This window comes from Eumetopias jubatus, unplaced genomic scaffold (assembly GCF_037043125.1).
Source record: "Eumetopias jubatus isolate StellerSeaLion01/CBP00866 unplaced genomic scaffold, mEumJub1_p1.0 scaffold_5, whole genome shotgun sequence".
Taxonomy (NCBI): Eukaryota; Metazoa; Chordata; class Mammalia; order Carnivora; family Otariidae; genus Eumetopias; species Eumetopias jubatus.
The window spans coordinates 89,642,400-89,780,893 of NW_028274811.1; the positions used below are offsets into that span (position 1 = coordinate 89,642,400).

The 138,494-nt window shown below is 53.3% G+C and overlaps 7 protein-coding genes and 1 pseudogene across 16 annotated transcripts; 4 read left to right on the forward strand and 4 right to left on the reverse strand.

The window, feature by feature from the left end:
- Positions 1-23,358: 23,358 nt before the first annotated feature.
- On the reverse strand, positions 23,359-32,340 carry TSPAN17 (tetraspanin 17). Of its 3 annotated transcripts, XM_028102753.2 has the most exons (9): positions 32,111-32,340; positions 28,712-28,762; positions 28,476-28,622; positions 27,531-27,701; positions 25,653-25,778; positions 24,972-25,019; positions 24,244-24,360; positions 24,100-24,161; positions 23,359-23,575 (listed from the first exon to the last, which is right to left on the reverse strand). In XM_028102753.2, the coding sequence occupies exons 1-9, from the start codon at positions 32,195-32,197 to the stop codon at positions 23,539-23,541; spliced, it is 846 nt and encodes a 281-aa protein (XP_027958554.1). In that variant the 5' UTR covers positions 32,198-32,340; the 3' UTR covers positions 23,359-23,538. The 3 variants fall into 3 exon arrangements, 2 of the variants coding, with proteins under 2 accessions (XP_027958554.1, XP_027958555.1); XM_028102754.2 differs by lacking the exon at positions 24,244-24,360; XR_003609103.2 differs by lacking the exon at positions 23,359-23,575 and having other exon boundaries at positions 24,244-24,382.
- Positions 32,341-33,967: 1,627 nt separating this feature from the next.
- Positions 33,968-37,181, reverse strand: EIF4E1B (eukaryotic translation initiation factor 4E family member 1B). The gene is made up of 7 exons (XM_088023669.1): positions 37,164-37,181; positions 36,857-37,053; positions 36,438-36,533; positions 35,630-35,693; positions 34,709-34,822; positions 34,428-34,567; positions 33,968-34,082 (listed from the first exon to the last, which is right to left on the reverse strand). The coding sequence occupies exons 1-7, from the start codon at positions 37,179-37,181 to the stop codon at positions 33,968-33,970; spliced, it is 744 nt and encodes a 247-aa protein (XP_087879795.1).
- A 9,997-nt stretch (positions 37,182-47,178) lies between these two features.
- Positions 47,179-56,286, forward strand: SNCB (synuclein beta). The gene is made up of 6 exons (XM_028102752.1): positions 47,179-47,423; positions 48,069-48,198; positions 51,025-51,066; positions 51,293-51,411; positions 55,175-55,264; positions 55,636-56,286. The coding sequence occupies exons 2-6, from the start codon at positions 48,078-48,080 to the stop codon at positions 55,666-55,668; spliced, it is 405 nt and encodes a 134-aa protein (XP_027958553.1). The 5' UTR covers positions 47,179-47,423; positions 48,069-48,077; the 3' UTR covers positions 55,669-56,286.
- Positions 56,287-62,565: 6,279 nt separating this feature from the next.
- Positions 62,566-63,147, forward strand: LOC114208688 (ubiquitin-conjugating enzyme E2 variant 1-like). Its single transcript, XM_028102768.2, has 2 exons — positions 62,566-62,749; positions 62,987-63,147. The coding sequence occupies exons 1-2, from the start codon at positions 62,566-62,568 to the stop codon at positions 63,133-63,135; spliced, it is 333 nt and encodes a 110-aa protein (XP_027958569.1). The 3' UTR covers positions 63,136-63,147.
- Positions 63,148-73,712: 10,565 nt separating this feature from the next.
- On the forward strand, positions 73,713-76,740 carry GPRIN1 (G protein regulated inducer of neurite outgrowth 1). The gene has a single exon (XM_028102664.2). It carries the CDS (start codon positions 73,849-73,851, stop codon positions 76,738-76,740), a length of 2,892 nt encoding a protein of 963 aa, XP_027958465.2. The 5' UTR covers positions 73,713-73,848.
- A 1,160-nt stretch (positions 76,741-77,900) lies between these two features.
- On the reverse strand, positions 77,901-102,705 carry CDHR2 (cadherin related family member 2). 2 transcript variants are annotated; one of them, XM_088023671.1, is made up of 31 exons: positions 102,651-102,705; positions 102,307-102,378; positions 98,927-99,066; positions 98,757-98,810; positions 97,441-97,530; positions 95,571-95,660; positions 94,831-94,956; positions 94,613-94,759; positions 94,450-94,525; positions 94,246-94,361; positions 93,893-94,126; positions 92,719-92,874; positions 92,475-92,636; positions 92,135-92,196; positions 91,644-91,887; positions 89,186-89,425; positions 86,739-86,808; positions 85,986-86,591; positions 85,142-85,213; positions 84,673-84,722; positions 83,233-83,384; positions 82,977-83,085; positions 82,802-82,890; positions 82,247-82,315; positions 82,062-82,139; positions 81,907-81,967; positions 81,703-81,827; positions 81,067-81,180; positions 80,905-80,985; positions 80,297-80,374; positions 77,901-78,018 (listed from the first exon to the last, which is right to left on the reverse strand). In XM_088023671.1, the coding sequence occupies exons 1-31, from the start codon at positions 102,703-102,705 to the stop codon at positions 77,901-77,903; spliced, it is 3,936 nt and encodes a 1,311-aa protein (XP_087879797.1). The 2 variants fall into 2 exon arrangements, with proteins under 2 accessions (XP_087879797.1, XP_087879796.1); XM_088023670.1 differs by having other exon boundaries at positions 77,901-78,035; positions 80,317-80,374; positions 102,651-102,702.
- Positions 102,706-118,927: 16,222 nt separating this feature from the next.
- Positions 118,928-134,754, forward strand: RNF44 (ring finger protein 44). Of its 7 annotated transcripts, XM_088023466.1 has the most exons (12): positions 125,602-126,105; position 126,584; positions 129,658-129,809; positions 130,017-130,206; positions 130,621-130,788; positions 131,210-131,383; positions 131,482-131,643; positions 131,727-131,851; positions 132,172-132,259; positions 132,348-132,469; positions 132,612-132,711; positions 132,909-134,754. In XM_088023466.1, exons 1-12 carry the CDS (start codon positions 125,888-125,890, stop codon positions 132,969-132,971), a joined length of 1,563 nt encoding a protein of 520 aa, XP_087879592.1. In that variant the 5' UTR covers positions 125,602-125,887; the 3' UTR covers positions 132,972-134,754. The 7 variants fall into 7 exon arrangements, with proteins under 7 accessions (XP_087879591.1, XP_027958429.1, XP_027958428.1 ...); XM_028102628.2 differs by lacking the exons at positions 125,602-126,105; position 126,584 and adding an exon at positions 118,983-119,050; XM_028102627.2 differs by lacking the exons at positions 125,602-126,105; position 126,584 and adding an exon at positions 123,122-124,808.
- Positions 134,755-136,319: 1,565 nt separating this feature from the next.
- Positions 136,320-138,494, reverse strand: part of LOC148164383 (mitochondrial import receptor subunit TOM7 homolog pseudogene) — a 2,558-nt pseudogene continuing 383 nt past the window's right edge.

The window sequence follows — 138,494 nt, forward strand, 5'->3', positions numbered from 1 at the left end:
AACTACTCTTGATGTTATTATTACCACTTATTTTGTTGCAGGCAGAGTCCTGGGGTTACAAGCTGCAGAGAGGGACTCTGTCTATGTTATGCAGAAAGGGAAGGTATATTTGGAGCTCCCAGAGTCCAGGAGCTGAGGGATCAGGTCTAGGAACACCAGGGATTGCAGGCTGGGTTGAGCTTCACAATTGAGTTTGCTCCCAGCACCACAGCATAAGACAAGCTGCCCTCGGGGCTCCCACTGTGGGAGGCGGGTGTCATCACTGCCCTCTCATGAAGACCACACCCATGGGGAACTTTCCACAAGGAAATGGGGACTAATAAGCAAGCTGGATATGGATTCTGGGAAACCCTCCCCTTCAAAAAATCTCCTTTCCTCTTGCTAGTTAAAAGACCACCGGCAATTAACCTAACCTCTCTGCACCTCGATTTTCTCACCTGTGAAATAAAGTTCATAATCCCATGAACTGAAGATTTCACCCAATAATGTCAAAAAAAGACTATAACTCAGGATCAGACACTGAGCCAGTGCCCAATTCTAAGTTTTATTATTATTATTACATGTGGCTGCCCATTCAATCCTCACAACAACCTCTGGGTGTTACTGACCTCGCTTTCCCAGTGGAGAAACTCACAGGGGTGCTGTGATTTGGCCAAGAGCACTGACTTTAAAGCTGCTTTTTTCTTTTCTTTCTCTTCTTTTTTTTTTAAGTAGGCTCCATGCCCAGTGTGGAGCCCAACGTGGGGCTTGAACTTACAACCCTGAGATCAAGACCTGAGCTGAGATCAAGAGTCGGACGCTTAACCAACTGAGCCACCCAGGTGCCCCAAAGCTGCTTTGATTCCCAACAAACATTACCTGCCCCCAAGGTGGGGGTAGTCAAAGTGCCACCAGCTGTGGAGCGTCCCCGTGCGTGCAGCTGATGGTAACCACAATAGGGGCAGCATTCAGGGAAGGGGGTCTTGTAACAAACGGGGTTGTAGGAACTCCCTCCATCTGGGGTCCTGCATGTGTTGGAAGCAAAGTGCTACCTACAAGATGAGCTCACCTGTGTGTACAAAGTGTGTCTACCCTCAGTGCCCCCGTGTTTTGCTCCGTGCTTTTCTCATGAAAGACATCAGTTATTTGGATAAAGCTGTCAGGATGAGAAATTGTGGGCGAGGAGAGAGGACAGTGTCCCCACTGGGTCGTGGGTCACAGGGTTTGGCAGGAGAAGCCCTGAGCTGACTGGGCACAGGCTGTGGTGGGGCTGAGGCCAGGGCTGGACCGCCAACAGGACAGGAAGGCTGGAGCAGGGGAAGCAGAGAGACCTCACGGGATCCATCACGGGGTGGGCCGTGACAGTGCTACAGACGGCACCTGATTTTCCTTACATTTTTTCCCTTTATTTCCCCTCCACTTAAGAAAAAGCTGTAACGAGACAGCCTATGGAACGACAAGATTGATTGTGTCGTTCTGGCCTTTGAGGGAAGAAGGGGGAAAAAATCAAATTATCGGACAGGGTCCTTTTAAGGAACTGCTGCTTTAATTTATTTTCTTATATTTTGTCAATAGCTGTTGTTTTTTTCTTAAACAAGTGCTGTGCTTTATAAATGGGTTTTGCTTGGGCAAAACAAACACAGTCATTTCATACTTTTCCTTCCTTCTAAAACTTAAAATGTGGTGAGTGGCTAAGATTTACACACAGGGTCTGACCATCACTCAGGAGGGGAACAGGTGGCCCTTGAGAAAGCAGCCAGGCTCAGGTGGAGAGGGGACAGGCAGTGGCGGACACGGCCACAGATCACCTCCCAGCCACGCAGTCAGGGGCCCCAGGCCTGTTGAGGCTCCATGTCCCCCACCTGAGGAGACATTTTAAGAAAACAGATCGCGCCGGGGCACCTGGGTGGCTCCGTCTGCCTTCGGCTCAGGTCATGATCCCGGTGTCCTGGGATCGAGCCCCGCATCGGGCTCCCTGCTCTGAGGGAAGCCTGCTTCTCCCTCTCCCACTCCCCCTGCATGTGTTCCCTCTCCCACTGTCTCTCTCGGTCAAATAAATAAATAAATAAATCTTAAAAAAGAAAATAGATCGCCCCACCCACTCTTGAAGAGTCTGACTCCGTGAGTGCGGAGCAAATCCCCAGACTCTGTGGGATTTTTTAATCTCAGGTGATTGGATAAAAAATCCAATCTGGGTGAGATCCCTGCCTCACCCCCATCTCACCCCAAGTGCCCTGGACTCCTCTGGTGCCCGCAGCCTCTGTACCTCCGCTTCTTTGGCCTGCAAGTCAGACTCACCTTTTCAAATGGCAAAATCCTGTTCAGCCTCATAACCCTGGGCAGGTGCCACCATTTACTCATTCAGTTATGCAGCTGCTCATTGAAAATTTATTTATTCAGCACCTTTATATGCCAGGCACTGGACTTGGCATTACAATGAGTAATATACAAAGATACAGATAGAGGAAGAGAGAGAATCCTTGCCCTCTGGGAACCCATGGAACAGCCAAGGGGGAAGGAGGGAGCTCTTTCTGGCCCCTGCTGTGCCACACTCGGAGCAGGGGTCTCGAATCCAGACCTCCCTGGGGGTCCAGCAGGCCCCTATGTGAGTGAAGAAGCAGGCTGGGCCTGGCTGATGCTGGGGACAGATCCAAGTGTGCCTTATGGAAGGGAGCTTAATGTGGACAACTGGTTTTTCAGGAGAAGCTAGAAATCCAGGTATTTATATGAAATCTCCTGGTTTTTTCTTTAGATCCACCCTCCCTGGGAACCTGGCAAAACTGCCTGTCCACCTGCCTGCCTGGCACTGGGGCTCTCTGGGGCTGGGTGTCAAACCTTCCAGAGCCTATCTCTTGCAGGGGGAAGGGAGGGGCAGTGTCTGGCTGGGTGATGCCTGACCAGAGAGCCTGAGCTGCAACCAGGCTCAGACACCTCCCTGGGGTACTGCCACCTGGGTTCCCAGGTCCTGGAGCCAGCCCCCTCCACCGCCCCGGAGGCGTCGCCAAGCCAAGCGGTCCCCTTTCTCTGCCTCAGCATCCTCCAGGAAGGCAGCTTCAGCCCGGTCGCTCTGCGGACTTAAATAATAAATTGCAGCAGAGAGAGGGAAATTAAACAATGCAGGGTGGGGAGGTGGGGGCTGGGGGCTGGAGGCTGCAATGGAAATCTGATGAGGAGTCAGCGAAGTGAAAAGGAGCAGGCAGGCAGGCAGGCTGCAGGGGCGGCGAGGGGCGGGTCTCTCCTCCACCCCAACCCTGAGCTTAGGCCTGGAGCTGAGCTGTACTGCAGCCTCCATCTGTCGACACCAGAAATCTAGCTTGGTCCTGCCATTGCTTAAAGCAAGATGAAGCCCCCTGTCAGGCCCTCACCTCCTCAGCACACCCCTTCAGGACAAGCCTCACTCACATGCACTTGGCACCCAGGACCCCTCAGCTTTGTCCCCATCCTGATCCATCCTGATGAGTGGGAGCGGAGCTCGGCAGCTTTCTTCCTTGCACCTTTTGCTCTCGCTTCCTCCCTGTATCCCTCCTACACTGAGGACCCCAGGGTGCCCCGTGTCTAAGGCTAACATGGCACAAGCAACAGGTCAGAACGTTCTGGTCAACCACACTAGAAGAAGCCTCCCAGGCTGGGAGAGCCCTGGAGTGAGGGGATGGGGAGGGTTCTCTGTCACTCCTGGCTAGGAGGGGTGAGGAAGAGCTAGCCTGGCCCCGTGTGCCTCACTTTTTTTTTTTTTGACAGAGAGAGAGAGAGAGAGAGAGAGCGCACAAGCAGGGGGGAGGGGCAGGCAGAGGGAGAGGGAGAAGCAGGCTCCCTGCTCAGCGGGGAGCCTGACAGGAGGCTCAATCCCAGATAGGGTCCTGGAATCATGACCTGAGCCGAAGGCAGACACTTGATCGACTGAGCCACCCAGGCGCCCCTGTGTGCCTCACTTTTGAGTCAAGTCCTGGGGAACAGCAAGCCCCCCCCAACCTGGCCCCCAGCCAGCAAGACAGAAGAAATTCCTTTAGGAGGGATCAGGACAGACAGGTTTGGGTAGCTCAGAAGGTCCCTGTGTGTCCCAGGGAGGCAGAAATTTGGTCTCTGAGTGAGATGGTCACCAGAGTGGCCCTGGAACATGACTGGGATCTTGGCCCCCATTCAAGGCCTTGACCTTCGTGGGCCCCTCCCCTACCTTAGTGAGAAGGTGGGGACTTGAAACTGACAAAGGAGACCCAGGATTAACCAAGAACACCCGAACTGACTATATTTATACTGAGTTGACCAAAATGGGGGCTAAAATAGAAATTAAGTTCAGTATTACACCATTTTTGCCCACCTGAGTTTATAACCCTGGAGACTTTGCCCATGCTTGGCACGGAGTTCTCAAGAGGCTTTTGGCGTGCAGGCAGGGACCATCCTGAGTGTCTTTTCTGCTCCAGGCTCTGTCCTGGGACCAGGGATGCAGCTGAGGTCCCAACCCTGCACACTGATACTGGAGGTGGAGGAGACTGTCAGTATGAAAGTGAGAGTAACTGCAGGAACTTATGTCAGATGGAGGGAACTGTGGTCTTGTACCATCAGCATAGGATCCCGTGATCAGGACTGCCCTGGAGGGGACCCAGGAGGACCTCTCTGAGGAGGAGACACTCAGCTGAGTCTCCAATGAGGAGAAGAAGCTAAAGGGGAAGGTCAGAGGAGAAGGCATTTCAGGCAGACAGGATGGCAGGTGCACCAGGCCAGAGATGGGCCTAGGCTTGCAGAATAGTGAAATGGGGCCCAGTGGACTGCAGCACAGTGTGAGCAGGGGCAGTGAACCCCTCAAGGCACAGGGGGGTCTGCCCTTCATTCTGTGTGACGGAAAGTCAGGAGCAGGAGCAGGTGAAGCAAGGAAGACTGGTTTGATTTACTTCTTCTAAAGAATAGATCTTGATGACAGGGGACAATCTGCAGTGAAGCACAGGGTCCCCAGCCCCCTTGGATGGTGCCGGATGCAGTGTCTGCAGCAGGCTCGTGGCCTCACTGGTCCAGCCTGCAGCCCCTAGCCCACTCCATGGCCCTTACCTCCACCCAGATGCTATTCCTCCACACCACACAGCAAGTGGTACAGGAGCTTAATTAGCTGAGAACCAAATTTTTCCAATAAGTCCTGGCTTCTTTTCTCTCTTCTCACTCTCCCTCCAAATAACCCGCCTGTGTCCCTTTAACATTTCTGTGTCCTGCTTTCCCTCCCTGATTTGCCTTTCCTTGTCTCCTCCCCATTTCCTCTTGGTTCCCACTCCTCACATTAAACATTTCTGCTTTCAGGGGGCCTGGCTCACTTAGTCAGTAGGGCATGCAACTCTTGATCTCAGGGTTGTGAGTTCAAGCCCCACATTGGGTGGAGAGATTATTTAAAAGAAATAATACAGGGGCACCTGGGTGGCTCAGTCAGTTAAGCGTCTGCCTTCAGTTCAGGTCATAGTCCCAGGGTCCTGGGATCCAGTCCCACATCGGGCTCCTTACTCAGCCGGGAGCCTGCTTCTCCCTCTGCCTGCCACTCTCCCTGCTTGTGTGCACACATTCTCTCTCTCTGTGTGCCAAATAAAATCTTTAAAAATAATAATATAAATAAATAATTTGTGCTTTCTCTCCAGGGACCGAATGAACACTTTTTTCGCATAGGCTGTGTGCTAAGCACATGCTTGTGTAACATCTATGACATTTATCACAGGGCTCTTGTTTGCAAGTTGCAGAAGCCCAAACCACATGGGCCTGCAATGGAATGGTTTACAAAACTAGAAAGTCCATGGGTAGCGCTTGCTTCAAGCATAGCTGGACCCAGGGGAACAAACCATGTTCCTAAGGCTCTGTTATGGACCGAATGTGTGTGTCCCTGCCATAAGTTCACATATTGAAGCCCCAACCTCCAATGTGACTCTATTTGAAAACAGGGACTTTGTGGTTGTAATCAAGGTTAAATGAGGTCATAAAGATAGGTCCTGATCCCAGAGGATTGCCATCCTTTATGAGACACAGAGTGCTGGCACTTGTGCGCTCTCTCTCTTTCTCTCTCCCTGCCCTGGAAAACTACACTGAGAAGGTGGTCATCTATAAGCCAAGAAGAGAGGCCTCAGAATGAAACCCACCTTGACCGTGGACTTCCCAGCCTCCAGAACCATGAGATCTAGATGTCAGCGGTGTTTTGCTGTGGCGGCCTGAGCCAGCTGGGACAGACTCCGTTCCTCTTGTCTCTCCGCTCTGCTTCCCTCTGAGCAGGAGTCATTCTCAGACAAACCCACCTCTTCATGGAGGGACCCCCCCACCCCCGGCAGCTCCAAGCAACATACTCACGGCTCTCCGCTATGGGGAGAGCCAGCTTCTCCTTGTCAGTAGTTTCCACAATAAATAGAACATAGTGTTGGCGGTCAGTGATCCTCCTGGATCACATCCCCACACCTGAAGCCAGAGAGAGGGTCGGCCCTGCCTGAACTACGGGGAAATGAAAGATTTTTCCAGATGAGGGCTGCACAGCTGGCAAGAGGAGCCTCAGGCCAGAACAGCAGAGCCCACCTTGTTTTGGGGGAGGACTTGAAGGCTCAGAGAACTTAGGGTCTTGCCTGGGATCCCCAGAGCTCATTCTTGCCCCAAGTCTGCTGATTCTTCACCCACATAAGGACGTGTCCCTCTGTCCCACAGCCTCCTCCAAGCTTCTCCTAGGACCAGCAGGTCACCCAACTTTCATGCCTTCCTCCTTCCTTCCTCCTCATTGCTGGCTCCTCTTAGTGTCATTTACCACAAAGGGACTCACTCAACCCCCTTTATTCCCCCAGAATCTGTGTGCAGCCAGATGGATGGGTCCCAAAGAGGGAGAGTGGGGAGGACACATCTAGATGCATGCCAGCATCCATCTGCATGGCCCAGGGAGAGGGGAGGAGCCTCGCCATGCCGTCTCCATGACCCACTTTGGGACACCCCAGTCACTGTCCCCAGTTAAGCTGTGGTTTGTATGACTATTCAGGCCACTAACCCAAGTGTGCCAAAACCACAATATGTTCCTACTATCTGTATTTTTTTTTTTAGGATTTTATTTATTTATTTGACAGAGAGAGATAGCAAGAGAGAGAGCATAAGCTGGGTAGAGGGGTACAGGGAGAGGGAGAATCAGGGAGCAGGGAGCCCGATGCGGGGCTCGATCCCAGGATGCTGGGACCATGACCTGAGCCAAAGGCAGACGCTGAACGACTGAGCCACCCAGGTGCCCCCCCTACTATCTATCTATATTCTTTATTTCAAATGCCATTTTCTGCCCAGTCGCAGAATGTAAGACTTGGTCAGCTCAGTGATTAGGGTTTAAATTCTGTTGATTCAGGGTTTCCCTCCCCCATCTCCTTGTTCCTGGATTTCAGCAAATGTGGGTGCTGTCACAACAGGGGGGTGGGGGTTGGCAGATGGGTCATAGGTCAATGTCTTCCCTGCTGGCACCCACCCAAGATATGTCTTGGCTGTCATCTCCCTTGAGCATTGGCAGCAATGAGGTGTCTGTGTCCCCATCTGGTCCCTGCTTATAAGTCTGGGGGGTGGTCTGCCTTTATCACAACTGGGAGGCCGAGTTGCTCCCCTAGTGCTCTGGGGCTGGGAAGCTTCCTGAGCTGTCTCGCTGCAAGCCACCTTTCACTTCCTGTCTATTGTCACCACACCCCGTCAGGACATAGGGTACCAGAGGACCTCACCCAACCAGGAAACAAAGTTCAGGTGCTCCCTGTGGCCAGACCCTCAGCTGCCCTGGGGGCTACTCCTCCCCAGCCCTGCCAATGATGGGATAAAGAGGGCATTGCAGACATCACCAGCCCACACTGGGGAAGACCTCACCCCAGGCTGGGTGAGCTGAAGCCACAACTCTAGGGGAGAGGAGGCCATCTCTGGTGACACCTTGTGCTGAGAGCTACACATGGAGGTGGGGGCTGGCTGCAGGGGCTGAGGGGCCCTCCCTTGGTGGCAGGTCCATCAAGGCAGTGAGATGCCCAGTAAGGACCCCTCCATGTTGGTGCTGTCCATCCCCTACTCTGTGTTGATACCATCCACAGACTCAGACTTTGCCTTAGACCCCCCCTCCTTGGCCCTGCCAGCCAGTCACACGGTACCATCTGATTCTTGCCCTTACCCACCTTCCAGCCCTTGCCTGTGGCCCCATCAACCTGTCCAGCATCGTGCCTATTAGCCCTTTGCCTCCCTCACCTTGTGGAAGAGGAGCCACCGACCCTGGAGCCCAGACCCTGGAGCTCTGGGGTCAGTTCTCCTCCCTTCCACTCTGATGCCCTGTCCATCCAGGTCTTTGCTGCTCCCTTCTCTGCCATCCATTTCCTGCCCAAGACATGGGCAGGAACCGGAGCATGGAGCTCTGTGTGCTTTCACTCACATTCCCTGGGGAAGCGACTGCCACAGTGGGACTGCTGGGGACAGGTGGCTGGAGCCCCACCGCATAGCAGAGACACTTTGGGCAGCATCCCCTCTACCTGTAAATGCACGCCCCTTCCCTGCCAGGGAGTCCAGTGCTCACCTGCCTTCCAGAAATTGGCCCAGCTGCCTGGGAAGGAGACAGGGATCCTTGCAGCATGGTTTGTAACTGTGAAAAGCTGGAAGCCACCTACATATTCATCAAGGGGGCACTGGGTGGCTAAGCCACGGGCTAGTCGTGGAAGGGAAAACCACATGCAGGTCCAGGAAGGATCGAGAGCCACACAGATCTATGCACACAGAGCTGAAAACATATTGAGTGCAAAAAACAAAAAGCTGATGATACAGTATGATACCGTTTTAAAAAGGGGGGAAAAATCCACAAAAGAGTACTACCTCTTTTAAGGTACCTTTATGTATTTGTAAAATCAAGAGGGAAAAAAAAGTCATAGTCATTCCCTCTGGGGAAGGGGGAGAAGGGGTGGGGTTGGTGCTGGTGGTCACAGGAGGCTTTATCTGGAATGTTCTAATTTTTCCAAAGGAGAACGGATCCTTGTATGACATGTGTAATTTATCATAACTGAAGAAGGACAAAGAATTCCAACAGCTGGGCCACATGCCCCTTGTGCCAGCCCTGCTCCTGGCTCCCCGCCCGCCCCCTCCCCCACTCTCCCCATCTTGTCCCCCCACCCCTTGGGCCTTCCTGCAGTCCCACCCCTCTCTCTGGACCCAGAGCTGGAGGCTGTTAGATCTTCCATTTAAAACTCCTCACCCGCGCCTGCACTGGGGAGTTTCTTATTCCCTTTCAGATGTAACTGTCTGTCACCAATAATAGTCTTTTTCGATTTCATTTCCTTCAGCTCCTGCCAGCCACTCTGAGAGCCTCCCTCCCATCCCTGCTGCCCCCCCAGCCCCAAGTCAGGGGGAAAAAATACATTTTTGCCTTTACTATGATGTATGCGATCCCATAAAATAGTGAAACAGATATGAAAGGTTGAGAGAAGGTAGATAAATGGCTCCTATTATTCTACCAATCAAATGAAATACCTCTCCACGTCCTCATTTGAATGATAATAAAACTCAGAGAGGCTGCTGGTTCGCTGTTGTCATTGCTGGCAGCCGCTGGAGCCCAGGAGCCACAGGCCAAGGTAAACTTGGGGTGTCCTCTGCAGCCTGCTGGGGCCTGCAGCCCCGTCTCCTCACCTCTCCCCCAGCCCAGGGCTCTCCCTACTCCCACCCACATCCTCCTTTTCCTGCCCCACCGCCAGCTCACCCACCGGACAGCTATGCACCTGTCTGCCCAGCCCCCAGCTCTCTCTGAGCTCCACAGGGCAGAGCCAAGGCCCCCAGAATAAGAAACCAGGGTACCCCAGGAATGCTCGCCCTCTCAACCTTCTCAGTCCAGACCTCCCCTGAAAGCCCCTGACCACCTGTCTAGGCTGACCACCCATCCCAGGCATTCCCAAGGCACTAGCCACACGCCTCAGTGATGGCGGGGCTCTCACCTGTGTCTTGTTCTGTCTCTAGTCCAGGGCATGTCTGTCTCCACTGCTTGGCTCTGAATTCCAGAAGGCAGGGACCGCATGGGATTGGCTTGGCAGTGGCCTCACAGCCTAAGCATGTGTGCGGAGTATTCATTCACTCCGCTGGCATTTACCAAACGTGCCTGGAGACCCTCCTTGGTTCAGATGCTTCACCAGCAAAGAAACTGATGAGAAGCCCTTCCTGAGGGAGCCCACTCCATACGTGTGGGGCGCAGATCAGGCCACCTTCCCTTTTGAGCCCTGCAGTCCCAAAGCCTGTAAGTGCCCACAGTTCCGTTTCCAGGGTATTTACACGGCCTCCCACGAGTCCTGGCCTGACAACCAGAACACCTGTGGCTTTTGCCTTCCCTGCATTTCCCCCACTTTGCCGAGAGCAGCATCTGAGGACTTCCCACTTCCCCACCAGAAGCAGTCCTGTCCAGCTGTCCATCATGAGACCTCGTACCCTGGTGTGTGCTAACATGGGCAGGCGAGGCCAGGCAGACCCCTCTCTGTGAATGGGACTCTTCGGCAGAATTTAACATCCTGACGGCCACACCCTGAAGAGATTTTAAATTCTCACCACTTAGATTCCTAGCAGGGCCCTGATTTTGGCTCTCTCCTTCAAATAAATTCCCTTGCTTAAGGTAGCCAGGTCAGTCACTGGCCCCAGGACTGCCAAGGTCGGACAATGCCCCGAACTGGCCTGCAGGGCATCAGGACTTGCCCTGTCATCTCACTCAACTGCGACATCTCGCTGTCTGCTCCCGACCCCATTAGAGCAGAGGCCCGGCTCTGGAGTCTCCTCCTTCCTTCTCGCCAGCACCAGGGACAGTGCCTGCCCATAGGAAGCATTGATGATAATGATTGAAACAGCGGGTACCCATTTTAAGAGATGAGGAAGAGGAGCCCTAGAGGGCCAGAGACAAGTCAGGACCCAAATCCAAGCCTTCTCTCCCCTTGCCTGGGACACCTCCCTCTGTACCAGTTGCTCCCATATACCAGACTCTCCCTCTTCCTGAAGCCAAGGAACATCCTGAGGAAGAGCCTCCCAAGAGATAAGCCAGAGCTGAGGCCTCAGGTCCATGAAGGGGGTGGGGAGGACTAGCAAGTACGGTATGTGGGGTTAACTCACTGTAAGCAACAGGTAGTTCCCGGAATGCACTGGAAGTTTGTCTAGCAGTTCACTGAATTAACAGCAGGCAGAACATGGAGGGGAAGGGCCTCCAGCAAGGGCTGCTCAGAGCCTGCTCCAGCTCCTTCTCAATCCTTGTATCAGGCCTCAAAACCCTAGGACAGAGATAGGCATGTGATCCTCCTCTGGTTGGCTGCACTGATAGGGAGTCTACAGACAGAAGTCAGTACCATCACCTCCAGCAAGAGGAGTGGACTTAGAGCAGCTGAAGCCCCAAGAGCTGACAAGTGAGGCCAACCAGACTGTCACTCCTGGTTCCAGCCTGCTTCAGCCTCCCACCCTGGTTCAGCAGGGTTAAGAGCAACGGTTCAAGGAAGCCAAGGACTCCTTGGAGGGAACTGAAATTGAACATTTTGCAGCTGGGGAACTGAAGGCTGAGAAAAGACAGGGACAGAGCCAAAGTCCTTCCCATTGCAACATGGGGCTGACGAGAGACCCTCAGGCCTCCACCAGGGAAGACGCAGTGTGGCTGAGGCAGGAGCTATGAGCCATGTGACCCCCAGCAGGCCACTGCGACTCTGAGCCCCCACCTCCTCATGTATAAGATGAGGCTGCTCCTCGGGACTATTGTAAGGATTAAACAAACACGAAATTGATTTACTTACATGAAAATACTTGGAATGGAAATGAAAACATATATCCACGGAAGGACTTGTACATGAAAGTTCGTAGCAGCCTTATTCACAATTGCTAGATACTGGACACCATCCAAACGTTCCATCAATGGCGAATGAATAAAGAAACTAGTGTGTCCACATGATGAAATACTACTCAGCACTCAAAGAAACAAAATGTTTCTTTGATACACCCAAAAATGTGGATGGATCTCAAAAACATAATGCCAAGTGGCAGAGTCAAGCTCAAAAGGCTGCATCTGTAGGATTCCATACATAGCTGATTCTCATTATTCGTGGTCGTTATGTTCTGTAAAGTGGCTGCAGACGCTGGATTTGTGAATACAGAACCACTGCTCCTAGGGGCATTCAGGGTTAGGTTCCTGCAAGCTTCTGTCAGCCAATCAATACATAACTGTGTTGTTTGTGTGTTTCTGTATACAGCAACTTCATTTAATATATATTATTAATTCATCAATTTTGAACTCACAGCCAACAGCACTAAAACTCAGGTATGAATGAAGCTGATCTAACACACGTAGTTTCTCCACAAGGCACATCACAGCCTTCGAGGCACCTCAGAACGTTAGGCAGCACTATAGCACTACACTTGGGGGCACCAACAAACAGCAAAAAAATGCGAAAACCATGGTACTAAATAAACGTCACATAGGCCACTTGTTTACGGTATGAGAGCTGAAAGAAGAAAACGGAGTGTCATCTTCTTTAACTTCAGCAGAGAACATGTGCATCAAGTGAATTAAATTTTTTTAACTTATTTATTTGTCAGAGAGAGAAAGAGAGAGGGGGAACACAAGCAGGGGGAGGGGCAGAGGCAGAGGGAAAAGCAGACTCCCCGCTGAGCAAGGAGCCCGATGTGGGGCCCGATCCCAGGACCCCAGGATCATGACTGAGCCGAAGGCAGAGGTTTAACCGACTGAGCCACCCAGGCGTCCCTCAAATTAAATTTTTCACCACTCTGCACATGTCCATGAATCACCATGAAAGCACCATGAGTCTTGATTTAGGGGTTACGAATAAATTTTAGTGAGTAAACGAGTTCACAAATATGGAATCTGTGAATACTGAAGATTGACTGTATATAAAACTCTAAAGAAAAAAATCTAACCCACAGTGACAGAAAGCAAATCAGTGGTTGCCTGGTGCAGGGAGGGGCAGAGACTGACAAGGAAGGACCACAAGGCACCTTCTGGGTGATGGAAATATTCTCTATCTTGATTGTGGTGGGAGTTACACAGGGGAATAAATCTGTAAAACTCACTGAAATATACACTTAAAATGGGTACATTTTATTGTTTGTAAATTATACCTCAATAAGTTGACTTTACAAAAACAACAGCATGATGTCTGATCATTCTGCCATTCGTTTTGGGATCTCAGGGCCAGCCTCCTTGGAGGGGTCAGCACAGGATGAAGGGAGAGGCAGAGAGTGCCAACTTGGGCTCCATTTGGAAGCTGTTTGTGTCTTCCCCTCTCCATGAGATGGCTTGTACGACCCAAACCCTTGGCTTCTCCCACCCAGACTTTCTCATTCCCACGGTGTCAATCAGAACTCTTTTGATTGCACATGTCAGAAACCCAATTCAAACCAGTTTAGATGAAAAAGTGGGGAGAGGGTGTCTTTTGCTCCTGTCTTGAAAAGAAAGCTCTGTGTCAGACATGGCTAGATCCAAGGCTTAAGTGTGGTCACTGGGCCAAGGTTGGTCACCCTCTTCTGAGTCTGTTTCTCTGTGTGAATTTCACTCTGGGACCATGGGCAGGAAGGTGGTCCCTAGTGGCTCCAGAACTCCAAGGAGAGGGAGCTTCTCTGTCTCAGCAAAGACTGGGGAGCAGGCATCCTTTGCCCACTTCACTGCTGAGGGGATGGAGCATGCTGACTGGTCAGGCCTGGGTCCTGTTCTCACTTCCCATGAAGAATATGGACCGAGGGTGTGGGAGGATTCTTCCCAGAAGAAAACCCAGAATATGGGAGAAGAGATGGGGACCAGGCAGAAACAGGAGATGCCTAACAACCAGTTTGCTTTGAGCCAGAGCTCCTTTTCCAGGGCTGATGTCATAGATAGTTCAAGAACTTGGACCTGGCAGGGAATGGATGGGAAGTCAGAATTAAACTCAATATTCTAGAACCTCATGGAAAAAAGGCAGGATATTTTTATCTTAATTGTCCCAGGAGAAAGAGCAGAAAGTTTTCCTGGGTTCCACACCTCTTACCTCTGCAGCTCTCACTAACTAGAAGTAGTTGCCTGGCTCTGCTGCCCCAGCTCCCCACTCCTGATGCAGAATCCAGGTACCATCTACTTCTCTTGCCACAGATATTCCAGTGACCTAAACATCTTGTCCCTATTTCGAGACCAACACCAATTTTTTTGAAAACTAAGTCCTTTCCTGGCATGCCAAGAGCTCTGTCATTCAGTTAGGGCCTTAGGGAAATACTGTGCTTCTATCTTTTTAGCAGGACATGATCATGGAACGTCCTGAGCATCAGTGAATTTTCTTAGACTCTTGCTAATGGAGGATCAGCTCTGTCCCTGACTTTTTCAAGAAGTTTCTTTGAGAATACACTGAATTTTTCTTCAATTTAAAAAACACTTATTAAGTAGCCACTTAATTGGAAACAAGATGAAGGAGATGGTCCCTGCCCTTGTCTCTTCCTTTCTAATCTTTATACTTATTTATTTTCTTGTGTTAGTGCATTGGTTAGAATTCCACTATAATGCTGAATGGCAGTACTAACAACATCTTTGCCCTATTCCTGCTACTAATTTTCAACATTAAGTATGAAGTTTGCTCTATATGTCTGATAGATGCCCTTTATTGGGATAAAGAATTTTTTTAAATTTCTAGTTGCTAAGAAGTTGTGATATTTAAATTAAATTTAATTTTTTTTTAAGTAGGCTCTGTGCCCAGCCTGGAGCCCAGTTGTGGGGCTTGAACTTAGGGCCCTGAGATCAAAACCTGAGCTGAAATCAAGAGTTGGACACTTAACCAACTGAGCCACCCAGGCACCCCGAAATGATCTTTTTAAATCATAAATTGATGTTGAGGTTTATCAAATACTTTTTCTAGATCACATTTTACCGGGATGTGTAATCCAAAAGTTTTACTATACTGAGCTCAGTATAGTAGACAGTAGACAGGAACCTACAAGAGGGAGTGAGGAGGACCAGGGACAGCCAGGGAAACAAAGGAAAATTTGAGTAGGTCCTTCAAGGTTATGAAGAAACTGACCAGCATCAATGTAGGGAAGGGCACTGTGAGTTGAGGGGGACAATCTAAGCAAAAATATGGTGTGTGAACATGCCTTCAGAGAATGGGGACTACTCTGGAGTGGTCCTTTCATGTGAGATACCTCTGCTAGTTGGCAAATGCCAGCCCACTGTGGGTCCAGGACACACCTTAGCCCTGCAGGAACGGCTTCTTGGGCACTTGACAGTGAAGTGAGCACAGACGGCAAAAATCAAGAGAACAATCAAGATCACCCTTGGAAATTGCTTAAATTGTCCATAAAACACATACATGGGTTTTATATCTAAAACCCTGTAAGAATTCTAGAGTGCTCCTGCTTACCTGCCAGGCTAACTCCAACTTGCTTCTGTGTTAAGCTTTATTCTGTAATGTTAATGCTCATTAGTAGATTTGTTCAGTCCCGGGAGGACTAGAGTATCATCTCAAGTTAGCCAGAAGTTAGACGATCCAGGATGCCACTGTGATATGCAGGTAGCAGGCACTGGATACCTTCTCCCGAATGGCCAGTCTCTGTGTCTCCTCTAAATCAGGCTGCGTTTGGCCCAGACACCCCTGGGGGTCCCTCTTATCCCCCTAAAGTCTGCAGGCACAGTGACCAGGGAGTGGCAAAGGTCTTCCCAAGCCTGGCTTCCCCAAGGCCCTCCAGCCCAGCTGACCCAGGCAGGACTGGCGTATGGCCAACACCACCTCAGGAACGGGGTCCCATCCACCGTGACGCCACACACCTGGCGATGGGGCTTCTGGCTTTGACCATGACCCTTCTTGCTTTATTGCCACCAATTTCTCAGCTCATCTCTTCATGGGCCACACTCCAGCACACTGGCCTCTTCTTCTTCCCCTTGTTGTTGTTGGTGGTGGTGGTGGTGGTGTTGCTGTTGTTCTTCTTCTTCAGATTTTATTTTTAAAAATTTTTTATGTAATCTCTACTCCCAACGTGGGGCTCAAACTCGTGACCCCAAGATCAAGAGTTGCATGCTCTTCTGACTGAGCCAGCCAAGCACCACACTGGCCCCTTCTTATTCCTCCAAACACCCCAAGTTCATTTCCACCTTAGGACCTTTGCACTGCCTGCTCCCTTTGCCTGGACTGCTTTTCCTTCTCATTGTTCAGGTCTCAGCTCACATGTTGCCTCCTCAGAGAGGCCTCCCCATGTTCCTTCCTAAAGTGCCACCTCCATTCCGTCACCCTAACACATAACCCTGTTTATTGCCTTCTGAGCACTTACCATTTATTACCATCTTCAGTGTTTATTTTCCTAGTTACTCTCTATCACCCTACACCCATGAAGAAGGTCTTGATTGTTTTGGTCACCTTGCAGCTACCCGGTGCCTGGCACACGTAAGCACTTAATAAATATTTGTCAATTGATTATGCAATGGAATCCTTGTTTGCAATGGAATCCATGACTACCTGCTCCAGTTTTGGAATGTCTCTCCCCCCCCCCCATACATGACTAATTGAGGACATTGCCTACCCTACCTTAGGGCCCCAATGCCTTCCTGGGATGCCATCCCAAAACTCCAGTCCTGCCTCCTAGACTGGCCCCTGCCCTTACCCCAGCAGGCAGCTGAATTCCAGAGCTCTTCTGCCCACCCATGTGCTCATCTTGCCCCAAGACCTGGGTTGAGGGCCAGGTGGCAGCCTTGGTGGGTGGGCAGAGGCAACTGCAGGCTCCCCATCCAAGTCACGGGCCTGCTCAATGCATCTCCATCTCCTCCCCTCCTCTCCACCCCTGTGTGGGCCTCTGGGTGAACGTCCCTTGGCGGCACCTCCTGCCCCATTCATCCCCATTAGCCGCTGTCCACACTGGGCCGGAGGGAGATCAATTACCAGTGCTGGCCACTGAACCGTGCTAATGAGGATGTACGCTCGCCCAGCTGGAGGCAGGGATGGGTGGGAGGGATAGGGGAAGCAGCCCATGTGAGCTACCTCACTAAAGGCATCAGGGGGGAAGGCTCCCTCTGGGGACCCTGGAAGGAGCCCCCGGGGGGGCAGAGACCCCAGGAACCAAGGTTTAGCTCAAGCTGTGTGAGGGAGAAGAGGAAACAGCCTGGCTGGGGGGTAGGGACTCAGGGAGCAGGGGTGACACTGCGGACAAGAGGGCCATCCTCGGGCCTGGACTGACCAGGCGTCCCCTGAGCCTTCGCTCAGGCCCTTCCCTCTGCCGAAGGTGCCCTTCCTGTGTGCCCCATGCCCCAAGGGCCAGCTCAGAGATGTCCACCTGCACCCTCACCCTCAACGGCCTCTTGGCTCCCAGGCCTCCTTGGACCCGCCCTGCTGGATTCTGACTGTACCAGATGGTGCTGTTCTGTATGAAAAGACGCTTGACCTCTCTCGTAAGAGCCATGCAAAGGAAAACCTCAAGGAGAGACCATTTCCTTCTATCAGACTGGCAAAGATAGACAAAGCGGATAAAGGCAGTCCTGGCCCTGCTGCTGGGAGCAGGAGGGGCAGGTGCAGCTCTGTGTACATGGGTGTGATCACTTCAGAGGGCAATTTGGCAGTAGCTATTTAAATTAAAAATGCCCTTTAACCCAGCCATTCGCTTCCGTGCACTTATCCTCTGAGATACAAGTGCCCGGAGATAAAAGTACAAGAGTGCTCACCGCCCGGAAACATCCCACATGTCCATCAGGAGTGGCCGTGGAAGTCCATGAGGCCTCATCACACAATGGGGCATTCCCCCGGCCTCCTTGCCTGTGGAGTGAGATTAGCAGGGTGCCCATCTCCAAGCTGTTTGGGGAAGTAGATCAGTTAATATAAATAAAGTGCTTAGAGGAGCATCCAACACATAGTTGAGTACAAGTTCCTGCTATTATTATCAGTTTGCTATTGTTGAAAAGAATGGGGTGGATCTATACATACTGATATGTAATTATCTCCCAGAAATGCTGGTCAGTGAAAAATGCAGACAGAAGATTCTGTTGGAGGCGCCAGTGGTGCGGTATGTGGATTGGGTTCTGGCTTCTTTGTTTCTTGAGGAATTCTGCTTTTGAATGCACAGACCATCTGCAGGAGGACAAGGCCAGGACTAACAATAGTGGCTGCCTCTGGGGAGGAGGTGACCAGGAGACAGGGCAAGAAGGGATTTGCACGTATCCTTCCATGCAGTTTGTGGTTTTTAACCACAAGCCTGTACCACCTATTCAAACAAATAAATCACTTGTCAAGACTGGTGACTCACCTGCCTGAAACTCCCACCAGCCCCCGAGCCCCCTGAGGACAGAAACAGTGTCAGAGCTGCTGCCAAGTTCTGGGCACCCAGCATGGCCTGGCACACACAGATACTTGGCAAATGTTGGCTGGCAGGCAAGCCACCTGGAATTCCACGTGGCGCCTCTGCCCGGAACCCCCTCTCCCCAGGCATGATTCCCAGGAGACTCCCACAGATGGGGGCAGGTGCGTGCTAGAGCAGCCTGGGGACGGTCTGGCCTGAACAGGAGGCAGGCTTGAGAGCTAATTTCCAGAGGATCATTCCTGGAAGCAGGACTCAGGTGACCAGGTGTGTCCGGGCCTCCAGGGGTCTAAGCCTCTGCCAAGGACTAGACCTTCGGGCCACAGCAGAGGCCTCTCTGTGTACAGGTTACCGATGTCCCCATCTGACTGCATAACCCCTTCTTACCAGGAGGCAGTAAGGCTTCCTATCAGGCCAATGCTCGGGCTGAGGAGCAGAAATGAGGCCCCAGGCCCAGGAAGGGACCTGCCGGGACCAATTCTGCCATCAGCCCCGACTTGGGGCCACCCTTCTCTGTAGCACTCACCCTCTTGTCCAATGAAGCCGGGGCTGCTTCAATCTGAACCCCAGGAAAGAGGGCTTGGCTGTGCCTCTTTCCAGAGCCTTGGAGTGGAGCCCAAGTGGGAACAGCTCGACTCTCCACCATCCATCAAGCAAGGGACAGAGAGGCGAAACATGGCTTGTCCCTGCAGGGAAACACCCCAGCAGTCGCTCGGGGAAACACCCCGACAGTCACGCGAAACAAAGCAGCTCTACACGCACAGACATGACTAGGTCTTCAAAACACATTGTGGCGTCTGGGAAAGCAAGCTACAGCAAGACGGGGCCAGTATCCTGCCACTTCGAACACACACACAATGATACCCAACATCTTCTGTGTGTACGCAAATAAGTGCAAAATTTTTAAAAATATAAAATGTCTGGAAGGATCTACGGCTCACAACCGTGATGACACGGGAGGAAGGCAGGAGAGGGGAGCAGAACGGGACAGTTAGGGGACTTTAGTTTCATCCATTTTTTAAGGAGATTGGGTTCCTATTTTACCTGTACTACCAAAATAATTTAAAATTAAAATGAGGGGCACCTGGCTAGTTCAGTCGGTTGAGCATCGGCTCAGGTCATGATCTCAGGGTCGTGGTATCAAGCCCTGCATCGGGCTCTGGGCTCAGCAGGAGTTTCTCTCTCCCCCTCTCCCTCTGCCCCCCTCACTCTCTTCTCTCTCTCTAAAATAAATAAATCTTTAAAAAAATAAAATAAAATAATTAAAATTAAAGACTTTGTTCCATGTCGCTTTTTCATAGAAAGCAAGACCACTCACTGACCACCCCATTCAATACGCAGGGCGGCTCCCACCCCCCACACCCCCAAGCCCCCCTGCTCTCGCTAACATTCCCATAGCACTCACCCTTCCCCAGCTGAGTGACTCATTATGATGCTCACTGGGTGGCATTTTCTTCCTTCCTTGGCTGGTCAGCAGCTCCAGCCCAGGAGGAGAGTCCTGCCCACTGCCTGTTTCCATGTAGCTCCAGAGCTAAGAATGGTTTCATGTTTTTTAATGGTTGATCATCAAAAGAGGGATATTTTGTGACACATGGGAATTATATGAAATTCAAATTTCAGCATCCAGGAAATTTTATTAGAACACTGCCATGCCCATTTGTTTGTCTTGTCAAGAGTTCCTTTCTGCCATAAAGCAGAGTTCAGTGGTTGTATGGCCTGAAAGCCTAAAATATTTACTATTTGGCCCTTTGCAGACAAACACCGCTGACCCCTGGTCTGGTCTGTGAGCACCACAGGGGTGGGGGATTTCTTTTTGTTCCTTATGTATCCTTATACTACGGTGTCTGACACATAATAGGTGTTCAGTGAATCTGGTTGAATGAGTGAAGTGTATGTGTTGGAGCCTATCGCCTGGACCTCCTAGAGAAAGTGACCCCCATTCCCACCATCTGCGGGGGCTTGAAGGTGGGTTCAGGCAGTGTTGTTGGCTCTGAGTCTTTGCAGAAGAGAGGCCATGGGGTGGAAAGGCCTGGATTTGGCACCAACAGGGTGGACCCCCAGGTCTGTGGAACTGTGGCTATGGCCTTGCTCAGCCCCAGGGGCTTCCCCCCAACCCACCCACCCAAAGTTGGCCACACCCGCAGCCTCTCCCTGTTCGCAGCTGAGTCGGCTACGCTTCATGAGCTGTGCTTTGGTGCCCTCTGGTGATCACTGGGAGCGGCTCCCTCCAAGGCCTGCACCACCTTAACCTCACTGGCCATCCCCTGAGGGAAATCCTACCCCAGCCTCCTGAACCCGTCCGACCTCCTCACCCAGAGATCCAAGGGCTCACCAGACCAGGATCTCTCTTTCCTCTCCAGCTCCCCATCTGGAGTAGCCTGACGTCACACGGACGCCCTCCCTCCAAGCTGATGCCAGCCTCTCTCCTCTGGTTAGACTATGCAGGCCCAGGGCTATGGGAGGCTCCCAGGCTGCCAGACAACGGCCACCTCTGTCATCACTCATGTGCGCTCCTCCCTGACAGAGGGTGGGAGGATGGCCTCTGTCCCCATGGCCTAGGGACCCACCTAGAGGGATGGGTACAGGGTGGCCTTACAAGCTTCCTTGTATTTTCTACACATCTGGAGAGATCCCCTTCTGGGTAAGGACTCCTCAGCACAAGGGAAAGAACTGCTCTGGGTTCCACTCTGGGGACAGGAAATGTCTCTAACCAGCATGAAATGCCACCTAGCAGTGATCATCATGTGCTTGTCATGATATACACATTACACCACTAGCAACTGTTCCAACTGCCTCTGCCAAGAGACTGTGGGCCCCAGGACGAGGGCAAGTCTGAGCTGCCTCAGTAACCCCAGCATCCAGCCAGGGCCCACCTGAGTGGTTGATGGTGGATGGGGAGGAGTGGATGGATGGATGCGTAGATGGGTGGGTGGACGGATGGACAGGTGGATGGATGAGTGGGTGGATGGATGGCTGAGTGAATGGAAGATGGACAGATGGATATCCCACAGCACAACTGAGCTTTGGAGAATCCTGGGTCCCTAGCCGGGGTCACCACCACTCCCACCAATCATACCTACCCCATCTCCAAACGTATTCCGGTTCTCTCACCGCCCTCTGCCTCCCTCTCACCCACTCCCACCTCTTCAGCATCCCAAGTTCCTTCATGACAAATCCATGCCAGTGGCAGGGCCTCCAGGGCAACTGGGACCCAAACCTAGAGAACACTGTTCCCCTGGAGCTTCCCAGAGATGGCAGCCCCTCCTAACACCCCACCAAGGGGTCCCTTCTCCCAGGCACCCCAACTGTCACGGTCTAGCCATCCCTCTTTCTTCACAGCATATATTACTAACACAAATGCTTCCGTGCCTGCCTACTTTTGCATCTTCTGCACAGGAATGCAGCACAAGGGCCAGGAACGTGAACTTTCCTCTACTCCCGCACACCTAAGCAGGTTTTCAGACACCTGGGCTGGGACAGGTTCCTGCCCCTCATGAGCTGGCACTTCAAGTGTGCAGGTTCCACCTTGATGCCGCAGAAGGGCAGGATTGGTGCAAGACAGCAAGAGGGGTCAGATCGGGGGGCCCCCTCCCAACTGTGCACTCTGGGCAACTCCTTCCCCTGAGCCGGTTTCCTCATCGGGAAGACTCTCCACTTCACAAGGTTGTGAGGTTTGAGGGAAAATGAAAGGTGAAAGCATTTACAGTCAGAAACCACAAGACACGTACGTGCACAATATTGTGAGCCGCATTTATTGTAGCATGTAGACACCACCCCCAGCCTGTGTCTTTCAGAGACCCGAGGACACCGCCCAGGCTGCACCCGGGAGCCATGACGCTGGGCGCATGCCCCACACCCTGCCTACCTGCAGCAGCTCCCAGCATTCCTGAACGGTGGAGTCCCCAGGGCCCCCATGGGGGGACTGTTCCAGAGGGATCTACGGCGGCAGAGGGGCCACAACTGGCCCCCACACCTTTTGTTCGATTAGCAGGGTTTAAGATGTTTTTTCATTAGTTGCCAACAGCTAAAAAATCGGAATATTTCACATAAAAATCTAGCTTTTTGGCTCCTCCAGATTTCTCACATTAGACCTACATTCCTGCTCTACGGCAATTAGCTACAACTGAAGGACAGCCACCAATTTCAGGTGGGAATCTGTGCTTTGCCACAGTCCCCACCACATCTTATTGTCACTCAAGGCCAGTTGCCATCAGACTCAATCATGCAAAATATCACAAAGCAATGTCTCTTCATATCCCATCTCCAGGAATAGTGGGAAAAATTAGAGTCGTACTGCAAAGGCCTCACACCTCAAAGGCCTACTTTATTTTTATAACCCACCTGGCCCTGAGGGCATCTAAGTTGGCGATCTGTGCACTAGCCCAAACCTCTCCTTTCATCCACAAATGCTCACTCCACACATACCCCTTTGTGCAGATCTGAGAACAGTAGCCAGACTTCCCAAATCTGAGCCAGTTTGCTCCTTTAGAAGTCTGTAAACTCCCTGAAACCCAAAGAACTAGTAAGCAGGGTGGACACACCAGGCACAGGGCTGTACCTGGGTGGGGTTGCCCTAGGAAAGCCAGATCCAGGTAAAGCTGTGCTGGCGCGCCCTCTAGTGGCCAGGAGGCAACTCTCCAGGCCACCGGGAAGACTGAACCAGATTCCAAGTGAGCCTAGGAGTCAACTATCAATGGCCCCCAAACCTGGTTCCCCCACGGGTGCGAAGCTCAGGCTTTCAGCTTCCTCTTGCCCAAAACCTTCCTGATCTCCATCCCAACCATCAGCCACTTTCCTGGGCACGCTGGCACCCATCTTAGCCCCCAGGAGGACCAGACCCTTCCAGGCTGTGGCCTCTTCTGGGCAGGCTCCAGCCTCCCCATTCTTCACTCTCCCAGGCTTCAATCCAGGTTTGGCCCACAGCAGCCTGGCAGCACTTGCAGGGGAAAACTTTGCAGAGGTGGAGGAGGCCAATTCCCAGCCTACAGGGTCAGGCAGGCAGGGCACTTATGTGAGCAGAACAGGCCAGGTGGGTCCCTCAGAGAACCGGAATCACACGTCCCAGGAGCCGATGCCACCAAAGAGCCGCTGTGGCCAGATGGCCATTCTTCACAAGATGCTGGGGGTCTGGACTTTTACGTGAAATATACCAAGTTTTAAAGGTTGGCTCAATGTATACACTATCCAGGCCAAGAAAACACGTTGGCAGGGTGGGTCCAGGCCAGGGCCCCAGGCAGACGGCACTGCTGAGGCCCTGCAGCTGACAGAACCTCTGAGATGGTGGGCGTAAGCCAGTAGTTTTCAAGGTTTTGTTTATCTGAGTAGTTTGTAGCCATCATCATGTTTGATCCTGAGAGGCAAGCGAGGGAGAGAAAATTCTTGGACCCATTTTAAACTCCAAGACATTAAGGCCAAAGGGGGCTTCTGGCAGGGTCAAGGTCCCAGCTAGTTGCGAAGACAGCTCTAAAGCTGTGTGAGGCTGTGTCCCAGGCAACAGCAGGCCCCAAGCCTGCCCTAATAGCCATGCACAGAGAAGTGTGTCCCAGCCTGGGCAGGGACATGGCAGACCCCTCCCACCCCACCTGGCCAGCACCCTCTTAGAAGTGCCATTCCTAGGCCCCTGGAGAGCCCACCACCCGACAGCAGCCAAGATGGTGGCCCCCTGTGCACACTCACAGAGACACACCCACCCTCCATGCACACGGCTCCAGGATAGGCAGCCCAGGCAGAGGCACACCCACACTCAAGCCCCTTATGGAACTCAGGTCCAAGCAGAAACACCCGCAGCCTTGCCCATCACGGGTACAGTGGCCAGGGAAGGGGGGGGTCCCTGGGTAGGCCAGGCAGGTGGCTTGGCCAGTGTGGCAGACTCACCAGTTGGCCTTCACTGCCTTGATGTCACTCACAAGGTTCTGGGCCAGGCAGATACCAAAGATCTGCAAGACAAAGCGCGCAAAGTGAGGGAAGGTCTGCTGGAAGGGAGGGGCTGTGGGGGGGCATGCTGTGCTGAGGCAGTACCTGGAGGAGAGCGATGCCCACAAAGACCCCAGCCACAACGATCAGGTTGTCCTGCAGCCACTTCTCAAACTGGCCCACACAGCCTTTGGTGTGGATGGAGCCCTGCTGCTCCAGCTCCTGGGGACACACAGGCAAGGGGCTTGGCCCACCCACCCCCACGGGCCTCCTCTTAGTCCAGCTTGCTAAGCTCAGCCCCGCCCCAGGGCCTGACATCTTAGCACCTGCTGCCTGGATGGAGCTCTGCCATGGGGCCTTTGCATGACAGGCTCCTTCGAGTCATCAGGGTCTCAGAACAGATGCCTCCTCCTCCAAAAGGCCTTCCCTGACCACCCAGCCCCAATCCCATCAGCTCCCTTACTTTATTTTCTCCCAAGCTCCTGGTTGAAATTGTCACATTACTGTTCATATGTGGTTATCTGTGAGCTTACTGTCTTTGTCCCCTCTACTGGAGTGCCTATCTCCTGAGCATGAGTCCCCAGCATCTAGGGCACTGCCAGGTGTGAGCACCAGTGGGTGAATGACAAAGAACTGAAACGAGCAAACACACACGTGTCTGTGCCCATGGGTCCACTGCCCCCATGATCAGCAGTACCAAGGCCCAGGTGCCTGGATGGCTCCTAGGACTCAGCACCCCCTCCCCCACAGAATCCCTGAGGCCTTTCAGAGGAGCTTATGAGAGGCTGCCCTTCCCTTCCCAGTGCCCCCAACTCTGTCCCCACCCCTCTCACCAGTTTGAGCCGGACATCATAGCCACACTGGGTGTTGAGGACATCTTCCTGAGAAAAAAACAGGCCAATGAGTGACTTGGTGAAGGGGCCCAAGGCGCCCAGCGCTGCAAAGGTTCCGGCTTCTCAGGGGAAGCAGATGGAACCATGGACTCTGCCACGCCCACCACTCCTACGTGAGGCTCACTGAGGCCCACGCACCTCCTTCCCTGGCGCCGGGACACACAGCCACAAACGCCAGCCTGAGCTGCCTCCTGCTTAGGAATCCTGCCTGCCCGTGTATTATAAGAATGGGAAGAGTGGTGGCCCTCAGTGTCCCAGGTGAACTGTGATGGAAGAGATGTCCCTGGGAGAAGTTTCTGCTCTAAAGAAAGCCATAAAAGGGTGAGAACCCCCATGCCCTGTCACTCCAGAATGGTGGCCCAGGGGTGTGGCAGCTGGCTCACTACAATCAAAGAGACAGGTTTTGCTGGAGGGGTGCAGCCCCTACACTGGCAGGCCCCACTGTTGCCCACGGACACAAAGTCCTCAGCCTAGTAGGAGGACTCCCACATAAAATGACCTCCCCTCAGCATCCAAGGCCCCCAGAGCAGGGCCGAGCCCAGGAAGCCCTCTGCTGGATTCTCCCCACACTTGGCCTGTGCACTGCGATGCCCCTGCCCCTCCTCACTGGGCCCCACTCACCGCAGGGTCCCTGACGCAGCAGGAGAAGGGCACCCCGCAGCGCTCCCGGCTCGGGTTCAAGTCAGTGCAGTTGAAATAGATATTGAGGTTCCAGTCATTAGGCCCTCGGGCTCCGCAGCAAGACCACTAAGGGGCGAAAGGAGAGCCCAGATGAGCCAGGCCCGCCCCAGGAGCCCCATCCAGTTTCGAGACAGGCCCATGCTGCAGAAGACAGGGTAGGGTAGGGCTGGGCTGGGAGGGGGTCTGGAGGTAGCTAGGCAGGTGGGCACCTCCTCACCGCCCCCCAGCAGAAAGGCTGGACCTCAGCCCAGAGCTGTCAGAGCAGCACTATGCTCCTGCCCAGGTTGGTGGAATCAGGGGGAACCTAGGAGGGGGTGCCCTCAGAAGTGGGTGTCAGGCCAAGCCCTGTGGGGAGAGGCACCACTGAAGCCCATGTCTGTGCCAGGTCTCCCCACACTTGCCCCAGAGATTATATGAAGACCTTCTCTCGTCCTCTCTGCAGGGACGGGAGGGCAACCCTGCCACCCTCACAGCAATCACATCACACTTCTTCGATGCTGCTGGCAGCACCCATATCCCCATCACCCCACCCAGCACATCCGGCGCCGCCTCCCTAGGCACGGGAATAGCAAGCGTGACGCTGCCCTGAAGCAAGCTCATGAACTGCGGCACGCGGGAACACAGGTCTTAACCCATGTGACACGGAAAGCCGGCCCTCAAGGGACCTGCTGAGCGCAGACACAGGGCCCCGCCGTGGGCCGAGGGGGCAGGGCACGGCCATGTGGCTCTGTGTGCACGGGTCCCAGCAAACAGCCTGGCCTCTGCCGTCCTCCTCTAGCTCTGCTCAGCACCTGCTGCGCCTGCCGGGAAACATCTGCCCCTCTTTCCACAGCCCCGCTCCTTCTCCAAGGCCTTCCTCTTCTCCACCGTTCCCCATTTCAGCTCGTAGCACGATTTATTATTTTTTATATACACACACGCACATACAGTTGTCCATTTTCCATATCATCTATCTCTGCCCCCAGACTGCCATTCCCCAAAGGACAGGTCCCAGCTTTTGTCACCACCGAACGAACTCCCAGGAACTGGCCCAGGGCCTGGCACACAATAAGTCTGCACCAACCTGTTTCGAATGAACAAATCAATCACATCCTAACTGCCTGGTTATATGTCCACTTCTGCCCTGAGTCGAGACCTCCTCAAAGCAGGTACCAGCTCTGGTTCATCTCTGGATCCCAGAACAGACTCGGGGTGGGTGGCGCTGAAGGTGTGGGACTGTGGAGGTGGGTGTGAGCGGAGAAGGTGAGGCGGGAGGTGTCTGGGAAGCTCGTGAACTGTTCACTGACTGCTTCTTCGCATGGGTTAGGTAGAGGAGGATTTAAGAGCTTCTGTGGAGGGGGAGGTCTCAAACTCAAATATGTTCAGAGGCCAGACAGTATAAATGAGAGAAGAAGGCCGACAAGTATAATAAAATACAGAGTGGCATAGATGATGGCAAACAGAGAGAACTCCTATACCAGCAAAGGGGACAGCGGCAATGTAACCCCAGCTAATACTATGGGTCCAGAGTTTCTTAGAAGGGGAAATCTGTATTTTTATATCAAATGTTCTCTTTTAAGTGTTGTAAACCCTGGCCTAGGAGCTGCCAGGTTGGAGCCTCTGGGCTCTGTTCCCCAACACTGTGTCCCTGCAGAACCAGGCACAGTGGGGACCTACAGGGATCATAGAAGCTGGCTTCGCCTCAGACGGGGGGCCTTCTGGCTCTTCTCCCTGGGGCATGGGCAGGGGAACGGTCCCAGAACACACGGAACTTGCTCTCTCACACATCTGCCCAGCAGCCGCCTCATGCAGGTGGCCCGGGCCGGCACTGGGACTCACATATTCCTGAGCAAAGTCAATGAGGTTCTGGAGGTCAATGTCGTCCCGATAGGCCTTGACGTTGTTATTGATGAAGAAATTGAGCTGGTCTCGAATCCAGTCCTTGAATACGAAGGCCAGGATCCCTGTTGCTAGCTCCAGGAAGAAGATGAGGCCGAGGAACACTGAGAACTGGGGTGGGGGCACACAGACAGTGGGCGTCAGAGATGCAGGGCCTGCGGAGGCCACGGGGCAGCGCTCCCCCCCCCACCCCAAGAGAGCCAAGAGTCCCCACCTTCTCTATTAGTATTGTTTGATGACGGTGAAGGACAGCGCGGTTCTTACCCACCCATCCGTTCCGCTTCCCCTGGTAACCACCCCCCACATACATGTGCAGCTCCTGTGGCTCAGGCAGAACCATCTCCACCTCCTTTCCCGTTCCCGATAGAAGACTGGGCCTGCGCCCGGGAGCCCACCAATCGGAGCGCTACCTCTCCCGGGGCCACAGGGATTGGTCCAGAGACAGCCAATCTGAACCAAGGAGATGCAATTAAAGGAGAGGGCCTTACCCTCCTAAGAGTTCCCGGAGGGGCAGTGTGAAGCTAGCCCCCACCCGTTCGTGGGCATCCTTCCACCCCATGGGGAATGGAGCCAACTGGAAGGACAGACTAGAGAAACAGAGTGACCAGGCCAAGTGACACTGTGGTGGCCCCTAGATCCAAATGTGCCGGCACCCAGCATACCCCTGGGCTTTCCTTAGTGAGCCCATAAATACCCTTTTATGCTTGGGCCACTGGGTTTCAGTCACAACAGAAAGCATCCTATAAATATAGATAATACAATTCTGATGACTACTGTTACAATAACACGATAATAAAACCACCCATTATTAAGTACCGACTATATGCAAGAAGTCAGTGGGAGGAGGTAGGGGTCCCCAGTGGATCTAGGTGGGGGTACACTCACAAACTTGAGCAGGAAGGTGTTCTCCCGGAGGGCCCCGATGCAGCCGGCAAAGCCCAGCACCGACATGATGCCTCCAACCACTACAAACAGCCACACGGGGTCGAGGCCTCCCAGATCTGTGAGCGCCGAGATATTGGAGAGAACGCCCTGTGCCAGGGGAGCAGAGGCAAGTGGTCGGGCTGATCCTCCCACCACCTCAACCTACGGCAGCCCCACACCAGACTCCACCACCTTACCTTCTCACCCCAGGCCCAGAGGCCAATGGCCAGGAACAGGGCTCCCAGCACCTGCAGAAGCAGCAGCAAAGAGCTAAGGGTTGGAGTGTCAGCATCCTTCCCCACCCCCAGGAGAGCCCCTCCCCCTCTAGCAGTCAGGGTCTCTGGAAAGTGGGGGTGGGGGGGAATGGACTATAAATGGGGTCCAGGGTCCTTTCTACCTCCCCCAGAACACATTTCAGTTCTTCTCCCCCACAAAACACAGCCTGGAGGATTGAACCCACCCTAGCCCTTCCCAGGACTCAGTACTGCAGCAGAGGGTGGCTGGGACACCCCTGCCAAGCAGAACCAACAGCACTGTCCTGAGCCTCTCCTCCCACCAAGCCTATTCTCGGTTCCGGGATCCTAGCCTCCCTTCTGCCTCCTCCCAATCTGGCCATCCTGGTGCCCTGCAACTCTGTGACGGCCGCCCCACTCTGTTCTGTTTTCAAAGCTCACAAGCAAAGACCCCTGAATGACAAGGAATCCTGATGTAAGCAGGATCCAGTTGAGGGACCCCTGTCTGGGCCTGTAGCTCTGCCCTTGAAAACATCTGGCCACAGTTCTGCCTGGACCTTCTTTTTTTTTTTTTTCTCCTGCCTGGACCTTCTAAGCACCACCCACCTGTCCTGCCTCAATTCCTTACTGGGAAGAGTCCTGGATGTCCAGGCCATATGCCTGAGCCTGGGCGGGTCTCTGGATATCCAGTCTCACAGAGAGAGTGCCACTCATGCCCCAGCACAAGGCCATGACCCCACCTCTTCACACCTTCCCCACCCACCTGCTTTCACAGGCTCCTTCCCTTCCCCCCACCAATTCCAGTCCATTCCACAAGACCACCCACTTTTAACGCCTTCCTCTCTCTGACCCCAGGCTCCTCCCACTGCAGTAGTCCTCTCTAAAACTCTCTTTCCCTCCCTCCCCCAACACTAGATCTGGGATGTGAAAGCAAACATCACTTCTCCTGCCCCATCCCACTTGACCCACCCATGGCCTTTGGATAGGCAACTGACCACTACTTTCTCCTTTCTGAACCCCTCCGTGGTCAACTCAACACCATTCCTCCCTCCACCCCTTCTCAGCCTCCCTCCCAGGATGCACTGCTTCACCTCCCTATGCACATGGCCACCAACCCCACCACGTGTCACCCGCAGCCTTCTGCCCTTCTTCCTCCTCCATACTTATTTCCACACCATCGGACACTGGCAACTCCCAGACCTCCACCCCGACCTCTCCCTGGCTCCAAGTGGCTAGGTCCACTTGCCTGCTGCAAAAACCTCCATGTCCCAGGCTCAGTTCCATGCACTGGGAATACATCAGCAAATAGGACAAATGAGCTCTCTGCCATCAAGGAGTTTACACTCCAGTGGGGGAAATCCATAGTGAGCAAATAAAGGAACTTCAGATACCAACAGATCCTTTAAAGAAAAGCAAACAGACTGATGCGGTGGGGAGTGATTGGGGTCGGTGTAGGCATGCTTTTGTTAGGGAAAATAGGGACATTTTAGCTGAGCTCTGAATGATGAAAAAGTGTATCGAGGAGAAGAAAATTTCAGGTGGAGGGACTGGCAGAAGCCCAGAGGTAAGATCCAGTATGGTGGTGCAAGGGACAGACTGAAGGGCAGAAGGGCCAGACTCCAGAGGGCACTGGAGACCACTGGTGGAGTCTGGACTGTATTAATCGCTGGAAGGTTCTCAGCAGGGTAACACCAGGGTCCACTTTCCATTAAAACAAACAAAAATCTCTGGGCCTGTTTGATAGGCACCTCCCTCTGGCCACCTGGACCCAAACCTGAAAGCTCGTGCCCCCCCCTAAGTGGTGGGGTCCTGTCAATTCAGCCTCATAACTTCCCCTGGAGCCTTCCTCACTTCCCACTCCGCACCCCCCATTTTTGCCCCAGCCCTCCTCCCTGGTCTCCCAACTTCCAAGCCCTCTGCCCCTCACCCACCCTCCCCGCAAAGGCAGACAGATCTGCCTCCAATACAAAAGCCAAAACAGACCCACCACCCAGCACTGAAGCCCTCACTGCTTCACAGGGCTCTCAACATAAAACTCCCGACACTGTCCCACCCCTGGAGCCTTTCCTGCTCTGGCTCCCCACCCCCACTCCCATGCCAAAGTGGGCATGCCTGGAACAATCCTGAGTTTCTCTTGCCTGTCCCCCTTGGCATCCGGCGATTCACTCTGCTCAATGCTCTGCTTCACCCCCAACCACTGCCCACTGGTATGTACCTTGGCTTTGCACTTACTGGCCTTGTGACTCTAGGTTAAATGACTTGACCTCTCTGTGTCTATTCCCTCATCCATAAAATGTAGATAATAAATAACAAAGTAGCTGTGCAAATACAAGTTAGAATTCATTTAATCTGCCTAACAACCCTGAGAGGTGGGCTTTATCATCACCCCTCCCAGGAAAGGAGGCCAAGGCCCAGAGAGAAGTCTCAAAGCTAGGCTTGCTACACCCAGGCCTCCAGACATCCCCACTAGTACTCTCTGCACATTGCCCACACCCTTGAGAGCTGCGCGTTGCTGGAGCCAAAAGGCCCACCACACACAGGTGACTTCATGGTTAGCACATGGGTAGAGGGCAGTGCCAGAGTCTTGAACAAACTGAATGGGCCTGGTATTTTGACTGAAGGCAGCAGGAACAGAGACTGCAGAGGCAGCAAGCAACCTTAGAGAGATGGGACGGGGGAGGGAGAAGGGAAAGATGACTTGGCAGGGCCCAGGGGCACATGCCACCCTGGGAGGGGCACTAGCAGCTCCCTTCTCCGGCAGGGGCAGCACCGCCCTGAAGCCTCGGTTTTGTCAGCTGCGGAATGTCGAATTCTGTTCCCCCAGGGCCAGCTCACAACGTCTCAAGAGAACCAGAGCTATTGACCCTCCCAGCCCGCAAGCTCTCAGTATGGACCAGGTTGACCTACTCTCCTTGCAGGAGCTTAAGGCTAGGCAAGGGGTTCCGGCCCTTCCCTTCACGGACACACTCCTCCCTGTGGACTAAACCAGGGGCGGAGCTCAGCGCACACCCCACACCCCACACTCCAGGGTAGCAAAGGAGCTGGACGGGAGACAGGTTCCTGGGACCTTCAGGGAAACACCTCCCCTTTCTCCACCCGGGCTTGGAAAGATACAGGGAGACTCCACCTCCATAACCTATCCCCGCGGCGCCTGGGGCCCGCCTCCAGCAATCCGGGCCTCCCCGTAGTTCCCAGGAGTGGGTCCTAGGAGTGTATAATGGAGGTGAGAGTGGGAAGGGAGAGGGAGGTGACGGTCCCAAGCCCTTAAGGCAGGGAGTGGTTCCCCCACCCACCCAGCAAGTAGGGGACTGACCCTCCTCCCGCCACCCCCAGCTCGGGGCCCGGAACCCACCCCGCTCTCACCCAGAAGACAATGTTGAAGCCAAACAGGAAGTATTTCCCGCAGCAGCCGACTTCGGGTTCCTGGAAGTGCTGGTGCTTGCCCGGCATGGTGAGCAGCCGCACGCCGGCCAGGGAACCGGAGCCGGGGTCGGGCTCGGCCCTCCACGGGCCGCCCTGGGCTTAGAGCCGCCCGGGGCCTAGCCCGGCGGCTGCGGCTTCATGGCCGCGGCCACACAGAGCGCCGGTCGGGCCCCGCCCGCCCCCCAGGGACCGCCCCCGGCGACCCGACAGCCCAGCTCCCCGCCCGCGCAGTCGGGTCGGAGCCCCGCCGCCTCTAGGCCTGACTCCGCCCCTGCCCTACTGCCTTCCCTCGGAGCCCCGCCTCTAGGCCTGAGTCTAGGTCCTCCGGGCCCGGCTTCCAGGCAGGCCCCGCCCCCGACCCGGAGCCCCGCCTCTAGGTCTGACTCCGCCCCGAGCGCCTGCAGCCATTTACATCTTCCCACTGTCTTGCGGACCTGCCTGAGAAGCCTGATGATAGCACCGCAAGTCGCGGCCACGAAGCACCCCCAGTTACTCCTACCCTACAAGGCTCGGTAACCAGCGCCGCCCCAGGCCCCAGCCTTGCTGTCGGTGCCCAGTCCTGGAGAGGAGTAACTGCTGATCTGATGAGCAGATGGGGACGGCGATAGGGATGGTGTTTTTAACAAGCGCAGGCGAATCACATGCGCTTTTCACTCAACGGAAATTCATCTCTACCTAGACTGGCTCAGACTCAGGCCAGATGACAGCTGGGTCTCGTGAGGGACGCGCCTGCTCCTCCCTGACACTGCGGCGTTGCCAGGGGCATATACCCGACCCCCTGGCTCTAACCCCTCTGACGTGGAAACCTGTCCCCTTCCGTATTACCCCCTCACTGTACTAGCTTGGGCCTGATTGGGCATGAGCCCCCTCAAGGCCGGATCGGAGTGTAAGATTTGGGGGGGGGGGAGGGCTCAAATCTTACTCAATTTTAGAACTCTCAAAAATAATTCTAATTTTGTTCAAAAGTGTTTATTTAGAACAGGAACAGAAAAAGGCTTAAACTTCATACCTTTCAGCTAATCCACCTCAAGCAGAACCATGAGGAGACCTAACGGCTGCTGTCCTCCACTCCTGGGCCAGGACCTCAACTATCTACCCACCTCCACTGCAGCCTGACCTGAGGCAAGTCCCACACACCCCTGGCCACAGCTGAGGAAAGGGCAAGAGGACACACTTGCCTCTCTGTGAGATAATAGGGTTCTGCCCCTAAGCCTCCAGCCCCTGTGATGTACAGCCCCGCTCCAGGGACCCACCCACATCTGGTTGAGGGAAGGTACAAGATACAGGGTAGGCACCAAGTAGAGTGATCACAAAGAGGAGAGCCCATCCCCTACCCCCTGTCCTTGAGCCCCAGCTCTTCTGTCAAGGCCACTGACACTAAGAGTCACCCTCAGGCCACCCAGGCCCTGTCCCAGGGGTGCACAGAGTAAGTGCTGGACTGTAGGATTCTCTTGTCATTTCCAACTTCAGTTGAGCTCTGCTTCCCCCCTTCCCCCGTGACTCACCCTAACCCATCCTCAGATAAAACAAAGACACTCAGGGCTTTCCTCCACCTTTCCTGGGTCCTCAGGCTGGCTTCCCTGACCACAGAGCGGTCCTGAGCCCCAACTCAGGCCTAGGGACATGTTCATATTCACTCCAGGACATGGGAGAACACCATTCTCTACCCCCCAGTTCTGCCCAGCATCAGCACTGTAGCCCAGCACCCCCTTACCCACCACACCACACCACACCACACACACACAGCAGGGAGAAAGGCTCAGGGGCAGTTGAATGGAGAGTGGTGCCAAGGTCTCATCAGACCACAAACTTATTCTTGGCTAGGGAGTTGCTCTTGGTGGCCGTGTCTGCGTGGGCCTGGTACCCAATGACGACCTTCGTGGAGAGGCCCAGGCGCTCTTTGTAGACCTGCCTGGAGGATGAATAGGAGAGGAAAGGAGATAATCACCTGCAGGTACTGGAGATAACCTGGGACCCTGGGTCCTTTGCCCAGAGCTCCTACCCTGGTTCCAGCCACCATGACTCTTTGTGGGTCTTACCTATGTGGAAACCCAAAACAGGACTCTTTAATGCAAAAGAAGAGACCTGCTAGAAATAGCTTGAAATCTGGATTCCAAACCCTCATACAGGTGGGTAAGGAAGAAGGGGGAGATGACACGGAAAGTTTCAGACGCCTCCCTCACAGGCCAAGCCACCACCTGGCACATCTACTCACCTTTTCCCCTGGAACAAACCCTGTGCCAGAGCTACGCCTCACCCGATGTGCAGCACGCCCGCCTGGTTCTCTGCCTCCCTCGTCCACACGGCGATCTTGTCCCCCTTGGTGCGGATGTTGATGACAGCCCCACACACCTCCCTGCTGTGCTCCTCAAAGCTCTCCCCGATCAGACACAGCAGCTGGGGCCAGAAAGGGAGGATGGTGAGACCTCTACCTGAGTCACAGGGAGTGCTCCCACTATCCTGGAGACCACTAACACCACACCAGCCCAGCCTCTTCGAGTGGGGGACCGTCCCCTCCCCCCTCCCCTCCCCACTCACGGTCTCCAGCCACAGGCGGTCCAGCTCACTGTGGCGCTGCTGCTTGGCGAGACTGACCAGCCAGCGGCCACCCCTCTTATTCCTGCTATCTTCCCACATGGGCTCAATGCCATCCTAAGAGGTGGAATGACAAATCAACTGCCTCCCTTTGTTCAAAGGGAAGTGGGTGCCCAGCCACCTTCCCAGGCCCTGCTCTGGCCCCGAACTAAGCCTCCAGAGGCCAGGGTCCCCCTTGCCTCCATCCCCTCTGAACAAGCAAGTTCCACCACCAGCCACTCAGCCCCCCAGACCCTCCCACGAGCTCCCCCAAACCTCTGATCCTCAACATTTGTCACCTTTTATAGCCTTGTAGATGTACGGTTATGTTTGTCTCCTTTACTGAATTGAGTTCCTTGAGGCAAGAGTTCAAGCCAGGGGCAGGGGGGTAATTATTAAGGAAGCCTCTGGGGCAACCATAGTGTGTACATCCCAGGCTGGGCATAAATCACCTTTAAACACGGATGGTAGGGCCCCACTGCACACACCTGCTGGGTCAGTACCTCCAGAGATGAACAGTGATGAAGGCCTGGACATTGATGTGGAATGTTCCCGGGGAATTCTGACACACGTCCCTAGTTAAGGAGCCAGGCCAGGAACCTGGGCTCCTTCCGAGTTCCCCCTTTTCCCCCCTCCCCTTCCAGACTCTTAAAGGTCCTACGAGGTAGTACAGCTCCAGTCTGACACTGTCCACGCTTCTGTGTAGCATTTCCTCAGGATGGAAGTCACATCTCGGCTCTGAGGAAGGCTGTCTGTGACAAACCCCCCCTCAACCCCCCTCCCCCAGCAAGCTCTCCATGAGGGAGGAACGCAGAAGCTGAGGAGGCTCAGCCCTCTTGTGGTCTGAGTTGGGGTGGGGGTGGGGGCTGGGGAGGCAGAGCTTACCTTGAAGAGGGCGTAGTCACAGCCGGAAGAGAGCTTACTGGCCAGTTGGATGTGACTGTACATCCTGGAGAGAGCCCCCCCGCCCCCAACCCAGGCTGTTAAGTCCAGACTTTTTACAGCCTGGTTCCAACTTGCCTCATTCCCCCAACTTCTTACCAGACTCTAGTGTTTTCCACCTACCCTTCAGGCCTCCAAAACATTGTTCACACTCACCCTCTCAGCCCCTGCCTGGAATTCCATCCCTACTTACCCAAAACCTCAAATCCCACCTTCTCCCTGGAGCCTTCCCTGACCATCCAAACCCCCTGGGGAGGCTTTTAGAGTCCCAGTGCTGGGGGTGGGTGGGGAGGGGGGGTCCAAGCGCCCCTCCAGCTGAGCCCCAGACTCTCAACCACCACTAGGGTTTGTGGTGCACCTTTCAGAACCCTTCCCTTGATTACCCATGGACACAATCAGGCAGCCTAATCCTCCTTTTATGGCAGAGACAAGCTCAGAGAGGGAAAAGAACCTGCCCAGGACCACAAAGCCTTGGAGCAGCAGAGTCAGGGACAACTCCTGGTTTCTCCCACCTCCCAGGCGCTTTCCCAAAGCCTCAGGAAAGTTTCAGGGGGGCCCATATACCAGCCCCAAGGATCCCCACCCCCAAGCAGAACCCACCAAGCCCCAGCCCTCAGCAAACGCTGAGAGGTCCCAGGGAGAGCGGGGAGAGCTAGGTAGGAAACAACTCCTTGGAGGGGTGGGGCCTGGGAAGGATCCCCAGCTCAGAACTCCCTGGCTCTGGCCTTGTCTGCGAGGAGCAGACACTTACGCCCAGAAGTCCTCCACAGTGTCAAACTTGGTGACGAGATGCAGGTTATCCTGCCAGGCGCGGCTGCGGTCATTCTTGAAAAACCACAGAGCCCACCTGGGGGGAGGGGAGGCCAGGAGGAAGCAGAGAGCCCTCCCAGGCCCAACACCAGCAGCACCTGTGCTGGCGGGGAAGTCATGCCCCTTCAGGGACAAATGAGGAGATAGGATTTGGGCACAGCACCCCCACCCCCACCGTGACTGGAGTCAGTTATCCTGAAAGGCTGGGGCAGGATGGGGGAATCTAACCCAGAATCTCAGTTGGGTTAAGGCCAGAAGGGCCAACAGGGCCCAAGTCTTATGCCAGTTCTGACCTTTCTTGGATGAGGAACTGGGGCCAACAGAGGAAGGTCTAATGCAAGGCCACAAAACCTGCCTTACCTGTTCAGCAGTGGGTGTAACTCCAACTTGACCCCCTGGGGGCCCCCCCCCTGGGCCTTCCTCCTCTGGGACAGCAGGGCCCCAGGGGGATTCAGAGCCCCTTCTGCCATCAAGACCGGCCCTGCTGCCCCCTCTTTCTCTTCCTTTTTCTCTTCCTTCTCCCCCAGCTTTCGGATTCCACCCTCGGCGTCTCTGGCCTAACCAAAGAAGGGAATCGGGGTGAGCAGCAAGCTCCAGCCCAGCCACCCCATCCCCCATCCCACCAGCCCCATCCCTTGCTGAATGAGGAACAGGGAGATGGACTTACAGGACTGGCAGTAGCCATGCAACAGCTTGGTCTTCATCCCAGTTGGCCCCCAGCTGCCGGCTTTTAACCCACCAGCGCTACCCCACCCCCACCCCCACCCCCAGAGCACGGGATAGGGAGGAGCCGGCGTGGTGTGGTGGGAGCTCAGAGGGGAAAGGGCTTGTGCTATGCAGTCCATCAGCAAGCATTTAGTGAGCATCTTCTGCATGCAGGCAGGTGGGAGGGGGACAGGTGTGACCAGACAAACCCAGCCACCACCCATACGGTGCTGGCCATGTGCCGGCTGGGTCACACGAAGGTAAGGGTCAATATTGGGGATGTGCCCTTAGTGCAATCACATCCCATGGAGGATGGGCCTAGAATTTAAAGCGGGACCATCCCAGAGAGGGCAGAAGCAGCAACTCTGACATGGCCAGTGTCCATGGCCAGGTCAGAGACCTTAGTTGTGCATTGGAGTGTCTCTGTGTTTGCCTCTGCTGCCATTCACCACCCCCATTTGGCTACCAATGTCATCTGACACCAGCATCTGGAAGCTTCTGAATTTTTTAAAGTACATAATCATTTAGAAACAGGGAGATTATGCATTAAAAATCTACATTTTTGGTTACTCTTGAAAATTTGGAAAGGTCTCACAACACCGGGACCTCCACCTCACTGTGGCTGAGGCCGCCCTTTGGAAGGGCAAATGCGGTGCCATAGGGCCCCGCTGGTCCACTGCACTACTGCTTCCTGCTGCCCGGCTCATCTGAGTGTTCTCCACCCAGCAGTGATGGGGGTGCGCTGGGGGAAGACAGTGCAACAGTCTTATAGCCTGGCTTCAAAGCCTCCCTGCCCAGACCTCAGCCAAGTCCTGAACCTCCGAGTCTCCATTTCCTTATCTGTAAAATGGTAATGTTAATGATATACAACTCAGAAGCTTATTGTACTAAATATAAAATACATAAGCCCATAAAACAGGGCCTGGTGCAGTGGTCAATACAAATCAGCTGAGGGCTACCCCAGGGTGCTGGAGGGAGGGAGAGCGGAGGGATGGGGAAAGGGAGGAGGAGGGAAAAGCCCTGGTTCTGGCTACCCTTCCCCTGCCTTCTCAACAGCACCCTTATCTGCAGGGGCTGAGGCCTCCCCAAATTTCTCATCCTCCTCTTGGCCACTTCTAGGGTCTGAGATCTATAAAGGGACTAGTCTCCTCCCCCCACACCCAGGGAAGCCCTTGACTACATGGAGGCTGACAGTCAATATCTGTCCAACCCACATACCCTAAGCTTCAGGTACATGCCCGGCATGGGGCTAGGTGCTGGGAGGCAGGGAGGGGCCAAAACTGAGCGGCCTCTGTGCTCTGCTCTCTCGGGGAGCCAAACAGTAGGTACTCTTACAAACACCTGGGTAGTCACAAATTCAGACCTCTGAAGGAAAGGAGTTCGCAGATGGGAAAAGATAAAGTCCATTACCTGAACTGGAGGCTTTAGAGTGGCAGTTCTCAAACGCATGGATCAGACTCACCTGCACTCACCTTGTTAAACAGGCTGCTGGGCCCTGCCCCCAGAATCTGATTCCTTAGCCCTGGGCTTGGGCCTGAAAATTGGCATTTCTAACAAGCTCCCTGAGGATGCTGGTCAAGAACCCCATTTCGAGAACCACTAACTTAGAAGCAGTTCACGGATGAGGTGATGTTTGAGCTGATACCTAAAGCATGAACAAGAGTTAACTAGGTGGGTGGAGAAGGGCATCTCAGGGACTGGGAGCAGCATGTGCAAAGGCCCAGGGGCAAAGGGAACATGGGACACTGGAGGAAAAAAAGAAAGACCAGTGTGGCTCATGCTCAAAGGAGGAAAGGATAGTAGGTCTTGATCTTAGGAAAATGGAGAAACACTGAGTGCTTCAAGTGGATACATATGGGCTGGGGAGGTAATCAGAGGTGCTTTCCAGCAGGTTCTTTGGGCTGCTGTGTAGCAAACAGACTCTGTGGTAGCAAGAGTGCATGGGAGGAGATCTATTAAGTTGCTAATGTAGTTGTCCAGGTGACAGATCCCCTGACAGGGAAGATGGAGAGAACATGATGGATTTCATGTGTTTAGAAGGAAGACTCCCTGGCATTTGGTGATGGCTAGGCTCTGGAGAGGTGGGGCACAATGTCCCAACTACCTGTTGCTACATAACAAACCACCCCAAACTTAGTGGCTTAAAACAGCAACAATCCTCTATTTTGCTCACAGATGTACAATTCAGGTTGTGCTCAGCAGGGACAGCTCGCCTCTGCTCCAAAGTGCTGTCAGCTGGAGTGGCTTACAGGCTGGGGCTAGAGTCATCTGCTCACTCCGGGGGGCAGTTGATGCCGGCTGTTGGCTGGAACCTCAGCTGGGAGTGTTGGCTGGGACCGCTCTGTGTACCTCTCCATGTGGCCTCTTGGCTTCCTCACAGCATGGTGGCTAGGTTCCCAGAAGCAGCATCCCAAGAGACGGGAAGCAGAAGCTGCCAGTTTCTTAAGGCCTGGGCCCAAAACCTGGCACAGCATCGTGTCCACTGTATTCTATTAGTGTCCCAGGGCCCACATTCAAAGACAGGGACATAATCCTACCTCCTGATTGGAAGAGTGTCAAAGAATTTTGGACAGAGGAAGCCCTGGAGGAGGGCCAGGCTTGGGGAGAGATCTTGAATCTATATTTGATGGAAAGAAAGGGAGAAAGGACCCTCCCCAAGTGCCAGGCATGGTCTTAGCTGCCTTAGAGTCCTGGCCCAGAGCCTGGCATGGAATGCCCCTGCTAGCCACAGTACCCCTTTCCACCTTCTTCCACATCTTCCAGCATGGGACAGCCTGTGGACTCTGGAGTTAGGTCACTAAGGAAAGCCCTGAAGAGCAAACCCCCGGCCCTATGGGGTCCTGGTCCCTACTCAAAGCCCTCCCCAGTCTATGTGTGGAGAACTTCTGCACAGTGGGCTCCTGTACCCCAATCCTACCATACTGTTCCTAAAATATCTTGAATCTGCCCATTCCTTTGACTCCCCACTGCCCCCACTCAAGGAAAGCCCTGCCATCTCTGGCCTGGGCCACTGCCCAAGTCTCTCCTAACATTCTCCTTGCTTCTACTTCTGCCTCCTTACAGAACATTCTCCTCTTGCCTCAGAGGGCTCATTTTAAAATATTAATCTGATCACTTAAGTCCTCTGTTTAAAACCCTCCAGGACACCGAGGATGTGACCCAAAGGCCAGGTTCTGGGCCTGCAGGTTTCTGCATGATCCAGCCTCAAAGTGCCCCAAGCACACTGATCCTCCAACAAGCCAGATTGGCTCCTGCCTCAGGACCTTTGCACTTGCCATTTCCTCTCCAACTCTTTGCGTGACTGACTTCTTATCCTTCAGGGCTGGGCTCAAATGTTGTCTTCTCAAAGAGGGCCTCCCTGACCATCTTATCTAAAGCTGACCACTCTCCATAGCATAACTTACAGAGTTGTCAAATCACTATCTTGTATGTCTGAAATGAATGAACATTTTTTGTCAACTATATTTCAATAAAAAATAGACCACACGCTCCAGCCTCAAGACCTTACACGGGTTCTCCCCTCAATTCCTAACTCAAGTGAGTCCTTCCCTGCCCACTGTATGTAACTGTTCAAGCCCTCACCTCCACTCCAACACTTTCCATGCCCTTTCTCCTCTTGGCTTACCCTCCCAGCATAGCACCTCCTGACACCTGACACATATATTCTACTTATTCATTTTACTCATCTGCCTTCCTCTACTAGAACAGAAGAACCAAAGACTCTCTCAGTCACAGCTGGGTTCTCTAGTCTCTAAGGCAGGGCCTGGCTCTTAGCAAGGCCTCAGAGGGCAGGGTGAGGAGGGAGAGTTGACCTTTAGATTGAGCAAGGTGGACAGCACTGATTTGGACACGAGCAACACCATCTAAAACATTTTATTTGGTCACTAGTTCATTGGCTGTCTGTCGCTTCCTACCAGAATTTAAGTTTTAGAAGAGCAAGGACTTCATGGTCTTGTTTTCTGCTGAATCTCTGGTACTAGAACCGTGCCTGGCATGCGCTAGGCATCCTGGAGAAACTGAGAATAGATGCCGATGGCCGGTTATATGATTTCCTCTCTTTGGGTGTTGCCTCCCTCATCTGTAAAGGGGGGGGGATTGAAAATGCCTGTTTTACAGGATTGATTTTAGGAATTAATGATATAATGGATGCCATGCCAGGGACGTGATAGGCTTGCGATAAATACCATTCACTCCTCTCTCTGTTTTCAGCTCCCACTCTGCCTGCCTGTCTTCCTCCCCACCCTGAGTCCTCTGGACAGCAGGAATGTTGATAAATATTTAATCACACTGTCAGGCACCCCACACAGAGTTACAAAGACCCATCTGGATTTTCAAAAACCCAGGCAGGCCTGGGTTCACCAGGATCCACATGATCCTCTTAAGAGAATGCCTTCTGCTCCAGCTGCACCGGGCGGGGATTTTCTCCCAACCCTTCCCCACATTCTCCCACCCTTCCCTCCCCCAAGCTTCAACAACCATTCTCCTTAGTACATTCTTAGGAAGAGAAAAGGGATGAGAGGAAGGGAGAGGCCCATTTTCCTGGAGGAGAAAAAACAGAAAGGTGGAGAGGTCCTGGAGAACTCACAGGATTAGGGCCTGACCAGAGAGAGGCCCAGGGGCCTGGGCTCTGCCATCCTGTGCCCTAAAGGGGAGAGGGGGAGAAGGTGGGCAGCAGTGTGACACAGGGTAAAGAATCCATTGTGCTGGAAGGTGGCAGCCCAGTAACCATGCTGCCTTCTTCTGGAGACAGTACATAGAGAGACAAAGAAAGATGTAGCACACGTTAACACCTGGTGAGTCTAGGTGAAGAATATTCGGGTATTCATTATATTAATATTGCAACTTTTCTGAAGATTTTATTCAATGTAGTATGCTTACAACTTTTCTCTAGGTTTGAAGTTAAAAAAGTTGGATGCAAAAAGAAATAGCGACAGAGAAGCTAGTGGCCCACTCAGTAACCACTCTCCCCTTCTCATACTTTGATTCCGGGAAGTCATATGCCCAGCTAGATGACCACACTTTTCCAGCCTCCCTACAGCGAGGCCTAGCTGTAGTTGTTAGCTTCTGAAAACTCCATGTGAGAGACAGACAACTGGCAGGTGCTCTTTTACCCTCCTTCCTCTCCTCCTGCTTTCTGCATAGATATGATGGCTGGAGCTCTGGCAGCCATCTTGGACCATGAGATGACCTTGAAGGTAGAATTCATGTACTAAAAATGGTGGAGCAGGAAGGTAGGAATCTAGGTTCCTGATGAATGTGAAGTTATCAAACCAACTGTGGCCTGCCTACCACTGGACTTCTTTAAGTGAAAGAATAAAATCCTCCTTTGCCTAAGCTTCTGTATTAGCAGCCAAACGAACTTCCTGCCTGATTCAGAATGGAACCTGTCTTCTGCTCCCTTCACACTCTGGACTTTTCCACCTGCCGAATCTTCTGCCGAGAATGCTCACCATTGCTTGTAAGGTCCTTCTCATCTTTCAAAACCCAGCCTGAATGTCACTTTCTCCTAGAGGCTTTCTGGAGGTGCCCCTTCCCTCCTGGGTTCCCATAGTCCCTGCGCTCCTGTTAATGTCCCTGACGGCCCACTTGCTGTGAATCCGAGGACTCCTCGCTCCTCATCGCCTTGGCCGCTCTGTAGCATTTAACCAGCTATTCTCTAATCCCTTTGGTTTCCCTGCTACCACTCTCGCCAGTTTCTCCTCTTCCCCGTGCTGCTCCTTCTCAGTCTTTTAGCCAAGTCCTCTGCCCCTGGCCACACATGAAGTTTGCAGTGCCTCAGGATTCTGTTCTGGACCCTCTCCTTGTCACTCTCCACGTTCTCCTGGTCAATTGCATCCTCCCCATGGCTCTAGCCACCACCTCCATGCTAATGACTCCAAATCCAGTGGGGTACTGGGCTGCCTTAGACCAGCTCATGAGAGCAATTATTACAGTTTCAGGAGTTTGTGAGCCAGGTCTTGAAGTCATTATTAAAAATTAAATTATATAGTTTTTTTTAACCTTCAAGAGGAAGACAGACACTTGGGAGTACGATTCAGGAAACTTTCTTCCCAAAGGTTCTGGACCTACCTCAATAGCTTTTGCTGCTTATTCTTTTGTTTCAAATTCCACAAAGGCAAATCCCTTTGGATCTCCAGTAGATTTATAATGTGGTATGCTTATATAAACAACGTTGCCACATTTCTCAAATACTCTTTTAATCCAGCTGTGATTAACATTTTTGGGAAGTAATTCCTACAATAAATTAGAAGCAATATTAAATATAAGTACTTTCCCAAGGTCAATAAATTTTTACTTGTAATATAAAAAAATTAAATTATATAAACTTATGGTTATATAAATTATGTTTAAAACAGATAATAAATACTCAAAACATAGCTTCCTAATTATTTTACTATTATCCATGCTCTTAAGATTGTTCTTACCTATTTTATCTGTATGGTGAAAATACTGTAAGAGGCCATACTATGGCTCATCTCTTCCCAGTTCTCTGCTCTGTGACATCACATTGACAGTGAAATCAATCACAGAGAGAGAATTTACACCACAGATGTGGGCAAACTCTACAAATCAAGGTATATCCCTGCTTTAGAAAGCCACGTGTTAAAGATTTCCAAGTACACCATGGCCCAAACCTACACCTGAAGCCAGCCCTGAGGGACCCCCTGAGCTCCAGGCTCAGATATCCTATCTGCTGGACACCTCCTCCGGTTTGTCCAACAGGCACCACACAATCGGCCCCAGTTAGGCCTCAAACAAGCTCTCCATCAACCCCCCCATCTCAGAAGCTGCCCCATCTCCTCAATGTCTATTTCTTTTTTTTTTTTTTTGAGATTTTATTTATTTATTTGACAGCGAGAGAGAGTGAGCACAAGCAGGGGGAACAGCAGGCAGAGGGAGAGGGAGAAGCAGGCTCCCCGCTGAGCAGGGAGCCCCATGCGGGTCTTGATCCCAGGACCCTGGGATCATGACCTGAGCCAAAGGAAGACGCTTAACCGACTGAGCCACCCAGGCGCCCCCACAATGTCTGTTTCATTTTGCAACAGCATCTCTCACCTGCTGTCCGAGCCAGAAACCTGGGACTCTTCCCCCAACTCATCCCTCTGTCTCTTCCCCAACACCTAATAAGTTACCTCCTAAACAACACCCAACTGTCCCTCCAGTCCTGTTCCAGCCTCACTGCAGCTTCCCTAGTTCGGGCTCCATCATCCCTCCACTGGATTCTGCCCCAGCTTTCTCGTGATCTTGCTGTGTCCCACATCCTCCCACTGTTCACCTCCATGTGGCCCCACAAAATGCAGATCTCATTTCGGTCTCCCTGGTGCTAAAAACCCTTCAGTGGTTTCCCAGTTCCTACGGTAGAAATACAGACACCCTTCGTGTGGTCTTTCTTCCTCCTCTCCCTCCTGCTTGCTTCTTCATCATCTATTTTGACATTCTGGGGTTTTTTTTGTTTTTTGGGGGTTTTCAAAAAGATTTTTGTTTATTTGACAGAGAGAGTGAGAGAGCACAAGCAGGGGGAACAGTAGAGGGAGAGGGAGAGGGAGAAGCAGGCTTCCCGCTGAGCAGGGAGCCCGATGCGGGGCTCAATCCCTGGACCCTGGGATCATGACCTGAGCTGAAGGCAGACCCTTAACCATCTGAGCCACCCAGGTGCCCCCGACATTCTGGGGTTCTTAGTCAAGAGTCACAAAAATCGCTTCTGGCTAATTTAAGCAGATAAGGATTTTATTTTCCAATACTGGGCAGCTCAGAAACTCTCCAGGAAGGCCAGAGAGTCCCCCTTGAAGACAACGCATCCTGGATTAATGCTCCAAATCACACTGCCAACAGGCCCTAGAAGACTTCCTGATGCTACAGCTGGGCATGGACAATGCGGCTTGCCCTGTTGGTGCTGGATGCTCCTAGAAGCAGTGTCACTGCCGCTTGTGGTCCCTGGTAGGAGCTGCTACCACCAACACCACCTGTCCTCACCAGAGCCGACTGCCCTCCTTCCCTGCTTCTTCAGGTTCCAAGTCTGGGGCTGGGGTGTCTGGGGCTGAAGTCACATGTCTGGGCTTCAGGGAAGGCTAGGAAAGCACTGTCAGCTCCTAGAGGGGGAGGTGGGCCCTGCCTCAGAAGGTGGGAGATCCCCCGAACATAAGAAGGGGACAGTTCCAATGCCAAGAGGCCAAAAATAATGACAGACGTCCCCCGTGCTACTTTTTAAATTATACAAGTAAAATACTATTCAAAGTAAAACAACCAAATGGCCTAAGCAGGAAGGTGATAAAATATAAAAACTTCTCTCCCTGAGTGCTCTCAGCCCCATTTGCCAGGGGCAACTACTGTGAACAGTCTTTTGGAAATCCTTGCTGGTGTGATCTTTGTATATCTAGATGTAAGTATGTATATATTCGTGTATAAGGGGTCTTATGTAACTATGTGTGTCTATGTATCAAAACTGACTAGTTCCCCACATTATAGTTTAGCACCTCTCTCTCTCACTTCACACCATTTCTTGATACACTCCCATGTCAGTGGACATGGGTCCTGCTCATCCTTTCACTGGATGGATGCCCCACGATTAACTAGCTAGCCCCTTACAGATGGACATTTGCATTATTTTCAGTGCTGCACAAATGGTTTTGTGCCCTTGTGTGAGTAGATCCAAGGAATGAATTCCTGAAAGGGCAGCTGTCGGCTCAAAAGGAGCATGCATTTATGTTTTAGGTAAACATTGGCAGACTGCCTTCCAAAAAGCATGCACCAATTTGCAACTCTACCAATGGCCTATGAACACTTTTTCCCCAGCCCCTTGCACAGTCTGGCTACCTCCTCACCGCATCACCTGTCATTTACACACCCTGCATTTCCAGCCACAGTGCCTTTGCCCCTGCTATACCCATAGCTTAAAATACCGTTCCAGCCTGTCTTCCAGGTAAAAGCTTACCTCTTCCATGAGACCTAGCACAGATGTCACCTCCCGTGTAGGCTTCCCTGATTCCCCTAAGCTGCCAAAGTCCCCTTCCTCTGGGACCCCATAATTTCTTGGGCATAATTCTGTCATAGCTCCAATTGAGGGCCTATGCGTGCCTGGCATTCTATGGCCACTTGACAACCCCCACCATAACCACACACAGAAAAAGTGGTCTTGTCTACATCCTCATCCACTCCTGGCTCTCCAGCTGCACTTCCTTTTACTTGTTCCTAAGCACAGTCCTGTCTCAGGGCCTTTGCACTTGCAGTTCCCTCTCTATAGATCTTGCCCATATTGGCCTGGGTGCCTCTCTGGGGTCTCTGCTTCCACCGGCCTCCTCACACAGGCCTTCCCTGGGCACTCTGTCTCAAGCACCTTCCTCTAGTCATTCTGTTACATCACCATGCCATTATCTTCATAACACTCGTCACAAGCTGAAACAACCTTGTTAGGTTTAAGTGTTGACACGTTTGTTTTCTGTCCTGTGTCCCATTTCTGCACACACACAAACACATCATTGTAAACTCCCCAAGGGCAGGGGCCTTGGTTTCCTTTTCCACTGTCTCCAGCCTCAAACCTGCCTGGCACCTGTCCGAACGCTCTCAATCAACATCTGTTGAGCGAATCATCCGTTATTTTACAGAAAAAGAAACTGGCATTCAGAAAGGAAGGCTGAGTAGCCCAAGGTCCCACAGTTAATAAAAAACACAGCTGAGATTCGAACCCATTTGAACCCCAAAGCCAACTGCAGGTAGTATTTCTTCCCTACTCTTGCCGCTCCTGCATTGTCTCCCCCACCCGATTAGGCTCTTGGGGCTGGACGCGAGTCTGACGCCCAGGGGTCCCCAGCGGCGCGTCGGGGGCCAGCCCCGGGAGGCTAGTGGGCTCCACGGAGATGTCACCCTCCCCGCCCCCTGTCAGTCAGGCTGAGGGGGCGGTGCGGCAGCCAGAGGGGGCGCTGAGCTCAGAGCTGCCGCAGCGCCCGAGCGGAAGCCGGAGCCCGAGCCGGAGCGTGCGAGCGAGAGAGCTAGCGAGCCCGGCGCAAGGCGCGATCCGTGGCTGGCGACGCACCGAAGGCCCGGGCACCGCTGCGCCCCGGCTCAGGGCCCGTGCCCCGCCTGCTGTCAACCGACCTGGGCGCCTGGCGAGGTCCCGATTCCCCATTCGCCCCGAGCCCACCCCAGCCCGGCCTAGCCGAGCACCTGCGTCCGCCCGCCGCAGCCGCAGCCGCTGCTCCATCCCCAGCCCGGGCCCAGCTTCCAGGTGAGGCGGCCGCGCTCCTGACGCCGGGGTCGGAGAAGGGGCTGGGGAGGGAGAGGGGACTGGGCGGGATGGGGAAGCGACTGGGAGCCGAGAAGGGGACCCCGCTGGAGAACGGAGAGGGGGCTCCGGTAGGTGCGTGCCAGTGTGCATCCTGGGGTGTTTGTGTGACCGCTGCTCTGTGTGTGCAGCCGGCTGGGGGGCCGTGCGGACGTGCGCCCGCGTCCGTGTGTTCGTGTGTGTCAGGGTGTCCGTGCGCGTTTGAACGTCTGCGTGTCCTGCATGTGCACGTGAGCGTATCGGCGGAGAATGTTTGTGTGTATGGTCGTGTGACTCTGTCGTGTGTACAGGCAGGCCCCAGGGCTGAGCGCCGAGCCCAGCACCCCGGTTCCAAGGGGCTGCAGGTTGCAGGGCCCCGGATAACCGAGGCAGTGGCTCCTCCCGCGTCCCCGGGTTTCAAGGACGCCGGGACTCGTAGCGGCCCTGTGGCCTCACGCTGGGGAGGGGGTAAGACGGGAGGGGGCTCCCGGCCCGGAACGGCGCCGGGGTCTCAGGAAGGAGAGGAGGGGGTAACCCGCGTCCCAGGGGAAGGGCTGGGGTGAGGGTGCGGGGCAAGCGCACCCGTGCCCGTGTGTTCGCCCTCCCCAGGCCGCCAGGATGGACGTGTTCATGAAGGGCCTGTCCATGGCCAAGGAGGGCGTCGTGGCCGCCGCGGAGAAAACCAAGCAGGGGGTCACCGAGGCCGCGGAGAAGACCAAGGAGGGCGTCCTCTACGTCGGTGGGCAAGGGGCAAGGCTTCCGGGGCTATGCAGGGTTCAGGTGTCCGTCGAGGGAGTGGGGCCAGGGTCCTTGCCGGGAGGGAGTTGTCAGCGGAGGGGTCTGAGCGGGAGAATATGAGTCAGCAGATGGGGCGGGGTCAGCAGGGGTCACTGGGGACACAGCCAGCTGAAGGAAGCCTGGGTCAGTGATGAGACCCTGGGGAGGGGAGAATGGGGGGAAGAGTTGGTGAGAGGGTGTACAGCTGAAAGGCCAGGGACCAATGCATGGGTCAAAGCAGATAGGCTTTTTCTTATTCTTCACATGATTACTACTTACCTGGTGTTGAGCCCTTACTCGCTGCCAGGTACCAATGCCCTAACATCCATTACTTCACTTCGTGCCCCTCGCCCATTCCACAGACCAAGAAAAGTGGGGTTCCCAGAGGTTTAACTACCGCGCTCAAGGTCACACAGCTGCTGAGACCTGAAGCTGGAGTTGGAGCCAAGCTTTATGGGCTCCCGAGCCCCTGTCCTGGCGGGTGCTGCCTCCTGTGTTATTGGGGCTGCCCCTTAGCCCTCCCCTCCTGCTGCGTCCACCTCAGGGCTACTCTCAGGGTCTTCCTGCCTCCCAATGCCTGTGGCTCCATCATTGCCTCTGGGTCCCTCCTCCTTGCGGCTTCCCGCTGTGTGAGGAGCAAGGCCGAGTGATTGAAATCTCTCACCCTAAGTGTGAGAGGAGAGGGAGCCCGCTGGGTCATTTGCATAAGGGGATGCAAGGCCCCAAACTGAGAGTTACTGAATTTCTGTGGTGATTCTGGGCTCACTGGTGTGTAGTAGGCGGAATTATCATTTGTGTGGGTGGAAGAGGGCTGGTTAATTTGCCTGGGGTTGTGGCAGATTAGGGATTGTGGCAATTTGAAAAATATGTATTGACTTCTTACTACGTGCTAGTAGGTGCCGACTCTCCTGATAGGGATGCAGAGCATTCCAATAGTGGAATTTGACATCAAGTGGCTGGGATGGGGACCATTGCCGTAAGGTAATCAAAGAGGATAGCATTTGAGCTGAACCCCAAAGCATAAGGAGCTGGGTGGAGGAGAGGAGTTGGAGGAAGCAGAAATGACTGAAGGAGACAGGGCTGGAGAGCAGAGGGCAGGAAGCTGTGGTGGGGGATGAGATCAGAAAAATGGGCAAGAGGCAGCTCATGAGGGGGCCCTTGCTGGCCAGGGCAAAGGATCATTACAACCTGCCATGAACGATTGTAAGCTAGGGACTGACATGATCTGACTTCAGTACAGAAAGGTTCCTCGGGTCTCTGGGGAGAGACCAAATGCAGGGAGGCCTGCTGGGAGGTAGTATAGGCAGCCGACGAGGGTGGCTGGAACTAGTTCACAGGTGATGGACATAAGGTGGAGGCTTGAACCCACACCTGCCAGGCCCCAGCTCTGGCCTCCCTCCTCCCTCCCCTGACCCAGCCCTTTCGCCCCTATGTATCCCTGGCACCTGCCACAGTCTCCCTGCCAACAGACTTGAAGCACCCCCTTACCCTTAGTTTGGCACCTCCTGTTCCTCCCCCTGCCCTGGAACCCCCAGTGGCCCCCGGTTCCTACACATTAAAGTCTCAGCTTCCTGTAGCCTGTAACTCAACGCCGTTCACGGTCCTGCCTCAGTCCGTGTTTCCATCTCTCCAGGTGCACAGACAGCGTTGCTGTGTGCTGTGCAGGCCCAGAAAGAACACCTCTCTGTGCCCTGTCTGCGTGGTTTCCTGTGCCTGAGATACCCTCCCCAGTCTCCTCTCTGCATATCCACCTGCTCCCCCATTGTCAAGGCCCAGGCAGTGCCCCTCCCCTACCATGTACCCCTTGGAGGCTGGAAGTCCTCTCCCCACTATTTGAGGTCCAGGGTGCCAAATCTGCTCTTCTCTTACCCCCATCTGATGGTGAGCCATTGGCCCAGGACCTGGCACAGAGCAGGTGCCAACAAATGTCTGTAGGAGGAATGACGGGGTGCCATGCAGCGCACACACACACCCCTCCCCCCAGCTGTCTCCGTCTGGCTGACCATAGCCGGGAGATTCCTGCCTTCCCATGCTGTCCTCTCCTACCACCAGCCTCAGCCCACCCAGACACCCATTTACCAATTTCGGGGTCTATCAGCTGTTGTCTGCATTGCCACATCCTCAGAATAGGAGACTCCCCACTTCCCTGAAGGCTCCTGCCCCCCACCTCTGATCAGGCCATTTTGCCTTTCCCAGCAGCTAGGAGAAGACCCAGCCAGTCCCATGGGTGTCAGGCACCCTCAGACCCATCATATACCTGAGACACTCCTCACTTTGACTGGAAAGAGGAACTCACATCCCAGTTAGGAGAGTCTTTAGAAGAAATGGAGTGGGGGTTGGCAGGTGTGAGTGCCCATAGGTGGGATGTGGGCAGTCAGGAATCAAGGGCTCCAGAGGAACTTTTCTAAATACATACCACACCCCTCACCCCCTGCTCCACCCCCACTCCACCCTCACCTGCTTACCCTGGGCTGAGAGGTAAAGGAAATGTGCTTTGCACAGTGCTGGCTCCCAGGCAGCATCCCCCAGAGGGTGCAGGTATCATTTCAGGTGGAGGAGGGGCAGACAGTGGGGGAGAACTCAAAGTCCTCCGGAAGTAGGTGTGGAGGGCTCAGTGCAGTGATGAGGAGGGGCACCCATGGGATTTGGGGGCCCAAGGAGGCAGTGATGGGACCACGATGCCCACTGCCGACTGGGTCCCTCTGCCCACTCCATAACCACCATGCTCACCAGAGGCTCTGTTCCCTCAGCTCAGAATCCTGATGTGTGCTCCTTTTTGTCCCTGCAGGAAGCAAGACTCGAGAAGGGGTGGTACAAGGAGTGGCCTCAGGTAACAGCCCAGCCCCGGCCCAGCCCCCTTCCCTCACCTTAGGCCTGGGATCCGGCCGGGGTCTGGAGGGTGGGGGATGGCGGTGGAAGAGGGCACCCCCAGGGATTCCTGAGAGTATGCTCTGTGAGGGGAGGCCAGCTGGGACACTGTGTGAGGGGGAAAGATGAATCTCTGTCCGCTTCACCTTGGCCCCCAACCCCCTTCCCCAATCCTCTGCCTGCTCCAGTGGCTGAAAAAACCAAGGAGCAGGCGTCCCATCTGGGAGGAGCCGTGTTCTCCGGGGCTGGGAACATTGCAGCAGCCACGGGCCTGGTGAAGAAGGAGGAATTCCCCACTGATCTGAAGGTGAGCTATCCTCTCACCACGCACACACATGCGCGTACACACACACACACACACACACACACACACACGGGCACGGGCACGGGCCAGGGACGCCCATACACGTGCCACCAGGCTTCTCCTCCCCTAGCCAGCCTGAGGCATGCTTGCCTCACTTTCTGCAGGGCTCTGTTAGACTCAGCTCAAAATGAGTTCAGGGGGTGTGTAGGGGTGTGGTGCTCCCTGTGACAGTGACCCAGGTCTGGCCGTATGCATGTATCCTGCTTGTGAGCGTGACCTGGGCCACTATGGGCCACATCCGCGTGTCACGGATTGTTGGTTCTTTCTTGTCGTTCAACAAGTATCCGTGCCAGAGAGGAATTATTCTAAGAGTTGCCGTGGTGAATAAGTTCCTATGTTCATGGAGCTGATGCTAGAAGATAGACAACCAATGAATAAGATGGTTTCAGACAGGGATAAGTGCTATGAAGAAAAGACAAAGGTGATATGATAGACAGTCAAGGGGTAAGGGGACTACTTTAGTTGGGAGGGCTTCTCTGATGAGGTAACATTTGAGCTGACACCCAAGGGATGAGGCAAGCCTTGTGAGCATTGTATTTCAGGCAGTAGGAACAGCATGGACAAAGGCCCTGAGGTGGGCATGAGCGAGTGTGGGCCACGGGGGAGGGCTGAGTTGTGCATCGCATATTTGTGCAGCCGTGTTCCCCCAGGGGAGCAGTGGTGGCTACCCCCAGGTTCATGAAGGCAGATACCTTCATTAGGACACACTACAGCATAAGAGCTGTGAACTCTGAAAGGCCACAGAGTTGGACTTGAGTCCCACCTCCATTACGCCCTGACTCCGTGACCCTGGGCAGAGTCCATCACATCTCTGAGCCTGCTTCTTTGCCTGTAAGACAGAAGATGAACACAAGAGAGCTCTTACACAGATTAGATATATATATATCAGAGGTTCTCAAAACTTACGTGTGTGTCAGAATCATCAGGAGGCCAGGTTAAACTATAGACTGTCAGCGCCCTCCCTAGAATTTCTGATTCAGTAGGTCTGAGGTGGGACCGGAGAGTTTGCATTTCCAAACAGGTACCTGGGTGGTGCTGATGCTGCGGGCCCAGGGACCACCCTTCACGGCCGGCCTTTACACAATTGATCCTTTCCCCTTTTGCAAGTCTGGGACTGAACTCGGAAGTTCTGGCTCAAGTTCTACGTATGCATTTTACCAGCTGTGTGACTTCCCGTTTATTATCGTTGTTCCGGGGATCCCTCCCGTTCACTGATCTCTTGTATGGGGAGGCAGTGCTCTAGACTCTCAGTACATGGAGTACCTCACTGAATCCTTACACTCTCTGGGAAGAAGGTGCTACAACTTGCTCAGAGAGGTGAAGTGACTTGCCTGCCTCTCTAAGAAGGTGCTTGGGAGGATAAGCTCAGGTTCATGTCAGTGGAGTTGCTGGGAGCCAACACAGGGCCAGGCCCCGTGCTGGGAGCTGGGGTGCAGAGAAAGCCAGATCTGAGCCTGAGCTGTCAGCCTCAAGGGACCTTTGCACAGAACCATTCCTCTCAGGCCTCCTCCCTCCTACCACCACTTCTGACACCCCAAGCCTCGTCTCTCAAGGGAGCTCAGGATCACGGACTTATTATTTAAACAGCAGCCCTTTGGGGCTACCAGGCCTGGGGAACCCGTGCAAGCCCAGGGTGCACATTTCTAAGTGTCCCTACCTCCCAGCCTGCTCCCGTGCATTATCATGGGACCCTCCCTGTCCTCCTACAGAGCAGACAGCACCATGGCATTTCCCATCTGAGGCAGCTGAGTTCAGAGGTGAAGTGACTGACCTGAGCTAGTGAGTGGCCAGGCTGAAGTGTTTTTTAAGTCAACTTTTTATTGAAGTGCAATATACATACAGAAAGCACAGAGCCCCATGACATTTTCACAGAGCGAACCCCCCATGTAACCAGCACCCTCTTCAAGACACAGAACATCAGCCCCTCAGAAGCTTGCCTTAGACCTCCTCCCAGGCCCTAAACCCCAGCTAAGATGAGGGTAAGGTGAGGGAGGGGTCTGGGACACAAAATTTGAGGGGAACACTCACTCCAGGGTCTCATTTGCATGGCCCTGAGAGTGGGGGGCCTTCCTAACATTTGCACCCTGAGTGCCTTATTCACGTCACCGTGGTCCTGGCCCTGCCAGGGTCATGGCTTCTTGACTTCTCTCACCACAGAGAAGTTGGATATTTTTTTTTAAAGATTTTATTTATTTATTTGAGAGAGAGAGATCAAGAGAGCACAAGCAGGGGGAGGGGCAGAGTGAGAAGGAGAAGCAGGGCTCCCGGCTGAGCAGGGAGCCTGATGCGGGACTCGATCCCAGGACTCTGGGATCATGACCTGAGCTGAAGGGAGACGCTTAACCGCCTGAGCCACCCAGGGGCCCCGAGTTGGGTATTTTTAACTCCATACACATGTTATCACAAAGTGCATGCTCTTCTGCACCTGGCTGCTTGCACTCAACAGTGCAGTATTCAACCATGCGTGGTATTCAACCATGCCATTCTCCTCTTGCTGTGCGCCATCCATCCCGTGAGGAGCCATACTGCACACCTCTGTTCCGCTGCTGCTAGACATGTGGGTTGCTGCCAAACAATGTGCTCAGGCTGGAATTTTTAATACTGGGTGACTTGGGGCAAACATTTCCCCACCTCCTAGGCCTTGGTGTACCCATCTGTACACTGGGGGAAATGAGCCAGGTCAGGAGCTGTAAACTCACGTGCCCACAGGGCCCACCTGTGCTAGTAATGTGAAGGAACTGAGGCTGCCTGGAGGGGGTAAGGCAACTAGATGGCAGAGGTGGTCAGGCAGGCCTTCTCGGGGCCAACCCCTCAGGTTCCCAAGATTCTTAGTTCTGCCCAGTAGGGAGAGACAGTGGTTATATGTGGGAAGTGGGGAGTTTGTATACCCCCTACCTACAGATTCCCCCCGGGGGGTCTAGGAGTGTGGCAGCCCACATGTGGCCTTGTGAAGCCGTGCATGGACCCTGGGTGATTGTGTGTGCCCATATGCAGCCAGCTCTGTCTCGTGTTTGTGCACATACATGTGCTCACCTGCAGGTGGCTGGCCATGTGTCTGGCAGCCCCCCTATTTGTGTGCCTGCTGGTCTGCACCCGTCTGGGCAGCAGATGCAGGGGGGAGGGGAGAGTCTTAGCTCACACATCCAAGCAACACCATGAGCTGTTGCTTCCAGCTTATCTTAAAATAGCAACAGCTGAAGAAACCAGGCCACACAGGACCCTGAGGGAGGGATGGGTGGAAGGTGGCAGGGGAATGGCTCAGAGCTCCTGCCCAGCCCTGTCTCAGAGCTTCCATCCCCCTTCAGCCCAGAGGAGCCTCCAGGGTTATCTCTGGGGTCCTGATGCCCAGCAGAACCTGACACAAGGCAGGTAGGGATAAATCGGTGATTGAGTGTAGTGTCTATCTCCCCATCCCATCCAGTCCAAATGATGGAAGTGCAGGGGGCTACCAGAAGCTGGGGAGAGGGGTATGAGAGAGCCCCACTTCCCCTCGCCACTCCCAGCTTCATGGTGATCTAGGGGGATTTCACCCCTCACACCTTCATTCCATTTCCAAGGCACTCCAAATAAACAATTTAATTAAAAATTCTGGTTGTACTGCCAACAAAGCCTAGCCTTCCCCCAATCAGCCAAAAGCTTCCCAGGGTAGGAATTTGGGGAGCATCCCCCAACTGCCCTCATGGCCCTGTCCCTTCTCTGCCGGCAGCCAGAGGAAGTGGCCCAGGAAGCTGCTGAGGAGCCGCTGATCGAGCCCCTGATGGAGCCAGAAGGGGAGAGTTATGAGGAACCGCCCCAGGTGAGGGGTGGCAGGGCTGGGTGGGGCTTTGGGCATCCCAGAAGATTGCCACCATCCCCAGCTGGGGTGGGAGGTCCCTGATAGGTTAGAGTTGGGCCAGGGAACTCCACACCCCCCTTTTCTAGAATCCAGGCCCTAGGAGGTGGCAACAAGGAGGGAGGACAGATGAGGCCTAGCACTGGGTCCCAGGCACCCCTGCCTAGGAAAGTCCCAGCTGTCACCAACTTCCAGGTTCCTCCCTTGCCCAGGGAGAGGGGCATGCGCTGTTCCTCCTTGAGGGGGAGGAGTCTCGGGGCCAGAACCTGGCCACTTGGTCTCCAACCCCTTACTCTTTTGCTCTTCCCCACTCCACCCCCATCCCTCTGATGCAGGAGGAGTATCAGGAGTATGAGCCAGAGGCGTAAGGGCCCAGGACGGCCCCCCACCAGCAGCACAATCCCTTCCCTGTCCCCTGCCCTGACCCCCACAACCAGGGCTGTCCTTCTACTCCTTCCCCCCAAACACGAGATCTTCCTTTGCTCCGAGGCGCCCCCTTGGAGCCTGTGTTGGTGTCTGTCCATCTGTCTGTCCTACCCGCCCGCGTCCAACCCTGGGGCGTGGACAGGGCCGGGGCTGCGGCCGGGGCTGGTAGCCTCGCCGCACCTATGTTGCCTCCTCCCCGCCCCATCCCGTCCAACGTCTGCGCGGATGTAGCATGTTCTATGTATTTTTAAATGAAGATCAGAAAGCGACGGCTCCCCCTACACACTCCCGACAGAGGCTCTCTGAGGGCCCCCCGGGCCAGCCCCAGAGCCTGCCACCCCACTCCCAGAACGACCCCAAGAATTTTTTTTTTTTAGCCAAAACCAGGAGCCAGGCTGTGCCATGCCCCCTCCCTCAGCCGGCCCAGTCCGAACGCGGGCGTCGTGTGTCGTGATTGTGGCATGGAGAGTCCCCTACCCCCCGTGTGAGCGTGTCCTGGGTGGGCGGGCCCGGGCGCCTCCCCACTCCGCGTGTCCACGAATAAAGCCAATCTGTCTGTAGCCGCCGCCGCACCGGCAAGGCAGGGTTGGGAGGTGGGATGGGGCGGCCGACCAGCTTCCAGGTCCCAGACTATTACTCCACTCCGCTCTTTGGGGCCTGGCACCCTCAGCCCAGGTACAAGATTGACCACCTCGGACCTCAGTTTCTCCATCTCCTTTCCTCCCCCGCGGGATGACCGGGGGGAGAGGGTCTACCCAGGCTGGGAATTGCTGTTGGCTAGGAGGCGTGAAGGTGGCCTCGGGCGCCACCTGCTGGACTGTAAAGCTCCAGCTGGGGGTGCAAGGCCAAGGGAAGCCCCGCGCCGCCGGAGCGCAGGGTGGATGGGCTCACACCTCTCTGCACACGTAGAGCAGGGGCGCGGATGACAACGCACGCGCAGACGTGTGCGCGTACACTGGTCCTTGCGCGCCAGCCCGAGTGTACACACGCTGGCAGGCGCGCACGTGCAGACGCGCGTGCACGCGAGCGGACCGGCACGTGCAGACACGCGCGCGCACTCAGTTACACGCGCGCCGCGGAGGAGCCCTCGGAAACCAGCAGCGCGGGCACCGAAAGACCCTGTTACGCGCAGGCAGAACGTTTACAGGCGCACAGCCCTGCCCACACCTGACCAACGCAGAAAGACTCATCCATCCAAGGGGAAGGGGAATGGGCAGTCGCCTCAGAAGGAGGCAGAGCTCGGGCAAACCGGCGCTCCACCCCCACCTCGGAAAGGCGCCCGAAGGTTTGCGGCCTCTGCTGAGGTGGGCGAGGGTCCGCAGAAAGCTGGGAAGCCGGCCAGGAGCCCTGAGCAGATAAGGATCGGCACTAGAGGGCCCCCAACACCGCCTAGGTGTGGGGAAGAAGGGGGCGGAGACGCCGCGGTGAGGCACAAAGGCCCCGCCTCCCTCAAGGGGAAGGCGCTGTTCTGCTGGGTTTGGGAAGCGCCCCACGCCGAAGCTCCGCCCCCATCGGTGCGGCGCTCCGGCCTCCTTTGCCGCAGCGGCTCTCTAACCTGGCTCGTACAGAGGCCCCGCCCCCGCCCTTGCAGAAGCCCAGCTTTGCCTTGCCGCAGGAGCCCCCAGTTCATCTGCGCAAGACGTCACCCCCTTTTCTCCCGGGTGCGACCTCCTTTCCGACTTTAGCCCTGTTTCGTCCTTCAGCCCCAGGGCCGGAAGGAGCTTGCTCTGTTTAATCAACCCCCAGGTGTTAGCGCTTCGTCCTTCCCGGAGTCGTGGGGGGCAAGAGATGGTGCCAGGTCCGGATAGGCCTTGAACGCTGCGGGAGCCCGGTCCACTCAGGTCACCTTGGCCTGCAATGTGCGAGCCATTATTTCCGGAAGTAGGAGGCAGCTGGCAGACGTGTGTGTAGGGAGAACAAACCTGTGGGCTCAGATTCTCCGATTCAACGTGCAGGTGCCAGGATTTCAGATCCCTTTTGACTGATTTAAGGCACTATTTACAAACCCACTCTTCGCGGGGATTGCAAAGTCGTGGCCCTCATGTTAAATTTGGCCTGTAGCGATGTTTAATGTGCTAGCACAAGGTTTAAATTTTTCTAATTTGATTCCAGTTAGCGACAGTCCCTCTCCCTCCCTATCCTGTTCGTCTCATCCACTTCACTCATTTTTATGAACTACCTGGCTGGTAAAGAATTTGATTTCGCCACCTCCCCTCCCACTACCAGCACCTGATTCACATTTTTAGGTGCCAAAACCAGGTTGACCATCTGGATTGTGAGGAGGTTTATTCCTCCTTCCTGGGTGCCAAGCCACGCACCTGGTTTTCTGCTCGGAAACTAATGTTTTCATCCGCCTGGGTCACTTTAAATGCATTCCAGGCCCAGGCCCAGACGCATCCAGGGAAGATGCCAGCCCTGTGTCACACGGCAGTCCTGACTCTGGGGACACGTGTGAGAAGACACAGCTCATGGGTTCCTCCCTTATGAAAGGATGGAGCCATTTCTCAAGTGCCCAGTAGGTCCCCAACATCCAACACTTGACTCCATTAATTTTATTTGAAACCGTCCTCAAGGGGTCCTTGTTATTCTAATACCCCAATTGATGGATGAGAGAATGGAGGCCAAAGGGGCAAAGTTACCTGCTCTAGGTCACATTGCTGGGAAGTGGCAAAGGCTACATTCAACCCCAACTCTGAGTCTGAAGCTCACCTCCTTTGGAATTTTCCCAAACTTGCTCTGAGAGAGACAAAAAACACCAACAATAGGGAAATGTGGAGGCAGCCGCAGAGCAGAAATCAGACACTCGTGCAATTTCATGGGGACTGCAAGCGAGGAGGGGAGGGTTGAGCTGTGTGTGCACTTACCTATGTGATGCAGGTGTATCTGCGTCCACGCGTGTACATGGATGTTGCCCGAGTGTGTTGTGTGAGATTAGTCCTTCAACAATGCCTACACCATTCTTAGAAGTGAGGGGCTGCAGGGAACAGCCCTGACAGAGCTCACATCCTGTGGGTCAACAAAAACTTGGAACAAGATAATTCGGAGTTTTGTGACAAACATAAAACAGAGTGATGTGAGAGACGATGACAAGGAGAGGGTGGTGACCAGTATTAAAAATTGGAGTGGTCAGGTCAGACATCTGAGGAAGTGAGGTTGGACCTGAAACTTGAATGAAAGGGGGGTTAGCATGGGAAGATCTGGGGAGAGGAGCACTGCAGCTGAGGAAGGGCCCACCTTTCTGTGTCTGTGTCACATGGCAGGTGGACCAGCAGCGAGCCTGAGCCCAGCCTGGCCTCCCCAGTCTGTGGGTCCAGCCGAATCCTCCCTTCCTCCACCTGTGCTCTTTCTTTCACCTGGATAGCTGCCCTCAACGCTGCCTATTGAAATCCTTTCCTTCTCTGATCTTTCCCTTGTTCTCCAACAAGAAGTAATTTCTCATCACCCCTATCCCGCTCAGCTGGGCACCCGAGACCCCACCCCCACCCCTGCACTGCACCCATGTCAGTCCTCGGAGGGCCTTTGCGGGCTGGCTCATCTGAAAATTGCCCTCTTCCCCTGATGAAGGGCTGAGGGCTGCCCTGGTGTTCCTCCCATTCGCCCGTCTCCCTCCCAGTCTCCCCACCCCCACCCCTAGTAATTTGGCTCCACAGCTTTCTCTGGAACTTTATTTTTGTTTTCTCCCTTCCCTATTTATAGCTCTCTCCCCTCTCCGAACCATCCCTGCATCCATCCCGTTGCCTAGAAACTGGCTCTGGGCTGAGGGTGGGGGAAGGCCAGGCCGAGCCCAGGCAGGGGGGAAGGAAGAGCTGTCACCCACTCCCCCTCTGCCAGCCTCCCCCAGGCTCCCAGAAGCCCACTCCGCCCTCTGCCCAGCATCCGTGTGTGTTTTTTTAAAAGATAAAACAAAATGTAAAAAACAGCATCTTTTGTGAAGTCCTTCAAAGCCTCTAAAGGACATGATGCATGTGATTTCACTTGTGCCTCTCAATAGCCCACTCTGCCAGAGGCCTGGACCCATTTTTTCAGATGAGGAAACTGAGGCTTCAGGAAGCAAAGGCCCCACAGCTGAAGTCTTCTCAGTAGCAACTCCACAGCTTTGGTTTTGTTAGTGTCGGGATATTGGCATGAAACAATGAAAAAGAAGATTTAACAGTATAGAAAAATTCCATAATCTATGAGTTGCAGACGCTAAAGAGAAAAATTTTGTCATGATCCTGCTGCATACTAAGCAACCAATAATGGCTCTGCCATACCCTCCACAGTGCCCCTTCCATGCTGCTCCACCAGCACCCCCTTTTCTTTAGAGGGGGAGGGGTGGGGAGAGACTCTTAAGCAGGCTCCACACGCAGCGCAGCACCTGCTGTGGGGCTCGATCTCACAACCCTGAGATCATGACCTGAACCGAAATCAAGAGTCGGAGGCTTAACTTGACTGAGCCACCCAGGCACCCCTACCATGCCCCTTTTGATGCCCCAACCATGCCTTACCATGCCACACCCCAGTCCCCCTACCATGTTGCCACTATACCCCACCATGTCCAGCTGTAGCTCATCTCTGGCCCTAATCCAACCCACAAATTGGACCAGGAATCCTGAGCTTGGTTCCTGGCTCTGTCATTTCACCGACTGGGTGACCTTGGATAGTTCATGTAAACTCTCTGAGCTTCAGTTTGCTCAGCTCAAAAGTAAGGATACTAATTTTCACCCCATAGCACTGATAAGAGAATTAAATGAGATACTGATGAAAAGGTGTTTTGCAAACTGTAGAGTGCTGTAACATGTGAGTGATCAATTAGAGTAGTAAATATTGTTACTGTTATTATCAGGACCAAGAGGTGGGGCAGGGCAACCAAAGTGGGCCTTGGGATCAGAGAGGGAGCCCATGACCTGTGTCTGGGAAGAAGGAGCTCCTTCTCTGGCAGAATGAAGGTCAAGGTTGGGGACTGCCTGAGAGCACCTGCAGACCACTGAGGAGCAGAGGACAGCTCAGAGACCCTCTTGTGCCTGATTCCTCTTTCTCAAGCACCCCTGTTCCCTGGCCCCATCCCATACTACCCCCTCTTCCTGTCCCCCCCGCCCAAGGCCCACCTCTGCCTTCAAAATAGGCTCTCTGGGCAGAATGGGGGAGAGGGCTGCCAAGGACGAGCTGGGTCATGATTCAGCCTGAGTCACCCATCCAAATCCCAGGGCCGCCCCCAGCTAGGCCAGGGCCTGCAGCTGCCAGTGGAAGGGGGGTGTAGAGAGGGAGGGAGGGGGCCTATGTGGGCAGCACACTGTGCTCATAGGTGTCTAGTCCAGGGGCTCTCATGAATATCAGGGCAGTGCTGTGAGGGCCTGGGAGTGATGCATATGAGGAGGTCGGGGTGGGGATGGTCACCCCATGGACATCAGTTACCTGGGCTGACTGAGGAGGCAGGGTTTTCGTGTGTGTGTGTGTGTGTGTGTGTGTGTGTGTGTGTGTGTGTGTGTCTATGCCTGCACATGCATGGGGTGTCACACGTACATGTGACTAAATGAAGAAGGGCTAATAGTGTGGGCAGGAGTTTTGCTCCCAGCTTTGTCACTTTCTAGCTGTGTGACCCTGGCAAGTTACTTAACCTCTCTGAATGTCTGTTTTCTCACTTAGGAAATGGGAAACATATTATCAATCTCAGATGGTTTTCCTTAAGTATTAAATGTAATAAGATGATGATTGTAAAACACCTAGGCAGCCAGTGAATGGTACAGCACTACCACCACTGTCATCATCTAGGGTATAGTGGATTATACATTGCTGCATGAGAATGGATACATATCTGAGTGTTTGTATTCAGGTGAGTCTGTACAAGCCTCGGTGGGGCAGGGATCTGGATGAGTGTTTCTTGAAGAACTGGGTGAATGTGTATTGTGTGCATGTCTCTGAAGCAAAGATAAGAACTCTTCAGAAAGTGGGTTTAATGGCACTGTTTGCCTTATGATACCACCCCTTTCTCTCCCTGCCCCCCCACACACATCACACCTTCGGTAGAGGCCATGATTTGCTGCAATTCAGCCTAGACCAGGACCAGTGTTCAGGCAAAGGAGCTAAGAAACTGTGGACGCTGTTATATCAGGAGTCTCAGACTTTTCTCAAAAGCCTTTAACCTCAAGCAAAGCTGGAATGGGTGTGAAGAGGGAATGTGTTTGATAGAGTGGATGTGAACATGAGAGAGCACAAGATGTGTGTGTGCGTGCACACACGCGTGCACAGAGGGGTGGAATTGGGGGGCGGCTGCGTCTGCTCTGGTACAGTCTGCTCGTCTCCATGGCGCCTGTCACCACACACGCGTGCTTTTCAGAAAGTCACTGGGATGTTTATTCCACCCCCAGCCTGGGTGCCAGCCAAGGAGCTGCAGGCACTTGTTTATCTTCTGGTGCGTAAGAGTGTGTATGGCTTCCCAGCAGCAGGGCAACCCGAGATACATGCACGCACACACTCACACGGGTGTGGTGACCGTGTTAGTTATCACAGGGTGAGCCACAACCTGGGCCCGAGCAGATTTGCTCCACATGGGGACAGAGATGACCCCCCAGCAGCTCCAGGGAGACACACCACCAATTCAGCCACCCCCAAAGCTCCAGGAAAGTGTGAAAGCTAGTTGCCCAGGCTGTGGTCTTGTGCTCTGGCCCACCCCCAGAACTAATCACTGCATAGCGGTTGGTCAGGCCTAGGTCACTGCCCACCCCTAAAGCTGACAGGGAGGCCCATCCTACCCCACCACATGGACTGGAGTGGGAAGGTGGTTCCCCAAGGAAAATGGAGGTGCTGAGGTCAAAAAAGGGTGCACAGGACTGGCCTTGCCAAAACCCTGGCGTCTAAAGATGGCAGCCACCACGGGCTCGGGAGTAAAAGTCCCTCGCAATTTTCGACTGTTGGAAGAACTGGAAGAAGGCCAGAAAGGAGTAGGAGATGGCACAGTTAGCTGGGGTCTAGAAGATGATGAAGCCATGACACTTAAAAGATGGACAGGGATGATAATTGGGCCTCCAAGATTTATCAAGGGAGGTCTGACAGAAGACTTCAGATGGAGAGTCAGGAGGACTTCTGAGAAGAAGGTGCCGTTGAGCCAAAGAGCTGCAGGATGGACCCAGAACAGCAGCTGGTGTCGGGGCCCCAAGACAATTTATGAAAACCGAATATACAGCCTTAAAATAGAATGTGGACCTAAATACCCAGAAGCACCCCCCTTTGTAAGATTTGTAACAAAAATTAATATGAATGGAGTTAATAGTTCTAATGGAGTGGTGGACCCAAGAGCCAAATCAGTGCTAGCAAAATGGCAGAATTCATATAGCATCAAAGTTGTCCTGCAAAAGCTCCGGCACCTAATGATGTCTAAAGAAAACACGAAACTCCCTCAGCCGCCTGAAGGACAGTGTTACAGCAATTAATCAAAAAGAGAAACCACAGGCCCCCCCCCCATTCGATTTAAGCAGTCATTTTCCACAGTAGTACATTTTCTAGATACATCTTGTAGACCTCAAAGTACTGGAAAGGAAGCTCCCCTTCAAAGGCAATTTATCTTAAGATACTGTAAACGATACTAATTTTTTGTCCATTTGAAATATATAAGTTGTGCTATAACAACAACAACAACAACAAAAAACAACCCTGGCGTCTACCGTGAGTGCTACACTATGCTTGGTGCTTGGTTTTATTTCTCCCTATATCCTCTTCAGGACTCTGAGAGCTGAGTTACATAGGATGAAGTTGAGACTCAGACAGACCTCAATCAAGGCCACACAGCTAGTTGCTGGCAAAGTCAGGATCTGAACCCACACTGCCTGCTTCCATGCCCTTTTGGAGCTCCCACTCTGCTTTAGCAAGTGTTTTGTTGTCTGGAAATTTTCATTTTTAAACATGTTTATATCAGTAAGTCCCCATGGAACAAAGGTGGTTGGAGAGTGTGACAAAGGGCACAGATGGAAAGAGGCCCTGACTGTGCCCATGTAGCAGACGCAACTGGAGCTCTGACCACATCCTTTCAGATGCCCTTATAATTTCTGTGCCCACCAGCAAGACTCCCAACAGGTGGTACCTGCATCCTTGTCAAAAATCTGCCCCTGGGCTTTAGAACCCGCTTTACCCGCATGAACTGTGGACCAGAAGTGCCTGGGAATTAACACATAGCTCCATGGGTTGGCCCTTCATCAATGTCTGCCAGGTGCTGGGATATAAATACACCAGCTCACTTACCATCAGCCAGGGGAATTCTGAGGTGTACATTTACCCCATTTTCTAAAACTTCCTGCAGGGTTACACTTCACCCACCCACTGGGATAGCTGGCTTAATAACCATCTCTTATTGGATGCCTTCCCCTCCTGGGTCACCTTCCCACTCCGCTGCTGGTATCTCTGCACCTCCCAAATGAACCACATTCCCTCAATCTTCATCTCAGGATCTGTGAGCTGCCCCAAGGCTCTGGATCCCAACCTCTTCTTCCACCCTGAGCATCTGGGCCCAGGCATTGTGCTCTCCCTTCCTGGCATCTTCCCTTTCCCTCACTACTGGCCCCTCTCATCAGAATTTAAATGCCTCCAAATCTCCTCAATTTAACCTCCTATCCCACTGTAGAGCTTATGATATTGCCTGTCTCCCTCCAAGCCCAAATTTGCTGAGAGAGTCATCTTCTTGCTCTCTTTACTTCTTTACTCCAATTTACTCATCAATTCCCCCGCCCCATGTCTGCCTTCCACCCCCACCACTCCACTCACTGTGCTTTCATCAAATTTCCATTACCTTCTTTGCAAAGTCCAGAAATCATCTCTCAGGCCATATCTTGTCATCCTGATGCAGTTGACCCTGCCTTCCTTCTGGAATATTCTCTTCCCTTGGCTTCTAAAGCATCATTCTCCTGAGTTTCTTCTGGTTTATCAGATTACTGTTTCTCATTCTTTTTTGCAGTCTTCTTTTCCCAGCTGGTACCTTAATGTTGGCATTCCTCAGGGTGGATGTAGGGCCCTTGTTTCACCTTATTTGGTCTATACTCATTCTTCATGTACTGACACCCCTCTCATGACTTCCATCACCAGAACCCTGGTTTGTCTCCAGCCTGGCCACTCAAGAGCTCAGTTTTAGACTCAGACGTCTCAGCATGGTGGCCCCACAAGCTCCTTCTTTCCCCAGGGCTCATCAGATGTACCTGTCCTCCAACCACTCAGCTCCCCAGGCAACAGAATTCTCTCTCCCCTCACAGGCACAACCACCCATGACCAAGACCTGTTGACTTTACCCCTAAATAGGTATCAAACCCCGCCCCTCTTCTCTATCCCAACAAACACTGCCATGTTTCGGGCATCATCATCTCTCACCTGGACAACTTCACGGCGTCCTCACTCATGCCCTGGTTCTACTCCTATCCACCCTGACTCTGCCCCCAGGGGGAGCTTTTTAGATCACAGGTTGGTTCTTGCCAACTGTCATGTCTTTTGAACCTCTCCAAGACTCGATGTCTTCATCCGTATCATGGGGCCAATAATGTTTACCTGGGAGGATTGTAGGGGGAATAAAATGAAACAATGAATGTAGAATAGGGTTTGTATACTGTGAAGGGATAGTGCTCTCGTGGGCAGTGAATGAGCAATTTTCAGGGCCTGAAGCGTTAGGAAGTATCCCTTGTGTTTGGTGTTGTCCATGGTGCTGAAAACCGGTCCGGCATCCTGAGGTTTTCTGCTTCCCTGGAATGCTGGCTGAAGACGTTGGTCCGATAGATTTTCTTCATTTACTACCTGGATTTATAAAAGATCACGGTGATTTATGGTTCACCATGTAAGTGGGAGGAATAGAAGCTAAGGGTTTAGCGTGAGGTTTCAGGAATTAGCTCCACTATTAACTAGTTGTGTTAATATCTGTTTCTAAGTTTTCTTATCTGAAAAATGGGGATATAATATATAAATATTAATTTGCTCCTAAGTGATTGGAAATTGAAATTTTATGACACCGTAACAAAAAGTTAGCACGGTTTCTACCCCTAAATAAACGTTACATTAACCTTAGTTGTTACCATTTTTAATAGGTGGCCTCCCTGTACAAGTAAGAAGGTTTTATCACCTCTCGGCAATTACAGAATTATTTGTTCTCCTCTGGGAGGTCAAAGAGGAAGGGACTATTTCTCTGCGAAGAAATGTCGAGGGGGGTGGTAGGCAAAAAGGCCTCATGTCCTCAGCAGTTCAGATTCAACTGGACACCCCTGAACACCTACCTCATCCTTCCAAGACCACTGTGAGGTGATTAATGTTAGTCCCATTTTATAGATTGGGAAACTGAGTCTCAAAAATGGGGAAATAACTTGCTGAAGGATACCCAGAGGGAGGAGAACCGAGCTTTCATAGACCGGAGGGTGGGCGGGCACCCTGGCTAGGGAGGCCCGTAGCGAGGGACTCGAAGGAGCCTCGCTCCCACCCTACTCGTGTCCCCTCAACTCGCGGGAGCGTGGGCGGTGGCGAGACAAAGGGGCGGGGGCGGGGCGGGGTGCCGGGAGAGAAGGCCGGAAGTGCGGCCAAGGCGGAGGCGGGAAATTTCCGCGCAGGGGGAGCTCGGGGATCGCGCCGACCTGGGTCCCTATCCAGGCGCTGCGTGCCCTTGGACAAGGGGCTTTCCCTCTCTGAGTCCCAGTTTCCTCCTGGGTAAAACTAGCAGAGGGTGTTCGCGGGGCTGGATTGAGTGAGATCTGACGGGCAACGCGCCCCGCCCGCAACAGGAGCGCAGCAAATGGGCAGGCGCACCGCCCCTCAGTCTCCTTGTCTGTGAAATGGGAACCGGGTCGAGGAGGGCGGGGAACCCAGGAGCCCCCGGACCTCGGTGAGGAGCGCGGGGCTAGGGGCGCCCCTCCCTCCCTCGGGCCTCCCTTTCCTCGCCGGCACCGCCCCCTCCCGGCTTCGGAGGCCGCCAGTCGGCCAGCGCGCATGCCCGGGGCGGGGCGCAAGGCGAGAGCGCGGAGCGGGCGCGGAGCACGGCGGCGCGGAGTCCGCGGGTCCGCCCGCCAGCCCCGCCGGAGGCAGCCGAGGCCGCTCGGGCGGCGGCGGCGGCGGCTGGAGCAGGAGCGCAGCGCGCCAAGGAGACGGAGAGGCGGCACTGTCGGGTAAGCTCCTAGTCTGCACTTGCTGCCTGCTATGGGCGGGCGACATCGACCCCATTCCTCGGCTCCCGGCCGCCCCGGAGCCGCTGTCCAGGGTCCTCGAACCACCTGGGTGGCGGGGCTCGCGCACCATGCGTGGCGTGTGCCCAGCGTGCGCCCGGGGTGTGTGTGTGCGCGCTCGGCCGGGGGCGGCGGGTGTCCATTTCCAGGCTCCTCGCCGGGGCGGGGCGGGGCAGGGCAGGGCGGGGGCGGGTCCCGCAGCCGGGGGCCGGGCACTGGAGGGGCTCTGAGGGCCAGCCAGCCCTGTGTGTAGGACCGGGACCCCACGCCCGGCCTCGCCGCGTGCTGCCGCATTGTTCAACAGGGCTGTGCGGGAGGGGGCGCTTCCCGCCACCGCGGGGAAGGGGGTCCGCCCGCGTTGATTCATCTCCCCCCCCCCCCCCGGAGCGAGCTCTGTGCTCGAGTGGCTCCACTGGAACCACCGGCACCACTGAGCACACTCGCTGTCGCACACTCAGTGTGGCACACACTCTGGGGCACCATCACACACCCCATCACACACCGCGTTCACACACCCGCATCTCCCGGTGAGGCCACGATCTTCACACACACACACACACACACACACACACACACACACACACACACACTGTGGCCCTTGGTCATTCCATCACACTCACACATGGCCACCTGTGCACCCACCCAGTACACCAAGTGGGAGCCTTGCGTATACACCCAGGCATAGCTACGCATTCACACCAGACATCGCCTATCACAGCACACTCAACTCAACAGTACTGCCTTATCACAACACACTCGCAGCCACCCTGCTCTGGCCTGCTTGTCCCTATTCACACTTGCTCAGGGTGTCCCTCATGTACCCCTAGACCCTGGAGTAGGCTGTGCACACACTTCCTCTCCCATCCTCTCCATCTCTTAGCTTGCTGCCTATCCCCTGCCCTCACTCAGCCCAAATGTGCACACCCCTGCAAGTCTACACTTGCCCTCCTGTGGATGAATGGATGGATGGTCTGGGGCCACTTCTGGAGAAAGGTATGGCTATCACCCTTTGTTAGACTCTTTGTCCCCTACAGCCACAGGCAGGAGGCTTTGCTGCCCCAGGGATACTAGGAGACAAGGGGCCAAGAGGGTGCGGGGCAGCGGACCAGGATTGTCAGACACACACACAGGCACATGCTCACACCTGCTGAAGCACTCCAAGCCTTTGTTGCTCTTGTCACACGGGAGGAGGTGTTTGCAGGTGCCTGGTAGCCCTGGCTTCATAGTGGGAAGAAATCCTAAGGAGAAGGAAAGGGCTGGCCAGGTCCCTGGGCCAGAATAAGCATTCACAGAGGCTGCTCTGCCCAGGAGTGGGGCCCATGCACCTGTGCACACAGCCAGGCCAGCTCTCTGTGAGGGACCCTGAGGCCATGTGGCCACACATGCGCACACCCACAGGGTCCAAGTGGCCCCCACAAGACATAAGTACATAAGCCATTCTGCACATACAAGTTGCATGTATACACACCAAGCTCTTCTTGAGCAGAATGCAGGAGCCAGGTCCTGGCTCTCCAGGCTGGCCTAAGCTGGCACGGACATCCACATACAGTGTCCACACTCCTCTGCATGCCAGGCGAGCTGGCCCACACACCTAGGGGATCGTTTCAACTTTTACCTCAATCAGGTCACATAAGCGTGCGAGTTCATCTGTTCATCTTGGTGGGTGTGTGCATGTGGGGACGCTCATGCTTCCTCAGGCCCAGGGGATTGGGAGGACCCTTGGCCTGGCCCCAAAGAGCAGAAAGGGGCTTTAAGAGCCAAGTGTCAGTGTCCAAAATCTTAGCTGATACAAGCAGGAAGAACCCAGGCTTTGGGTTCAGACACAACAGGCTTTGAACTACAGCCTCCTGCACCAGCTGTGTGCCCTTGTCAAGTCTTTTCTCCCTCTGACCTCAGTGTCCGCACCTGTGAATTGTGGAGTCCAGATGACCAAATGAGCCTGAGAGTGCTGGGCCCAGGGCTGAGCACACAGTGGGAGAGCGATGGAGCTGGGTTCCAGTGGGAGGGCTGGGCACAAGGAGGAGGCACCCCAGGCCTGGGCTGCCTCTTGGAGAAGTGGCTTGAGGATATTGAGGATCCCTCGAGAGCCAAGAAGCACCCAGTAGAACTGTGAGCAGCAGAGCCTCTGGGAACGGTGCCTTGGCAAATCTTAAACCCAGGGCTGGGCCAGCAATTCTAGATATAACTACATCCCTTCCCCCAATTCACAGACTAAGGCCCAGACTGTGGAAATACTCAAATTCATGGAGCAAGTCAATGACCAAGCTGGCGCCTGACCCCACATCTTTCTAATGCCCTGGCCAGGCTTCTCATCCCTACCCCAGACCTTCTTCCATGTCAGAGAACTGCACGCTGGGAACCAAGAAGCCAGCCTTTTCCAGGGGGGTTTTCAGAAGAGATGTGTTACCAGCTGGGCCATGCCTGCCTCTCTGTTTCCTCTTCTGGAAAATAAGAACACAGCACCTGCCTGGCAGGTGTATGGGGTCTGCACAGAGTAAACGTACTAAAGGCTTGCTGTGTGTGAGGTCACCTCCTACCCTTCTCAGCATCTAGGTCAAGGGTCAAAACTCAGGTGGCTAGGGGCGCCTGGGTGGCTCAGTCGTTAAGCATCTGTCTTTGGCTCAGGTCATGATCCCAGGGTCCTGGGATCGAGCCCTGCATCGGGCTCCCTGCTCCGTGGGGAGTCTGCTTCTCCCTCTCCCACTCCCCCTGCTTGTGTTCCCTTGCTCGCTGTGTCTCTCTCTGTCAAATAAATAAATAAAATCTTTGAGAAAAAAAAAACTCAGGTGGCTATAGGCCAGGCGTATAGCCTACATGAGGGGCTGGCTGTAAGAAAAAGGAGTCAGTGATTGATAGCAACGGGCCGTCAGCCCCAGTGTCCAGGACACCATAGGGAGGGGTGGAGATTGTGGCTAATTGGAGAGTACACCCCCATCCAAGAAGGCAGCCACTGCTTGGCTCCGGCTGACTGTTGCCACGCAGGAAGCATGCTCAGATTGCCAAATTTTAGTTTTCCCAGAGAATCTGGAAATCTGATTTTCACATGAAATCTTCTAATTTTAAATGTTGATCAGTTAACTCCTTTAAAAATTTCTTTTTAGCACTCTGGGTCAAACAAGCAGGTCTGAGGGCTAGATTCTGCCAGTTTATGCCTCTGCTACAGGCCGTCCTTCCCCTGCCCCCTCCTGGGAGCTCAGCTGGGCTCTGACAGGCGGAGTAGATAAAAACAGGCCTTCCATGTACACAGCCCAGCCCTAAAGTGAGCAGAGCCCTGCACACCCCTCATCCTCTCTAATCCTCACAGCAGCCTCGTGGGAGCAGGGGTGGCTTTGTCAGGGTCCCCAGTGAGGAGAAGGGACTTGCCTGAGCTCATAGAGCTTCTAAGTGGGGAACCGCCTCCTCTCCCCTTCCAACTTCACTCCAGCCACTCTGGCCTTTTCATGGCTGCCTCAGGCGCTACCTCCTCAGAGGGGCCTTCCTCGACCAGGTGTGTAAACCAGCTGCCCCCCCCATAGTCCCACAAGTACCTCAGCTCAGTTCCCAAAGCCAAGTGCCCCGTTGTCCTCTGCAAGACTGCTCCTACCCCAGTGTCCCCATTCTGGTGATGACCCCCATCCGCCCAAGTCCCATAAGCCCAAAGCCTGGGGGACATGGTGGTGAATAGTATCAGCTCAATCCCCATCCAGTGACTCAAGGTCTAGGCAGGGATCCAGTGGTATAAAGGGCAGAGTGACATGTGTCTGGTTAGGAGAACAAGAGGCCGTAAGAACTCCTAGGAAGCTGGTGGGCAAAGAAGCTCACCAGGAGGGGGCATTTGAACTGGAACCTGAAGGTTTAATGAGAGTCAGTCAAGAGGGTGCGTAGAGGCTGAGGTGAGAGAAGCTGTGAAGTCGTGGATGAGCCCAGAGAGGTTATAGTGTACGCACGCATGTGTGTGCCTGCACGTGTATGTGTGTGTGTTTGTATGGACTTTGCGGGAGTGCGTGCTGAAAGGTAAAGTTTAGCAGGTAAGTAAGTACACAGAGGCTTGGAAGCACATTATAGAACTGGACTTGACCCTAAAGGTAATAGGGAGTCATTAAGTTCCCCCACCCCGTTTTTAAAAAAAAGTAATATATGCACACGTGACCAAAATTTCATGCATCACAAAGGGGCATACCAAAAAAAAGTCTCTCCCACCTCCAGATCCTTGGTCTCACTTCCCAGAGGCAATTGCTACTAAGTTTCATGGGTTTCCTTCCGGAAATTTTCTTTTTATAAATAAACCCATATATGTGTATCTGTCTTTTTCTTGTCTGCGTACATGGAATCCCACTAGCCCTGGCTTTTTTCACTTAATTTATCTTAGGCATCTTTCCTCATCACTCTACACATTCTGATAGCTGTGGGGGGTTCCAGGTGGCTGTCCCATATTTCATGAACTGGCTTCCTGTTTTTTCTTTCTCATCACCAGCCATGTTCTCGTGTACCCTTGGTGCACCATCGATCCATCTTCAAGACCATTCCTGGAGGTGGGCTTGCTGACCTAAATGCCAAGTGCATTGTAAGCTTTTATAGGAACTGACAAATGTCCTTCCAAAAAGATTACAGCCAATTTACTTCCCTAGCAAGAGCAAGGAGGGGTTGGGGCCAAGGCGTAGCATGTTGGACCAACATCTTAAAAAGATCATTCAGTCTTTCGTTTAACAAATATACCTAGGGGGCTACTGCCTTACTATATGCCAGTTATTGTTCTCAACCCTGAGGGTATATAAGTAAATACCATGAAGTCCCCATCCTCCTGGAGCTGACATTCTAATGGAGAGACAAACCATAAGTAATAAACCACTGTATGTAATATATTAGATGGTAAATGGGTAATATGAAGAAAAGCTGAGCAAGGCAAGGGGGATGGAGAGTGCCCACCAGTGCTGGGGATGATGGGTTAGGGAAAGCTGCAGGGAGCAGACCATGCAGATTTCAGGAGGGAAAGCATTCCAAGCAGAGGAAACAGCCAGTGCGAAAGCCCCAAGGCAGCCTGTGTGACTGGAGCAGTGTAATCAAGAGGAAGTAGTAGGAGACAAGGCCAAGATCAGTGATGGCGCCAGAAGATCAGGGACACGTATGGAGTTTCCTTTTACTTGGCATGGTTTGGGGAGACACTGCATGGTTCTGAGCAGAAGAGGGAGGAGCTACCTTGGATCTTACTAAGATCCTTCCAGCTGCTGTGTTGAGAATGAACCGTATGTGTTGAAGGAAAAAGCCGGGATAATCCAGGTGGGAGATAGTGCGAGTTCAGCTCAGGAGAGTGGCCGGATTCTGGCTCTATTTTGCAGGGAGATCTGTTATGTTTTGCTGGTGGATGGGACATGGGGTGTGTGAGAAAAGTCAAGGGTGATTCTAGGGCTTTTGGCCTGAGCACTTGTGAGATGGCTTTGGGAAAGATGGTGGAGCAGGTTTGGGGGGAATCCAGTGCGCTAGGCACTCCGGCTGTGGATGTGTAGTAGGACGAAGTTGCTTGCAGATCCAGCTGCCTGCCAGAGCCTCTCCCTGCATGTTCCCCAGACACCGCAACACTCAGCCTGTCTAAACACAGCTCCCCTTTTCCCCAGATCTCCTGCCTCACACCCCCCCCCAACCCTGGCCAGAATCCTGCAGGCCACCCCTACTGCCTCCCCCTACGGCTGGCTGGCTCCTGTCAGTTTTCCCCAGGCTCTCTCAATTCTGCCAACTCTCTATTCCTTGGACCTTTACTGTGCCAATTCTCATCTAGATTATTGCAGAGAAGGGCTGGGTGAATGAATGAAGAATTGGAAGAACGAGAGGTTAAAGAATGGTTGGCTAGCCCCTCTCCTCCCGCCTCCACACCATCCCAGAGCAGTCTTTGAAATCTCACGTTTCAGACTATGTCCCTTCCTCAACTGTAAATCATTCACAACTCCCCGGGGCCTGCACAGACCAAAACTGTGGCCTACAGACATATTTTGTTTGACCCACATAGTGTTTTTCTTTTTTGATCTTGAATTAGGATATTTTACATTAAAGTTCTGGATCTCCTGCTACTCGCTGATACTACCAGGATGCATTTCTCCAGAACAGAATGTGGCTAGTGGAGGAGTGGTTCCCTCTGTAAACAGGGCATGCACTCTCCGCTGCTTTCCCTACCATTCCCTATTGTACTATACCCAGCCTGCTTCCCTCACTTAAATTACCTATCTGGCCCCTATGGCATCAGTTTGTGACCTGTGGCCTAGACGAAAAAAGCATAACTTCAGGGTTGCATGCTGTATGGGGTGGGCTGACAAGGAAGATGAAGGGTGCATGCTGCATGGGATGATGGTGGATGAAGTGGAAAAGTTAGACTGTGAGGGCACCTGGGTGGACAGACAGTCCATTAAGCGTCCAACTCTTGGTCTCAGCTCAGGTCATGATCTCAGGGTCGTGGGATCAAGCCCTGCATCAGGCTCCTGGCTCAGTGTGGAGTCTGCTTGAGACTCTCTCTCCCTCTCCCTCTGCCCCTCCCATGTTCTCTCTCTCTCTATTAAAGAAAAAATAAATTTTTTAAAAAAGAAAAAAAAAGTTAGACTATGGCCAAGCTGTGAAGGGCCTTGAATGCCATTTTAGGAAGTCTGACCTTTATCCAGAGGGCCATTGGAAGCAGAGAAGCAGGGGAGTGATATGGTGGGACAGGAGAGGACCAGATGGGGGCAGAGAACCCAGTGAGGAGGCCCAGATGCTTGGAGAAGGGTGGGAGGGAAAACACAGAGGCTCCTCCCCACTGGGTCTTCCCTGAGTCTGAGTCTGTTTTCTTTATGTTTCAGAACCAGATAGCAGCCTGGGGCACAAGTATGCTCAGGAGGGCAGTTGGGCAGTGCTGAAGACCCAGCCCGGCTCCAGCTTCTTTGAAAGAACTCCAGCCCCCCAGCACCTCAGCCCACAGCCCTCTGCTGCCCACAGGATGGGAGCCTGGGGGCTGGGAACCCAGCCATGAGGGACTGCTGCCCCTCCCAGCAAAAGGCCAGCCCTGCACCCTCTAGGCACAACCCTGCCCCAAGCTCAGGCATGGACTCTAGACACAGCAGCCCCAGTGGGGCTGGGGAAGGGGCCTCCTGTTCTGAGGGCCCTGGCGGGAGCTTGGCCTGCCCCTCCCTGACCTTCATCTCTCCCCAAGAGGCAGCTACCAAGGAGACATTGGGGGTACATGGAGCCTTGATCTCAGGGACACCAGAAGCCACCTTCTCTGGGAAGCCAGAGCCTGTGTCCTCAGCGAAAACTGATCCCTCATCCTTGGAGAACAGAAATCCTATGTTTTCGGAGAAGATGGATTCCAAGTCTTCAAAGCAGGCAGATTCCACTTCCATAGAAAAGGAAGATGCTGGGTCCTTGAGGAAGGCAGATCCCATGTTTATAGTAAAGACAGAGCCTACAGTCTTGGGAAAAGGGGATCCTGTGGCTTCTGGAAGGATGGATCCTGTGACCTCAAGAAAGGAGGATCCTGGATCCTTGGGAAAGGTAGATCCTGTGTGCTCTGACAAGGTGGATCCAGTGTCCCCAGGGAAGGAGGATCCTGTATCCTCTGCCAAATCGGATCCTGAGTTCCCAAGAAAGGAGGAGCCCAGGTATTCAGGAAAAGAGCTTCCTGTGGCCTCAGAAGAGGTGGCTCTTGCATCTGTGGGGAAGGCAGACCTTGTGTCCTTGGGAAAGAGAGATCCTGGGCCCTCAGAAAAGATGGATCCTGGGTCCTTGGAAAACACAGATTCTGCAACTGCAGGAAAGTTAGATCCTGGGTTCTTGGCAATACTGACTCCAGGGTCATCAGGCAAAATTGAGCCTGTGTCTCTGGGAACAGTGGCTCTGGGGTCCTCCAGAAGGATGGATCCTACTCACTTGGGGATGACAGATCCTGCATCAATGGGAAGTGCAGAAACTGGGTCCTCCACAAAAGAGGACCCTCAGTTCCTGGGGAAGATGGATCCTACCTCCTTGGGAAAGGGAGATCCCATGTCTATGAGAGTGATAAAAACCATGTCTGCTGGGCAGGTGGATGCTGTATTTTCAGGAAAGATGGAACCCACATCTTTGAAAACTGTGGCTGTGTCTTCAGGCAGGGTGGGTCAAGTTTCTTTGGGAAAGATGGATCCTGTGCCCTCAGGAAAGCCAGAGCCCTTGTCTACTGGGCAGGCAGAACCAATGTCTGTCGGAAAGACAGAAACTGTCTCATCACGAAAGGAGGACCCAATGCCTTCCACAAAGGCGGATCCCATTTCTGTGGGAAATACAAAAACATCATCTTCTGGAAAAGTGAATCCCGAATCGAAAGGAAGGATAGACCCTGTGCCCTCAGGTCCAGGGAATCCCAAATTCTTGGGGACAGCAGGACCCTCATCCTCTGTAAAAGCTGAGACAGTAACTGAGGGGAAAACAGATCCACTGTCCTCAGAGAAGGCAGGTCCTATGGCCTCTGGAATGGTGGGTCCCACAGCCTCAGGTAAGGCTGACCCCCTGGCCTTGGACAAGGTAGACACTGTGAGCAGAGGGAAGGCAGAAAGTGTTCCCCCTGGAGAAGTGGATTCTGTGTCTTCGGGAAAAGTGGCCCCCGTGATTCTAGAAAAAACAATCCTGGCATCCCTGGGAAAAGCAGAAGCTGTCCCAGAGGCAAAGGTGGGTCCTTTGCCTCCAGAGAAGGGGAATCCTATGAACTCCACAAAAGTGGATCCCAGGGCCTCAGGGAAGGCAGAACCCAAGTCTGAGGGCAAAGCAGAAACAAAGCCCCTTGGGCAGGAGGGCCCTGCTTCATGGGGAAAAGCAGAGGCTGCATCTCTGCGGGAGAAGCCACTGGCCTTGGAGAAAGGGGAGCCGGAATCCTCAGGAAAAGTAGACCCTATTGCCCCTGGGAAGGTGGAGCCTGTGATCCCGGGGCAGGCCGATGCTGGGCCTCCAAGAAAAGCAGAGTCCCTATCCTCGGGGAAGTTGCCCCCCCCGACTCTGGAGAAGGCAGAGGCCTCCTCCTCCAGGCAGTCAGATGGCACACCCTGCGGCCCAGGCCCTTCTCCCGCGGGGGCCGGTAGTGGCGGAGGCCTCTTGGAGCCAGTGCCCAGCACGGAGGCCTCCAGCCCAGGCCAGAAAGACCTGGTGGCCGCTGGGGCTGAGAGAAGCCCGGGCCCTGAGGCCACAGGGCCCCCACCCGGGCCGCGGACTCGTGACAACTTCACTAAGGCTCCGTCGTGGGAGGCGAGCGCCCCACCGCGCGAGGACGCGGGGACTCAGGCGGGCGCGCAGGCCTGCGTGTCTGTGGCCGTGAGCCCCATGTCTCCGCAGGACGGCGCGGGCGGCCCGGCCTTCAGCTTCCAGGCGGCGCCTCGCGCACCCAGCCCGGCGCCCAAGCCACCCTCGCGCCGGGACGCGGGCCTGCAGGTGTCGCTGGGCGCCGCCGAGACGCGCTCCGTGGCCACTGGGCCCATGACGCCGCAGGCGGCAGCGCCGCCGGCCGCGCCACCCGCCTTCCCCGAAGTGCGGGTGCGGCCCGGCTCCGCGCTGGCGGCCGCCGTGGCGCCCCAGGAGGCGGCTGAGCCGGTGCGCGACGTGAGCTGGGACGAAAAGGGCATGACGTGGGAGGTGTATGGCGCCGCCATGGAGGTGGAGGTGCTGGGCATGGCCATCCAGAAGCACCTGGAGCGACAGATCGAGGAGCACGGCCGCCAAGGGGCGCCCGCGCCGCCGCCGCCCGCCGGCCCGGGCCCGGGCGCCGGCCGTGCGGGCTCGGTGCGCGCGGCGCCCCCAGAGGGTCCCGCCAAGCGCCCGCCCGGCCTCTTCCGCGCGCTGCTGCAGAGTGTGCGCCGGCCGCGGTGCTGCTCCCGAGCCGGACCCACGGCCGAGTGAAATGCTCCCCTTTTGTACGCCCGGGTTTCCAACCTTTTCAGGCTCCCTTCTTGACCCTAAGATCCTGGAAGGGATCCCTTCGACGGGCGGGAGGCCCCCTGAGGGGTGGGCAGCCTCTAGGGCCTTCTCATCTTCTTCCCAGCCTCCTCCCCTGCCAAACTCACAAATGAACCCTCTCTACCCGGCCCATGGTCATGGGACCACGAACTCAGCCCCGACACACACACACACACACACACACACTCTCTCTCTCTCTCTCTCTCTCTCTCTCTCTCACAGTCCCTGTCCAGTTCTTAGCTCCACTCCTTCCCGGTCACACTGGATTACCTTGAGGATCTACTCAGCAGGCCCAGCCCTGAGAGCTGAGGCAGGCTCCTGATATGTCCAGGCTGGTAGGCTGAAGTGTTCAGTGGCTGCCTGGTCCCCAGAACGGGAGAGACTGTGTACAAAAGCTCCAAGTGTGCAAGGATTGGAGTGTGAGACCCCTGAGTGTGCAAGGCTTCAAATATGGGGCCCCTGGAAGAGTGTGTGTGTCCATGTGGTGGGCTGGCCCCCATGGCCCCGGGCATGTCTTGCATGCTGGTCGTCGTCCCCAACTCCTATCTCACCCTCATCTGGCCCAGCCCCCAGCCCTATCCACTCTCACTGGACACTGTTCACAATTCCTGACGGGGAAGGCAGCTGCAGGAATGCCCTGGGGGTGCAGTTGAAAAGAGAGTCTCAGACAGGTCTGGGAATCAGTCAGAAGCCAGTGGAAAGTCTTGGGTCACAGGCAGCCTGACAGCTGGTCTTGTTTATTGGGGGCAGGACGGAGAGCTCACTCTACAACCACAGCTGTCCTTTAAAGGCTGCCCTCTCCCACCCCTTGTCCCCGTGTGTTGTGAGCCCGAGTCCCTTGTGACCACTCAATACCCCTGTCCCCACCCCTCCAGCCACAGTTTTTGGCTACAAACTGTCACAATATACGTTGGTAATAAAATTTTCCCCCAATTCTTGTCAGGTGTGATTAGCTACAAGCATAAGGGGGCAGAGTAGCATGATATATTATTGTGTTCACAGAGGGGTAGGTGTGGTTTGGGGTGACAAGACCTCTTCCGAGGTAGACCAGAAGAGTGGCGGCCCATGTGGGGCTCTGCAGCAAGGGTCCTATGGCAGGGATATCACAGGTCTGTGGTGTCCAGGCCAGCATTGGTGAAGGATGGCTCCTGCTGTCCACCTCTGCCCATCTTCGTTTCTGCCAGCACCACACCCAGAGGCTCCGTATCTAGCTCCATCGGACTATGTAGGAGTCCCTTCTGTGGGGAGAAGGGGGGAAGGTGTGAGGAGCAGGGATGGGGTGATTTCCCTCGTCCTTAAGGGAGTCTTCAAGCCCATGACGATGGCTCCTTAACTGGGGTCCCACCTACTCTTCCTGGGGCCTCAGTTTCTTGGCTGTGTCCCAGAGGTGACCATGGCCACTAATGGTGCAGATGGGCTCAGGTGAACAGGTGAAGGGGTGGACCTGAGGGGGGTGGTCTACTCTGGCCTTTGCCCTGATCCGCGGACACATAGGACGTTGGTGTTCTTCCCAGTCCTGAATGATACCGGGCTCTGTGTCCTGTGCCAAGGAGTCCAATCCAATTCCTGCCACCTGCACCCCAAGGCAGGCGTTGTGCTGGGTGCAGCCCATCCATTACCTAAAGTCCCCACAGGAACCCGCTAAGGCAGGGATCCTGTACCCCACTTTACAGATGTGGAAACAGGCTCAGAGGGCTCTCATGGCCAGGAAGAGGCAGAGCAGGGTTTGGATCACTGGTCTTGTTGGCTCTAAAGACTGTCCATTGCTGTCCCTGGTTGAATTTGGCATCTCCCTCTGCCACGCTCAAAGGGCCACATCACACCCAGGGTCCCACCTGCAGTTCATCATGGCACTCACTCATCTTCCTGCCTTTCCTCTTCCCCCTCCCCATGCAACTTGCCACACACTCACACCTCCTCACAAGTACGCCCTCCTGTGGACCATCCCCCAGGCTCAGCTACGCCAACATAGAGACACCTATGGGGGCAGAGACCCTGCCACCATCCTCCCCAGGGCATTCCACAGGCTTTTTCCAGACTTGGGCTCTTCCGGTTCCTGGTAAACAGTGGAACATCTGAGGGGCCCCAGAAAGGACTAAACAGGGCTCCCCAGAGTCCTCACCATAGACCATCAGTGGGAGCCATTGGTGCAGTGCAGCCTAGGAAAATTCAACCTGCCCTTGGAGACAGAAGACCTGAGTTCTGGTCTGCTCTTGACTTGCAAGCTTTCTGACCTCAGGCAGGTCTACCAGAGCCTTCTAGCCTTGGTTGCTTGTGAAGGTTGGATTAGATCACCTCTCAGACCTTCCACATAAACATTTATGGAGGTCTTGGGTGAGTCGGGGCACCAAGAGATCCTCAGATAAAAGTCCCATCTGTGTTCCTCACCCAGAGACCCCAAGGCCCACCTACTGTTGCAGGAGAGGTGGTGGAGTCTTGGGCAGCTTCTCTGAAATATAACAACCCTCTGTCTTGGCTCTTTTCTGGCTTTTGAAGGCTCTCGGTGGCCCGGCCTCTCTCCCTCTCTAGACTCATCTCTTAGGCTCCCTGCCCCTCCCAACGCACAGGTCCAGCCCCACCTGAAGTCCCCAACTCCACTCCCTTCTAGGGGTCAGCCTTGGCCTCCACCAGGGGCCACCTGCCTGGCCACAAGTTCTAACCCACGAGTGTTCTCTTCTTCCTCAGTTCCCCCCAGATATGTTCATTGGAGTTTTGGCCCCAAACCATCTTCAACCAGAGATGAGCCATCCACCTCACTTCAGCACTGCCTGGTGACCTGGATTACCATCCGTGACCCCCATCTTTGGGGGACCGTTTGGAGGCCTCCATATTACAGCCAGATCCCTGTGCAACATTCCCACATCCCACCTGCTGATCTACTCCCTGGTTCTCTATCCTGCACATTAGAACCTTAAGAGCTTTAACAACACGCTCAAGCCCAGGCCCACCCCACCCATTGGATCAGAATCTCCAGGCTGGGACACCACATTGGCATTTCTAAAGAGTTCCCCATGTGATTCCAATCAGCAGCGCAGGCTGTGTGAACTGTTGATCTCGTTGAACCATCTCACCTACTGAACAAATAATGGCACTGCTATTTATTTGAGCCTACCTTCTCTCCTTTACTAGATTACATCCACCTCCAGATTTCTTCCCCACACCCTGCCAGTTTTCATACAAAGGATGTATAAACAGAGGGAACCAGAATTTTTAGCTCTTGCTTCATGCCAGGTGGTTTTCATACCTGCTCTAACCTCATCCTCAAAAAGCCCTGCCCGGTTAGTGTTCCAATCCTCATATACAGATGAGAAAACAGAACCAGAAGAAAGTCACCCACCCCGAGTCACACAGTGAACCAGTAGAAGAGCAAGGATTGGGCCTCATTCCAAAGCCGTGGGCTTCCTAGGGCCTGGTGCGGAGACATGCGTATGTCAGCAGCAGGTCTGTCCCGAACCCCACCCCTTCAGAGAAGGACCCCAAGTCAAGAAGCCCCAGGCACCAACTCATCCCCCAGCTTGCCTTGGTTATCTCCTTGTCCTTTTCCAGGTCGACAGAGTTGTCATCCAGGGAATTGAGACTGTGGGGGAGATGATGGAGCTCAGATAGTTAGTAGCCCCAGTCTTCCCTGTCCATGGCCAAGAACCACCATTGCCTCCACCACCATCACCACATGACTGTCTCCACCTCCACCACCACCAACACCACCACCACCATCTCCACCACCGTCACCACCACTACCATCACCTCCACCACCAACACCACCACCATCTCCACCACCATCACCATGCGACTGTCTCCACCTCCGCCACCATCACCTCCACCACCAACACCACCATCTCCAACACCATCACCACCATCACCACCACCATCACCATGTGACTGTCTCCACCAACAGCACCTCCACCACCAATACCACCACCATCTCCACCACCATCACCACCACCATCACCACCACCATCTCCACCACCATCACCTCCACCACCAACACTACCACCATCTCCACCACCACCACCATCACCACCACCACCACTATCACCAACACCACCATCACCTCCACCACCATCACCACCACCGATGACCAGCATGGCTGTGAGGGTCACTGCTCACCTCATGTGGTCTAGGTCACTGGAGGAGGATTGGGACTCGAAGTTCAGGTCCTTGGTGGGGAGGTTCAGCATAGGATTGGCCCTGGAGAGAAGGCCTATTCAAGCAGTTGTGAACCTCAGACACCCCATGGAGCCTCTTACCCACCCTTTAAACCCTGCTCACCGCTCAGTGGTGTACATGTTCGTCCCAGGGATGGCAGAGGCTAAGGGCATCACCCCTGCTGCTGTCTTCCGGGCCTCCTTGGCAGCCTTCACAGCCTGAAGCTTCCGGTGATAGCTGTGGAAAACCGGGGGATAGGGGGTCACTACTTTCCCTGCACACCCACTGTGTGCCCAGTGCAGGCACTGAGAGTGTGACTTCACAACAACCCTGGCAGATCAGAGGGTTAGCGCCATTTTACAGAGGGCACAAGTAAGAGACAGGGAAAGGAAATGATTTGTCAAAGGCTGGCCAGTGGCAAGGCCTGGAGTCAAATCCAGATGTGGCTGCTGACTCCAAACATATTGGAAAGGGAAAAAGAAGCATTTATGAAATGCATAGTATGTGCCAGACATCTTGCTGGTGGCAGGACGCACATTGTGTCCTTGTGTGCCTTGAGGAATCTAGTGTTGTGCTCATCCTGAAAAGGAAACTGAGGCTCAGGGAGGAGAGATGACCTATCCAAGTGGTCATGACAGGTCTCGGGTGATTAAATACAGTTATACCGGATGCCTAAACCCAAGCTTTCCCTACCCACCAGATATCTCGGATGGTGGGAAAGGTGGGGTTGAAGACACAGGGGGTGATGGCGAGCAGTACCTCTTCCGGGTACACATGAGGGCCGTGGACATGATGACAATGACCAGCAGCAAAGCCACTCCCAATCCTATGATGACACTGATCAGCAGCTTTTGCAGGTCTGACTCCTGGCTCTCCTGGGAGCCCTGGAGAAGAAGTGTGAGGGAGGTTGTGGGTGGACATCCCCCGCCTCACTCCCCCATTAACTCCGCCGCTGACACTCACCAGCACCACCAGCCCCAGCTGCAGCAGCTCCATCAGTGAGTCCTGGTCATTCCGGATCATCCTGGCCACAGAAACCCACTCAGACCCGAGGGGCATTGGCATCCCCCAGGCTTTTTGCTCACCCTCCTGCCCATCCCAAGGGGAGCCCCACTCACACACTCAGCTCATCAAGTGTCAGGGCTGACCCATTTGAGAAGACAAAATAGGCATCAAGGTAGGAACGGCCCCGGGCCCTGGAAGGGGGCAGGGGTAAAGAGTAAACAGTCCAGAAGCACCCAACAGGCCCCTCATGCTGCTACTTCTTGTCCTCACTCCAACCACTGGGCCTGTGGGCACTCACCGAGCTGTAGATTCTATGTCCTGAATGCTCACAACATAGACAGTAGTCCTGGTGGCCTGCATGAGAGCCCTGCAAAGGGGGCAGATGTCACGGAGTCATAGGGTAGGGACCTCAGACCAGGCCTCGGGTAGGGACCTTAGACCAGGCCTCTGGCCGGGACTCAACCAGTGGAATTAGGAATTGTGTGAATTAGAAAAGGGCATCTCCTCTGGACAGCTTCATTGGCTACTCAGGTAGCACCTCTGTGCAAATCAGACAAGGCAGCCCCTTCCTCTAGGGCTGGGTTTATGACTTAGCAAGCAGAATGCCCTTGTGTGGTACACAGCCTTCACAACTAATCATGGGGGCCCTATGTAGGCCTCTCTCTCCCCAGCCAACCCTAGGCTTCTAGGAGCATTGAGAAAGGAAGGGCAGGTACAGGTACAGATCAAAGACAGGGACAAAACCAAGTGTAGGTCAGGGACAGTTCTGACATACATTCCATCCAGCACTTGTCAGGGACCAGACTCCCAGGCCCTGTTCTTCCCCACAGACCCCTCTAGGCACCAAACCTACGCAGTAATCTTGTCCATGTTGGCGCCCACCTCCTCCTTGTTCATGGAAAACTGCAACCTCACACGGTAACTTTGGTCCACAGTGAAGAGCTACAGGAGGAAGGCATGGGGAGGATGAGACACAAGGGACCCAGGAGCTGGCAGAGGGTACTGGGGGCTAGAGGCCCAACACTCACATTGAGGGTGATATTGGCTTCCTGAGCAGGACCCACTGAAGGTCTGTCCTGGGCCTGGACTGTCACTCGGTAGGTGCCTTGAAGAGTGGAATCAAGGTTGGTCACCAGCCTATTGAAGGTAGACGAGCACAGCTCAGTCTTGGAACCCAAGCTGGAGTCCTCTGGAACCTGCTTATATATCTCCCAGGGTGGGGAACTCACTGTCTTGAGGCCCCCTTGGCTCCCCCTGCCCCGCCCAGGGACTGCCCACAGTTACTCAATATTGCCAATGAACACGCGGGCTTCCAAGGAAGTAGTGACCCGGAAGAAGCCCTGGAAAGGGATCGTGGCCCCATCCTTGGCGATGAAATCCACTTGGAGGATGGAGAACAGGATGGCCCCGTTATTCCCTGAGTCATTGTCTCTGGCCTGGGAGAAAAAACGGACAACACCTAAGGGCCAGGCCAGGCACCCCTCCACCCCCAGCAGAAATCAGCAGCTGAGATGGCCTGGGAGGCTGGTTCCAGTATCTCTCTATCAGCCTCCTCCAGGCCACCCCAACTAAGCAAACACCTTAAACAGTGTGCTTGCTCTGCAAATCCAGGTTTGGACAAGTCCCTGCTTCTGGCCCCCTAACTCAACATGTTGCTGTCCCAAGTCCGTCCCATGTGGAAATCCTGCCCTGCTTCCCCCCACCCACCCACTGCCACACACACACACAGACACTGAAATTTCCTAAGCACCTACTGTGTGCCAGGCACCTTCCCTTAAATCCCTCATTTCAGTGTTTACTGACATGAGTACAAATTCCCCTAGCGGACCATGAAATGATTGGAGGAGAGGCCACAAACGTTCTTATTCACTCTGGTGCCTTTTAGAGAAGCATATAGCCAACATACAGACCCGTGAGTCTACTGTTCAGAATGAGACCAAAGCTGGTGTTTATGTTTCAAAAAAGGAATCAGTTTAAAGAAAATGGCTCCAAGCTATGGCCACACTCTTGACATTGAAATGCAACTGGCTGAAGATTGGAAGATTCTTTAAGGCTTGAAAGAACCTAAAGAGAGAATTACTATCCCCATTTTATGAGAGGAAACTGGGGCTCTGAGGGAAACCCTGTCCTGCTGAAGACTCAGCACAGGGAGGGGCACACACATACCACCCAACCTCTTCACCCCCACACGTCACTGCCAGGAACTGCCAGCTTCTTCCAGGAGGGAAACCGAGCCCCAGAAAGGCAGGCAGCTCCCCAGGTCAGTAAGAGGCCCCACCGCTGTGTGGGAGGTCTCACTCGCCCGAGTGGCACACCCAGCACCCTCTAACAAACACACCCACGTCCAACGCAATAAAACACTGCAAGTATTTTTATAATTTCACTCTGGAACTTATTTATCTGCAAGGAACTCATTTAATTTACAGTTGTTATGATTTGTCTGTACGACTCAAGAACTGTGGTGTAGTGAAAAAAATCTACCCTTTAAATAGTTTTTATGGTCGTGAAATTTTTATGACAACCAAATGACAATTAATGCAGTTTAATCCTATCAATTAGGCAAGTGCTCATTTCCATTCTGGGGTTTTCTTTTCATATGTTGGAGCCAATACCTTTCCTTTCTACTGTTAAAACATTTTAGGGGCAGCCAAAAGGCCTGAAGGCCTTGGTCCTGTGTTCCCCAGGGCTAACATGGATGGACAAAGGCAGGAGCCAAGGGCTTACCTGGACAGAAGCCACCTGCTGGTTGGGCACCACAAGCTCTGGGATGATAACTACAAGGGTGGACAAGAAGGGGTCATTGGGGTCAGGGCCCGTGCCCACCCCGCTTAGTGCTGATCACAAGCCCAGCTCAGGACGCAGTCCCCCCAAACCTTCCCTCAACCTCTCTATCCCTCAAAAACACCCATTACAACAGCCTCTGAGTCATCAGTTAGCAGCTCATCTACCTCCCATTGTGCAGCTGGAGAAACTGAGGCCCAGAGAGGGAGGATCTGGCCCAGGGTCCAAAATGAGTTGGGGCAGAGCTGGGGTGAAAACTCAGGTCTCCCCTCCTGTTGAAGCCCTGGTGGAGAGGCGGGACTGGAGGCCTTCCTTTCTTCCCAAAGGCCCACTTGGGCCCTGAGGAGAGGGTCTGTGGGAGCTGCCCGAAGGAAATCCTGGTGGAGTATGGAGGGAAAGGCTGACCGCTTACCAAAAGTCTTATTGTCAGGCAGAAAATAGGGAGCGTTGTCATTCATGTCCTCGATAGTGATGGCGAGGCTTCCTAGAGGAACAACTTTGGCTGCTTCTGGCCTCTAGGCCAAGGCTTGACCCAGAAAGTCTGGGCCTCAGCCATGCTCCCCGCCGCCTCCCCGCCATGCATCTCCCATGCAGCGCCCCCTCCCCTGCTCCTGCCCTGGGGTGCCTGCTCAGTTTCCTCTGGCCTTTGTGGCAGGGAGGGTGGGAAGCCCCTGGTCCGAGATCATCCAGCAAGGACTGAGCCCGGCCCGGGTGTGTCCCACCTGACCGCAACACGAGCCTGATACCTACTAGCTGCGTAAGCTAGGTTACTGAGCGGGCCGCTGTGCGCCTCAGTTTCCTCAACTATAAACTGGGACAGGGATCCCTGACCCCACCGGTTGTGTGGGGAGGAGCCCAAAGAAGTGATTTTATGGTGCCTGGCACAGCTCTCGGCCGCAGGACGGTCTCGAATTAGGCCAGCTGTTAGTGTGGTTCTTCGAGCCATCACGATCAGAGGTGGAGTGTGAGCACTGTGAAGGGTGCCCTCCCCTTCATCCTGCCTCACAAGACCCGAACACCAGGGACTCTGTGCCAGGCACCGCGCTAAATGCTTTACACACGTGTTCTTGCTTTGTCTTCTCGGCCAACCTACTGCCCAGTGCCATGGGGCTGGAAGCTTAGGGAGGTGTCACAACTTTCTCAGTGACAGAGCTGGTAAGGGCTGGGGCCAGAAGTCGGACCCCAGCCCCGTGGGCCCCAGCCCATGGCCCCTGTGCTTTACAGCTTCCCAAACCCAGCAGGCCAGGCTGCCTCACCATTGTCACTGTAGGCCGGGAAGCGGGGGTCCGTGGTGAGGTCACAGGCCCGCACGACCAGCGTGACCAGGTCACAGGTCTCATAGTCAATGGCCTCGCTCTGACTGATGAACACCGAGCCGTTGGCCAGCACAGAGAACCAGCCACGGCACAGGCTGCCCACGTTGACCCCGGCCTTGGTACAGATGACGTTCACAAGTTGTACCTCCAGCTGGGTCATGGTGTCCACATCCCGGGCAACCACCTCAGCCACCAGGCCGTGTTGTGAGCCATTCTCAGCTACACGGATGCCCCGGAGCGAGGCTGAGTCCAGAGTGGGGGGTTCATCATTCACGTCCTCCACAGCCACAAAGATTTCTGCTGTGGCCTCTTTCCCCTGGGGGTCTGGGTTCTCGGCACTCACTGTCAGATTGTAGGAGGCCTGGGTCTCGTAGTCCAGGCTCACATCCGAGGGCAGCCAGAGATGGCCCTCAGCCCACCCAGACCCCAGCACCGAGCCTCGGAGCACGAAGTTGTTGGCACCGGTCCCTGACAGGCTGAAGCTGATGCGGTTGTTGGCTTCCGTCTGATCCGCATCCCAGGCCTTCACCACGCCCACCAGCTCGCCTGTGGATGAAGACAGACTTCACAGGGACCCCTGGCCCAGCCACTGGAGGCTTCCTCTGCCCTCGCCTCCCTCAAGTGCCCCTGTGAGGGGTCAGATGCCTCCCTGGGCCCCAGCCCCAGGGCCCGCCTGACCCAGAAAGGACTTACCTGGGTCCCTCTCCTTCACCAAGAAAGAATAGATGGACTGGTTGAAGATAGGCAGGTTGTCATTGATGTCCTGCGGGCAGAGGAAGTTCTGAGCCCAGGGACCTCAGGAGCCCCCATGGTTCAGCCTCCCCAGAGCCAGTCTGAGAAGCTTGAGTTTCCTCTGGCCCACGGCACAGACTCCCTGTCAGCATCTCCTCACTTCACAGATCAGAAAAGGGCCTCTGAGAAGACAGAACTAGCCCAGGGCACATATCTGGGGCTCACAGGCCTGTGGCAGGACCTCTGAAGTTAGTTATACGCTTTCAAGGAGCCCCAACTCCTCCCTGTTTCTCTGACCACAACTCAGAGCCATCTCAGACTCTGCTTTCCAGAAGGCTGGTTGAGTCCCTATTGCTGTCCCTGTCTGGCCCATCTTGACTCCCCATCTCTTGGATTTATTGTGTTGGTACCAATACCCTACTGTTTCCACAAAGGCCCCGTGGCCCAAGCTTTCCCTGGTCCCCTCTTTTCTCCTGTCCCTCCTGCGCTCAGCCGACCCCAGGACACTTGCTCTGTGCTCAGGCAGAGCTGAGCTCCGGGCGCCTGCCAAGGCCTAGGCCTGGTCCTGGCCTTAGACGCCCACTGTTTTCTGTTCTCACCTACCCTCTCCGGCCCTGGCCACCCACACCTACAGTGACCACCACTGTTGTGGGTGGCCAGGGCCACGGAGCCACCTCCACCTGCTGCTTCCACCCCGAACACTGGTATATGCTGGGGGTGCCCTTGGCTTTTCCAGTCCTTCGCCGGGGCGGCCCACAGGTGTCTGCTTTTGCCTTCGGCTTTTTCTCAATAATGGTTCAACAGACATCATTGAAGACAAAGGCATCTCCCCCTTAACTAGATGTGTTTTCCACTGGTGATTTCCCAGAATGGCATTTCTGGCTCCATGCATGTGGCCAACTGTTTCCTAAGTCACAGGGGTGGCTGAGAGCACAGCTCTGAGTCAAATCCAGCCCCACCTCTGCCTCACATGTGACTTGACTTCTCTGAGTCTCAATGTCTTCATCGGCAAGATGGGGCCATAGTCCCCACTCTAGGGGCGGTTGTGAGGACTATTCATGGGTGAGAAAGGACCTACTCACTCACAAAATGCGGTTCTGCTTTCTTCCTTCTTCACGGCCTACTTCGCCGCAAGGACAGCTGAACAAGCTGACAAGTCATAATTCGGCTTCTGTTTCCCCATTTTCCCTGAGGTCTCTCTCTGGTCCTTGTAGGAAAGCGGCACATCCCCACCCAGTGGCACACAGGGCTGCAGAGTGGGATGGTGCGGGCTGTGCGCTGCACAGGCCTAGGGGGCGCCATCCACATCATGGACATTGTAGAGGCGCACATTTGTTACAACACTTTTTTAGAGGAAGGTGCCCTGTGAGCTGGTGGCAGCCTAAGAACCAGACAGACTGTGTTCAAAACCCCATTCTGCGGCCCTAGGCAAGCTTCTCACCCTCCGTGCCTCAGTTTCTTGATCAATAAAATGGTAACAACTATTCCTACCTTGCAGGGCCAGGTGTGTAGTAAATCCTGTAAAGGCTGATTTTCACTCCCTCTCTTTAACTTTGAATGGTGGTGAGGCGATAGGAGAATTTCAGTAGAACTTTGTGAGTGATAATTAGAGCCAATATAGTATTTCCTGCCTTATTTGCAGGAGAAATGTTCCAAGACCCCCAGCAGGTGCCTGAAACCACAGGTGGTACCGAACCCTGTATACACTACATTTTTTCCTATACACACATACCCATGATAAAGTTTAATTTATAAATTAGGCACAAAAAGAGATTAAAAATAAATAAAATAGAACAATTATAACAATATACTGTGATAACAGTCAATGTGAATGTGGTCTCTCTCTCTCTCTCTCTCAAAATATGCGATTGTCCTGGACTCATCCTACTTCTTATGATGATGTGAGATGATAAAATGCCCACGTCATGAGATGAAGTGAGGTGGATGACGTGGGCCTTGTGACATCACTAGGCTGTTCCTGACTATCTGATACGTCAGAAGGAGGATCATCTGCTCCCGGAACACTGTTGACTGCAGGTGACCCAAACTGAGGAAAGCAAAACCATGGAATGTGGGGGGCGGGGGCAACTGGATACACTGAGTACCTTCCTTGGGTCAGGCACTCTGCAAAGCACTTCCCATCCGTTAACTCATTTTCTGATATTTGTGTCACCATTTTACAGATGAGGAACTTGAGGGCACAGGGAGGCTGAGTGATTGCCTAAGGCCACACAACTGAGCCAGAATCCTAACCCAGGCAGCCTGCTTCCAGAACTCTCTTGCCCACCATACTGCAAAGGGCAGAAATGTGACTCCAGTTGGAAGGGTGGGGGCACTGGCCGTCTGCTGGGAGCTCCCCGACACAGGGCCCATCCTGGCACCCTGCCGGCGGCTGAGCCAGACCTTACCTCCACATTGATGGTGATGTTGACGTCAGTGCAGAGGACAGGAACGCCACAGTCAACCACAAGCACGCTCAGCACAATTCGGCCCCCCAGGGCAGGTTCAATGGCCTCTCGGTCCAGGGGCCCCAGGTTTCTGAGGATCCCTTTATCAGGGTCCACTGAGAAGTTGCGGCTGTAGGGGCCGGGCAGCAGGCTGAAATGCAGACGGCTGTTGTTGGTGTCGGGCTGATCGTTGTCCTGAGCCTGTGCAGAGAACCAGCATCCGGGCATCAGTTATCAGATGCTCCCCAGATCCCCAGAGCCTCCCCTGCAGCCTGGTTTCCCCCTCCAGCACCGGCCCCCAAGGGCAGTAACTGGGCCTAAAGCCAGTGGGACACGGGCCAATCTCTCAGCTTCAGTCTCCCATCAAGGAGGGTCAGATCAACAGCTTGCAAGAACTCCTGAGATCTTTTTTTTTTAAAGATTTTATTTATTTATTTGACAGAGAGAGACACAGCGAGAGAGGGAACACAAGCAGGGGGAGTGGGAGAGGGAGAAGCAGGCTTCCCGCCGAGCAGGGAGCCCGATGTGGGGCTCGATCCCAGGACCCTGGGATCATGACCTGAGCCGAAGGCAGAAGCCTAACGACTGAGCCACCCAGGCGCCCCAAGAGCTTCTGAGATCTTAAGCCCTAAGGTCATTCATCGATCCCACAAACATTTACTGCATACCTACCATGTACCCGGCCCTCTTCCAGACACTGGCACAGAGCCATGATCAAGACAATGCCCTTACAGAGCTGAGGTTCTAGCAGAGAGGAGGCATGGGGCAGTATATTATAGATATTCAAAATTCAAAAACAAACAAGTATAAAATAAGTGTGAAGTCCAACAAGATTCTGATTTTCCCACAATGACTACTTCAGTGCTGTGGGTTTTTTTTTTTTTTTTGAACTGTGGATTCTTCATGCAATTCGTGTGTGTGTTCCTGTCCTGCCAGGGTCCTGAATGTGTGCTTGGTTTGCCTTTGGGATGAAGCAGCATGAAGAATACAACAAGTTCTATCATGCCCCAGAGCTTTTGCATAGGCCTTCCACTCAGCCTGAATGCCCTCTACGGCTCTCTGCCTGGCTCCAGGCCAGGTTGGTGAATCCCCTGGGCCTCCACATCCCCTGAGCTCTCTTCAACACAGCACAAGTGACACCCTTGGGTGACTCTCTGGCACCCTCCCTCTAACTGAGAGTCATGTGTGGGCAGGAATTATGGTGGATTCATCTCAGAGGCCTGGGGCCCAGCAAAAGGCCTAGTGCATAGCAGGTTATTCAGCAAATGTGGCTTTGAATCCAGAGCTGGGCTACTCTGACTTTGCACCTCATCTTTTCCCTTCCTCTTTGCCCATCCTCCACCTTCAGCTCTTTCATCTCAGTTCCTTTGGGATCTTGTTTATGAAATGCCTCCTGTACAGGCCAGCCAGAGATGGTTTTTCCAGAAGCCTGACCCTGTCTGTTCACCTCTCAGGACTTTGAATTCAGGCCAGTTAATTCACCAAGCGCTTCTCAGGGCTCACACTGGGCACTGTGGTTACAGCAGCAGATCTAAAATGCTCCTGCCCCAAGGAACCCACAGACCAGAGGAGCAAAAAGGAAAGGCCCAGGTTTCAGGGTAGAAAGGTCTGAGCTCTGGCTTCAGGGCTGCCATCACTTGCTGTGCAAGCCCAAGGAAATCACTTAACTTTTCTGAGCCTCAGTTTTCTCCTTCTGGGAAATGGGAACCATTAGAGCAACTACTTCACAAGTCAGTCAAGACCCGAGGGATGGGAATGTGTTCTGGAAACCTCACAGCCCCAGGAGTAGGAGAGCACTCTGTGGCCACGTGATTGTCATTTGGAGGACCTGGTTTCTTTCCCACTTCTTCCAAGGCCCCCTTTCAGATGACTCCAGGAGATGCTTGTCTCTGATGTTTCTCTGGAGCCAGTCGTGGGTTTTTATCTTGTAGACTCTGTGAACCTGGCCACTGATATTTCCTTTTTTGCACTGGCCATCAGGAAGCTCAGAACTGAATGTTCACCTCCCCTCCTGGCAATTGTGTGGTTCTGGGTTCTAACTTTACCTTTGTGCCCATTAGCAACGCCACTCTCATTTTCTCTTTTTCCCTATTTCTCCTGTTTTTTAGCTGACTTTTTAATCAAAGTCACCTCAAATCCTTTTTGGAATGAGACAGGGGCTAGAATTAAAAGGGGCAATATGTTTTTGAGGGCATGCTCTGTGCTGGGCTTTGTGCTGAGCACTTTACATGTGTTATCTCATTATTCCCCGGTGACCCTGGAAACAAGGACCATGATTGTCCTCATTTTCCAAAGAGGAGACCGAGGCCCCGAGAGATGGATTAACTTTCTCAGATTCCAACCCAGGGCCGGCATGACCACAGACCCAGGCTCGGTGCCCCGCCCCTGTCCCACCCGCCGAGTCCAGGCTGGCTCGCACCTGGATGGTCACAAAGACGTCGCCCTCCTCCTCCTGGACAAAGATATTGTAGGATCCGCTGACCACAGGCGGGTTGTCGTTGATGTCCAGCAGGACGATGTGCAGCGTAGTGGAGGCGGACAAGTTCCCGCCATCTGTGGCCTGCAACGTGAGGTAGTACTCGGCCTGCTTCTCTCGGTCCAGCAGCTCGCCGTTCCTCACTGTCACTGTGCCTGAGTCTGGATCCACCTCAAAGATGTCTGCCCTGTGCAGCGTGACCAGAGGGAGCAAACAAAAATATGGGATGCCCCCTTAAGTTAGAAAAATATTTTAGTATGTCCCATGCAATATTTGCCATCTACTTATACTAAACAAATTATCCGTTGTTATTCTGAAAGTGAAATGGAACTGGGTGTCCTATATTTACCTGCCTACTCTAAGCCCCACTGCGAGGCAGAGAGGCAGGCCTGGGCCCCGCTCATCCGCCTGCCACCTGCCCCCCCTGACCTTACCCGTTCCCTGGAAGCAGGCTGTAGGTGATGCGGCCCCCCTCTCCCGTGTCAGGGTCAAAGGCCTGTGAGGCAGAGAGATAGATAATGGGCCACGGTTCGGAAATGATGGCACTCACTGCCAGCCATGCAATCGAAGGGGACAGGGCTGTCCTGCTTCCTGTCCCGAAGGGAGAACACCCAACACGCTCCGATTCACAAATAGACAGCCCCACACACATGCGTGCACACTGGCTCGGGCCGGAGGACATTGGATAATACAGAGACTCGGGCAGGGTCACGGTCCCCACGTCTGCTCTTCGTGTCTTGCCTAGCCCAGTGCCATAGGGTCCCCTTCACTCACATGGATGCTGTTGGTGACCACAGTGCCATCTGCACTGTGCTCCCAGACAGTGAGGTTGTACAAGCTGTGGGGGAATGTGGGCCTGTGGTCATTAATGTCTCTAAGGTGGATGGTCACCAGGGCGACGGAGGCATTCCCACTGCCTGAGTCAGTAGCCACGACCTGAGGATAGAGGAAGAAGCAGCAGTATTGGGACCAGAGTGCCCACGGACTGTGCTTCCTGACGCCCCAGAGCACCCCTCACCTGCACCAGCATCACTGTCTGCCTCTCGTAGTCCACCAGTGCTGGGGCTCTCACCAGCACCTGCACGTCCGTTGAGCCTGCCGCCCGCTTGGGGGAGACGCTGAAGGCTTCGGCATCAGGGCCCCACACGGACAGCAGGAAGGTGCCATTCCTGCCCTGCGGAGAAGGGCTAGGATATAGTAGAGATCCCAACCCCTGCATCTTGCCCCTAACCCCTGGCTGTAGGCTCCTACGTCAGGAGACCCAGCCCTCTGAAGTCCCATGAGAGGGGGCTCTCAAAAGACTGCGGCTAGAGTGCCCTGGGGAAGCTGAGCTGCTCACTCTTCCCTGCAAATGTGGGCTCATCATCAGAAGATGTCCCCAGGTGCCTGGGCTCCTGACTTGGGCTGAAAAGACAGAGCCTGGACACACTCCCCTCGCTCCCAGGGGACATTACTGAGTCTTCTTTACCAACCCCCACTCACCACAGTCCACCACCCATACCAACACCAAACACCAGCAGCACCCAACATCACCCGATTATCCACACCACCCTCCATTCCACACCCCTTCCACTCCATGCCAACCACCAACTCAACACACCCGCCCACCTACCACCACCCAATACCATCCTCCACCCCGCATTTTGTACCAACCCAATATCGCCAAATACTACCAAACACCGTCCATGGGTATTCATTGTTCAATACCACCCAGTTCACCCACCACTCAATATCAACCTCCACTTAAGAATACCCTCCAACTTTGCACCCACTCAGTCCACTTTATGCTCAACACATCCACATCCCCCAATATCCGATACCCCAACATCCCTCAACTTCCCAAACACCCATCACCACCCTCTCCTCAACACCACTGAAAATTATACTCCACTCAACTTTACCTAGCATCCAGTATTAACCTCCGTTCAATGCTGCCTTTCTGTTCACCACCACCTAGCATTGCCCTGAGCACAAAACTACACGCTAGTGTAACATCACCCAACATTTCCAAATATCACCTAACAATTCTGATTTTCCACCACTGTTCATGATCAGCACCACCATCACCACCCACCACTCACCTCCCCACTTTGCACCTTGGTACCTTGTTCTATGGGTCGCTCCCCACCACCTCCCCTAGCCATCTCCCACCATCACCCTTGTCCAGCCACCCCTTGTCTGGGGGCACCTACCTTGTCTGGATCATAGACCACCATGGTGAGGTCATCGATGGGGATGTGGGTGGAGGCATGCTCATCCACATAGCCAGTGAAGTTGACTTGGGCCTCTTGGGGGGTGAAGGTGCAGGCCGGGAGGCTGCAGTTGTAGAACTCAGGTTGGTGGTCATTAACATCTGTCACCGTCAGTGTGACCCATATGCTCACCTTGGCCTCCTGCCCATAGATGTTGGGGTGCATCTCGGTGGCCTGGGAGCAGAGCAGAAGCCGGAGAGCAGAGGTCAAAGAACCAAGGCTCAGAGAAAACAGAGATCAAAGGTCAGAAGTTGAGGGTGGAGTACAAAAGAAGCAGTGGACCCCTCACTCACCGTGACCTGCACCTTCACCTCCTCATCCTCTTCCAGCAGCTGCTCACGGTCCAGGGAACCATTGACTGTGATCACCCCATCTGGCCCAATGTCAAACCAGCCGGGCCTTGTGGAGTCTGGTGAGAGGCAGTAGGAGCTGCTGCTTCCAGTGGCTCTGGTAGACCCCCCACCCCTTCTTCCACCTGGGGACACTCCCATTCTCACTGGAAATGCTGTAGGTCACCAGGTCATTGATGCCTTTGTCACTATCCACAGCCTCTACCTTCAGCACTGACGTTCCCTGTGCAGAGAACCAGCTGGTTCAGCGTGCCAGGCCCTTTCCCTGCCTCTTGTGCCCACCCGGACCATTCCAGGTCGTCTAGCACACCTGGGGTTCATCCTCAGCCACAGAGGCCGAGTAAATCTCCCTGACAAACTGGGGGTCCAGGTCTGGCTGGTCGACCACAGAGATGGACAGGAAGACAGGCGAGGAGCAGTGGATGGTGAAGCTGTTGTTGTATGTGCCGCCCGAGTCCTGTGGGGAGACAAGTCTCTGTAAGGCCTGGCCTCGGGTTGTGGCGCCCCTCCGTCTGCACCCCCACTCACACAAGCCTTCAGCCCCAGCTGATAGAAGGCGCTCTTGTTGTTGTAGCTGAGGCTGCCACTGAGGATGATGGAGCCGTTGGGAAAGATCCTGAAGAGGTGCAGGCTGTCCCCAGTGCTAGGGATGACCTAAGGCAAAGCACAGTCAAGCCAGACCCCCCTTTGAGAGATTGGGCCTCGAACCCTGCCTCTGCTTTGACCAGCCCTGCCACCCTCACCAGGTCACATAACCTCTCTGAGCCTCCGTTTCCACCTCTGGGAAATGAGCTCAGATATCTCCGCAGGGGGTTGAGAAGAAAGTCAAATGAGGTAAGGTATGCGCTAGGCTCATCATGGGCACTCAGTAGACAGGAGCTATTGCTAGCAAACTTGTCTTCAGGAGAGCTGGGGTCACAGCCCCCGCTGTCTGTGTGACCTTGGACAAGGCACTGTACCTCTCAATTTCCTCTTCTGTGTATCAGCTACCGGGTGGTGTCACAGGAACTCGGCAAGGGCCCAGGGAGTGCCCCAGGCAAGAGAGTGAGAAGGGTCCTGTCCATGGCAGCCACCCTCCTTAAGTAGCTTGGCCAAGTGAGGTCCAGAGGGGGCCAGCAAAAGGTTTGGGAGCCAGGGCTGGGCCACCGCTAAGACCCTGTCTTCATCCCAACACTCAAGGTTCCTGTGGGCTGTGTGGAAGATGCTGCCCCCTGGTGGTCTTGAGGAGCAATGGGGCCCATATTCCCACGGGACTTGACCAAGCTCACCTCTTCTATGAAGTACACCACCGCTCCTGCAGATCCCGTGTCTGGGTCCTTGGCCAGCACAGAGAATACCAGGGAGCCGACTGGCAGGGTCTGTAATGAGGAATTCCAATCCATCCCTTCCATGACTAAGCACTCATTTCCCCTCCCTGAGCTCATGTCCCCAATTGTACCACAGGGATAACACCTTCTGGAGCCTGAAACCCAGTGTTCCCCTTTCCTTCCCATCTGGGCTGGGCCTCTGGAGACAGTTGGGAGGAGGGAGGGCAGGAAGCAGAGAACCCCCTCTTCCTCTCTCTACCACCTCAGCTGGCTTCTGATGTGCAGAGCCCCTCGGGATAAGGATGCACAATCATTCCAGAGCCCAGGATGTGCCAGTCCCCTGTTCAAACATCCTGTGGGCTCTCTACAGCCTACAGCAGTACATTCCATACAGCACCCTGCAGAGCTGGAAGGTTCTCTGGGGAGGCCTTTGCCCCCGTGACCTGTCCATACCTTCAGTATTTCCACACAGTGGCCAAAGTGATCTTTGAAAATCACGAATCAGACCACATCACTCTTGTGCTAAAAGCCCTCCAATGGTTCCCCTATTCTGTCCAAAATACAGCGCACACTGCCTCTATGGCCCTCTGAGGTCAGGCCACTGGCCACCTCTCTGATCTCACCCCCTCCTCACCTTCTACCCTCCACTCACTCCAGATTCCTGGCTATGCCTAGAACACTCCAAATGCATTCCCAGCTCAGAGCCACTGAATCTGCTGTTCCCCTGCCTGGAACATTCTTCTCCTGGGGCATCCCATAGCTGGTTCCTTCTTGCCGTGTATGTCTCTACTCAGATGTCACCTACTCAGAAAAGCCTTTCCTGGTTACTCAACCAGCCTCCTTCCTGGTCGCTTTCTCTCACTTTGCCCTGTTTTACACTCTTTGTGGAGCTTAATACCATCTGAAATAATCCTGCTTATTTAATGTTTCATTGATTATTATCCATATTCTTCATTAGAATGCGGGCAACTGAGGGTGGCGACCAGGTTTGCCTTATTTACCAGATAGCCTCAGCACCAAGGACAGTGCCTGGTATATAGTAGGTTCTCCATCAGAGTCCGTCAAATGGTTGCCTGGACCTCACTGGTCTTATGTCTGACCTAGTGTGGGGCCCCACACCTCATACATCTTCAAAGCCACATGGTGATGAAGATCCAGGAGTGGTGTTGTGTTTGCTGCTCAGTGACCATTGGGAACCTCCTCCCCATGCAGGCAGTTCAAGTGGGCCTGCCCTCCCTTGCTAGAGGGAAAGGCTCATGATGTAGACCTAGCCAATCAGAGTATCCCGTACCCCTAGGTTGATAGGCACAAAACTCAAAATGGGCCAATGAGAGTCAACCCTGGAGTTTTGGCCAGGACCATGGAGAAAGAGACATGTGTTCAACTTGCAAAGCATGGAGCTGCTCTCTTATCACCACAAGAGTGAATGGCCCCCTTACCCAAGGATGGGGGCAACAAGATAAGCAGAGCTGAGAGGTGGAGAGAAATCTCTTCCTGATGACATGGTTTGAGTACCAGGATCCACCATGCCTGAAGTTAGTATACCTCTAAATTTTTCAGATATGTGAGAAAGTCAATTCCTTTTTAAAAAAAAAATTTGCTTTCATAACTGGAATCATTCTAATACAGTCTGATTGATTGCAACATGTTGCTGGAACTATCGTTGGTGGGGTTACATTCCCCTGAATTTTGTTCCTGCAGCTGCCCCTTTTAAGGGGTGCTTTTCCCTGATCCTGGACCCCCTGCTGGCTGTCTCTGGTCCTTCGCACCCTGAGAAGAGCTTCTGGGACGCCTGCATCACACACACACACCCCATTAGGGCAGGTGTTACCTCTCTGATGCTGGTGGAGAAGCCAGTATTCTGGAAAACGGGAGCATTGTCATTTCTGTCCTCCACGATCACCTGCATTTCCCTCCGCACCTGCAGGTGGGAAAACCAGGTAAGCCGGGAAAATACGAGGGCTTGAGAAGACAAAAGGAGGAGCATCTGGGTGGGACTGCAAGTTGGGCTTCGCTTCTCAGGCAATTTGGCAATATTTGGGGTAATCTCATTTTTGATACAATTTCAAACACCAGAAAAGTTGCAAGTATAGTACACAAAACTCCCAATACTCTTCATCCAGGTTTAGCCATTGTTTGCTTTCTCTCTCTCTCTCCACATGTTTACAGAACCATTTCAGAATAAGTTGCAGACATGATTAGGTCAGTTTTAAAAAATCTGAAATGTGTCTGTCCTATTACAGGAATGTTCATTTTAGCTTTGTTTGCCATAGTTTTAAGCTGCGGACAACCTAAGTGTCTGTCAGAGGAGACCAGCTAAAGCATCATGGTACGTCCCCACGTGGAAAATGGTACAAGAAACGGGGGACTCATGAGGCAACACAGGCAGAGCTCCAAAGCTGATTGTTGAATGGACAGGGCAGTTCAAGATAATATGTAGAGTAGGATCCCATTTGGGTTTCAGGAAATGCACCAGAACTACAGTCTTTCTTCCACGGATGCATATATATGTAAACGCAGAGCGAGGTGTGTGGACGGACGGTGACGGGACGCTTTGGCTGGGAGTGGGCTGGGAAGGGTCTACCCAGGGTACTCGAGCTTGAGCCGCAGTTTTTGAGATGTTTACGAAGAGAATGTATTCATGAATATCCAAGTCATTAAAATGATTTTTTTTTAACGGACGGAGTTTGCGGAATGTATTTTAAAGACAAAATCCTCAACTTTCACAGACATAAGACACAGTGGTACCAACATGTTATTTAGAAATATGAGTGCTGACACGAACACATTCAGCCGGGGGAGTTGAAAGTGACTGCCTCAGAAGAGCTGGGATAGCAAGGCATTTAGCACTTGTTTTTTATTAACATTATATTAACATAAATTAATATAATTAATGTTATAATATAGATGAGATCTTTATATAATTAAAGTAAATTACTAATAATGTTAAAATCTTGGTAATATTGTGTGACCCAAAGTGGACAAGTATAATTTGGATGAAAATAAACATTAAATTCAGTTTTTGCTAACTGGGGGCTCTGCTTGCTTGAGGTGGGGGACACAGTCAGGAGGGGGCCCTAGCCCTCCGCTTCCCCTGCTCTATGATCCCAGGGCCACTCCCCCCTCCCCTCCCCCCTTCCAACTCACTGGGTTGTTGTGATTGTCGTTCACGGAGATAGTGATGGCGAACAAGTTTAACGTCTGCAGTGGGCAGAGAGAAGAGGCCCGACGTGAGCCCCTGCTCTGGGTGGGAGCACAGGCAGGGCCCCCACCTTCCCACCCCCCTCCCGGGGTCTTCCCAGGCTGCTGCCCTTTACCTCGTAGTCCAGAGGGCTGGCCAGCTTCACTTCCCCGGTGGTCGGGGTGACAGTGAAAAAGTAGGAAGTTTGGCCACTAATCCCATAGGTCAGTGGGTCCTTGTCCTGGTCCTGAGCTACCAACCAGAAGGCCTCGGCACCTGGAGGTGGGACAGGCAAATGCCCGCGGGCCATGGCCACCTCTTTCAGCGCTGGTCTGGCTGAGGGGGCCTGTCTTCTGTGTGTGCAGAAATCTGGGACGACCCAGCCCCTAAGGCTCTGGCCTCGGTGGCCATAAACGTCAGGTTTGGTTTTGTTACTTGGCACCTTGCTGGGTGGCTTTGATAACAGCATGCTGATTCCCTCTAGGGTCAGACCCCATCTGCACCGGACATGGCGGGGTGGGCTGCGATCCAGGCATCTCCCTTTCTCCTGGCCCTGGAATTCCTTGCCTGGAATTCCTTGAGAGAAGACCAAAGATGGCTGGAGTGGAAGTGTCTAGCTGCAGCAGCTGGGGGCATCCTAGGACGGTGGATGGCTAAAGTCCCTCTGGAGGTGCCTGGGCCTCCCCAAAGCCCTCCCTTCACCCGGAGAGCTTGCCCGGAGCCTGCCAGAAACACCAGCTGCTCCAGTGAGCGTCCACTGTTGGCCAGGAGCCCCAGCTCTTTCACTGTGCCCCTGAGGCATGTCTCTGGGCAGAGCAGGGGCTTGGAGATATCGGGGGACTTGAAGATCCCAAGGCCATCGACTCTGCAGTCTGAAAGAAACTTTTTACAGATTTATCCAACCCCGCTCCAAGACCTCAGCTCCTTTATCACATCCAGCTTCTGCTCAGCCATCACCGGCGTCGACACTTACTCCCTCCTCAGCTACCCCTTTCCACCGTCAGACAACTGTCCCTTAGCAAGGGCTTTCTCCATTTCACTAAAATGTGTTTCCCTGTAAGTCCCAGCCGTGGGGACACAAAAGCCTCATCTGTTCTGCCCATGAGGTGTGGTGCCCAGGGCCCATGAGACTTTCAAGAGACCCACAAGAATGTTTCACTTCTGGGGCGCCTGGGTGGCTCAGTCATTAAGTGTCTGCCTTCGGCTGATCGAGTCCAGCATGGGGCTCCCTGCTCAGCGGGAAGCCTGCTTCTCCCTCTGCCTGCCCCTCCCCCTGCTCGTGTTCCCTCTCTCGCTGTGTCTCTCTCTGTCAAATAAATATATAAATAAATAAAATCTTAAAAAAAAAGAATGTTTCACTTCTGTCATAAAATATAGTTTTAATATAGAGTCAGGGGCCAACAAAGGCAAAAGTGCCACAATAGTCCCATGTGGCCCTGGGGCCCCACGCCCAGCCTGAGGGCCTCAGGGAACCATCCTGCCATGACAGCTCTTCAGGGACAGGCTCAGCAGTGTGCCCCAGAGTTTGCTCTTCTCTGGCCCAACAGTCCCAGCTCCTCCCACAACTCCTTGGAAAGCTTGGTTACAGTCCTTCCCCACCAAGACCCCCTCCTCTAAGAAGACCACCGGACCAATGTTCTGCTAAGAAGATGTCAGTGTCTACTTTATGTTTCCTTGGTTGTGAGACACACTATAAATTTAATGACTGCTTTAGGGGGGAGAAAAGTCGCTCTGTGTTAAATGACTATCTCAATTGTAAGACACTTCTTGATTTGGTTAAAGTGCAAAAAGATGTGGCTCTTATACCTAAGGAAATATGGGAGGTGAGTGGATGGGCGTAAACCCTTATGTGTATATATTTGACTGGGGGCATAGAAAGATGTATCAGGGAGGAAATGCTCTTTAAAAGTTGACCTGAAGGGGCGCCTGGATGGCTCAGTCGTTAAGTGTCTGCCTTCGGCTCAGGTCATGATCCCAGGGCCCTTGGGATCGAGGGCTCCCTGCTCGGCGGGAAGCCTGCTTCTCCCTCTCCCACTCCCCCTGCTTGTGTTCCCTCTCTCGCTGTGTCTCTCTCTGTCAAATAAATAAATAAAATCTTTAAAAAAACCCATAATTATATATTTTTTAAAAAGTCTGCCTGACGAAGCAGATCTATTGTACAGTGTTAGTGTCAAGAAAAGTGGTCTTGTGTAGGGGAGAAAGGACAGGGAGTGACCAAAGGGATGAGAGAGGGGGGCCTGGGGATGTTGGCAATATCCTAGTTCCTGATCCAGTGATAGTTACATGTGATTCAATGCACTTTCTTGCTTCAAAATAGAAAGCCTAAAAGACATAGTTAAAAAAAAAAATCTGACTGAAAATGCTTTCACATGGTAAGAGAGCCATAGGATTTATCTTAGGAAGAAGGAACTGGCCCTTTGGTTTAAGAAAGCCCAGAGAGAAGTCGTGTGGTTGTCAAAGAAGACCCTCATTTGGTCTGGCTCAGGGAGGGAGGTGCACTGCTCTGAACAATGAAGTTATTAATTTTCTGTTTCCAGGGGGGTTGTGAAGGGCAGAGTATGCCGGGCCCCAGGGCTGAGGAGGTGAGGAGACATCTTTCATTTCTGCTTCCCCAACCCATATCCTGCCTGCTGGGAATTAGGTACTCAGTCCCTATGGCTTCTTCCAAAACGATGCTTCCCAGATGTCATTCCCTCTTGTACGCTGCCACGATCTTTACCGTATCCAATGTCTCATTCTTTATGATCCTTCTTTTTAATCGACTTAGCATTTCATGTAAATACATTTATTTTAAAAGTAAGCTTTAGGGGTGCCTGGGTGGTTCAGTCAATTAAGCGTCTGACTCTTGGTTTCAGCTCAGATCATGATCTCAGGGTTGTGGGATCCAGCCCCACTTTGGACTCCACGCTCAGCACAGAGTCTGCTTGAGATTCTTTCTCTCCCTTTCCCTCTGCCCCTCTCCCCACTCGCGTTCTCTCTCTCTCAAATAAATAAAAAAATCTTAAAAAAAAAAAGCAAGCTTTAGATTGTGGCTGTAAATAGAAATCCATTTCTCTTGCCATAATAGAAAGTAGCTCTATGAACAAAGACAATGAAAGTAAGGCACAGTTATTAACTTCTGGCGAGAAGTGTGTGAAAGGCTTTGAGCCTGAAACCTGCTCCCTGTTTAGGGGGGAGAAAGGCAGGGGGTGGAGGCGGGTTAACAAGTATGAGAGGTGGAAGAGAAAGAATGGTCCCAGATGGATCCTCTCCTTGGGGCATCAGAAACACCAGCAAGAGATGGGAAACAGGAGGAATGTTCTTGTGCGGTGTCTTGGTTACTTGACGCTGTGTGAGGGCCCCAACACACAAGCTGAAGAGGAAAAAACAAACTTCTAGAACAAACTCCCTTCAGGCCTCCTTTGTCCCATGAAGAGCCACAGAGCTGTAGGACGGGAAGTGAGTCCATAAGGGAAGCCCTGGGAGCCTCTGTGAGTAAGGGCTTGGCACAGTCTGGGCACAGGGATGGTTACTCACCCACCGGTAGGTCCTCGGGCAAATTCACTCTCGACATGTTTCCCAAGAACATTGGGGCCACGTTGGTTTCCACTATAGGAACAGAGAGCACTTAGAACACCTGGATGCCCCTGCAAAGCCTGACCCACTCCTGCCCCCGTGGGAGCCCACACCAGTCCCAGCCTTCAGCCCAGCTCACCCGCCTGGGCCTGGATTCCTCCCTAGGCCTCCCCAGGGCCGCCAAGCAGGGGGCTGGGTCATAGGAGCTGGGACTTTGCTGATGAGGCAGTGCCCCACTCTTCTGGAGGGTCCTGCCAAGGATCTCGAGTCTAGTGCTACTCTGGGAGGGAAGAGGAAGCACCCACCAGATAGCACGAGGGTAAGAAGCAGGAGACAGGACAGCCACGGCCACACCATCATGTCTGGAAGGACCTAGGGGAAGAGGGGTCAGGGAAGGGGCAACTGTCCCCAGGCCTCCCTCCCTTTGGTGGACCCCCCTCTGTCTGGGTCTGAGCCAGGCCCGCCCCCAACTCCCACTCGTAGTTCTCCAGCTTCCAGGGCCCTTGCCACCCACTGCCCTTTTCCAGATGTTCCAGGGTAAGAGGGGGAGCCCAGAGGGGTGGGCAGGGTAGCTGATCCTGGTCTGAAGTTCCAGCCTGAGAATGACCCTGAGCTTGACTCCAGAATTCAGTGTCCTGTGTAGCAGGTACTGCTCTAAGCACGTGATATGCGTAATCTCGATATCCCTGCAACTGCGAGGTGGCTGAGAGAAGAAGTGGCTTTCCTGAGGCCACACAGGGAATCGATGACAAGACTCTGCTCTGAACAGAGGAGTTTTGGGCTCCAGAATTCCTTCCCTCAACCACTACATTACTTTGCCTATTCGAAGTGTCTAAACTAATAGCGTCCTTCAAAATTACATGCCTGAATAAGGACTGTGACTTATACAGGACAATCCAGACGTTCTGTGGGTGGCAGGGTCCTTTGTCTCACTTGCTGGCACATTTAATAGCTGCCTTTGCAGCCTTTCCCAAAGTGTGCTCCATGGAACCCTGGCCCTGTAAGATGCCCCACAGCAGGTTTCCCTAGTCAAGTCAGTTTGGGAAGGACTCCAAAGCTATGGGAGAACCAAGAGAAAATGACCCCAATCTATCACTGATTCCAAAAGATGGGGTCCTCCAAGGGGAAGAGAAAGAGACAGCAGAGCAAGAAGGGCTAACAGAGCTGAACCTTGACAATGAAATTATATCAAAACCCAAAAGTCTTCTCCCTCACGCCACACTCCCTTCCTCCCAAGTTCCTGCCTCAGGGATGCACCCATTTGCCCAGGTCACCCTTGACACCGCTTTTCTGGAGTGCCCCACATCCAAAAATACCCCTGCATTTCTCTCCATCCCACAGTGGCCACACCCATGGCCACCATCCCCCCTCACCTGGCTCAGCCCTCCTGCAAGCCTCCCTCCCTTCAGTCTCTAATCCAGTTTGCTCAGCTCCAGTAATCCTTCCTCAACCCCTCTGATGATCTCTCTCCCCTGTTTCAAGACCTTTGATGGCTCCCCATCACCTGAGTCCAAACTCTATAGAAGGGCTTCCACAGACCATCCATGCCTGACTGCCGCCTACCTCCCCAGCATCATTTCTAACCATGCCCCGTTTCACCCTTCATGCTTTGCATGGCAAGAGGTGCACCCCGTTTTCCCTCACTGCTGGGGAAAATACAGAGGTATCAGGAGGGTTGGTAATTTTAAATGTCTGCTGACATTTCCTGAGCACCTACCATGTGCTTGGTACCCTGATTCATTCATTCATTCTTTTAATAAATATTTATGGATGTCCACAGTCCCCTATGTGCTAGAGCTTGTTCCCAGCACTGGGGGAATAATTGCGACCAAAAGAGCCAAGGGGCTGCCTTCACCAAGCTCACAACTTTAGTGAATAAGACAGACCCTAAACAGGTGAACAAGTCTAACTGCTTGCTGCATTCAGTGCTATGAAGGAAGAGAATGAGGCTACTGTGGGAGCATGAAGAGGGGCGCTACTTTAGGCAGTATGGCAGATAAAGAGGACTGCAAACCTTTTGACTCTGCTTGCAGCAAGAGATGAGGACTATGTCTGCCCCCGCCCTTTAAATCTGGTACATTCATCATGTTTTTATTTTCTCTGTTTATGAGGTTTTAACATCTCGGGGGCCTCACTGGCCTTTCTCAGGTGAGCTAGTTCCTAGAGATGGCAAATGACTTCCCTGCAAACACTCCTCTCCTATACGAGCCAACCAATACAGAGCCCACACCCCAACTCCCTCCTTTGTCTAGTTCACACATCAAGTCAAATATTGTCCCTGCCCTGATTCACCCCAGGAACAAGCACTGGACAACTAAGGACGACCCTGCTAGCTGGCCCAAATTATTCCAACTATTCAATCCTAAGCTTGCTCGGCTGCTGACCCACAGCTTCCTTCCCAACTTCCTTCCCATGGAAAACGCATTAAGGCTCTGGGTCATGCTTTCTCCTTTCTCCTTCTGCCTCCTGACCAAATGCTTCCCCATGTGACCCTGCATGGCATGGCAAGCCCCCTTCTCTAGAAAATTGTGATAAAAATCTTCTTTCAATGGCCTTAGTCTTTCCATGTCATTACACAGTCATCTCCTTAAATTACAAATCCCACTGGTTTTATAATTAAGACATCTGGGCAGGCCCCATGACTGACTGATAGAATATGGTGCCAGAGATGCTGTGCCAGTTTCCAGGCCTTGACTGACTGAAAGAATATGGTGCCAGAGATGCTGTGCCAGTTTCCAGGCCTTGACCCCAAGATACTGGCAGTTTCCCCTTCCGGTCTCTTGGAACACTCACTCTTGGAAACCAGCAGCCATGCTGTTCGAAAGCCGCAGCAGTCTCTTGAAGAGACTCGTGTGGAAAAGAACCAAAACTGGGGCACCTGGGTGGCTCAGTCAGTTAAGCATCTTCCTTTGGCTCGGGTCATGATCCCAGGGTCCTGGGATCGAGCCCCGTATCGGGCTCCTTGCTCAGCAGGGAGCCTGCTTCTCCCCTGCCTGCCGCTCCCCCTGCTTGTGCTTGCTCTCTACCACTCCCCCCTCCCCGTGCCAAATAAATAAATAAAATCTTAAAAAAAAAAAGAACCGAAACCCCTGGCCAACAGCGCAGTTGAGCTCCCAATGAACAGTCAACACCCACCCATGTGAGTAAGCCGTGGGCATAAACCATCCCAAAAGGGACGCTCTACCTCCTGATGAGCCATCCGGGCTGAACCCTGCCCAAATGGCAGATTTCTAATCCTAGTAAATGACTGTTGCTGTTTGCCAGTAAGTCTTGAGGTGGTGTGCTTTGCGGCAGCGGATAATGGGAGCACATGGGGTGGAGTCTCTGAGACAGGGACATGTCTGAAGGGTAAGAACAGGGCGTCCTGTGAGGAGTCAGGGAGGGAGCTTCTTATTCAGCCGGAGGGTTCAACATTTATCTCCACTTCCTCCTTCTTGAAACCCCACTAAAATGATGGTAAAAATTTTAGAAGTTCAAAAGAGTTGGTGAGAGATGAACAACTTTTCAAGCTAGTGACAGTTAAAACCAGAGTAGGGGAGTGCCTGGGTGGCTCAGTCAGTTAAGTGTCAGACTCTTGTTTTCGGCTAAGGTTGTGATCTCAGGGTTCTAGGATGGAGCCCCGTGTTGGGCTCTGCGCTCGGTGTGGAGTCCGCTTGTCTCCCTCTCCCTCTGCCCTCCCCCCACTCTAACTCTCTCTCAAAAAATTTAAATGAATAAAAAAATTAAATGAATAAATAAATAAATAAAATCAGGGGCTCCTGGGTGGCTCAGTCGTTGGGCGTCTGCCCTTGGCTAGGGTCATGATCCCAGGGTCCTGGGATCGAGCCCCGCATTGGGCTCCCTGCTCCGTGGGAGGCCTGCTTCTCCTTCTCCTGCTCCCCCTGCTTGTGTTCCCTCTCTTACTGTCTCTCTCACTCTGTCAAATAAATAAACCCTTAAAAATAAATAAATAAATAAATAAATAAATAAATAAATAAATAAATAAAATTAGAGTAGGGATGGCACCCACAGGAAGCCAGCTTAAAACCCCAGCAAGGCTGAAGGATTGAAGGTTCTAGAACCCTCTGAAAACAGAGGTGGGGGGGGCCTAAAAGCAGGAAAATTGGTTAAATTTTCATGTGAAGCCATTAGACTTCCAGATACCAGTCCCCACCCCATGCAGTCAGGGGGCTGGCACCCCAACCCCCACACAAGAGAATGTACGGGGAGGCTCCTTCCTACAGAGGCTGAATCAGAGAAGACCTGGACCTGGGGCACTAGGCCTGGTGGAGGTGGGGCACCAGGGCAAAACAAGTGGCTAAGTGAAAGGCTGTACAGCAGATGGTGGCACTCTCAGCCCCTCTCCCCCTCTCAGTCCCCAAAGCACTGGCAGATGATAGGGGATCTCAGTTGGTTAAGTCGGTAAGCGGTTAAGTGGCTGCCTTCAGCTTAGTTCATGACTCCAGGGTCCTGGGATGGAGCCCCACATCGAGCTCCCTGCTCAGCAGGGACTCTGCTTCTCCCTCTCCTCCCAGCTCGCGCTCTCTCTCGCTATCTCCATTGCTATCTCTCTCTCAAATAAATAACATTTAAAAAAAACAAAAACGGACACCTCCCCCAACCACCAGAAATAAAAAACAGAATGGACCCACTCAAGAGAAAAAAACCTACAGATTCTGAAATGTGGGGACCTCCATTGGATCACTTTATGATGTGGCCTCCAAAAGACAAGTTCCCCCACAACCCAGGGACCCCACTAGACTTAGAGCCTTGTTCTTAATCTGGATTAAGATGCATCAGACATTGAAGGGAAGACGGGTGCCATTGCATGCTGGAGCTGCTGCTGAAAATTGCCATAGCTTCAGGAATTTTAGAAGCTGGCTGGCAGTATGTTCGTGGCTTGAAATGAGCCAGGGTGGAGGTATCACACCATGGAAATAGGCAAATACAACAAATCATGGAAACCTGAACACCAGTGACAGACACTGAAAAATCTAAACTAAATCAAACAAAAATATGGGCAAAGGCAACTCAGAGGTGAATTGTTATTATAAATATTGCAGTATTATTTAAATTTTTAAAATTCAGTGCCCAGTCGGTGGAGCATGCGACTCTTGACATGGGGATTGTGAGTTTGAGACCCATATTGGGTGTAGAGCGTACTTAAAAATTAAATCTTTAAAAAAAAAAATTCAGTCCCAGGGCACCTGGTTGGCTCAGATGGTTGAGCTTCTGCTTTCAGCTCAGATCATGATCTCTGGGTCCTGGGATGAGCCCCCGCTCAGTGGGAAGTCTGCTTCTCCCTCTCCCTATGCCTCTCCCCCTGTTGGTGCTCTCTCCCTCTTTCTGTATCTTTCTGTCTCAAATGAATAAATAAAATCTTTAAAAAGAAATTCAGTCCCATGTTATGCTGCTAAAGCAAGCACTGTTCCAAGATTGCTCCTGGTAACTTGGCCAGTATGAGAGATGGCCCCTGGCCAAATAAGACCCAGGTGTGTTCCAGGAATTGGAAAGAGGGGCCCTGTGGCAGGAGCATAGGGAGAGAGGGGCAGGGAAGGAGATGGGCATGGGGAAGCAGGCAGAGGCAGATCGTGCCGGGCCCTCTAAGACCCGATGAGGACGGTCTGCTTTAGCCTAAGGAAAACAGAGGGTCACCTCAAGGTTTAAGCAGGGGAGAGCCTAATTTACTTTTCTAAAAGATCTTTCTAGCTGCTCCATGATGGTGGATTGAAATGGTGGCAACAGGGCTGGAGAGAAGAGGCAGGAATAGAGATATAATTTGGAGGCAGGACATTTGAAATTCACAGAATTTAATCTCTGCAGCAACCCATTTTACAGACAGAGGAACGGGCTCAGAGGAGCTCACAGCTAGAAGTGAGGGGGTCTCTCCCATGCATAGAGGGAAGGGTGCAGCCCTCACCTTCCCCCAGGGCTCCAGCAGGAGGGGAAAACCCCAGGTAAGCTGTGAACCCCAAACCTTCAAAATTTTTGTCCTCTCTGCTCCGGTAATCCAACTAACCTAAAATAAAGAAACTGTTGCAGCAGCAAATTGTTCCTGACAAGTGGTTATTTATAATCATGGAAAATGGAAGTAACCTAAGCGTGGGAACACCAAGGAATGGTCAACAAAGCCGTCACCGAGACCTCAGTGGAATATGGGTGGCCGTTAAGCATCATGGCAGTGAGCAGCAATAGGTGCCATGGAAGGGATGTCTACTCTGCGCCAGACACCAAGCTGGACACGACTCAACACAAGAACGCTTAAGATCGGCATCACTACACCCACTTTACCGACGGGGAAATGAAAGTTCAGAGAGGCAAGTTGCTTACAGACCTAAGAGGCAGCAAAAGCTCTCCGGACAAGTCGCTGCCCTCCTCTGAGCCCATTTCCTCAATTTTTTTTTTTCTAGAAGATTTTATTTATTGAGTTCAGAGACAGAGAGAGCGAGCAGGAAGGGGTGAGTTGGGGGGGGTGGAGGGGCAGAGGGAGAGGGAGAAGCAGACTCCCCACTGAGCAAGGATCAGGGATCAGAACCTGAGCTTAACCGACTGAGCCCCCCAGGCGCCCCGACCATTTCCTCATTTGTAAGATGGGACTGACAACCCTAAGAAGTCCTAAGGGGTGGGGGAGGGAATGAGAATGGACGGTGCCAACTCAGCGCCCAGCGCACAGAAGGTGCTCAGCAAATGCAAATCCCTTCCTTCTGCCTGTTGTGGGCTCGTCCTCACCTTGTGACTGCTACTCCCAGTCCTCCTGTGACACAGAGGTGGCCCTGCTCTGGAGGGTGCCGGCTTGAAGGAGCTGAGGTCAAACGTAGTGCCTGAGGCGGCCCTGGAGCTGGGTGCAGAGGTGGGGTGGGACCGGGCCAGCAGTTCGGTAGCGGGTAGAAGTGACAGTGGGGATGGAAGCAGTGATGGGGACAGAGGCACTGGTAACACTTGCGATGTTGAGGGTGGAGAGGCAGATGGGGTTGGTGGAGGCCGGTGGGGGGGGTGGGGACGGTGGTGGCAGGGGGCACCCAGTGGGCCCACAAATGCAGTTGGACGCTGGTGATGGTGGTAGGCTGCTGGCGTTCACCGTGTGAGCAAAGTCCAGGGCACCTTAACACCGGCTGGATGCAGCCGGCCCTGATATCCTCCCACCGCGCGATCTTGGACCTCACCCCTCACCTTCTTTGTTCCCCTGCTTCCTCTCCTCCGGAGGTGAGTCAGTAGCCATAGGACCAATGACAATTAGTCATTAAGTGTGCAGGCGCAGGTGTGCAAAGTGTGCTCTTCACTATGACAAAGTGCAGGCAGGAAAACAGGAAACTCCTGCCCTCAGGATCCAGTGCTCGAGGGGAAGGAGGCTGACAAGGAAGGGTCAGGTGCTGTGGCTGGCACTTTGTACCCTGCGCCATTCAGTCCTCGGCACACCGTGGTCCAGGAGCAGAAGGGACGTGACCCACTCACTAATGGGATCAGAACCCAAAGCAGGAAGTCTGTGCTCTCTCTTTCCCAGCTGCTGGGTTGCTCTTCCTCATCAGCCAGACTTCCCCCAGACACCTCAGAGCCCCCAAGGGCAAGGTAGAGGAAGAGGCAGCTTCATCCTCCAGGGTCCCTGAGGCCTCCACCTCCAGGCCCCCTTCCTATAGCCAGCTACACTCATGGCTCATGGAAGCTTCTTCCGACTTCCCCCTCCCATTCTCACGGGGCCTCAAGAAGCATGATGATCCTTACTCGGAGCAACAGTGACGACCCTCTACATTAGAGTAAGGCAGACCCAAAGTCTTTCCCCTGCATCTGGTCTGGATCATCCCCCTGGAAGGGAGAGGTGGCTGTCAATCCCCTTTATGCCTGAGCCCAGGGAGAATAAGTCTCCTGCCCAACGTCCCTGAGCCAGTTGGGGGCAGAGCTGGGCTGCCACCCCTCTGATTCCCATCCCACCCAGTCCAGTGCTCTGTCTTGCTGTGCTCCCACCTCTCCTGCCCCCTTCACCCTCTTCACGCGGGTTTCCCACAAGCTTGGCCCCTTGTCCGAGACTTCTTACACACACACATTCATTTGATCATAATGAGGCCAAAGTTCTTTGGTCCAGAGTGTCACCTCTGGATCTGGTCATTCGAGAAAAATGTACAGGGCCCATGTGAGCGGGGGAAGGAACAAGAATAAACCTGTCCCACCAGTGAGCTTCCCAGCCACTGGGCACAGCACAAAAGTCTGCCATGGCTCCGGCTAGCTGCAGGACACACTTCCTGCCTCTCGGCCTGGAGGGCTAAATCCGCATAGGTCTCCATGGGGCCCTACCTACACCCACAAGGCAGATACCAGCCCATCCAGGGAGCGCTGGTGCAAGAATGTGGACCCCAAGGGCACTGGGCTCCCTGCCATGGGGTCCCTCCAGTGCCCATCACCCTGGCTGCTTCAGCGGCAGACAGATAATGGAGTCAAACGGCCCTGGTTCGGATTCCAGAATCTCACTCACTGTACCCTCCCCCCCACCCCAGGCAAGCCCTTACTCCCTCTGAGCCTCAGTTTCCCTGCTGAGAAATGGGGTGAGGTTAAGAACCACAGAGTCCACATGCTGGTTTCCATCGGTCCGATCCCACTGTTCCCTGAGCCCGGGTTGGGCATCTAGTGCCCCAGCCCGGCAGTCCCTGCCTCAGAGAAGAGGCCCACCCTGTCCCTGGCTCTCAGCTGAGTCCCCACTTGGCACACCAGGCCTGGAATGAGCCAGAGCTGAGGGCCAGCCTGCAGTCAGTGCTAGCCAGATGCATCCCAGCACCGGCTGAGGTGGCAGTAAGTCCATCGTGGACCACAGGCCCGCCTCTGCCTCATGGCTCTCCAGCTTCCTTCCAGCCCTGGGACCATCCTGCTTCTACAAATGTGGAAACCGAGGTCCAGAAGAGTTCCAGAGCCCCCCAAAGCCAGGACGGAGCTGGGATCTGAACTCAAGCAGTTGGGGTCAGAGCCCCGTTCTTTCTCCTAGAGCTCTAGGGAGGTCCCCCCGCCCCACCCCAAATCACCCCCTTGCATTTCTTGTGAAAGAGACCCAGGCAGGTCAACATACTTCCCTGAGGGAACTGCCTCCTTTCTGTCCTGTGAAGAAACCTCCGTGTGTCCAAATGACCCAAGGACTTGGAAGGGAGGCGAGCCATCAGAATCTGGGAATAGGTACTACCAGCCCCACACGGAGAGGAGACAGGCCTTGTAGTTAGCCTGGGACTCAGCTCCAGATCCACTCAACCCAGCACCAGTGTGCCCACCCAGCTGGGTGGGACCCCAAAGCTCACGTGAGCCCCTACAACCCCACTCAGCCCCTACCCCTAGCCAGAAGACTCCCGAGCCCCTGCTGCAGCCAGGCTATGCCTTCCCTACCTGGGCCCCAGAAGGGGCTGTGAATGTGGCAGATGGGCACCGTCTGGGGCATGCCACAGCGCAGCCAGCAGACTTTGGCACCATCTCCTCCTCCCTTGAGCAATCATTAACCCTGCCAGAGACTGCACCTCCCAGGATGGGAAGAATGGGACTGACTCCTCAACAGGCGCTGACCATGGCTAGCGAGGGGGCAGGAGGGCAGGGCTGAGGCGACCCGCCCTAGTACTGCCAGGATGGGAGGCTCAGGCCCCAGGAGAAAGGGCCTCGCAGAGCATGAGCCCAGAGGACCTGGGACCCAGGCCCAGCCCTGGGGCAGGCAGGAGGTGGGGAGGGGGACAGCTGACAGTCCGAAAATGACCCTTAGGCGCCCCAACCCCTCACGGCTGTAAGAGGCCTCAGTGACGGGGAGCCTATAGAGAAGGTGAGAGAGTGGTTAGGTCAGGAGAGGGGACTAATAAGCAATCAAATATGGAGATTCCAGAGGGCGTCTATGAGGTTTTCAGAGAAGAGCGAGGGCAACCTTGAACTTGCATAATGCACTCTCCTGCCTATTGTTGCTAATATTCCCCTTCACTGAGGCTCTCAGAAGATATCTCCCTTCTTCCAGGGACTCATCCATCCCCAGGCTGCCTTTAAATACCATCCAGGGGGCGCCTGGGTGGCTCAGATTGTTAAGCATCTGCCTTTGGCTCAGGTCATGATCTCCATGTCCTGGGATAGAGCCCCGCATTGGGATCCCAGCTCAGCAGAGAGTCTGCTTCTCCCTCTGCCTCTTCCCCTGCTTGTGCTCTCTCTGTCTCTCTCTTAAATGAATAAATAGAATCTTTAAAAAAAATAAAAAAGTAAATACCATCCAGGTGCTCATCACCTCCAGCCACGCAGGCCCAACCATCCCTGTGTTGACAAGGGAGAAAGGAGACCCCTGGTACAAGATCACAGCCTCTCCTAGGGTGGCCCTCTCCTTATGGGCAGGGACGACTCCTGACTCAGTATCTAGAGATTAGATGTTACTATGTGTCAGGCACATTAACAGGGATGTTTGTTCTCCACCCCCAACCCCCAAATTTAAAATAGATTATCAAAGTACACATGCTTCGTGTACACCCATGTTCACAGCACCCTTATTCGCATTAGTTAAAACGTGGAAACAGCCCAGTGTCCATCGACAGGTGAACGGATAAACAAAATGCACCATATACACACAATGGAATGTTATTCAGTCTTAAAAAGGAAGGAAATTATCACACATGCTGTAACATGGATGAGCTTTAAGAACATGATGCTGAGTGAAATAAGCCTGTCACAGAAGGACAAACAGTAAATGATTGCACTTACATGAGGTATCTAAAGTAGTCAGATTCATGGGAACAGAACGTCAAATGATGGTCACGAGGGGTTGGGGGGGAGGGAATAAGTTATTTAATGGGGACAGAGTTGCAGTTTTGCCAGATGAAATGAGTTCTGGAGGTGGATGGTGGTGATGGTTGCACAGCATTATAAGCATACTTAATACTTCTGAACTGTACACTTGAAAATAGTGAATTTTATGTTATGTGTATTTTAGCACAACTCAAAAACTGGAAAGAAAATATATGCTTCAACAGGCTTAAAAAGGTGAAACCAAGATGAAGGGCAAAGGTATGAGGGAAACAAGGAGAATAGAGGCTTGAAGAAAATCCATAAAATATTTAAGTATTTGCCTCGCAGTTCTGGTTACTTGTCAGAGGTGGGTCATGAATTGCATTCTGAGCTTCTCAGTAGACAAAGGGAAGAGAAAACAGGATCCACTGATCCATTAAGGCTGGCATCTATCCACTAAATACACACACACACACACACACACACACACACACTCTCACTCACACATGCATGTGCGCGCAGGGGGTGGGGAGAATGGCGTGGAGGGAGAGAGAGAGAGCATGCAAATGTCAGGATCTGGGAGCCAAGGCGATCTGAGTTCTGATAACTCAATCTGAGGTGTTTCCTCTTGTGTGTCTCCAAGGAGCGGATGCTGCAGAAGGTGGATTGGTATTTGATATGACTATTTTAAGATGGTTGTTAAGGGGGCACCTGGCTGGCTCAGTGGGTAGAGCATGTGACTCTTAATCTCGGGGTTTTGAGTTCAAGCCCCACATCGGGTGTGTAGATTACTTAAAAATAATAAAATCTTATAAAGGAGGCACCTGGATGGCTTGGTTGGTTGGGCGTCTGACTCTTGATTTCGGATCAGGTTGTGATCTTGGGGTGGTGAGATGGAGCCCTGCATGGGGCTCTAAGCTCAGTGCAGAGTCTGCTTGAGATGCTCTCCCTCTGCCCCTCCCTCCACCCTCAGGCTCCCTCTCTCTCTCAAATCAATAAATAAAATATTTAAAAAACAAAACAAAACAAAACAAGATGGCTGTTAAGAGACTGGGCTGAGGGGCCAGACAGCCAGGTTCAGTTGTGATGGAGCACGTTACATCACCTCTGTAAGCCTCAGTTCCTCTGTCTGTAAATCGTGGATAATGTATGAGACCTATCTCCAAAGGTGGTGGCGAGGATGAAATGAAGTCATGCATTTAAAGTCCCGAGCATGGTTGTAGGATCGAGCCCTATGTCTGGCTCTGTGCTCAGCACAGAATCTGTGGGAGATTCTTTCTCTCCCTCTCCCTCTCCCCTGCCCCACGCTCATGCTCTAAATAAATAAATAGATAGATAGAAAGATAAATAAAATAAAATAAAATAAAATCTTTAAAAAAATAAAAAATAAAGTCCTGAGCACGGTGTCCAACAAGAGGTAAAGTTTCAATGGATGTTAGTTTTTGTTGTGGTGTGGTGGGCTTGCTAGTGACCTAACTACTAAGAAGAAGGGCAAGCAGCCCCAGGCTCCAGGCCTGCCCCAGACCAAAGGAGTCAGCCTGGTCTCTCTGCCCAGCTCCAGGTAGGGCAGACCCCAAACCCAAGCCCCTGGTCTCCCTTCCTGCTGTGACACCTGGGGCCAGCAGCTCTGAGTCACTGCTCCAGCCCCAAGAGGGCATGTCCTAGCCTGCCAGACCTTTGGACAGCATCTGGATGAGCCAGGTGTGGCCCCATGGTGCCCTGCCCATCTCAAGCAGCACCTGTCTGCCTGCACAATGCAGCCTGAGAAGCTCACTGAGCTCTGGGCTGTGGAAATCTAGGTCTGAGTAATAGCCCCAGGCCCAGGGTCAGCTTCAGGGAAAGGCAGGCTGCCAGTCCGAAAGTAGGTCTAAGAGGCCAGGATGTGGATTCAGATGACTTGGGTCCAAACCCCTTCCCTCCCACTTACCAGCTGGGGGCCTTAGCCATCTCCCTAACCTCAATGTCCTCATCTGTAAAATGGGTGTAACAGCAGAACCCAACTCAAAGGTTTATTATAAAGATTAATCAGGTAGGCGCAGTTCTCTCTCTTGAGTTCACCCACTGTCATATCTGGAGAGTGTATTTTTGCTTTCATAAACTTTCCCGCTTGTGTTACTCATCCCCTGTAAAAAACAAAAACAAACAAAAAAGCCTCAGGTAATACAGTGAAGCACTTAGCACAAGAGCAAGTGATAGAGAAAGTGCACATGGTATAGAAATTCAGATACACACCAGGGCTCCGTCCTAGCCACTGTTCTAGGTGTGTGGTTTTTAAAAATTTTGTTCAGAAAAACTCATTGCCTGTCTTTCCTGGCAACCTACTGTGTGCACCCACTATGTGCTCAGAATTGATCAAGTTGAAATCAAGTCCTCACTTGCCTCTGACCAACTGGATGACACTGGGCAAGTCACTCCTCTCTGAGCTGCCCCTTGTTCATCTGCATCATGGAGATACCATATACCTCCCCTGCCCAACCCCCGCCACGTGGTACAACTTCAGGGGTCGAGCTGGAGAGCCTGAGCTTAGAGTGGCTCTTTGCTGTGAATGTGTCCAAGCCCTCATCAACTTCCCAGTCTCCTCTCCATGTTGCACACAGCTTTGCAGAGTCCAAGATTTCTTCCTTGCTCTGTTCTACAGCAAAGGGACCGGCCCAAGGACAGCCCCTTGGTGTCAGAGACTCATAGCCTCCAACCCTAGAAAGAATTTAGGACCCAAGAAACCAACTCCTCCCCAACCCCAGACTCCTGAGCCCCTTTCCAGGGCACACATTCCCTCTAAATTACCCTTCCCAAGTGGCTGTTCTGTCATGCTCTCATGCCTCCAGTATGGAGAGGTTCACCTGCTTACACGGCCTCCACTCCATGACCCCAACTATACGTGTTTCATTGAGTTGAGAGATGCCCTGACCACTTCCATCGGGTCCACCTTCTGAGAGGACCAGATCCTGCTTCCTGTCTCTGCTGTGAGACAGCTCCTCCAGAGCTTTCCCTCAGGCCCCTCCAACCACTCCCCACTACCACCAGAGGTAGGCATAGCAGCCACACAGACCTGGGCTCACATTCCAGCTCTGTCCCTTTTCTGGCTGTGTGTCCTAAGGAAAGCCACTTTCCCTCTCTGAGCTTTAGCTTCCCCATCAGGAAAATAACCATGTGGCTGTCTCCTTTCAGTGAACTTAGTGGAGTTCTAAGATGGAACATAATGCCTCTGAGCCCTCTAGGAACGTGACTTGATGCCACATGGCCCTCCTGGGCCTCCTTGCCACTTCAGTGTTCATTCAACAGACAGGGATTGAATACTCACTGTATGCCAGACACTGTGCTTGGTGCTGGGCACTGGCAGGGTTAGAGGGGACCAGACATTCCTGCCCCACAGAGGGATAATCTATATGAGAGCAGAGTAGGCCAGGCCAAGAGGAAAAAAGGGAAGCCCGGGCATAGGGAATAGGGTGTACAAAATCCCATTCCAGAAAGAACCTGACCCTTGGGGGGAAGTGAAAGACCAAGGCTGGAGTGCAGAGGCCAAACATTTGCTCAGAAGACTGGGTTTCAAAAACGGTTGTACATTTATACAGAGGAATAATATTCAGTGATTTAGAGACATCTCTGTGTTCATGGCAGTATTATTCACAATATCTGAGACATGGAAACCACCTGAGTGTCAATCAACAGATGAATGGATAGAGAAGATGTGGGATACATACACCGTGGAATAGTATTCAGCCATTTAAAAAAGAAGGAAATCCTGCCATTTGTGACAACAAGGATGGGCCTGGATGGCATCATGCTAAGTTAAATAAGCCAGACAGACAAATCCTGCATGGTGTCGTTAACAGGTGGAATCTTTTATTTTTAATTTTTAATTTTACTTTTTCTAAAGATTTTATTTATTTATTTGAGAGAGAGAGAGAGAGCACAAGCAGGAGGGGCAGACAGAGAGAGAGAGAGAGAGACTCTCAAGCCGAATCCACGCAGAGCACACAGCCTGACACAGGACTTAATCCCAAGGACCCCGAGATCATGACCTGAGCCAAACCAAGAGTCAGAGGCTTAACTGACTATGCCACCCAGGTGCCCCTATATGTGGAATCTTTAAAAAAAAAACTGAATATGTAAAAACAGATTGTAGAACGGTGGTTGCCAGGGTGTCAGGGCCTGGGGCATTAGGGAAATTGGGTGATGTTGGTCAAAGGGTACAAACTTTCAGTTATGAGATGAGTAAGTTCCAGGGATTTAATGTACAACATGGTGACTACAGTTAACAATACTGTATCTTATTTTTGAAAGCTGCTATGAGAGTAGGGCTTTAATGTTCTCATCTTAACAACAACAACAAAATGGTAATTATGTGAGGTGAAGGATGCATCAACCAAGGTTATTGTGGTAACATTCTGCAGTATAAACATGTATCAAATCATCATATTGTACACCTTGAACTTACACAATGTCATATGTCAGATATAGTTCAATAAAGCTGCAGGGGGTGGTGGGAAGGGTCAGACTAGTAATACACACAATAGATAGGATCTCAAAAATATGATGACCACTGAAAGGCAGTATATACAGAGCCAGCCATTCCATTGATTTAAAGTTCTAAACACATGTAACTAATCTATAATGATAGGAACCAGATGAATAGTTGTGTCTAGAGGGAAAAGACTTGAAGGGGGTAAGAGGGAACTTTCTGGGGTGATGAAAATGTTCTCAATCTTGACCGGTGTTTTAGTTATATGGAGGTATACATTTATGAAAAATTCACTAAGCTATACACATATGATTTGTGCATTTTACTGTATATATGTAAAATATATTCTAAATTAGGCCTTAATGTAGATGTAGTTCTGATAAAGGGAAGGGGAAGGGAGAAACAGGTTTGCTGAAGGATGAACCGGAGTAAGGCAGAAAGCAGGCTCCAGGTGTCAGGAGTGAGTAGAAATCTTGGACTCTGACACTTCCTAGCAAAATTTCTTCACCTCACTAATGCCTCAGTTTTTAAATCTACAGTACAGGGATAACAATAATTTTCCCTCCCTGAGTTGTTAGACTTTAAGGAATAAGCAAGTTAATTCACGTTAAGCGCTTAGAATATTGCTTTGCACGTGGTCAAAACTCAATAAATGGAAGCCTAGAGAAATAAGACGGCCTCCAGGGACCTGGCAGAAGAGCCCATCCCTTGGTTGAGAAAGGACCTCGTGGGGCTGCCTCTGCGAAGCGAGGTCTTGCAGGGACTACAACAGGCTTGACCTGGAGGGCGCGGGGCAAGCTGGGAGTTGTAGTTCTCGCCAGTCTAAAACGCCCACGGACGCGGGGCGACGAGGATCAAGGAGCCTTTCTGGGAGTGGGGGATGTCCGGCCTGAGCAGGGAGCGGCCCGCTCTGCTCCACGGTGGCTCTAGCGATGGGCATAGGCGTCCTGTTGTCACTGGAGTCTCCTAATCTCCGAAAGAGGTATCAACGCTCCCAGTTCGAAGACGAGAAAACAGGTTCAGAGAAGGCACCAAAGCGGGGAACCAAGATCTGCTGCCCGCAGTCTTTATTACCAACCCTGCCCTCCTCAATCCGAAGCCAGGGGAGCGGGATAAATTCTACAGGAAGCGAAGGTTCTTTGAACGGCCACGGAGGCGCGTTATGCTCCCCATTTCACAGTCGAGACAGAGTCAGTCACTGGTCCAAGGTCACGCGGGCACTAAGTGCGGCGCTGGGATACCAGGCCCTGGGTGCTTCGCCCTTGCGCGCCCTTTGCTGCCGGACGCCGAGGGGCGTGACCTAGAGACGCCCCGCCTCCGCCACCCTCCGCTCTCGCGCACTTGGTGCAGTCCAGGTAGTTCCACACGCGCTCGGTAGCGCGCGGCCGCGCGCCCGGGTGGTGAGGTCCGCGGACGGTTCCACTGCGCGGGGCCAGAGGGGGGGCCGCGGCAGGCGGCGCTCGGGCCGCAGCGGGACCGGGACCCCGGGCTGCAGCGGGAGCAACTCGCCGGCCGCCCGGTTGGGGTGGAGCCCAGCCGCGGCCCCAGGTAACTCCTGGCTCGACCCTGCGCCGTGCGCCCCAGGTGCGAGGCCAGCGAGGACGGAGCGATAGGGGGCGGCCGCGGGCTGACAGAGTAGCGCAGGGACTTACAGCGCGGCCTCTGCCTGCGTCTGCAGTGCCGAGCTCGCTCTCCCAGGACCCGGAGCCAGAGGTGCTCCGCTCATCAGTCCGCCGGCTAGGTTCGAGTATCCCAGTTCGGGGACACTTCCCCCCCCCCGGGGAACTACAAGTCCCAGAGTGGCCTGCACCCCGCACGTGACCCGACCCCCCCATCCCCCGAAGGGTTCCGGCTTCGGCCGGGGCCCTGCCTTCAGGGAACGGGAGCTGAAGAGGCGCAGCAGTCATTTGGCTTTGTAACGTCCGTCCCAAACATTTTACCAGCGCTCCTGGTGCCAGCCATTGGGGAGCCAGAGCTTCCCGAGCCCTGCCCCGGAGCGGCTGCGGGACCGGGGAACAGGCCACTGAACCCCAGCGCCGTCGCTACAGCTTTCAGGATGTCAGAACGCCGGGCGGTCCAGGGAGGGTCTGTGTCTTACCCAAGGTCACACAGCTTCCGTTGCCTAAGGATCTCTAAGCTCGAATCGAGCTGCTGTCGGGGGGTCAGGGCGGTGGTGTGGACAGGACGGGGATAGGAAGCTGGCCCTCAGTAGGAGAGAAACAAGATGGAGAGAAAATGGGGAATTCGGTTGGACTCATCCCCCGGGGTCTGCCGGGCGCCCGCCCTCCTGCAGCCCCCGGTTTTCATCTCTGGATGTGATAGTACCTGCTCCCACCTTTGCAGACCCTGGAAGTTACAGTGGCCAGAGCTACAGGGGGAACGGAGTCAGAAAGGGGAGCCCCTTCCAACACCGTTCCCACAAAGCTCACACATTCAGGTGCAGACCCAGACCCAGAAAGTTGCGCAGGCACCGCGAAAGATGCACACATAGTGAGAGCCACTGTTGACTCACTGAGGTAGGTACCCTCACCTCCGTTTTACACCTGGCCAAACTGAGCCGCAAAAAAGGTGGTGACTTCCTCAAGATCACAGAGCTAATAAGAGGCAGAGCCTGGTTCCAAGTCCAAGCCCAGACAGGCTGACTTCAGAGGCTCTGTATTTAAGCATCAGTGTGTGCCTGTCCTCAGTAGCTCTATAGGAGATGAATTTCAGTGGTGCACACTAAGTGCTCAGTAAATGTCATGTGTCAATACTGTTATGTCCTGATTTTACAGGTAAGAGTAAGGTGGAGAGAAGCCAAATAGCTGACCCAAGTCAGAACTAAAGTGCCCCTGACCTGAACCCCAGACCCATGAACACCTTAACAGACACCCTGCCCTACCCCCATGTGCACAAACACAGCCACTTTTTAGGGGAGCCAAAGCTTGCAGCTCAGATGTGAGGGTGGTGTGTTCAGGTGTGTTCTGAGCAGAGGACTTGGCAGGGAGCCCATCAGCCCTCCACGATGGGGTGTGAGGCTCTGGGCTCAGGTCTGCAATGCTCTGTGGTAGTAGCTGGGAGGTCCGCGTCCCACTCTGGTTCTGCCAGGCTGTGCTGTGTGTCCCTGGGTGATCCCTCAATCTCGTGTTCCACAAGCTCCACCTCGAGGGCTACTGAGCCCTGTATCTGGAGGAGAATTTGAGGGGTCTTAGAAGAAAGGAGCGGGGTGCTTTCTGACCCTGAGGGAGGAATGGAGCCAGCCAGCTGTCCCAGGTTCTTGGGTAGGGTAGGGTAGGGCAGGGAGGGCAGGGGCCCAGCAGGAATCCATGCCCCTCCCCCTTCCTGCCAAAGTGGAATCCCTCCCATCTGAAGAGGAGGCTTGGGGCTGGAAGCCGGAATGTAACATCCAGTGCTTTGCACTTGGAGGGGCTGGGATTTAAATCCTCTGCTGCTCATCCACCAGTCCTTGAGCCTCCATGGTCTCCTCTTGCCTTGGGATATCTGTGCTTTTGATTATTGAGCAACCCTTGGGGACTCTGTTTTGACATTTGTATCGCATGAACCAAACTTAATGTGAAATTAGAATGTGATCCCAGGTTTACCCCTTGATGGCTGAGTCATCCCCCCTCACCCATTTCCTCATCTGTAAAATCCTGGCACCCAGCTCTTAGGTCATTGGGCGGACCAGTGAGGCGATCAGGATGGGACTTGCTTAGACTGTGCAGGAGCCCCTAGAACCCTAATTTCTCCACAGAATCTCACTGCAGATGCTTGCATAAGAATAAGCCGCCCCCACCTGTGGCTTCTGGAAACCCACTGGGCCACACTTCCGGGATCTGAGGCAAGGGAGGCACTTCCTGAACCACTTTGCTCATCTATGAGATGAAAACAGAACCTGTCTTCCAGTGGCAGGGGTGGAGTAGGGTGGAGTGATGAGAGTGAGGCACACGGTAGGTGTGCAGGCCACAGCACCGCACTGGGGTTCCAAAGCAGAATACCTGCAGGTGAACCTGAGAGGGGGTTTCACAGGAAAGCCCAGACTTCTGTCTTCTCTGGAAAATCTGGTAAAATTGAGCCTCCTCCCCACTTGCTCCATAGTGATTCTGCTTGTGCCCAGGAAGGTTTTTCAGATCAGGAGGAGATGTGTTACTGGCCTCTGGCCCTGGGGGCACCCTGAGGGGCTGTGGATGTTTGCTGAGGGCCTCCCAGGGGAGTAAGCCAGAGCAGGGTGTTCCCAGCCCTGTAGCATCAGAGGTGTGAGTCAAACTCAGAGCCCCTTCCTTGGGCATCCACTACCCAGTGTGAGCCAGAGCCTACTGGGGCAGGGGAGCAGTCCCGCAGAGCCCATTTCCTGAGACAATGTGGTAAGGGCCCTGGCACGAGTTAAGGAAGCCAGAGCAGCTGACTGCAAAAGAGGGCTCAGGGAGGCTTCGCGGAGGCAGGAGGCAGTCTTGGACCTGAACCCCAAAGGCTGAGCAGGGTTTTGCCAGAGTTAAGGGGTGGTGAGGTCGTTTTAATTAGAGTCGGGACAGTCAGAGGTTCGGTGGCTTCAAAGTACGTGATTGAGGCTGAAGAATTGCATTCGGAGGGTGTGGGAATGGTAAGGCATTCCCACTGTGGCCTTGGGCAAGTCACTTCATTCCTTGAGCCTCAGATGCTCACCCATAAACTGAGGCCTTCCAGTGAAGGCTGGATGATAGTGCACTGAAAAATGCTGAATCCCCTTAGGCCAGCCGGGGGTTATGGAGTGAGACATGAAGCGAAGAGACTGTGACAGGGCTGTGTGCAAATTAGATGGTATGAAGTGAAGGCTGGGGTACGTCTAGCCCTGAGTTCAGAGATGGGGAGGTTCAGTACAAGCTGGAGACCCCAGAGCTTCCTGTAAGAGGTTAGATGGGAACAGAGCCCCGAAGGACAGAGAAGAGGACTAGATTGGTAGAAAGGAATAGAGAAGGCATCTCAGGCAGGCAGTCCAGCTAAGTGCAGACGGGAAGGTGGCAGGCAGGGAAGGCCAGTAGGTGCACCATCGTGGTTGTGGGAGGACTGGAGAGAGGTGAGTCTGAAAGGCTGGGGGACGGTGGTGAAGCCCAGCCCCAGAGGCAGGCAGCAGGGAACCATTGCATGTCCTGTCCCTACACAGGCAAGCAGGGAGTGGTCCTAATGGTAGCAGCTTCCAATGAGGGAAGGATTTTCTAATTCCTTTTACATAGTGGGAAAAATAAAAGGTCAGAAGGGACATAGAAGGGAGAGATGATGAAAAGGAGTTGGTTAGAGAACGGCATCACCTTGTACATCCCCATTCATTCTCATGCACACATAGTTTTAACCAATGGATAGAGTTGGGCGGGGACTGCATCATGAACTCGATCTCCTGTGCTTAGTTATCTGCAAAGTGCCCCTGCGTACCATCTTCAGTCATTGCATTGCTGGCTGCACATCTACCATGCAGTAACAGATTGTTGCTGGTCTAAACAAAACTTGATTAAGTATCTCTGTTCCCCAAACTTCCTTCTGGATTGTTTCCATTGGATACCTTTCCTGAAGGGGGATTTCTTACTTTAAGGAACAGAAGTTTTTATGCCTTAGAAGATTTAAAACGTACTCTTTCACAGTAATTTTTTAAAATTTCTTTAATTTTTTAAAAAGATTTTATTTGAGAGAGAGAACAAGCGAGGGACGTGGGGCTCAATCCCAGGACCCTGGGATCATGATGTGAGCCAAAGGCAGACGTTTAACTGACTGAGCCACCCAGGCGCCCCCACAGTAGTTTTTTTTTAGCATTTTCTGTAGGTTATATTGTATGGATTTTTTTCTCCTTTTTCTCTTTTATTATTTTTTTCACCGTGATAAGTGTACTCTTTAACCCCCATCCCCTATTTCACCCATTCCCCCACCCAGATTGTACAGGGTTTTGGGTTTGTTTGTTTGTTTTTTAAGATTTATTATTTGAGAGAGCGCAGAGGGGAGAGCAAATGAGAGTCTTAAGCAGACTCCATACTGAGCACGGAGTCTGAAGCAGGGCTCACTCTCACGACCCTGAGATCACGACCTGAGCTGAAACCAAGAATTGGAGGTTTAACCCACTGCGCCACCCAGGCACCCTGTATAGAGTTTTTTTTTAAAAGAACAAATGTACACAAGCATATACAATAAAAAGTCTATCCTCCTGATCCTATACTCTTCCAGTTCTCCCTGAGGACACTTGTTAGTTTTCTGTATATCCTTCCAGAAGTATTCTGTGCAGATACTGTATATACCCAATTTTCAGAAAAATGGATACATAGTTACACTCTGTTCAGCAAATTGCTTTCCATTTTTTTTTTTAAATTTGGGGTTATGAAGAACACCAAAGAAGCATAGAAAATGACACCACCACACCCCCAGTAGCCCTAAACACAGGTTTAACAAATGTTAACGTTTTGCACTGGCATCTTGTTTAGGGAGGTAGCCCTATGTTAGTGCAGCCCCATGCGGAGGAGTCCAGTTATTGATCATATGCACACATGATTCTTTTCAGCCTATGCCCAGCTCTTGGATATTTAGAGTGTTACTGATTTTTTTTCTTAAACAATCAATGTGGAGGTAATACCCCACTTTGTATAATGCTGCCCCGGTATGAAGGCAAAGGGAACGAAGCTCGGCTGTAGTTTCGGTTCAAATACCTGTTCAGCCACCCTTCATAGCTGTGTGACCTGGGGTGAGTGAGTGTCGCCCCTCTTGATCCTCTTGACCCATCTGTAAAATGCTGTAGTAATCCCTCCGCCTCATCGCTGCGGGGAGGAGTACAGTAGGAAACTGAAGATTTCTTTGGGCTTAGTTTCCCCAAAACCCTTAAGCAGGGAGCCCTCTATGGGGGAGACCAAGCTCTACTGGCCACGCGCCCGGAGCTACCAGAGCGCCAGACAACTGCAGCTCATGCTTCAAACTGTTCCCCGCCCCTTTCCCGGGCCACGCCGGGGGCGGGGCGGTTAAATGTCTGTGGCGTCAGCGCACGCAGGACCAATCCCCCTGCCCCGTAGGCGTTAGCTCGTTTGCATGGGTTACCCGCTATTGGTCCGTTGGGCAACCCAGGCCGTCCCAGCTTTTTAAAGCTACCGCGTAGTATAAACAAGGAGATGCAGGGCGGCCAGGCCATGATGTCATCGCGGCGCGGTAGCTCTTGGGGCTGACGTCATCTCCGGGGAGGTTGCCGACCCAAGGCTGTTAGAGCCTTCCTAACCCAGTTGGGCTGGCTTAAGAAGGCCGCTCCTGCCCCGTCGAAGGTCAGTCCCATTGCACTTCAGTGCCCCAGGCGGCGCCCCGTCCCCGAAGAGAAGACCATGACACAGTAAGTCCGGGCTGCGGCTCTCCTAGGGGGACCCATTTCTCTGGCAGGGAAACTGAGCCTCAGAGGCGCGAGTGGTTCGCGAGTTTGCATAGCAAGTTCGAGGTGCAGCCCGTTGGCCTTGCCCACCCCGGGGTCTCCCATCTTTAGCTCCGGCCATGTGGCCCCGCCCCTTGCTTGTGATGACGGCGGTCACTTTAAGTGCAAAGGTGGGGGCAAGAAGGAGGTTTTAAAGAAAATCTGCCTTCCAAGATGGCGTCCCATTAATCACGTGCCGAGTCGCGGTGAGTGATTGGCTCTCATAGTCCCCGCGGGGCGGAGCTCTTGGCGGGGCTGCCGCGGGCAGCAGCCGGCTACTGTTTGCCGGAATCTCCCGGCGCGCCCCCGCGAGGCCCCCTCCCGCCCGGCGCGCGACCCCGCCGCTTCGAATGTTGTGAATCAAATGTGGGGTTTGTTACATTCCGCTGCCGCCGCGGACAGTTCTTAAAGGGCCAGCCGCCTGCAGCTGCGCAAACCCGGCCGCGTCCTGCGCCGCCTCCCGCTCCCGGAGGGCCTGGGCTGAGAGAGGCAGCCGCGCGTGGGCCTCGCGAGGCGGACGCCGGCGGACCGACAACAAAGAGAGAGCCCCGGAAGGAGCTGGACTGCCCCCGGACCGGGGGGTGGGGAGCGGAGCACATTGTTCCGCAGGGCGGGGGCTCTTAAAGGGTCCAGGCAGCCCCCCTCCCTTCTGTCCAGCTTGGCTGTCCTAGATCGGGAACAAAGGAGCCAACGTGTGGCCTGGCGGCCGAAGGTGAGTAGGGGCTAGAGCCCCAACTCCCTATTTCCGCATCCCTAGAACTCCTGTCCCCCTCCCTTGGGACTGGGGGCTGTGCTCTAGCTGGCTCCTCAGGGGTTAATCGCGGGCGGTCCAGAGGGGGGACGGAGAGACCTCTAGAAGCGAGGAGGATTCCCCCCAACCCCCCAAGGCCAGGTTGAGTCTCCCTTCTCCGGGGGTTGAGTGCCGCGGTTGGAGAGGAAGGAGCCGCCCCCTCCCCCTGCCGCCGCCACTTCCTTTGTTGTTGCTTTTGTCTCACGCCGAGCACATGGTCCGGGATCCTCGGCTCTTAAAGTCACAGCGCTCTGGCCCCAACGCCGCAGTCTGGCCTCCCCACTCCCATGCCCTTCCGAGCGCGGCATTAATGAGTGAGGGGGGGACGTGGGGGTCTCCTCTCCGGGCGAGTGTCTGCACCTTGGCCCCCCATCCCCGGGGAGGGGTGGCAGAGGAAGCTCCCCAGAGCCCCGCAACCTGCGCCTGGCCCGCGTTGAGGAGGAGCCGGTCCCTCAGGAACACTGGTTTTCTCCCCCGCTAATGTGACCACCTGGTTTCTTGCGTCTTGTTTCTTCTGGCTTTATTTGGGCGTTCTAGGAAGGAGAGATTTCCACCCCCATTTCACAGCTGTGACAACTGAGGCACACAGAAGCGGAGAGATTTCCTTGACCAAGGTCACCTAGGGAACCTGGGCTAGCCGAGGACTCCTAGCTCCGAGGCTGACAGTCCTGCCCTCAACTACCTCCAGGCAGCACACGTTTGGAGAGCTCTGTTTGCCTACCAGCAGTAGTGGCCTAGCCTGCCCCATACGGGGGAGGGGGCTTCTCATCATGCCTGAATCTACTCAAGCTCTCAGGCAAATATTCCCCAGGGGCAAATGACTTGGCAGGGGTTCCCTAGACTTGGACTAGGATAGTTCTATGGGGCGCTGGAAGTAGGGAGTTGGCTGCCTTCTGGGGTGGATGCAAAGTGTGGTGCCTGCTTCTAGGCAAGATTGGATTTAGGGATGGGACCCTGCAGACCCATTTACCCAGACCTCATTGAAAGCACAGCACAGAGGACTCTGGAAAGGCAGAGAAATTGGGGGTGGTCACCTGGCCACCCTTGCAGTTTGACCTTGAGCAAGTTGATGCCTCCAACTCTGGGCTTCACTTGTTTCATTCACCACAGTAGGGTAAGTAGTGAGTGCCTAAAACAGAAAACTCTTGATCTCCTTTAGGGACTGAAATTAGTTGGGATTAGGTGGTAATTGGGGGCTACTGATGCTAATTAAAGAGTCAGGGGTTGGGGGAATCTGGGCCTAGGTGGCCAGCCAGGGAGAACTAGTTCAGTCTTTCTCTGGCTTTGTGGGCTAGAGCAAGTTACTTCCTTTCTCTGGGTCTCAATTTCCTCAACTGTGAAGTGGGTGTGTCCCCTCTGCACAACCTCTGTTCTTAGTAGGACTTCCAAGAACCAGGGGTCCCTCCCTTACCAGCTGGGGTTTTCCCCTAGGGAGGCATATTTCCCAGCTCTCTCTTGCAGAGCTTGAAGTGGCACCTGATTTCTGTTTGTGGAAGTCAGCCTCTCTTAATTTCTAATAGTGATCACTCACAGCTCCACTTGGCCAATCACCTCTGCCTTTGAGCAGCCCTTGCCAGTCCACTGGCAGGTGGTTATCTAGCTGTTCCATCTTAGAGGTGAAGAAGCTGAGGCTGAGCGGGGATAGTGATGCGCCCAATCCTCAGCCAAGACTCTGGCCAGAGTCGGGGTATCGTGTGTAAACTTTGGCACCATCATCTATAGCTGGAGGCCCTTTGGTCTGCTGGTTTGGTTTCTCAGCTCCTTGCCACTTCTTTTTCCTGAGGAATGGGTGTTTTTGAAGGAGCTGGCCAGAGCAGATTCCCATGTGCCTGGGCCTCTGTGGCATCCACGCCCCCCAGACTTTAGCACAAGAGGAGCCACTGAAGCCACTGGGTCGTGTCTCAGTGCACTCACAACTCTGGCTGACAGGCTCTGGACCTCACCTCTCTGGACCTCAGTGTCCTTACTTCTGAGGGCTGCTGTGAGGACTCAAGATGGCATGTGAGAAGTGTCATAGTTATTACTGTTAATGTTATTCATCAGCAGGACTGTGGGCTCCCAGGATCTCTGGGGTCAGTTAGAGCAGAGATGCCCAAACCTGGCTGTGCCATAGAAACTTTGGTAAAATGTCTAGATAACCTTGTTCCCCAACCCTCCAAAGATTCTGATCCAGAAGGTCTGGAGTGGCCTAGGAGTCTCTTGTTCCAGATATTTAGGGGTGTACTCTTGAGTCTCTGTTGGCCTTTGTTTGCCAGGCTGAATTGTCAGCAAGAATCAGGAAGGCTGTGGGTGTACATACGTGTGTAAGGACGTGCACTCGGTTCACACCGGGGCTTATAAACCTAGTCACCTACGGTGGGCAGGTAGAGCATGGGCATTGGGTGGCCTGGAGAGAAAGCTCGTGCTCTAGTGAGGGGGACCGAGCAGAAATGAGGGCCTATTGGGACGAGATTTTCTGCTTTTGTTTCCTCTCAGGAAAGACCAGATTTTTATGTAATCTCCCAGTTTTCAATCATGGGCACCAATTTCACTCCTGCCAGACTGTGTGATTGGCTCTCAAGTGTACATTTACCACATCAGTGCTGGCCACAAGCTGGTCACTGGGCTCTGCCCGCCCTTCTGCCAAGTGCCAGAGCCCAGGTTAGGCGGGCGAAATGTGAACTCCAGCTCTTGAAGTTCTGGCTGTGGCCATGGCGAGCTTCCCCTGCAGACTGGCTTTGAGAGTTAGGGCCCAGGCTTGTAAAGCCGAGCACAGAGGAGGTGTTCTTGCCACTGCTAGCAGGAAGGAACAAGGTGTTGAGGGTATGGTACACTGGCTCCCTAGCTGTGTCAGCAGGGAGGTAACACTGAAAGCTGGCTGTCAGAGATGCATAGGAGTTTTGTCAGATGGAGAAGGGGCGGACGGAGGAGGCCTCCCTGTGGCAGGAACAGCAAAGGGCTGGTCCTGTTTGGTGCACCCTTCAGCTCTGCAAGGCCTGGCGGGTTACAGAGTTTTCTCTGCCAGGGCTTCATCCCAACCTCTGGAGTTAATAAATGGTCCCCACAGCTTATCCCACCTGGACCCCCAGCTCCTACCGGAGGGAGGAGACCTGCCCCACCCCATTACCAGTCAGCTTCCTCCTGTAGGTTCTTGCTTCCCCTTTTTTCTCAGCAAGCCCCACTGCCACTTGGGGGCTGTGTTAAGCCCCCAGAGCAAGGGCCTGGCTGTATGCCAGACTTACTCACCCACCAGTGGCCGCTTCCTTCATTATCTCCTGCAAAGCGCTTGGGCAGGACCCCTTCTTGCTGGCAGCAGGGTGCAGTGAGAGGCTTGTGGCCAGCTTACCTCCCAGCTTTGACACTTGGGCAAGTCCCTTTCAATTTCTTTGAGCCTCAGTTTTCTATTCTATGAAATGGACCTTGAAGAGTAGATGAAGTCACATGTGGGTAGGCACTGTGGGAGCTGGTTATGGAAAGAAAGAAAACAAACTGACTTGAATTGGGAGCCCCTGAGGGCAGGAACTGGGTCAGAACCTCTTACCTGGCAGTAGTGGAAAGAGAAGGCCTGATTGGAATCCCCCCAGAGCCGACCCAATGGAAGGGAGGAAGCTGAAGTGCCCTCCCAGGAACCCCCAGCTTCCTGAAAGTTGAAGTTGTAGACCGCCACAACAGAACAGGGTGCCCTGGAGTCCCCATCCTGAGGGAGCCTTACTGGAGCCACGTGGCCTGGAAGCATGCTGGCCAGCCCTCCTAACTCACCACAACCCTGAAGGGGAACTTGATCCCATTTCATAGAGCAGGAAACTGAGACCTGGGTTCCCTGTTCCTGATCTGTCATCCCTGATCCCCAGTGCCCAAAAAGAAGGCCAGACCCAGAGTGTACACTGCACATGGAGTACAGGGATGTGGTGGACTGCTGAAGTTTAATTCTGTCTCCGCAATCCCTGATGGGGCAAGTGCCTCGACTTCTGTGTACCTCAGTTTCTTTATCTCTTTGCCTCATAGGGTTGTGAACCCTGGCCCAGCCCCTCCACCCCTCTGCCACCCCTGATGCGACCATGGGCTCTGGCAGTGACTAGGTGGCCACCCTCTGCCCCTGTGGGTCAGCGGCGATTCTCTGTAGGACCCGGCACTACCCCGGGCCAGCTCCGGGGAAGGTAGGAAGGAGTCTCCTAGTCCTACAGAGCCTAGAGTCCCTGGTACTAGGGCTGTCAGCTTGGGTTGGGGCATACGGACCAGGGGTGGCAGGGCATAGGGCCCTGAGCGGTCTTCCTTCCCTAGTGGGTAGTGACCTGGCTTCTCTCCATGCTCTCTGAATGAGTGGCTCACCTCAGTCCTACTGGGGCCTCCTCTCTGTGGTGCAGCCCCGGCCACGAGGGCCCCCTGGCCAGCCTGCCTGCCCAGGATGAGCGCTTACCCTCCCAGCAGCCACCACCCCGACCACCATACCTCCCTGTAGAGGAGCACCGAGCCTCGGCTCCTGCCGGCAGGAGCCCCCGAATGCTGCACCCAGCCTCCCAACAGAGCCCGTTCATGGTTGATCTCCACGAGCAGGTAGGCACAATACTCATCACCTGTTTCCCCACCCTGCTGGCCCCTTCCCACCAGCCTCTGGCAAGCCTGTCTGAGGACCAGAGGTAGCAGAACCCTGATTTCCCCTTAACTCTTTGCATGTTCAGTGAGGCATTATTAGTCCTGTTTTACAGGTTGGTAAATTGAGGCCCAGAGAAGGGAAGGGCCTTCCTTGGGACTACACAGTGGATGAGTGATAGAGTTGGAAGCCCCTCCCAGGTTCCCAGAGGGTTCTCTCTGCCCTCTAGGGCTTGGGACAGGGGTATAGGCAGGTGTGTACCTAGGTAGGCCCCAGCTAGAGAAGGGAAGGGAGGTGGCCCAGCAGGGCTTTCTCATTTGGGGGCAGCAGCATGGCTGTTTCCTCCCTACACTTCCCGGGTTTCTCTCTACCTACAGGTGCACCAGGGACCCGTCCCTCTGTCCTACACAGTCACCACAGTGACAACCCAAGGCTTCCCCTTGCCTACAAGCCAACACATCCCTGGCTGCAGTGCCCAGCAGCTCCCAGCATGCTCCGTGATGTTCAGCGGGCAGCACTACCCCCTTTGCTGCCTCCCACCCCCGGTGAGTGAGTGCCTCCACCTCCTGCCCCATCCCCACTTGAAAGCCCCAGACATAAGCCAGCAGCGGAAGCAAGCCGAGCTTATGACACCCATCCAGGCTATCAGAGCACCTACCCAGCTCCAGGCCTCAACCCTGCCCAGAAAAGGCATGTGCACATTCACAAATACTGAGAGGGCACCTCAGGGTTCAGGGACCTTCCTGCACCCCAGTGCCTGCCTTATGGTTTGGAATTGTAACTGTGGGCCTTAAAGAGTGTAGTGTCCTGCCTGGGTGGCCTGTGGCAGGGGTAGGAGGGGCCAGAGGGCTTCAGTGGGGACCTCTCGATGGATAGAATGGCCTCTGGCCCTTGGCACAGGCATAGGCCCAACCCAGAGCCTAGAAGAACATTCTACAGCCCCCCAACCCCTCCCTTTCTTGGCAGCTGATCCAGGCGTGTACCATGCAGCAGCTCCCTGTGCCCTATCAGGCCTACCCCCACCTCATCTCCAGTGATCACTACATCCTGCACCCCCCACCGCCAGCCCCACACCCCCAGCCCGCCCACATGGCACCTCTTGGGCAGTTTGTATCGCTGCAGGCCCAGCACCCGCGTATGGTGAGTCTGGGCAATGGGTTTGATGCTATAGGGGATGGCATGGGGGGCAGGGCTTCCCTCCTTACTGACTCTGGCTGGCCCACCCCCACTTCTTCCAGCCCCTACAGCGGCTTGACAATGATGTGGACCTGCGGGGGGACCAGCACCCCCTGGGGAGCTTCACCTACTCCACCTCTGCCCCAGGCCCAGCCCTGTCCCCATCTGTGCCCCTGCACTACCTGCCCCATGATCCACTGCACCAGGAGCTGTCTTTCGGTGTGGTAAGTACCGCCTCCAGCTAGACTCTAGGGTGATCAGGAAACAGGCCCGCTGGGCTGACCTGCACCTGGCACCCCTCTCGTAGCCATATTCCCACATGATGCCACGGAGACTGAGCACTCAGAGATACCGCCTGCAACAGCCGCTGCCCCCGCCACCCCCACCGCCACCCCCGCCACCGTATTACCCCAGCTTCCTGCCCTACTTCCTGTAAGTACCAGCACATCTGCCTCAGAGCCGTGGTGCTCTGGTCTCCTGGGACGTCCAGTTGTTGGACCCAAACAAAGCCCCATGGGGTGCTTGGGGCCTCTAAAGCCATCTGGCATCCCCACCAAACCACACACATTCTCAACATTCACCAGCTGGGTTCTTGGCCCTCTTACAATGTCCTGGGACAAACACTGGAGTCCCTGGTGTGAACGGTGCAGAGCTCTGGGCTTTGTTTCACAGAGGGAGTCGGGAGCAGCTCTGCACCCCCTACACCTACTGACCTTGACCCTGGGCCCCCCACACCTGTCTCCCCTCCATAGCTCGATGCTGCCAATGTCACCAACAGCAATGGGGCCCACCATCAGCCTGGATCTCGATGTGGATGACGTGGAGATGGAGAACTATGAGGTCCCGTGGAACACTGTCCTGGGAGGTGGGAGCTTGGGGGACCTCCGGTTCTGAGCATTAATGACCCTCCCCTCCTGCCTGGATACAGGCCCTCCTGAACCTGGCAGAGCGGCTAGGAGATGCCAAGCCCCGGGGCCTCACCAAAGCGGACATCGAGCAGCTCCCGTCATACCGCTTTAACCCCGACAGCCATCAGTCAGAGCAGACGCTGTGAGTACTGTGCCCCCATCTCCTGCCCCTCTGTGAGCACAAGGGGGCTGCAAGGGGACCCCTTCCTCCAGGGGGTTTCGTGCTATGCAATGAGCCTCCCCCTGCCATCACTGTGGAGATGACACTCTCTGCCTTCTCCCAGGTGTGTTGTCTGCTTCAGTGACTTCGAGGCACGGCAGCTGCTCCGAGTCCTCCCCTGCAACCACGAGTTCCACACCAAGTGTGTCGACAAGTGGTTAAAGGTAATGCAACCCAGGCCAGATTCCAGGTGTTCCATCATGTGCTGGGGGGGGGGGAGGTTGGACCTTGAAGGGTTTCCCTTCTTGTCATCATCTAGAAGTCCAGGCTCTGTTCGGGGGTCAAGTCCCAGAAGCAGAACAGACCCAGCTGGGGTGGGGGACAGGCAAGAGCGGAGCCTGATGTGTGGCTGCTCCCCTAGGCCAACCGGACGTGTCCCATTTGCCGGGCCGACGCCTCCGAGGTGCCCAGGGAGGCTGAGTGAGGCCCACAGCCGCCCAGGATAAACCCTGCCTGAAGCTCTGGAAGCTCGGGTTGGGGGAACCTGTGGAGGACGGGGAGGGAGTGGCCCAGGCCTGCCCCGTCATTCCCGCCTGCATCTCCAGAGCTGGTGCCAGGGTCAGCCCCGAGAGAAGCCCCTGCAATAAGCCCCTGCATTTGCCAAGCTCCAAAGACTCCTGCCCCGATCTTCCTGCCAGTCTGCCCACCATGGAGCTGCCTGAGTGTCCCTAACTCAGTCTCCCTCCTGTTTGCCCTCGAGTCTGTCTCCTTTTCCTGCCAGCCCTGGGAGCCAGGGGTCTATCCCCCCGAGCTCAGCTGGGGGAGATCCTCAGCCCCAGGATGGGCAAAGATGGCTTCGTCCTGGGTTGCCTGGTCTCTTGCACTGAAATGGTATGCCGTCTGACTGGGTGGCACTGACAGGCGTGCGGACAGAGGATGGCATGAGGCCATTTCCTGAGCCCCAGGCCTGGGTCCTCCTGCTTTGACCCCAGACAGACTCAGGCAGCCAGCCCTACCCAGGCTGCTGAGAGGGTTGGCTCCCTCAAGGACCCTCACCCCAGTCACAACATTCCAGCCCACCCCCAGGCTGGAAAGTATCAGGGCCAGCCTCCTGAGCAGATGGGAGACAGGCCCTGAGCTGGGGCGGCCTGTATCCTGAGGGGGCCTGGGCCATGCAGGGGAGAGAGACCTCCTGTGTTCCTGGTGGCTACCCCTTCCTGGCAGTGATGGCGGCCAGACACGCCCAATGTCCCCTCTCTGTTGTTTTGCATGAACGTGAGGAGCAGCAGTTTTTGTTATTCATTTGGCCCAAAACCACGTGTAGGATTTGGGGGTGTGGATTTTTAAATAATTTGTTTCCTTTTGTTTTAATGGGGGATATAGGGACCAACCAGGACCAAGTGCCCAGGGGGCCGGGAATGGTCTGGTGGTGCCGCCTGGTCTGCATGCATGTGTGCGGCTGGGGCTGGGCTGGGCGGCTGGCAGTCATGGGTGGGGTTGGGGGGTGGTCTGTGCTCAGCTGATAACTGCCATGCACTGTACTGCACACGTCCCCAGAGCCTACCGGGACCGTACGCTTTTCAGGGCATTTCTCCCTCCAGCCAGGGCCCGTCTCCCACCTGACTGGGTGAGTCTCCTCCAAGGACGTCCCAGGAGGACAGGGACCAGGGAGGGCGTGGACCCCACCTCCAGGGGCCCCCTCCCAGCCTGAGCCTTGCCCTCCAAGGTCTGGAGGAGGCCCCCTATAGGGTCTGGCTGAGCCCCCACCTTCTCTTTCCCTAGTCCCATTCCTTTCCTGTCCTACCCCCAGCTGGGGTTGCTGCCCTGAACGAACCGCGTGTGGGGCCGGCACATCCTAGCAGGCAGCCCCTGGCGCCTGCTGCCTCAGGGATGCTCCAACCACCCTCGTTCTCCCTGCAGCGGCCCTGGCTCCCTGCCTCCCCTCAGCCTGCCATGGGGCCCCATCAGCCTGGCCCCACCCCCATGGAGAACCCAAAGTCTTACTGTATATAACTCCAGGTGATGTTTCTATATTTATAGCAGTGTTGAAACCCCACGTGTTTTACACAGAGAACCACCCTCTCCAAACCCCCCCCTCCCCTTCCCACCCCGACAAAAGGTTTTCAGAATCCTTTAAGGTTCCTGGGGCAGGCGGAAACAGGCTCACGGACTGTGTGTCGGCTGCAGCAATGATTCCAACGAGCAGCTATGGGGGGGAAAACACAACACTTTAAAAAAATCATTAAAAAAAAAGATTTATAAAACAATTATTTAGGATGTTTGTGATTTGCCGACCTTGCTATAGATGCCATGTTACCAATGATTTCCTGTGGTGGGGGCTTGTCATTGTTTACTCTTTTATTTACCAACTTCTGGCCTAGGCATGACAGTGGGCACCATCCCCCAGCCCTGGCTGGGCCCAGCACCTGTGTTCTGTGTTAGAAAGGTTATATATATAGATCTATATATAGATCTATATAGATCTATATATATATACACACACACACACACACACACATATATATTTAATTACATATATATATATAAAATATATGTAATTTGGGGGGCCCTGTTCCTTGCACATTTTACAGTTACCTCATTTTTCCCATGTATGTATTTGAGAAAATGCTAATATATAGAGAAAAAAAAATGGTTCTTAAAGCTTAAATGTGTGGTTTTTTCCATTCCATTGGATTCACATTGGTTTGTAGCATTTAACATAACTAGTATGTTGTATTATATATATGTGTATACTGATTGAAATTTTTAACAGATTTGTACTTTTTTTAAAATGAAAGTTGCTAGTTCTGCTTGACCAAGTAGTGCAATCATTATTTTTTTTAATATTGTTGCTGATTTCAGAGGGATATTCACTAATAAATGTATGATGTATATCAAGTACTGCCCAAGCTGCCTTTGGCTACCTGTGTTCTTTTGGTGGGAAGTGGGGGTAATGTCAGTCTGAGAGTGGGTAGGGCATAGGGATGAGGTGGGCAGTAAAGATTGTTCTCTGCTGTGGCACCTTGGGGGTACCTCCTGATCAAGAGGGTCTGCCAAGCCAGGTTAGTGATGACATTCTGGGCCATCTGCTTCACACTCAAATTAGGCAGGATTCTGTTGGCAAGTGGCAGAATTCCATCACACTGGTTTTAGGAAAGCGTTACTTGTTGGTCTGTCATTTCAGTTCTGGAGGTAGATTCTGCCTCAGGCATGACTGGATTGGGCTTGGGCATGTTATAAACCAAGGTCTCCTTCATTTTACAACTTTGTTGTGAAGGAGCTGCTTCTGTGGTGGTTCTGGGTAGCTCTAGTTCAGTTTCTTCTAGTTTGGCATCATTCCATGGGAAAACCTTTTTTTTTTCCCTTGGAATTCTAATGGGATTCTGGGATGGAGTCTTGTTAGACCCAATTTGGATTGTGGGTACATCCCTGAGCCATTCACTACCATACCAGGTAGCTACACCAGCATGATTGGCCTGACTTGCATTACATACCCTCCCGCCCACAGGCTCTACTAAGACTACATGAACTTGAGTCCCTTATCCCCAGGCTCAGTGGGGACTAGGGGCCTGAGAACCACCCAAGGGACCAGGTTGGTGATGCGGTTACATTCCTCTTACCCATGATGGTATATGGTGCTGCAAGGATTATCCGCTGACTTGTTAGCATGTCAAAGTAACATGATCTGGAGCAGGAGCAGTGGGCTGGGGTCAGGAGACCCAGGACCTGGTGTCTGTGTGTTGCCACTATCTGTAGCCTTGGTCAGGTCACTTCTCTTTCAGCCTCTGGATCAACTACAAAATAAGAGACAGTTGAGTGGTTCTCTTGTGTTTCAGAGATAGTGCTATAGGAGCATAAGGGGGATTAAGAAGGGTTATGTGGTTAAACAAGTTTGGGAAATAACACTCTAAAGGTAATAGGAGCCTATGTTGCAGGGCTTCTCTGAGCCTTGGTTATGCTGATGTGTATTATAAGCCTCTAGGAATGGATACTGTGAGCAACACTTCCTATATTGGGCTTGTTTGGCTACATGTAGTGCTCAAATTGCATTCTCTGGGGCACACTGGGCAGTGCTGGACTAGACCAGTGATAGCAACGGAGTTCCCAGGGCCCTAGTCTGAAGTCTAGGGAAGTCTCTAAGCTTTTTTCAGCATTTAAAAAGACCTATGGGAAAGAAGACACGACTTTATCAATTGATGAAAAAAAAACTTGCCAAAATTGAACATTTATTCATGACAAAAACTCTCAGCAAGCTAGAAATAAGAGGGTAACTTCCTCAACTTGGTAAATAACATCTACAAAAAACCTGACAGCTAACATGTAATGGTGTGAAAGACTAGGTGCTTCACGCTTGAGATCAGGACGAGGCAAGGATATCCACTCTCACTATTCAATATCATACTGGAACTCCTAGCCAGCACAATACGATAAAGCAAGAAAAAGGAAATAAAATTAAACACACAGACTGAAAAGAAAATTGTCCCTATTTGTAAATTTGATAACTTATAAATTATCAAAATCTGATGGCGATTTTGGAAATCCCAAGGAATCTACAAAAAAAAAAAAACTTAGAACTAAATGAGTTCATCAGGTCACAGGTTACAAGATGAATATAAAAATTAATTGTATTCTATATAGTAGCAATGAACACATGAAAATCAAAATTTAAAACTATATAATCACTCTAAAGATGAAACATAAATCATTACAAGATTTGTGTGTTGAAAATCAAACACTGGATGAAAGAAATCAAAGACCTACATAAATGGAGAAACATGGTCATATTCTCAGATTAGAAGACTCAACAATAGGTAAAGATGTGATTTCTTCCCATATTGAACTACGGGTTTAATGCAATTCCTATCAAAATTCTGGCAGTTTTTTTTTTTTTTGAGATGACATTCTTCAAAATTTATATGAAAAGGCAAAGAAGTAGCTAACTTTGAAAAACAAGAATAAAGTGAGAAGACTCACCATACCTGATTTTTTTCATGCTTTATGATTCTATATTTTAAATGAAATGCTCCAATAGACCAAAAAAAAAATCTGTAATGACAGAAAGTAGCTTAGTGGTGCCCCAAGCCAGGAGGGGTGGAAATTGACTGCAAAGGGGTGTGGGGGAGCATTTTGGGTAATGGAAATGTTCTGTATCTTGACTGTGGTGGTAGGGGTTGCACATTTTTTTCTTTAAATTTTTTTATTGTTATGTTAATCACCATACATTAGATCATTAGTTTTTGATGTAGTGTTCCATGATTCATTGTTTGTGCATAACACCCAGTGCTCCACAACCATACCTCATTTTAAGAGTTGCTGTAGATCTGCATTAAGACAACATGGCAGAGAGACAGACAAGTAGATCAATGGAACAGAAGAAAGATCCCAGAAACAGACCTGCGCAAGTATGGCCCGCTAATTTTTGAGCATTCAATGAAGGATAGACCTTTCAATAAATAATGGAGGAGTTGGGCATCCATAAAAAAATTAAAAAGAACCTTAAGTCACAATACAAAAATGAACTCAAAATAGATCATAGATTTAAAGGTAAAACATAAAACTGGAAAACTTTGAGAAGAAAACAAGTGATAATCTTCACTCTGACCTAGAGCTAGGTGAAGAGATCTTAGACATGACACTGAAAGCAATCCATAAAAGAGAAAAAAGTGATAAATTGGACTTCACCAGAAACTGCTTAATTTGCAAGTCACATGTGAGAAATTACTCATATCAGATAAATAAAGAACTCTCAAAACTCAACAAAAGACAGTCCAATTAGAATATGGGCAAAAGACATGAACACATTAAGAGGGTATTTCATTTGTTCACCACCATAAGCTATTAGAGAAATGCGAATTCAACCACAATAAGATTATTACACACCTGTAAAAACAATGATGATAATAAATAGTGACAATACCAAATTCTGGTGAGGATGCAGAGGAATTGGACTTCTCAAACATTGCTGACAGGAATGTTAAATAGTACAGCCATTCTGGAATATAGTCTG

What these genes read in the sequence shown, in the direction of transcription:
- CDHR2 (XM_088023671.1), bottom strand. Translation starts at nt 102,705, where the DNA reads ATGATGGTGTGGCCGTGGCTGTCCTGTCTCCTGCTTCTTACCCTCGTG. An exon ending in GGTGACCTACAGCATTTCCA is followed by an intron (nt 94,362 to 94,449) that starts GTGAGAATGGGA and finishes GCCTCTCACCAG; the next exon opens with ACTCCACAAGGCCCGGCTGG. An exon ending in ACGTCTTTGTGACCATCCAG is followed by an intron (nt 89,426 to 91,643) that starts GTGCGAGCCAGC and finishes TTCTCTGCACAG; the next exon opens with GCTCAGGACAACGATCAGCC.
- EIF4E1B (XM_088023669.1), bottom strand. An exon ending in ACTGTGGAGGACTTCTGGGC is followed by an intron (nt 35,694 to 36,437) that starts GTAAGTGTCTGC and finishes GGCTCTCTCCAG; the next exon opens with GATGTACAGTCACATCCAAC. An exon ending in ACCGCCTGTGGCTGGAGACC is followed by an intron (nt 34,568 to 34,708) that starts GTGAGTGGGGAG and finishes TTCTGGCCCCAG; the next exon opens with CTGCTGTGTCTGATCGGGGA.
- LOC114208688 (XM_028102768.2), top strand. Translation starts at nt 62,566, where the DNA reads ATGGCAGCCACCACGGGCTCGGGAGTAAAAGTCCCTCGCAATTTTCGA. An exon ending in TCCAAGATTTATCAAGGGAG is followed by an intron (nt 62,750 to 62,986) that starts GTCTGACAGAAG and finishes GTTCTAATGGAG; the next exon opens with TGGTGGACCCAAGAGCCAAA.
- TSPAN17 (XM_028102753.2), bottom strand. Translation starts at nt 32,197, where the DNA reads ATGCCGGGCAAGCACCAGCACTTCCAGGAACCCGAAGTCGGCTGCTGC. An exon ending in GCTGCGTCAGGGACCCTGCG is followed by an intron (nt 25,020 to 25,652) that starts GTGAGTGGGGCC and finishes TTTTTTTCTCAG; the next exon opens with GAAGATGTCCTCAACACCCA. An exon ending in TGGGCATCGCTCTCCTCCAG is followed by an intron (nt 24,162 to 24,243) that starts GTACTGCCTCAG and finishes TTTGTCTTGCAG; the next exon opens with ATCTTTGGTATCTGCCTGGC.
- GPRIN1 (XM_028102664.2), top strand. Translation starts at nt 73,849, where the DNA reads ATGAGGGACTGCTGCCCCTCCCAGCAAAAGGCCAGCCCTGCACCCTCT.
- SNCB (XM_028102752.1), top strand. Translation starts at nt 48,078, where the DNA reads ATGGACGTGTTCATGAAGGGCCTGTCCATGGCCAAGGAGGGCGTCGTG. An exon ending in GGTACAAGGAGTGGCCTCAG is followed by an intron (nt 51,067 to 51,292) that starts GTAACAGCCCAG and finishes TGCCTGCTCCAG; the next exon opens with TGGCTGAAAAAACCAAGGAG. An exon ending in AATTCCCCACTGATCTGAAG is followed by an intron (nt 51,412 to 55,174) that starts GTGAGCTATCCT and finishes CTCTGCCGGCAG; the next exon opens with CCAGAGGAAGTGGCCCAGGA.
- RNF44 (XM_088023466.1), top strand. Translation starts at nt 125,888, where the DNA reads ATGGTCCGGGATCCTCGGCTCTTAAAGTCACAGCGCTCTGGCCCCAAC. An exon ending in AGCTTCCTGCCCTACTTCCT is followed by an intron (nt 131,852 to 132,171) that starts GTAAGTACCAGC and finishes TCCCCTCCATAG; the next exon opens with CTCGATGCTGCCAATGTCAC. An exon ending in GTGTCGACAAGTGGTTAAAG is followed by an intron (nt 132,712 to 132,908) that starts GTAATGCAACCC and finishes CTGCTCCCCTAG; the next exon opens with GCCAACCGGACGTGTCCCAT.